General features: G+C 44.5%; 1 protein-coding gene across 1 annotated transcript; it reads right to left on the bottom strand.

Moving 5' to 3' along the window:
• Positions 1 to 60,430: 60,430 nt before the first annotated feature.
• On the bottom strand, positions 60,431 to 129,334 carry LOC144499446 (stromelysin-1-like). Its single transcript, XM_078221432.1, has 20 exons — positions 129,188 to 129,334; positions 119,798 to 119,949; positions 116,017 to 116,162; positions 114,990 to 115,115; positions 105,530 to 105,691; positions 101,202 to 101,334; positions 94,511 to 94,641; positions 90,057 to 90,213; positions 89,852 to 89,949; positions 83,326 to 83,415; positions 65,137 to 65,300; positions 64,525 to 64,757; positions 64,280 to 64,428; positions 64,053 to 64,178; positions 63,583 to 63,744; positions 62,438 to 62,588; positions 61,574 to 61,704; positions 61,103 to 61,262; positions 60,762 to 60,865; positions 60,431 to 60,627 (listed from the first exon to the last, which is right to left on the bottom strand). The coding sequence occupies exons 1-20, from the start codon at positions 129,296 to 129,298 to the stop codon at positions 60,524 to 60,526; spliced, it is 2,790 nt and encodes a 929-aa protein (XP_078077558.1). The 5' UTR covers positions 129,299 to 129,334; the 3' UTR covers positions 60,431 to 60,523.
• Positions 129,335 to 144,179: the final 14,845 nt, after the last annotated feature.

The raw sequence follows: 144,179 nt of genomic DNA, 5'->3' as shown, positions 1-144,179 counted from the left end.
AGAAGCTCAACCACTTTCACTTGAGCTGTCTTCAGAAGCTCCTGAACATCAAATGACAGGACGAATTACCAGAGATACTCATTGAGCTGTCCCATCAAGCATTCAAACCGCATTGAGACAGTCACGACTGAGTTGGGCTGGTCATGCAGCCAGAATGTCTGACACTCGCTTTCAAAGTGAATCTTGTTTAATGTGGGTGAATGTTTTCTATTTGGAAATGTTTGTGAAGGTTATGGTAACTATTAGGACTTTTCCCCTTGCCTAACTTTACTATTCTTGCCCCTCTTACCTGGTGTGTCTGTGCTTGCACACTGTGTTTGCTCTGAATGATTTTACATTAAAGAATTAAGAAAATCGAGCTGACTGGAAAATGGTGATATCATTATTGTATGAAGGTTAGTGAGAACTTGGTCTCTAAATAATGTCTGTTTGCTCGGTCTGTAAGTTCCACAGCAACCTTGTTTGAAAGGTACATAAGCAGAATAGAACTAACATGGACTTTGGAAGGCAGGAACATACTGCCCTTTTTACATGAATGTTTGTAGCTCCCCTCGTTGCCAGGTGGAAGTGCACATATATAGATGTCAGATATGAACTCGATTAGGATTTGTGTCAGTCTTTAACCTTTACATTTCACATGCAGACTAAGGTTAGCACAGGCTTTGCTATAGCACCTCCCATGTTTCAATAGGTGAGCAACTTTCACTCTTTAAGCTCACACACACAGATTATGCACTTGGGCAAGGAGCTGGAGAGCTGCTGGTACCATGTAACCATATCCTAATAACATTCAATGCTTCCAGGAGAGTCAGAGTCATGAAGGTTTACAGCATGGAAACAGGCCCTTCGGTCCAACTTGTCCACACTGCCCTCTTTTTTACCTCTAATCTAGTCCCAATTGCCTGCATTTGGCGCATATCCCTCGATACCCATCGTACCCATGTAACTGTCTAAATGCTTTTTAAAAGGCAAAATTGTACCCACCTCTACTACTACCTCTGGCAGCTTGTTCCAGACACTCACCACCCCCTGTGTGAAAAAAATGCCCCTCTGGACCCTTTCGTATCTCTCCTCTCTCACCTTAAACCTATGCCCTCTAGTTTTAGACTCCCCTACCTTTGGGAAAAGATGTTGACTATCTAACTGATCTATGCCCCTCATTATTTTATAAACCTCTGCAAGATCACCCCTAAGCCTGTTACACTCCAGGAAAAAATGTCCCAGCCTATCCTTATAACTCAAACCATAAAGTCCCAGTAGCATTCTAGTAATTCTTTTCTGTACTCTTTCTAGTTGAATAATATCCTTTCTATAATAGGGCGATCGGAATTGTACACAGTATTCCAAGTGTGGCCACACTAATGTCTTGTACAACTTCAACAAGACGTCCCATTGCCTGTATTCAATAATGAGGAAAACAAGAGGGGAAATTTGGAGGGAAAGTATATTAGTGCATGTTTTTGTTGATTAAATTTTCTTTGTAATTATTATTGTTGAAGGTTACATGTAGACTCATTCTAGGCTGGGTCCCTGCGGATGGTTTCCATTCCGGTTGGACTATTCAACCACACCGTGTTTCTATCCAACACAAAATGGCCATGCAAGATGGCTGCCAATACACAACTGCACGATGATCCATGATTGTCTTTTCACCTCCCTCCCCAGATATCTCCCTACCCCTCATCAATACCCCATCCTCCCCTGCTGTCTTCTCATTCCCCAACTTCTCAATCTGGCTGGTTGCAGACTGGAATTCCTGACTGTTAAAACTGCAATGGGACGAAGTAGAAAGGGTCGAGAGCTTTAAGTTCGTAGGTGACCAGATCACCAACAACCTGTCCTGGTCCCCCCATGCCGACACTATAGTTAAGAAAGCCCACCAACGCCTCCACTTTCTCAGAAGATTAAAGAAATTTGGCATGTTCACTATGACTCTCACCAACTTATACAGATGCACCATAGAAAGCATTCTTTCTGGTAGCACCACAACTTGGTATGGCTCCTATTCTGATCAAGACTGAAATAAACTACAAAGGGTCGTGAATGAAGCCCAGTCCATTACACAAACCAGCCTCCCATCCATTGACACTGTCTACACTTTCTGCTGCCTCGGAAAAGCAGCCAGCATAATTAATGACCCCCCGCACCCCAGACATTCTCTCTTCCACCTTCTTTCGTTGGGAAAAAGATACAAAAGTCTGAAAGTCATGTACCAACTGACTCAAGGACAGCGTCTTCCCTGCTGCCATCAGACTTTTGAATGGATCTACCTTTTCATTAAGTTGATCTTTCCCTACACCCTAACTATGACTGTAACACTACATTTTGCACTCTCTCCTTTCCTTCTCTATGAATGGTATGCTTTGTCTGTATAGCATGCAATAAACAATACTTTTCACTGTATACTAAAACATGTGACAATAATAAATCAAATCGAATCAAATCAAACACCGCTTCCTCTCAGTCTCCAAGTTTATGTCAGGACTATTTACTCTGTATTTCGCTTCACAGATGCTGACAGAGCTATAGCTTTTAGATCATTATTGCACTCTGCAGATGCACACCTAGATAGAAGCTAGTGGGGGGAATCTGCGATGGCAAACCGGAATTCATGACAGAGTCTTGCAAATCACACAAAAAACACGGGAGTTAGTATAGTGAAGTAGGTGGATTAAATCAAGCTCAGTTCATAGCAAACATGTGCACTGTAATTATTCTCACAGGATAAATTAAATTACCCAAGACTTAAAGAGATCGGGAAAATATCTGTGGTGAAAGAAGGGTGGCAGTTTCAGTAAGATCAGGAATGTTTTCTCTGTATCCGTACAGGTGTTTTGACAAGGAATGGAATTTGATCTGGTTCCTGTTAGTGATTCAGAACCAATTGGTGGACCAGGGAAAGGGGGAACTTTGGGAAGCTGTTGTTTACGGTAGAATTCAATCCAGTGTGTGAACGGAAGAGAGAGCAGAAAAATTGAGGGCAAAGGTTCTGACTGGAAAAAAACAACAAATCTGAGCAAGGAAGAAAAGAACCAAATTGCTCAGAATAAGTGGATGAAAAAATGAGCGAGCAGAACCATTAATCAGCTCGAGGAAATAGCTAAAAAGGAAATGGAAAAAGTATAAATCAAATATATTCCAATAAGGAAAAAGGGGAGGGGATCAAGGTGTTAACATTCCATACATGTCTTTTTCATACTTCTCTGAAGCAGCTAAATATCTTTCTATGGTAAAGGTGCCAAATTAATTGCTGCTCTTCTGGAGAATAGGTCAAAATTTAAAGTCAAAAAAGGATTTTATCCCCACAGGGCGCACTATTCAGAAAAGAATACAGGAAAAGCACAGAGGGACAGAGAATCATAGAATCCCGACAGCGCAGAAGGAAACCATTCGGCCCATCGAGTCTGCACCAACAGCAATCCCACCCAAGCCCTATCCCCATAACCTGGCATATTTACCCTGCTAATCCCTCTAACCTACGCATCCCGGGACACTAAGGGGCAATTTAGCATGGCCCTAACCCACACATCTTTGGACAATGAGAGACTATTGGCTGAATGCATAAAGGACAATAAAAATAGTTTCTACAGACTTATCTCCAGAACCAGGGGTCACAGTCTGAGGATTTGGGGTAGACCATTTTAGGACGGAAGTGAGGAGACATTTCTTCACCCAAAGAGTGGTGAGCATACGAATTCATTACCACAGGAAGTAGTTTATGCCAACACATTTGAATGCATTCAAGAGACAGCTCGATATAGCACTTGGGGCAGATGGAATCAAAGGTTATGGGGAAGAAGCAGGATTTGGCTATTGAATTGGATGATCAGCCATGATCTTAATGAATGGCGGAGCAGGCTTGAAGGGCCAAATGGCCTCCTCTTGCTCCTATCTTCTATGTTTCTATCTCTAACCCTGCACCACACATTCAGTACATCTTTGTGCATCCTTCATCTATGTGTGCCTTGACTCTCTCATTCCTAAATAACTTGTGATTGTATGGATTAAACACGTGGAACTTTGCTAAATGCCTTTCGGAAATCTAGCCCTATCACATCATAGGGCCATCCAAAGTCTACCAGGCTCCTCACATCCTCAAAGAAGTCAAAGATGTCACTGAGGCAGAATCAAAACATTTGACTCTATGTTGATCGTTGCTTCCTAGGTTACTGCTTATTTCATGAGCTTTTACGCTTCCTGATTTGGTGATTAAGGGCAACGCAGTAGAGTAAGGGTCACCTGGCCTGGGTGACCAATCGGGACTCAGAGTGGAGGATGACTCCGGGGGAGGGGTTCTTCTCTACAGGTATTTTAGAGCTAGCTGCAAACATGCTGCTGCTTTTGGAGATCATTAAATAAATCTTGTTTTGTTCACTAATGATATCTCTGAAACTGCATCATTACAATGGCTGTACTGAAAGTCATTTTTTGCAGCAAATATGAAATTGTGAGGTGAATCATCCTCAGAGATAAGAAATAAAGGACAGAAAAATGATCTTGCCCCTTTTATGCACATTTTTGTTGGGCACGTAAACATATACTGTGAAACAGATCTGTTGATAGATGTTCTTATCCAGCACCCACCGAAAATGACATGCATGCTGAATTTAATATTCAATACAAATTGACAGTAAGTTTAATTTTCATCATTCTTTCACCACTTGTATTTTTCTTTTCTTTGTCTGTTTTGATTGCTGGGTTTGTGTCACAGAGTTAGAAACTCTGGGTTCAAGCCCCTACTTCAGGACTTGGTAGCCACGGAAGGTATGTCCAAATTGTGGCATGAAGTCTTACAACCAGGTTAAAGTCCAACAGGTTTATTTGGTAGCAAATACCACAAGCTTTCGGAGCGCTGCTCCTTCGTCAGATGGAGTGGAAATGTGCTCTCAAACAGTGCACAGCGACACAACATCAAGTTACAGAATACTGATTAGAATGCAAATCCCTAAAGCCAGCCAGGTCTTAAAGGTACAGACAATGTGGGTGGAGGGAGCATAAAACACAGGTTAAAGAGATGTATATTGTCTCCAGACAGAACAGCTAGTGAGATTCTGCAAGCCCAGGAGGCAAGCTGTGGGGGTTACTGATAATGTGACATAAATCCAACATCCCGGTTTAGGCTGTCCTCATGTGTGCGGAACTTGGCTATCAGTTTCTGCTCAGCGACTCTGCGCTGTCGTGTGTTGTGAAGGCCACCTTGGAGAACGCTTACCTGAAGATCTGTGGCCAAACAGATCAGTTGTCAACCTGTACATTAGGCCTGATGGCCGACAGTAAGAGCAGGAAGGTTTCTGGTCAACCATACTGCGGAAGACAACTGCAAACTACTGCAGTGTTACGTCAAGCATAATCATGGACCAATCCAATGGAAGTCCATGGTTACCAACACCCTCTTAGGGCCTGGTGTCTGAAGGAGGAGGAGCTCCTGGTTGCGATGGTGACCCTAGCACTGAGCTTGGCAGACCAAGAGCAAAGCTCTTTGAGCGTGTCAGGTTTCTAAAGACAGAAATTTACTGTATAAATCACTCCTTAATATAAAGCCAAGAATATGGCTTGCTGCCAAGTTTTTATTACACTTGTGATAGCCACTAGGTGGTGTGGGAGGACAATGTTGTGGTTTACTCATCGATGTCCTGTCTGCCTGTTCGGTTCAACTCGATAACACCTCTGTCAAGTGGTTGAACACTTTACTTATTTTAATGGGCACCTTTGCAGTATTAATGTTGAAATATACACTCTTCCATAAAAACGCTGATCTAGACTTTCCTAGGATTGGGATTAAAATGATCAAATTCATTATCTGTAATACTTGTACATCTAGCACACAGCAGGGGATTTGGTTTCATCAGTCTGGCCTGGGTTGGAGATGGCAGAGGTGCCAACATAATTAAAATATAAATCTCTGTGGTGGTTTATAATTGAAAACTTTGCTCAGTTTAGTGTTTTCCAAAATAGTTGACAATAATGGGGTACATATATAATTTAAAACAGTTCAAATTTATAAGCTGCCACAGATATAATGGGCACAAAATTCAGTTCCATAGTTCTGCTGCTGTCATGCTATGGAAGCACAGAGCTCCTACAATGGCAGCTGACTACTTCCAGTGTGCTATTCGGGCCCTGCTGAAGGTATATTGTGCATGTACTAGAAGAAGTCAGAGTGGGTAGATCATGATATCAAGCAGTGTCTAACGCCGATTTGGTATACAACCTGCCATTTTGGTCCTCTTTAATCAGATACGCTCATCTGCAACAAAGAGTCCATACTAGCACTGTTTATCGGGATCACCATGAGACTGCCAGGTGAGGTGAGGTGCCAGGTGTGCTGCTGCCTCTTGGGTAGATGCACTGCTATCAGTGTTGTTTGTAAATATTTTTTGATTGAAAAGGGATTTTGACGAGGAGATCAGAGGAATTGAAAGGCTGCTCTGGGGAGGGAGGTGAAAAGAGGCTCGAGTCGCAGTTGCTCTTGGATTGCAACCTGACAGGGACATGGAGTGGAGGCAGCAGAGAGAGGAAGTCGTGGCCAGACGGAGGAGATGGGCTCTCCACAGAAGGTTGGACCCACCAGGGAACACTTCTAATTCCATCTCTGCCGGAGGTTGTCACCTTTCACCAAGGAGGTCCAGCATCAATGATATGTCTGACTTTTCAGCAACACTTACATCTTAAGGAAAAAAAGTCCATCCATGTATCACACCTCAGTCTGTTGTACATATCCTGCACTCTATTCCCAACATTGTGAGTCATGAATTAATTGACCTAGACCCCGTGCTCTAGAATTTCTGCCTATTTCCCTCCCAGCCTTTCAAACCCACCTCTTTAAAATGTGTAGGTTTATTCACAGTGTCCAAAGGTGTTTCCTACCATACAAAAAGGAACAGGAGTAGGCCATTCAGCCCCTTGATTGCTGCTCTACCATTTAGTAAAATCATGGCTGATCTAATAGTAACCTCAAATCTGCACTCAATAACCTACCATCCCCTTGCTTACCAAGAATCTATCCACTTCTGCCTTAATACTATTCAAAGATTCTGCTTCCACAGCCTTTTCAGGAAGAGACTCGTAACTCTCCGAGAGAATAATATATACCCTCTGTGAGACTATATAAATTTAAGCTGTTATTACTTGTGGCCCACAGATGGATTCATTTGTTGTGGGAAATTTACCATTTCGGAGTCAGACAGTTTTATTTCAGACAAAGCTTTGGGAGAAAGCACTGGTACTCCGCAGTACTTGGCAGCTACCTTCTCAACTACACAATGGTAGTTGATCATTTTTATACCTTTTAGACAATAGGTAGTACGGACATTAGCCATTAACACATCGTTACAAGCAGACAGGTACAGACATGGACAGTTAACATATCATTGTTCATAGAATGGATACATTTATGCAGTTATGTCCTCTATCAATGACTGGTTTCGATCTATACATTCAGTGGCTGATCTTGTTACGTTTATGTATTTGTGTCTCCATCTGTGGTTGACCTTATTATCAGACTCATTGTTCTGGGTCTGCTCTTATATTAAAGTGCCTCAAGCTCTGACCAGCTTCCTGCAGCAATTCAGATACTGCAGGTTTTAACTTTTTGTGTAACTGTCTGTGCCAAAAGTCAGCACCTTTTAATGTCCCTTCCCAGGTAACCATTTTGTGTGCCAGGTAACCATTTTGTGTCCATCACTTTAATTCCACCATAACACATTGTTACCAATTGCTCGCATCTGGCTAACCATTTTGGCACACCTCACCTTTTACTTTAAAATTTTCATGAACCTTTTCAAATCAGTGACCTCACTGGTCATTTTAATAGAACCTCAATTTTGAATTGTATTTTAGTAATAGTATGGCATTATTGTGATCTGATGAATTCTCATCTCAAATGTGGCAAGTCTGTGAAGACCACATTTCTTCAGTGAATCCAAATCAATGATTCTGAGTCCAAAAGCACTAAACAGCAGATAAAATAATGAATCAGTGAGCTGCTATCTTCTAATGAAGTTCCTGAGACACTGTGCCGCTCATTTTTAAACATAGTGCTATTTTTATATGGGCCTGTGGTATTATTTTGTTCAAAATGCTAAAATTATTGCTATAATTAGCAATAGGCAGTTGGTACACTTTTATGACATTGCATTGTCTGTTACTTTAGTTGATGGATTGATCCATTTAAAATAAAAATGGCTAATGCCAGCATTACCAATCAAATGTTCACACGCTAAGACTGAAAAATAGCTTCTATGCTAAAGAAAGTTTAATGAAACACCAAGAATATCTTCAAAAGTGTGTCAGACACATTGATATTATCTTGCTCAAATCAGATAACCACAATGTACATCATTCATGATACTGTTTTCTGTCCAGTTAAGCAGTAAATTGTTTGTCTGTCAGAACATATTCACATCAATATTGTTTACGACAGAGGTTAATCCCCTTTACATCGCATTGTAATCTGGTAAAAATATTTGGGAAGGTGTTTACTGTAGAGATTCACTGGAGAATCATTAACATTAGAGGTCTGACACTCACTTTAAATGAATAACTGACAAGTTATTTTATTTAAATAACCAGGAACTTTAACAAAACAAGTAACATATTAACGAAGGTATGGTTCGACTGAAATGCTGTTCAAATAATACAAGGAACATTCATTACCAAAATAGTAATAATAGAGTTTTAGTCACTCTCAAAGAAAATATACAACTAGGTCTGATAGCGTTTGGAAGTTTTGAAGTTCTTTGGTAGTTGTCCGCTATCTGTAAGCGCTATCTGATTTTGTACCTTTCGCTGGTTAGAGGGTGATTTATCTTAAGACTTTTTATGACATTGCACGCTAAGGATGGCACGGTAGCACAGTGGTTAGCACTGCTGCTTCACAGCTCCAGGGTCCCGGGTTCGATTCCCGGCTCGGGTCACTGTCTGTGTGGAGTTTGCACATTCTCCTCGTGTCTGCGTGGGTTTCCTCCGGGTGCTCCAGTTTCCTCCCACAGTCCAAAGATGTGCGAGTTAGGTTGATTGGTCAGGTTAAAAATTGCCCCTTCGAGTCCTGAGGTGTGTAGGTTAGAGGGATTAGCGGGTAAATATGTGGGGGTAGGGCCTGGGTGGGATTGTGGTCGGTGCAGACTCGGTGGGCCGAATGGCCTCCTTCTGCACTGTAGGGTTTCTATGATTTCTATGACTTACCTGAAGCTGGCAGAGTTAAGAACTAACTGGTCCAGTTGATCTAATTTCCCTTAACTGCTTCAGGTAGCCTGACCCTGCTTCTGGCTCAACCCCTGGTGGAACTGAACTCAAGGCAGTTGAGTTCCTCTTTTATAATCCTTATGGCCTATCAACATTCCTGTACTCGGATTGGCCTGAGGTTGACAACAACAGCAAATTCAAATCTGATAGGTTCCTTTTAACTGAGTGTTTTCTTTCAACTCATAACCGTTAGCTGAATGTCTTCTTTAAACTCATAGGCTAACAAAATGCAAAAACCTGCAGAGCCGGTTACCAAGGCAACGCTGATGCTTTTGGTTTCTGAAACAAATGCTGCAACTTAGAGTCTGTGTGTACTCTGTATTTTAAACATCTCAGCATTGAACAAAACCAGCTTTTAAAGGCACTGACATAACAAACTTTTAAAGGGACAGCGCACTGTTGCTTCCCCTCTAGTATTTTACATTCTTTATAGGCATCCTGTACCTCTTTATAAAGTCAACTTCACAACAATATAATACATTAAAAATCTTGAACTAAAAATTTGTCTGCTCCCATTTTCAGATATGTGGCTCCTAATTTGTAATCTGCCTAAACCTAATCCCATTGAGGCAGGCAGCTGCCATGTTTTATATCACTTCTGCATTTAGATGATTGCCACATTCAGCCAAATGTAACCAGTGTTGCTGGGAGGATGAGCACCAAACAGGAGGCCAATCAGTGTGTGGGGCTAGCATGTGTTCCAGCTCATCTCCAGCTCTGAAAAGGCAGTCTGACCCCCTAAAGGAGAGCTGCATTGACAAAAGGAAGCTGCTGCCGACAGCTAATGCTGCAATTAACTACAATTGGAAACCGAGTCTGAGAAGTCGCCTGGAGACCATCACTTTAAAATGGTCAGGCATCCCAGAAACCCATGTGCCACTTGTTTAATTTGGAAGGTACCATTTAATTCCAGAAATTTAATGACATTTTTAACTTGGAGAAAATAGCTGAATTCCAGAGGTGAGGTGAGAGTAACTGCCTTTGACATCAAGGCAGCATTTGATCGAGTGTTGCATCAAGTAGCCCGAGCACAACTGGAGTCAATGGGAATCAGGGCAAAAAATCTCCACTGGTTGGAATCATACCTGGCACAAAGGAAAATGGTTGTGGTTGTTGGAGGTCAATTATCTCAGTCCCAAGACACCACTACAGGAATTCCTCAGGGTCGTGTCCTAGGCCCAACCATCTTCAGTTGCTTTATCAATGACCTTCCTTCTATTATAAGATCAGAATAGGGAAGTTCACTAATAATTGCACAACCTGCAACACATTTGGCAACTTCTCAGTTACTGAAGCAGTCATAGAAATCATAGAAACCCTACAGTGCAGAAGGAGGCCATTCGGCCCATCGAGTCTGCACCGACCACAATCCCACCCAGGCCCTACCCCCACATATTTACCCGCTAATCCCGCTAACCTACACATCTCAGGACTCTAAGGGGCAATTTTTTTAACCTGGCCAATCAACCTAACCCGCACATCTTTGGACTGTGGGAGGAAACCGGAGCACCTGGAGGAAACCCACGCAGGCACGAGGAGAATGTGCAAACTCCACATAGACAGTGACCCGAGCCGGGAATCGAACCCGGGACCCTGGAGCTGTGAAGCAGCAGTGCTAACCACTGTGCTACCGTGCCGCCCCTATCCATAGTCCGTATCCAAATGCAGCAAACCTGGACAGGATTGGGCTGACAAGTAACAAGTAGAACTCATGCTTTCTATCCAGTTCCCTCCTTCACCCCAACCTTATCCTTCTGATTTACTACTTTCAGGTGCTCAAGAACTGTCACCTGCCGAGACGCAATAACCTCATGGGAAGAGAGAACAACACCATGCCACTGATGAAGAAGCACTCTTGCTTGATCTGAACAGTTTCTTTAAAGCCCTGGAAGAAGTCTCACAACACCAGGTTGACGTTCAACAGGCTAATTTGGAATTACAATCTTTCAGAGCGCTGCTCCTTGATCAGCTGAGTGGAGTCTGCAGGCCTGCAAAGGAAACCATATGCTCCTTCTATATTTTATATTGCTGTTATTTTGCTTACATTAATTTGTGTGAGTTCCTGTTCTTGATTCAATATCAGATTCCATGCTATTTCTGGAAAACTGACCTCTTCCCATTACAAAGCAATTCCGTCACTTCCCTATTTCCCTTCAGTTCATCATGTAGGAGCAGCAGAAAGAGGAAGGGCAAAGATTTGTAACTGCACAAGGCTATAACACATGCTGTGCAACACAATATTAGATTGCTAAGTGTCCATTTATTTTTGAGTCATATGAAGATTGAGAATTTCCATTATTTAAACGTCTCGCCAAGTGTTGTCTACAGTCAAGAAAGTGACTTTTCACTTGTGATTAATGATTAAGACAGGACTTGCAATTGAACAACTGGTGTCTGTGGTAGGCATATATCGTTGATGGCTGGGGTGGAATTTAGTGCAAGGCAACCTAATTAAATCCCGCCAATATGAGGCCATCCCAGGCAGCAAGGTGCTCTGCTGTTGCCATGGTCACAGCTCATTTCTCTTCCTTCAGTTCCTCCTCTTCCTCTGCACTTCTCACCGTGGACCCCTTGCTGTTCCAAACCTTATTGTTGCCTGTTGTTATGTAGAGCTCAGTACAAAGAACAATACAGCACAGGAACAGGCCCTTTGGCCCTCCAAGCCCGCGCCGCTCCCTGGTCCAAACTAGACCATTCTTTTGTATCCCTCCATTCCCACTCCGTTCATATGGCTGTCTAGATAAGTCTTAAACGTTCCCAGTGTGTCCGCCTCCGCCACCTTGCCTGGCAGCGCATTCCAGGCCCCCACCACCCTCTGTGTAAAATATGTCCGTCTGATATCTGTGTTAAACCTCCCCCCCTTCACCTTGAACCTATGACCCCTCGTGAACGTCACCACCGACCTGGGAAAAAGCTTCCCACCGTTCACCCTATCTATGCCTTTCATAATTTTATACACCTCTATTAAGTCTCCCCTCAACCTCCGTCTTTCCAGGGAGAACAACCCCAGTTTACCCAATCTCTCCTCATAACTAAGCCCCTCCATACCAGGTAACATCCTGGTAAACCTCCTCTGTACTCTCTCCAAAGCCTCCACGTCATTTTGGTAGTGTGGCGACCAGAACTGGACGCAGTATTCCAGATGCGGCCGAACCAACGTTCTATACATCTGCAACATCAGACCCCAACTTTTATACTCTATGCCCCGTCCTATAAAGGCAAGCATGCCATATGCCTTCTTCACCACCTTCTCCACCTGTGACGTCACCTTCAAAGATCTGTGGACTTGCACACCCAGGTCCCTCTGCGTATCTACACCCTTTATGGTTCTGCCATTTATCATATAGCTCCTCCCTACATTATTTCTACCAAAATGCATCACTTCGCATTTATCAGGATTGAACTCCATCTGCCATTTCTTTGCCCAAATTTCCAGCCTATCTATATCCTTCTGTAGCTTCTGACAATGCTCCTCACTATCTGCAAGTCCTGCCAACTTTGTGTTGTCCGCAAACTTACTGATCACCCCAGTTACACCTTCTTCCAGATCGTTTATATAAATCACAAACAGCAGAGGTCCCAATACAGAGCCCTGCGGAACACCACTAGTCACAGGCCTCCAGCCGGAAAAAGACCCTTCCACTACCACCCTCTGGCTTCTGTGACCAAGCCAGTTCTCCACCCATCTAGCCACCTCCCCCTTTATCCCATGAGATCCAACCTTTTTCACCAGCCTACCATGAGGGACTTTGTCAAACGCTTTACTAAAGTCCATATAGACGACATCCACGGCCCTTCCCTCGTCAACCATTCTGGTCACTTCTTCAAAAAACTCCACCAGGTTAGTGAGGCATGACCTCCCTCTCACAAAACCATGCTGACTATCGTTAATGAGTGTATTCCTTTCTAAATGCGCATACATCCTATCTCTAAGAATCTTCTCCAACAACTTCCCCACCACGGACGTCAAGCTCACCGGCCTATAATTACCTGGGTTATCCTTCCTACACTTCTTAAATAACAGGACCACATTAGCTATCCTCCAATCCTCTGAGACCTCACCTGCGTCCAGTGACGAGACAAAGATTTGCGTCAGAGGCCCAGCGATTTCATCTCTCGTCTCCCTGAGCAGCCTTGCTATGATCATTCTCAAGGACCATTCTGGTGATATTGAAGAGTGACTCCAATCCTTTCTGGGTACCTGCATGTTCTCAATATTCCAGTTGCTTGCTTTATTACACACCCTCCCATCATGTGGCTCCCATTGTAGTGCTCTTGGGCCTCATTGCTTGGGCTCTTCATAAATGCCATCAGCCAACTTTTGAGTGGGTGGTCCTGGTCTCCAAAGAGCCAGGTGATATGTCTGTTGCAGGGAACAGGGACAGCCCGGGAAATTACCGACCGGTGAGTCTAACCTCAGTGGTTGGTAAGTTGATGGAGAGGATCCTGAGAGACAGGATTTATGATCATCTAGAGAAGTTTAGTATGATCAAAAGTAGTCAGCACGGCTTTGTCAAGGGCAGGTCGTGCCTTACGAGCCTGGTTGAGTTCTTTGAAAATGTGACCAAACACATTGACGAAGGAAGAGCGGTGGATGTGGTCTATATGGACTTCAGCAAGGCGTTCGATAAGGTCCCCCATGCAAGACTTCTTGAGAAAGTGAGAGGGCATGGGATCCAAGGGGCTGTTGCCTTGTGGATCCAGAACTGGCTTGCCTGCAGAAGGCAGAGAGTGGCTGTGGAGGGGTCTTTCTCTGCATGGAGGTCAGTGACCAGTGGAGTGCCCCAGGGATCTGTTCTGGGACCCTTGCTGTTTGTCATTTTCATAAATGACCTGGATGAGGAAGTGGAGGGATGGGTTGGTAAGTTTGCTGACGACACCAAGGTAGATGGTGTTGTGGATAGTTTGGAGGGATGTCAGAAGTTGCAGCGAGACATAGATAGAATGCAAGACTGGGCGGAGAAGTGGCAGATGGACTTCAACCCGGATAAGTGTGTGGTGATCCATTTTGGCAGATCCAATGGGATGAAGCAGCAGTATAATATGAAGGGTACCATTCTTAGCAGTGTAGAGGATCAGAAGGACCTTGGGGTCCGGGTCCATAGGACTCTTAAATCGGCCTCGCAGGTGGAGGATGCGGTCAAGAAGGCGTACGGCGTACTGGCCTTCATTAATCGAGGGATTGAGTTTAGGAGTCGGGAGATAATGCTGCAGCTTTATAGGACCCTGGTTAGACCCCACTTGGAGTACTGCGCGCAGTTCTGGTCACCTCATTACAGGAAAGATGTTGAAGCCATTGAAAGGGTGCAGAGGAGATTTACAAGGATGTTGCCTGGATTGGGGGGCATGCCTTATGAGGATAGGTTGAGGGAGCTTGGTCTCTTCTCCCTGGAGAGACGAAGGATGAGAGGTGACCTGATAGAGGTTTACAAGATGTTGAGAGGTCTGGATAGGGTAGACTCTCAGAGGCTATTTCCAAGGGCTGAAATGGTTGCTACGAGAGGACACAGGTTTAAGGTGCTGGGGGGTAGGTACAGAGGAGATGTCAGGGGTAAGTTTTTCACTCAGAGGGTGAGTGGAATCGGCTGACGTCGGTGGTGGTGGAGGCAAACTCGTTGGGGTCTTTTAAGAGACTTCTGGATGAGTACATGGGATTTAATGGGATTGAGGGCTATAGATAGGCCTAGAGGTGGGGATGTGATCGGCGCAACTTGTGGGCCGAAGGGCCTGTTTGTGCTGTGGCTTTCTATGTTAAGTCCAGTGAGCTCAGGGAGTGTGGGATGGCACAGAATGGATGAGTCATGGCAGCTCACCGAGAGTATTGCATACATCATTAAGATGATTAGTTTGTGGTTGTGCAAGAGCAGCAGGCATTGATGCAGTGGCCACCCTTACATTGTACAAATATTCTTGGGAAGATCTGTTTGTCACATATGTGCAGTTGATCACTCCTTGCATCTGTGGGAAGCCGGAGATGCAAACTTGAGGGCCTGTTCACTCTGACTGGCCTGATCGGTCTACGTAATTGGTTGCCCTGGCAAATATGGCACTGGTCACCTGTGTGAAATTTGTGGGTGGCTGACTGTGATAACTAACAAACATCGCCTGCAGATTACTGAGAATGAGCCTGAGGCAAAGGGCTGGATCTTAGCAGACCACAGGGATTGGTAAAAGGATGGTGGAAGATATGGGTGAGAAGACCACACTTTCCTGCTGGCACAGATTATTTTGAAAGTTCGGAATGGCAGTGCCAAGCCCCCCACAGCGGTCCCATCCGATTGGTTTTTACTGGCAGCAGAACAGACCTGAGTGCCCAGGAAAACTGCTAGGTACATTGAGGCAGCCTCCCAGTGGTTTCCTGAAGTGGGCAGGAACTCTTCCTCCCAGAGACTTGCTGGCCCATGGAAAGGTCAATGGTGGCAATGGTCAGCCCTCCATCTCCATCTCCTCCAACCCTGCGATTCACCTCTCTGACCACAAGGTTGCCTGGTGTCAGCCTGTTGAGGCTTGTCGGTGGCTGGATTGAGTATTACACAAGAGGGAAGGGGCGCATGCAGAGTATAGAGAGGGTGAGAGGTTAGCGTTGGAAAGATGGATGGGTGCACAGAGACTTATGAGTCCTGAGGGAGACAGTGGGCTGATTATCAGATTGTCATGGAACTAAGGCCAAATTGTCAGGGTGAGAGACTAAAGCTTTCCTGGGGCTTTGCAGCCATGTTACAGGATCTCTACATGTGACTGTGCACACAACCTCAAGATGTTGAGGATATCCAGTGTGGTGTGTTAATGGAGGGAGGGTAGAATGTCCACAACAATCATTATGGGCTCCAGGGGTACTGGAGGAGGCTAGAGAGTGATCAGAGGGAGTTCCACCTGCACATCATGGGCTCCCGGGAAGATCGGAGGCTCATGAATGGTGGTAGGGGGACGGGTCAAAGCTGGTTTGGAAGTGGATATGCAGCATCACCATTGTGGCCAAATGGCCCACGTCTGAGCAGCTAGGCCACATATGAATTTAGAACAAGAGTCAATTTGCAATTATACTAAAATAACTTCATCTTTATGACAGTACTTTTGGTACCAAATGTCAACAAAACACTTTCATCTAAATTAATCTAAATTAAATAGCAGCCTGGCCTGATGGGAAGTTGGACAGACCAAGTTTAATACCCACACACTGATGGGTCAGAGATGAACAAGGGCAAATCTGAACTTGTCCTGGAAGCTGGAACCAGAAGTGCTCAACCCTGACCAAATAAGAACAGTATTTATGTATTCCCCAGTTTCAGACAGACTCTCTGGCACCTCGGATTCCTGCCATCATCTTATTTTGAAAGTGGCTATGTGTATCCACGCACCTGAGGATGGACAGCTTGGGACCTTGGATCCCTAGCATCTTCCATACATGGAATCAGCAATCCCATTGGGTGCTGCAACCCCCACCTGGTAACCTTGTTGGCTGGAATCCAGAGAACCTTCCAGAAAGGTGCAAAGAGGGGGATAAGAAGCGGCACCTGGAGGCCACTCCCAGCGAAGGCTTGGTGTTGGCAGCAGAGATGCAGCAAGGAGCCAGCGAAGAATCAGCAAAGACCCGAGACCAACTTTCACCACATGGAAACCCTAAGTTCAGAACTCATCAAAGACCCAAGACCAAGATTCGTAACTGGTGGAGTGAGCTTGGCCAGTTGAACCTCATGGGTATATTTGGGTTTCAGTTAAATGTGCTCAAGTGGTGTGTGTTTAAGTTAAAGAAGTTTCATTTAATGAAGGTGTTTTGTTGACATTTGGTAACAAAAGTATTTTCATAAAATGAAGTTATTTTAATATAATTGCAAATTGACTCTTGTTCTTTGTTTTTCTCATGAGTAAGAGCACCTGGGTAAACGGGTTTTAGTGTGAACTGGTCGAAGTGTCTAATTTCCAGACAACTTTTGGTGTCCCTGGGAGGGCTTCGATAAGAAATGACCAAAGGTTGCTCCGAAATCGAACCCACCAATCTTGTATTCTCAGACATCCAGTCTGAGCCTGAATTAAGAGGGCAGTGACCCCATGCGTTGGCCAAGATTCAAGTGGGTGTACGAGAGTACAAGCAACCAACCAGCAATTGGGCCATAAACTAGGTGTCTGTAAAGTGAGATGAACAAGCAACAGGATTTGAAGATAGACTGGTCAAGGAGTAGGGTAAACTCTACAAGTCAGCTCTGAGGGATGCGGGGCATACCTCGTGTGCATTGGCTTGGAGGGACTGGGCAAGAATTTAATGTAAGCTCCGGTCGACTTCCATACGCTTGTGACAAACCCTAGAGAGAGTAGGAATATAAAGTGCCCAGAGTGGGAGGAGGAAATATATGAATAAGAAATAATCCAAATGGATTGAGTACTGCAGTAAACCAGTATTGGGTCTGGGACCTGTAGGACAAAGCTGTAGGGAGGAGGCGCTTAGAGACCTGGGGAAGCATGTTTCCAAGCTTAGCAAGGCTACTGCAATAGCTAGCTGCATTGAGCAGCTCCGTGGAAAGGAAGCAGAGAATTTAAAAGTAAAAGAAGAGAATACAAAGTTGCGGGAGGAGTTAGAAAACGTGAAGCTGGCAATGGAAAGAACTGAAAACAAAAGCGATAGAGCAGGAGCAGAGAAGTCAGGCCAATCTGTTGCACATGGGCCAGTTTCAGACCCAGTGTGAAAAGCTGTATGAGGAAGCAAAGCGTGTGACCCACGATCGGGAAGCAGCACAAAAACTGTGGCCAAACTGACGGAAAAGCGTACAAATTTACAGACTGCGGTGAAAGTCCTGCAGCATGAAGGCAAAGAAAACAGAGTCCATGCTGCGGAGCATTCAGAATATCAGCGCGAGATCGATAGATTAAAATACCAATTGGCAATACAGAAAGGGATGATATGCATGCTTGAGAGAGTCGAGTCAGAAGGAGACAGCGATTCTGGGGATGATTGGAGAGATATAGAGGAGGAAGCGTGCAGGTACGCCAAGCGCGACAAAGACTAGTGACTCCCACCTCCCTTTCCGGAGGAACCTGAACTCTTGGCATGCCCAGAACCTTCCTTCACTCCGATAAATCCTCTGACCACTAGCCATCACGGTGGTCAGAGTCATGCCAGTCCTATTGCCTATACGACCCCATTCACAGTAACACAATCGGTGGAAATAGCAAAAAAGATCCCCAAGTTTGAGACCACTGCTGACCCCCCCTATGTTCTTTGAGAATACCCACCAACAAAAGGTTCTATATGGGCTCAACGATGTGGAGGAAATAAAATTAATAATGTTAATGCGTCTTAGCCCCATGGTCCATTCTGCCATACCCGATCCCTAGAACATTGAAGAACGGAAGGCGCAGGACATGAAAGCAGCGATCCTATCAGCAGTTAGTTAAATTACGGTAAGATGGACCAAATTGCCCACCTTTCTAGCTAACAACCTGAGCTATGGTGGGAAACCTCATAAGTGCCAAATAGTGGCAACAAATGAACCCAAGGGACTATTTGTGCCAAAACAAAAAGGGGGAGGACTCAAGGAAGACATAAAACAGCCCTTAAGAATTTTTGTAGAAGGATCCTTGATGGCGGAGGATGGAAATAGGGAGACAGGGAGTGGGATATATGCGAAGGACCACCAACTCAAATACCTGGTGGAATTAGCTTTAAAAATACCCAATAAAATGAGAGCCTTGACTGCTGAGCTCGCAGCTGTGGCTTATGTGGTCTGCAACCCTGATAAGATCCCCCGATTTGCAGACATAGATTCAGACAGTGTGCATGTCTGTACCAGCCTGACTGACTTCCTGTCATCGTGAGAAGCCAGAGGATTTGTATCAGCAGATGGGAAACCCCTGCTGAAGTATATTTTCCAAACTGCCCAATTTCAGGAATATGGGATTCTTAAGGTCAGGGCACACAATGGACCCGGTTCTCCCCAAAAAAATTTAAGTACAGAATTGGCAGGAAAAATGGTGAAATTCACAATAGTTTTTTCAGTGCAGATTCAGACCCGAATCTCCACATTCTGTGCAACACACAGGTCACAATTGTAATTCTCATTAAAAGCTCGGGGGGTGAGGGGGGTGGGGGGGGGGGGGCGGGGGGTGGGGCTGGTGTGTGTGCTATTCACGCCGGAGTCGGAAAGTTCCGGAACTCTGTGCATACGCAGTGGCTCCGATCTGTCAACCTCCCGTTTGCTGGCCAGCTCAATCGCTGGCCAGACCAGCACTCCTGTAATTCTGCCCCCCCCAACCCTCCCATGGCCCAATTGCGGCCCCCACGTCCATTCCTGTGCCAGCCCTGACCTCCCCCTCCCCCCCCCGTCCTGGACCACCCCGATCTCCAGCCCCACCCCCCCAGCAGTGAATCTCCTCCGACCCCGACAGACCACCCCCTCTACCCCAGCAGACACCTCCCACACCCCGGCAGACCCCTCCCATGGGAGGCAGACACCACCCGGGAGGCAGAACCCCCGGCAGCCCACCCCCCACAGCCCACCCCAATCACTAGCCTTCCTCCAGCCCCAACCACATCCCAATGCAGAGAGGCAGTGGGACCCCCCCACCCCCACCGATTGCCTCTAGGTCCCGCCCACAATCCCAATGCCCAATGGGCAGTGCCAAGGTGCCCCCTGGACGTGGGCACTTTGCTCCTTGTGCAATGCCAGGGGGCACAGGCTGGCACTGCCATGGTGCCCATGTCCAGCCCCATGAGGCGGCCCCGATTGCCCCCTCTTCACACCATCGGGGTCTCCTGCTAGTTCCCCGAACCCGAACGTGGGGAGCTACTCTAAACCCCACTGGAGTGAAATACTCCTGGCCGGGTGGGAGATGCTATCGGGCCTGCAGAACTCCATCCCGGGCCTGACAATGACATTTAAATTACATTAAAAACAGATTTAAATCACTTACCTGGTCTTCCCACCGGTTTCCAGTGTGGTCTTGACCACACCTGCTCTCCGACGATGGGAAACACGTCGGGAATGCATGCACGAATCCTACAAAATGGCCGACACGCGCATCTCCCATCCCGACGCACCAGAAAACTAGCACGTCGTGATGGGAGAATCGGGCCCCATAAATCTTCCCTAGTCGGGAATGTATGGCCAGATGAATTGGTCCGAGAGCGGGAACAATGGCAACCCCCGGTTAACAAGCAGATAAACAACATTGCTGTTAGCCAAACTAAGATTGAGGATCTTAAACAGGCTCAAAGCAATGATGTATTAAAGCAAGTACAGGAAGGGGCACACCCCCCTTCCTACGATAGGTGGAAGGATAAATTATAATCAAAGGATGGACTTGTCCTGAAAGATGGACGGGTACCTGGTGTTAATGCGGGACAGTAATCAAATTATATCAGTGCCACCATGTCCAAGATCATCAAGGGGTAGAAGTAATGGCAGAACAATTAAAGGGCTATGTTGGTGGCCAAATATTGATAAAGATGTAAAGCACTACGTCAATAACTGCATAATCTGTGTACAAAATAACCCCGACAAATATACACGAGGGAGAGCTGAGACATACCCGGCCTGTAGAGGGTCCTTAGATGAATTTACAAGTCAATTATATCGGCCCTTTGCCACCCTGCATGGGAGGATATGGATACATCTTAGTCATAATAGACACTTTTAGCAACTGGGTCGAAGCATTCCCCACCCGCACAAACATGGCCAAAGTAACAGCAAATATTTTTGTGCAGCAAGTATTCAGTAGGTAGGTGCTCCCATGGAGAATAGAATCCGATCAGGGCACTCATTTCACCGCTCAAGTAATGCAGTGCATTATGAATTTTTGGGAATCAATCAAAGGTTCCACATTGCATACCATACTCAATCCAGTGGGATAGTGAGAGGATGAACCGTACCCTAAGGGGGATGATTAGAAAGACTAGCAGAATAATTCCACATCAAACCCTTTGTCCTGATGCTATTACGGAATATGGTAGCAATTTCTACCAGCTTTACCCCCATGTCTTGATGACCAGATGCCCCGTGAAGGGAATCGAACCTCTGTTCGGGCTAGATCTGTCCGAGTCCAAAATCTCAGTCCTTAGCCATGAGAAAGCAGTGACACCACTATTGGATAAGGTTCAAGCTGCACAGACAGCAGCTGCTGTTAAAATGTGCCAGAAAGAGAAACAGAGCAAAGGCTATTCCAATGGCAAAGTAAACCCAGTAGTGTATGAACCAGGACAAAAGGTCATGCTCCAGGTTTTCCAACCAGGCATGTTTCTGTCCTCTGGTTCTCAAGTATTCTGGTCTTCATTCTGTGCTCGATAAGGCGAGCCCACTGAGTTGCAAAATTCTAGTGGACTCCGGGAAGCCCGGATGGTACCACATAAATCAGGTCAAGGCATACGGTTCCCAAAACAACCACTAATTAGTGGGCGGCATGGTAGCACAATGGTTAGCACTGCTGCTTCACAGCTCCAGGGACCTGGGTTCGATTCCCGGCTTGGGTCACTGTCCGTGTGGAGTTCGCACATTCTCCTCGTGTCTGCGTGGGTTTCCTCCGGGTGCTCCGGTTTCCTCCCACAGTCCAAAGATATGCGGGTTAGGTTGATTGGCCATGCTAAAATTGCCCTTAGTGTCCTGAGATGCGTAGGTTAGAGGGATTCGTGGGTAAATATGTAGGGATGTGGGGGTAGAGCCTGGGTGGGATTGTGGTCGGTGCAGACTCGATGGACCGAATGGCCTCTTTCTGTGCTGTAGGGTTCCTATGATTTCTATGATTCTATGAATTTCACATAGCCCTGAAGGAATATGAAACACTGACCCCATATCCTGATCCCTTGCCACCGATTCAGATCCCACAGGACAAGAAGGTGATGCCATGACCACCCCGACCATTGCCCCGAAACCGAACTAGAGAGCAGCACTCTGCTCACGGAGTGTTGATGAGTCATCATGGCTCCCGGGCTCACAGAAGTGTTTTGAAACTCCAATGAGGAGGACGAGGCCAAGCAAATTCCTGACAGAGTCCTCTTATGTAAACACTGTTCATTTTCAGAAAGCATGCGGGCACTGCTGTTCCCTAATTGATCATGGTGCTGGAAAAGCAACAAACAATGTAGCCACAGCCAACAACAAATTTTTAGTAATCCCCCTCGTCATACATATATGTCGGGAGTGTTATAGAAGGAGCAGAGTTTTTCTTTGTTCGTTTGTAAGAGACCAGTGTATTAAAAATAGAAGTATACAGACCCTACATAATAGCAGTTAAAAACACAAGTTGGTCCAACGTCTAAATTATCTTGATTGTTGTTACTGACAGAAAACTCTTATATAGTCTCTTCTCATCTTGTCTCACATCGTCATTAATAGCACGACTTCTGTATCTGCTGACCTCTGCACATTATAACAGTTAATGGCACAATTTCCTGGAGGAAAGCTTCTCGTATTTCCTCGTCTCATCTTGTCTCATCTTGTCATTTATAACACGGCTTCCCTGAAGCTCTGAGTGTCATTGTCTGCCACCTTCTTCCAATTTACGCAGAATAGAGGAAGGGCCAAGTGGTCCAGATCCGAGCAGCAAGCTCTCTTGTCCCAAGAAGCATCAACTTAAACACGGGGGTATGGCTGCATACACATTCCAAAATCCAAAGTTGGGTTAAACCTACAAAACCTCTGGTCAGGCCGGAATTTATACATGATGTAACTGACATGGTGACAGAAATGGGAGTTGGGAGAATCAATTCCAAAAACAGCTTTTCAGGGAAAGATTCGACAAATGAGCACCCGTCAACATCTGGTATGTTTTGTGGAAACATTCCATGGTAATATCCCCACACCTGGAGAAGGGTTGAGTGATACATAGATCATAGACAGGTATAAACTGGAAATAATAACAGCTGCTGCCTTGATCCCTTACAGGGTGATTGAAAAGGGAAGAGGCAGGCAGCCTTTCAGGAGCACAGCTTCTGGATATCTGCAAAAACTCCATCAAACCCTCCAAACTGCACTGTTCATTTGACATGGGTCACAGGACAAGGCATCCAATCATTCCAAAAGTGTAAGGCAGGGGTAATCTCAAATCCAAATGCAGCAGCATATGAGGCCGTTAGTGAGTCTCAGATTTACATAAAGTAACATTTATTTATTAGTGTCACAAGTAGACTTACATTAACAATGCAATGAAGTTACTGTGAAAATCCCCTAGTCACCACACTCTGGTGCCTGTTTGGGTACACTGAGGGAGAATGTAGCATGGTCGATCATGGCACCCGGAGGTGCAATCCTTACAGACACGGGGAGAACGTGCAAACTCCACACAGGCAGATCCAAGCCGGGAATCGAACGCAGGCCCCTGGCACTGTGAGGCAGCAGTGCTAACCACTGTGCTGCTCCACATGACTGTGTTCAAACCTCTTACACCCTATGAGGGATTGAGATATTATTGTTGTTATTGTGAGTACAATACTGGCATGGGTGTTCACTCACTGGATATATCATGCATCTTTGTAAATACATTTTGAGTTCGTGATAATGTTCTCATCATGTGAATGACTCTTGCATTTGAATCAATCCACCCTCTTATTGCGAAAGTGACCCAAGCTCCCACTCCATGACTGCTTCCCTTTATGTGTCTCAGATTCATGTGATATTTAGCAGACTCATCTTCGTCACTCACTCCTTGTGTAAGGGAGATGTGTCAAACCTCATGGCTGTGCATTGATCCTTTAAGCTTTGTAACCTCAACACAGAGGATCCAGTGATCACCCCAGCACCCAGGATCCAGTAGTCACACCAACACATGCGATCCAGTGATCACCCCAACATCCAGGATCCAGTGATCACCCCAACATCCAGGATCCCGTAATCACCCCAACATCCAGGATCCAGTGATCACCCCAACACCCATGACCCAGCAATCACCCCAGCACCCAGGATCCAGTGATCACCCCAACATCCTGGATCCAATGATCACCCCGATGCCCAGGATCCAGTAGTCACCCCAACACATGCGATCCAGTGATCACCCCAACAGCCATGACCCAGTGATCACCCAACACCTAGGATGCAGTGATCACCCCAACACCCAGGATCCAGCAATCACCCCAACACTCAGGATCCAGTGATCACCCCAACACCCTGGATCCAGTGATCACCCCAACACCCAGGATCCAGTCATCACCCCAACACCCAGGATCCAGTGATCACTCTAACACCCAGGATCCAGTGATCACCCCAACACCCAGGACCCAGCAATCACCCCAACACTCAGGATCCAGTGATTACCCCAACACCCAGGATCCAATGATCACTCCAACACTCAGGATCCAGTGATCACTCCAACACTCAGGATTGAGTGACCACCCCAACATTTATGACCTTGTCTCTGGTGAATTCTTACTTGTTTCAGTTCTGTAATTGTGCTACTTATAGCTTTAGTACCTGCTCACAGCTTGGAGAGACCAATGGCCTTTCCTTTCAATGCTTACTCTTTTCCTTTCAGCTGCTTCTTCAGCTCTTTCATTTCTGAAACTTTATTTATTGCATTTTGAGAAGATGGAGTAGAATTTTTACAACTAGTCCACTTCCCATCTCCTGTGCAAGGTCAGCATAGCCTGTTCCTGCACCATGGAATTATGTGTGCTCATGCGTCTTGGAGGGTTAAACGTAATGCAGTTTCCCCAACACTGAATTGTGTTCCTCGTGAGTTTGAAAGCGTTATGACCTGAATCCATTACAATCTCCACAACCATATGGAAATCATCTTGGCTGCTCGAATGTCACCTTCAGGTGCCAACAACAGCACAATGTGGAGGAGACATCAGCTGTAAATAAAAAAGACAAAACTGAAGCATTTTATAAAAATAATTTTTATATGATTTTAAGTGGGGACTGAGTTACTTCTCAGAACCTTGGACCAATTTTCCACTGCATTCGAGGACACTGGTTTTGAATCCCAAGTGCAAAGAGATAAGAACAAAGAAAAGCACAGCAGAGGAACAGGCCCTTCAGCCCTCCAAGCCCGGGCGATTACCGAATTTATCTGAATGAAATGTGAATTTCCAGTGATCTGCCCAAATGCAATGCCTTTTGTTGTAGTCTAAACATTTGAGGTACATTCCTGTGCAAGATGTGACTTGTTCAAAATGTGTTAGGCTGACAGAATACTTCCTGTGACTGGTTAATAATTACTCCCAAATACCTTTCCATTCCTCCTTTGATAATAGACATTTTTCAAACATGTGTAAGTATCTCATATTGTTTACGTGTATTAAAAAGTTGTAGATGGATCATCAAGGTTTATTGTATAAAAATTCTTAGGGATAAGACATTTTTAGAAAGGTGTTGTCCACTGGGTTTATCACATTTGGTGATTTGTCTCTCTGTGGATTATCTCCTTGACATGGTGGAGAGATTGGCACACTCTGATGATGTTTTGCTGCAATTGTATAGGGTGCTGGTGAGGCCACACCTGGAGTATTGTGTGCAGTTTTCGTGCTCTTATCTGGGGAAGGATGTCCTTGCTGTAGAGGGAGTGCAGTGAAGGTTTACCAAGCTGATTCCTGGGATGGCAGGTCTGTCATATGAGGAGAGACTAAATCAGTTAGGATTATATTCACTGGAGTTTAGAAGAGTGAGAGGGAATCTCATAGAAACTTATAAAATTCCAACAGGATTAGACAGGGTAAATTCAGAAAGAATGTTTCCGATGGGGGGGTGTCCAGAACTAGGGGTCATAGTTTGAGGATGAGGTGAGGAGAAATTTCTTCACCCAGAGGGTGGTGAATGTGTGGAATTCACTACCACAGAAAGTAGTTGAGGCCAAAAAATTGTGTGATTTCAGGAAGGAATTAGATATGGCTCTTGGGGCTAAAGGGATCAATGGATATGGGGGGCGGGGGGGGGGGGGGGGCGGGGGGAAGGGGGGATCAGAATATTAAATTTGATGATCAGTCATGATCATAATAAATGGCAGAGCAGGCTTGAAGGGCCGAATGGCCTACTCCTGCTTCTATTTTCTATGTATGCTGAAGTGGAAAATTTTTAAGACGTTACACACAGAGTTCGAAAGTGATGATTTTAAACAGCTTCATACTCATGAGACTTAAAGTAAAGAGAGATGGGCTGGGACATAATGATCAAAGGCTGACTCAAGGCAGTCCTGTGCGGGGCCCTTGGAAAAGAAAGCATTGACTTTCGCGAGGTCCTCATTCGCAACAAACAGGCCTCACCAAAAGCCTGAGTATTTCACTGGACTTCAGAACTGCAACCGTAAAACCTGGGAGGCAGAAGAAGGGACAGGGATAGTAATAATATAGATTTTAAGATCCTAAATTTTCAGAACTGTTTCCTGAAGGGACTCCAGTTATTAATGTTGAATGGATTATTTGCTCATAACGGTAAGACAGTGGCCAAGAAACCAGTGATCTATCAAAGGGGTAGTGGATGGGATCAGGTCTGTGAGTAACCTCCCCAGAACATGTGAAAGTGAAGGGAGCAGCTGTCGGAGGCCCATTGCCTAGCCAGGAATCGGATCATTCAGGGACCAGCTGCTGAGAAAGAGAGCCCCCTTCAGCTGTTCCAGTTGTAAACACCTGGACCACTAAGCTCCTGGCGACCTCAGTAGGTGCATTGTGAAGGCTGGCCATAACACTGAGCCTGATTTTTCCTTTCCTCCTGTACAGGGGAATCCCCACCCTGCTGAGCAGCAGTTCAAGGAACTGGAGGCAGCGATGGAGGCTGGCAACTTCCTTGCCATTTTCCTCACTACTCTGCCTATTTTTGAGAAAATGTCACCGTATGTGTATTAGGAGTAATGAATGGCTTTAAAGTCAAGCTTAATTTATATTTGTTCAGCTTTAGTTTCATCTTTAGAAGGTGTCTGTAAGTCTGTGGGTCTGTTTAGATGCCGACATTGCAATTGAGATTTTTCTATCCCTAAACGGTCCCCACTGGTCCCGCTGCAGTGAACGGAGATTTGGCTGAGTGCCAAATTCTCTGTTGTCGCTTGCAATTGTGGCAGGGGGCGTGAATGGTCAGAGAATTCTAGCCCTTCCTTCTGAAAGTAAGAAGTCTCACAACACCAGGTTAAAGTACAACAGGTGAGTCAATGAAGGAGCAGTGCTCCAAAAGCTCATGATTCCAAATAAACCTGTTGGACTTTAACCTGGTGTTGTGAGACTTTTTACTGTGCTTACCCCAGTCCAGCGCTGGCACCTCCATGTCATTCCTTCTGAAAGAATTAGTGTGGTGAGTGTCCCTTCAAGGGAAACTCAACAGGGACTCAGTGAGTAATCATCCCAGGGGGTGGAGCCCTCTTAGGGCAAGACATGGCTGCAGCCATGAGGGCAGGTAGAAAAACTAGGATGTTGCTTAGCAACCAGGGACCCACACAGCAAAACAGAACCAGTTACTTCAGTTGAACTAAAGGCAGTGCAGTTGGAAGCAGGTTTCCACAGACACAACCAATACAGGCAGGACAACACAGAGGAACAGAAAGCAAATCCCAGAAACTAAAAAAGACCCAGAAACAAGGGAGAAGGTCAGAAGCAAGTTCCAAGAAGGAGTTTTGGGTCAAAGGAACAAAGAATAGGAATCTGAAACAAATGGTACTGTTTAGTGAAGTTGAGATTGAGGAGCAGAGAGAAGCTCTAGGTTAAAAGACAGGGCTGAAAGGCGTAGACATGGGGACATTGGCTTGTGAGAAGCCAGACATCTGAGGTGATCAGCAAGTTGGTGACAAGCAGTTGTCAAACTGTGTGAAGGTTTGGCATGTCTCAATTTTCAATGTGTGTCAGCCATTATGGAATGTATTCCTGCTAATGGCAAGGTAAATGGGAAACAGGCCTCTGTGACGTCTTCACTTCCATGTGGAGTGAAGGTGGGAATGCCCAGGGTACGGTCAACCAGTGAGCCCCTTTCTGAAGAGTGGTTCAGATGGGGATATGAATGGTTAGCAGCCCCTGAGCTGGCCTCTATTGCAGCACTGTGCTGGGCCTGCTGCACATGAAAGCCTGTGTGGAGGGGGTGGGGAATGGGGGGAGGGGATCGAAGAGTGGGAATAGAGACAGACTGGGCCCAGCAGCTCAGCTGTGGGGAGACTTTGAGGCAGCAGAGTAAAATCTCCAAGAATTTGCGAAGTGTTCATTATTACATAAGGACTCAGTGACACTGGTCATTTTTCTAAGAGGCATTCAGATATTACAAAGTACAGAGAAATAAAGCAGGAAGGTCAGTATTCACATTACAAGCTGCAGTCAACACCTCTCAGCCAGCTCGATTCCTGCCAACATTGACTTGGAATGAGCATTTTCACTGGGCCTATTCAGAATCGTCTGACCTCCAGTTCCTGCTCAAGTCTGTCCATGTGGGCAGCAGACCTTCCTCCAGGTTCTGAGGACCGCAAAATCAAACTAACTAGCAGACTAAAGTGGGAACACAACCCAGATTTAATCCCACCTCCCGATTCCCACCTCCTATCAGAAATTTAGGATCCTGATATGAAAAGGTAGTAATAGTTGCTGAATAAAATGAAGGATACGCTAAAAGTCATTAGTGTGGCACAAATGAAATGTCACCCACATAAAAAAGAAAATGATCCCATATTTCTGGGATGCAGGAAGGGCATGGGGAGGCTTCAAACCACTGAAAAATCCAACAAGACTGAGAACACAGACGGTCTTAATGGCACAGCCTCATTTGCATCTTGTAGCTTTGCCTCCCATCGACAGTCAACTAATTGAACAATGTGTTGGACAGAAACACGAGTAAAAGGAGGCCACAGCCACTGATAGTTCTCAGTAATTGTGAACTGGGATGGCTGTCAATTGGGTCCGAGTGTGTGGGATCTGCGATCGGGAGGGTCGGAGGGGGGGTTGCTGATGGCAAGGAAGCTCCTGTTGGCAATTTGGAAAGTGAGTTTGGAGGCCAATGGTACCGCGGCCTGGGCAGGCTGTAAATTGCAGCTGGGTGAGACAAAAGCCTTTCTCAAGGAACTTGGGGGAATATATCTGCTCCTTCTGGCCCACAAGGAACGCTAAAAGTGCCACTTATCTCGGGGAATCAGCAGAACCCACCTCCGCTTCACTGTTGAGTTTCCCGATTCTTGGGAAATCCACAGGGTATCAGTTAATTTCCTATCAGGCTCCTGATTATACTAGAGGAGCCTCCTTAAAAATGTTAATAATCAGCCTCTCTCCCCATGGCAACATGCTCATAAGTCCCAATTTCTGCCAATGGTGCCAGGTGCGAGTGACATGCGAGGACGAGTTATGGAGATTTCACTTCACATCTCCCTTACCCATTGTGAATGGGCAAAAATTGAGATTGTTAAGTATGTGGGAGATAGAAACAATGTAGACGGGAACCACTTTTGAGTTAGATGACTTTCTTAGCACACCATTACTTTGGGTAATTCCCAGGATGATTGTATTCCCAATGGATCACACAGTGATATCATTCATCAGCTGCACTGTGTGGGTGTCGGATGCAAGTGATTTTGCAACAGTGGAAAATAATGACCATGAAGAAGTTAATCTTTTACCTCACAAAATATTTTTTGCATCCAAATATTCTGTGCCACTGTGCTGTACGTGACTGGACAAGAGGTTAAAAATATGTTGATTAAACATCAGCTATGTGCCGAGCTATATATATCTTCCAGAGGCCATTATCATTCTCTTTATCAGAGAAAGTGCAGACAGCTAGATGAAAATAATAATTTTAAAAACCAGAAATGTTTTAATTTTATGAATGAAAGATATTTTGTTTGAGTTTGGATCCTGCCTCTTCCCCTTCCTCTTTCTGCATGCTGACACTATTTCAGTTCACTTCACTGAACCATTACTTCAATTCAGGGTCGCGGGGAGTTGGAGTCTATCCCGACAGACACTGGACATTAGGCAGGTTACACCGAGGACAGGACGCCAGTCCATCATGCTGTTATCATTCTTTAGCAAATACAATCTGGTCCATTGATCAATTATGGAATGATTCATCTTTGACAACATGAAGCACAGAATGAATAGCTCTGTTGAAAAACAATGAATGTATTTGTGCTTTGGAAGGACAGGCATTACACAACCAAAAATACCTCAACCTGCTCTGATGATTCATGTGTTTCCTTCACAAAATGTCAAATAAAGAACAATGTTGGATATCATTTTTATAATCTGAAAGAGTGACAGCAATCACAATCCAATTTAAACACATTGGGGATGGTTTTTCTATGTTAAAACATTTGAAGTTCTTTTTCCATGGTACTTTAGTTACCTACACTCATTGGGGTGTAGCAACAAGAGATTAAGAAGGAAAGAATCTGCATTTCTACATTTTCCAGCATAAACTTGGGCAAGTTACTTTATTGGCAGAAAATAGGATGGAAGCAGCTTCTGCTAATTTTCTGCCCTCCAAATTGCTATATATTCTTGTTGTCCTTTTCTGCGATCCATTATTTTGCAGTCATACTGCTCTCAGGTAAGTTAGATTGAGTATTTCATAGGTGATCCTGTAATATTGTCCAAGCTGCAGTATGATGTGAATTTATCAGGTACTTGATATGTCTTACAGAAAAGCTGAAGAATTTGTCACCTTTGGTATCATAGTGAGACAGATTGTTCGCTGAGTGGACTCTATCTCAGTCTTTAAGGGATTGTTCATTGTTTGAAAGGCCAGAGAGTTTCTGTGGAGTGTTCCAACCTAAACAACTGTTCTGAAAGCCAGTAAACAGAGTGCCGACTATTTATTCCAGTTACTATCAAATCTGATGAGAGACACTGACTGGCTTGGAGTCGACTCTAGATTCCAAGAAGGCTGCCATGTACATCACTGGTGCCTGCAATAAAGAAAAGATCTTCCCCCATATTACTGCAAATCAGAGCTGAACATCCACCAATCACACAGGTCAGTTGCTGCACATTCTCAGGAATTGGTTTCAGAATACCAAGTGGTACAATGTTCAGCAAAGATCCTTCTTTCCAGACTAGTATGCACAAATTTGGGGTTGCATAGCTTTGTAGTCAAGTGTAGCTTTCTAAGCCATGTTGGGCACACACTCACTCATTTGTCCAGCTCTCTATTATACCACAAAATTCACTTGATGGCATATCCTCACTTTTTAATTAAACCTTCTGCAATGGTGGCAATGCAATGCCTCCACTGGTGGAATAGAAGAATTACAACCTGACCAATATACATGGGCACTTTTCAAAATAAATATATCCTGAAGGTTTCCATTCTGGAGTTTAATTTTGGTGGCGGGTGTGGAAGTGAAAGTATTTTCCACTGGGTGGGGAGGGGGGGGGGGGGGGGGGGGGGTGGTTGGTGGCGTAGGACGGCTGGCCACTCAGGATCTTGTGCTGTTCACCTCATTACAAGTGCATCGATAAGGAGCTCACTTGCGGCAGGGACGAGCAGGAAGTTGCCATCCCCACTGTTATCTCATAGGGTTGAAGGTCTGGGTGCAAAATTTAAAGGGTATCCAGTCAGCCATTGACTCACTGCAAACCAGGAGCTCTGAATTCTATATTAACCAGAATGTCACAAAGCAGATACAGTTTGGTGAAGCTTCCCTGAAGGTTTTCCTCCAGGCCATCCAGGGACGGCAGCTGGAGGCCTTCCTATTTGACCACCATGGCCTGGGCGGTGCTCGCAGCAGAGGTTAATGCCCGTGGGACTCACAAAAGAATTGGCCAGCAGTGCAGGAAGAGCTAAACATCAGGGTAAGTGGCACCATCTCCACACTGCAAAGTGGTGCTCATAAGGTCATCAATAAGTGTAAACATATGAGTGCACAGGGTGTCAGACAGGAATTTGGGTTATAGGAATCATTAGCAGATGGGACACGTGAAATGAATATGTGCCAGATACTTTATGTTCTCCAATGTTCTATCAGTTGGAGGACAATCTGCTTGTTAATCACCGAGGAGGACTCAGGAGCTGGCAAAGGCATGCATGCTCCTAAATGGCTCATACACCCATTAGGATGACACTCAATCCTTCTGCCTTTCTGGGGGACAAGAACTTGCACAACAGGAAGGAGCGGCCAGGACTGAAGGCAGTTTGCTTGACCTCAGAATCCTTACCTCTTTTGAAGAGGAGGCTGTTGAGCTAGCAGGGAGGAACAGCTCAGTGCCTGCTCTGAAGTTGGGACAGGGTTTCCCCAGCAAGCCAATGAGAATGCATCCATTCTGCAGTTATCAAGTGCAAAAGACTGAGTGAGACATTCATCCAGGAGCCTGCTTAGGTATCCATTAAATCTTTCTTTACTTCATTCCTGGGGACCAGGAAAAAAAACAGGAGCCCTATAGCAGCCACAGAACCAGCCCCAACCCCACCTCTGAGGATATTGCCTCAGGCGCCTCAGAGGATGTAGTGTCACGGCATTCGACCATTGACAAAGGAATTTATTGGGGAAAATTGATAGGAAGTGTGTATGGATTTAAGAATCTTATTATTGATGGTCACCAGAGAATTTGGAGCATCAGTGTTCATTCTTTGCTAAGAGTAAAGTTGGAAAGCAGACAGATGGAGTAGAATTAGCAGATGTTAGGAATGCTGTAGATTAATAAATGTTGCCTGTCTGTTTGATGGTGCTAATTTTGCAGCTGGTGTTTGTTCTATAATGGTCTGTGGGGAATATGATCTGTCTGTGAAGCTATTGATTATCTCATGCAATGTTTTTAGTGTAGATCTTATCACACTTCCGGAAAAATTATGTGTACTGTTAGAGCCCTTTGTACTGGAATGACTCAGTTATGAATTCTGGCTCAGACTCAACCTGGCAAATATAAAATGTCTTACGTCATCTTGACCAGCATCAAAAAATATTTTCGCGGCTACAGGTTGGGTACTTGTGCCATACCAGTGACAGAAATGTGAAGCTGGAGCTCGATGTACCTTTATAATGAGGCTAAATCCCCAGCGTGTCTCCAAACAGAATAAGACTTGATACCAATGCATTAACAATGTTTCTTATGCCTGTAATTAACCCCACAGGCCTGTGCTTCACCATAGTGCAGGCCACAACATAATCTGGAGAGGAAGTTTTCTCATCATTCCAGGTACTAAAGTTGGCATTGTGGAAGTCAAGTCAACTACTTAAAGAACATCTTTCTGTCATATGTAAAAGAGAATGCACCATGTAGAACCAAACAACAATCGTCAGTAAAGTATGTCTAATTGTATTGGTCTTCATGGCTACATCAATGTTTTAGGGCTTTTGACAACATAAATATGCCTTCATGTTGGATTATAATTTTTTTATGTTTAGAATTTTGTATTTGTGGTGAACCATTGTTGGTTCCCACCAGGTAGCACTGAGCCAGGGTCTGGCCAGTACTATGAGTCTGCATATATGTTACTGTTGGGGTTAGGGTTGGGCTGTTCTACATGTTACTGTTGGGGTTAGGGTTGGGCTGTTCTACCTGTAATATAGTTCTTATGGTACATCCCAGTCGGGCTTCGCCTCCTGGGAGAGGTATAAAGGTCACTGCTCTGTCTGGGACCCTTTAGTCTGGGATCGTGTATTATATATGGTAGCTCTATTGTTGCAGTCAATAAAAGCCTTTATTTCCCCGAGTACCTCTAGCCTCGTGAGTTATATCGCGCATCAGTATTAAATGAAGTTTTAAATTCATACCTGATTGCAACAGAATTTCAATGTTCCAGCCTCCTTGCCTTTCACTTTTTTTTAGGAACTTTTAGGATTGGGCAGCACGGTGGCACAGTGGTTAGCACTGCTGCCTAACAGTTCCAGGGACCTGGATTTGATTCCCAGCTTGGGTCACTGTCTGTATGGAGTTTGCACATTCTCCCTGTGTCTGCATGGGTTTTCTCCGGGTGCTCTGGTTTCCTCCCACAGCCCAAAGATGTGTGGGTTAGGTTGATTGGCCATGCTAAATTGCCCCTTACTGTCCCGGGATGCATAAATTAGTGGGGTAAATATGTGGGGTAATGGGGTTCGGGTCTGGGTGGGATTGTTGTCGTGCAGACTCGATGGGCCGAATGGCCTCCTTCTGCGCACTGTAGTGTTTCTATGATACTATGATTCGTGATCTAGTAAAATGTTGAAATTAAATATTGCAGTTCAAGCATAAAATTTTGACCATAGTTCAAAATTTGTTTCAAATTTTATATATTTTTTTCACTCTGTGTCATTTTGCCTGATAATGATCCTGTGGAACATCTTGGGGTGTTTCATGACATTGGAGGCAGCTTATTAGTACAATTGTTGTTGACCAATATGGTAGTTCCAGCGGTAAAACCCACCTAAAGTATCAGTCCATTTTTGAAGACTGATAATAGCTTTGCTGGAAATAATTAGCTTTATCTGGAAGTGAGCCTTTTAGTTTTAGCAGGAATTTCTAGAAATGTTGATTGAAGCTTGACAAAGCTGTCAGGATTTCATGTACTGAAAGCAATGTACTAACAGATGAAGTGGATCCAGTGGCACGCACACATCCACCACTCAGTTTTAATATAACTCAACAGCTCTCCCTTCAGTCTTTTCCCTGGCTGGTTGAAGCTCAGTGACTAAAAGGCTGGAATTTTACCGGCCAGCCCACCATGGAAATTGGAGTGGGCGAGTGGGAAGGTCCATTGACCTCGGGTGGGATTTTATGGTTTCCGGACGAGCAATGCTGTAAAATTCCGCCCAAAGGGTTGAAAAAAAATACCGTTTTTATTAAGCGTTTTCATCTAACTAAGGAGGTTTTAGAGAAATTCATATCCAACAACCTGCCCTGAAAACACTGCTCACATTTTCACAGCTGTGGCAAATTACACTGCAGCGGCTGAGACAATGCACAACGGTCTAAACCAATCAACGTCATTCTAAATAAAATAAGCCAGAGCATTCAAAAACAAAAGTCAATTTGCTCCATCTCATAATGTTAACGGATCCTTTAAAAATATTCCAGGATCTACATCCACACTATAAGCTAATCAGTTTTTCATTGGGCTGTATCCTACCTGTGTATCAAGTTTTGTTGAAATTCAACCATTAGTTTTTGAGCTCTATTGTTTACAAACAGACCAACAAACCGAGGCGAAAACATTACCTTTGTCTTCCTTCTGAGGTAGAGGGGATTCAAATCAAAATAATACAACAAAACTGTTTTTGTCAGAACTTAATTTATTAAGCAGATTTGCATATTTGCCCAGTTATATATTGTGGTATTAAATCACGTCATATAGGTGGAGTTTCCGGAAACTACACACTGTCGATTACTTCAGCTTTCTGGTAGAAGATGCCTTTTAAAATAGAAATGAAATTAATGAATTAAGCATGGTAGGAAATTGAGGAAAAATAAGTGGAGATTGATAATCATTGCTGGAAATATTCAAAATAGCAAAACACAGGTTGAGGATCTGAATTCAAAAACATAGAATTGTGCAGATATTAAAAGATGAAAACAAGGTACAGATGATCCAATCCGATGGGGCCGTTCTGAACCGGTATGTCTTTATTCATTTTTCTTTCAGACACTTCTCCAACCAAAAACTGGCAAAACATGGAATTTAATCCAGCTGTATGTTACAGGAAACATGCCAGCCACTTAATGGTGGGAGAGACAGCACAACATTCTCTCAGTGGCGATAAAACCTCCCTCAACTAAGTTGGGGACGGGAGCAGGCCAATGTGGGAAATTTCCTCGCTTGCACTGGATGTCAATCAGGCTTGTTATGAACCAATTGTCCCTAATTATTCCTAAACCCACTGGAAGCTAATGGTGGCTCAAAGATTAAGTGCAAGTGGTGTGACTTTCTTGGTTCTCCAGAAGACTGCCGTTTGGGGAGGGACGGGAGCCTCTTTCTATGCCACTTAGTGACTGATCAAGGGCTGCTGAAAGCCGCCCCCTGCCCTTGCCTCTGCTCCTGTTCCCTCCAACAATGATGCCCTCCTCTTTCTGCTCTGACTCACCTGAGTCAAGGGCACCAGCCTACAATTGCTGGCAAAGACCCTGGGGCTTCACCACTGTTCCATCTGGCATTGCCGGCAATGGCGAACTGCTGGCCTCTGATTGGCCGACAGCTCTCAGGAGTGGGATTTCCACCCCAGGCTCCGAATTCACAGGGAAGGTCCCACATTGGCAAGTTAATGGCTGACAGGCATTTAATCTAGTTAGGTCTCCCAAACAGAAGCATGTGTGTTTCCCACCACTTAGAGAACCGATGCGCTGGACCCACATCAAGAACATTAAATCTGACTTTCTGCTTCAAACGATAACTCTGGTCACTTTCTTTTTATTCATACATGGGACATGGGCGTCACTGGCTGGTTGATCAATATTTATTGTCCATCCCTAGTTGCCCTTGGAGGGCAATTGAGAGTCAAACACATTGCTGGGGCTCTGGAATCACATGTAGGCCAGACCAGGATGGCAGATTTCCTTCCCTAAAGGACATTAGTGAACCCAGATGGGTTTATCGACAGTAGATTCTTAATTCCAGATTTTTAAATTGAGTTCAAATTCCACCATCTGCCGTGGCGAGATTCGAACCCAGGTCCACAGAACATTAGCTGAGTTTCTGGATTAATAGTTTAGCGATAATATCACCTCCCCTTATTCCAACGCCTCATAACTGTTTGTGTAAAAAGGTTTTGTCTCCTTCTATTTGTGACAAATTTCTTACATTTAATTATATATCGATGCCACGCTGCCTATACCTGTCAACTGGAAACAATAATTTTTCCATCCATTTAGTGCCTTCCCTTCATAAGCTTAAACACGGCTATCAAATCACCCACAATCTCACCAAATTCAATCTCTTCCATTGATTGACCCTGCTCCAAGAGGTTTGGGAACAAGCTGAAAAAGACTACAGTTCAAATTGGAATTAAGTTATTCCTCTCTCTCAGAAAGGCCAAATAGTATCCCACTGGATGGAAATCTTACACTGCGGTACTAGATGGGATGCTCTCCTGAGGGCGAGTGATTAAAATAGATAAATATTCAATTTTCGGGAATTGACCCTTACCTAAAACTCAACCTAAACTATCCACTGAACTTCCTGTGATGTGTAATTTCCCTGAAATGAAGTGAAGCATAGATATAGCAGCAGCTGTTAGCCCCAAGCTACTGTTCCAGTCTGCACTTCATAATCTATGGAAGTTGACTTCATTAAGTTCAAGAGAATCTTTTGTGACCTTATTTAAACTTTACTGTAGGTATCAGCATTTAAAATACCCAGAGCAATGCAGATTCCTATCAACAAACAAATGCATACCTATACTTTCTAATTTAACCTTGAAATATTTTTAGAATTTTATAATTCATCGTATATACTCACATAAAGGTCGACCTCGTGTAAAAGTCAATCCCATTTTGATCTAAAAGGAAATGTAATTTTCTTTTCATTTATGTTATATAAAAATCAACCTTAGGTTTTCAGAGATCAAACCGTGCTGTTATTATTAATTACTTTACAGTAATTTTTGCAGTTCATAAAATTAAAGGCACATGTGGAAACCTTAAGTTTTCCCCTCCAATAATTCCAGTGGCAATCTCTCAACCAATTGACAAAATATTGAATACCGCATGATACATCACGATACCTTCGCCAAAGAATATCAAGTTTGCAGCTCAATTTAAACTGGAGAAAAGAGTGGCAGAATGGGTTAATGAACATCAGCAAAGTGGTCACATTATCACCCGTGGAGCCATCTGACTCCATGCTCTCGGAGAAAGCGCTCCAAGAAAAATAGGGTGGTAACCATAGGGGATTTTAACTTTTCCAACATTGACTGGGACTGCCATAGTATTAGAGGCTTGGATGGAGAGAAATTTGTTGAGTGTATTCAGGAGGAATTTCTCATTCAGTATGTGGATGGCCCGACTAGAGAGGGGGCAAAACGTGACCTTCTCTTGGGAAATAAGGAAGGGCAGGTGACAGAAGTGTTAGTGAGGGATCACTTTGGGACCAGTGACCATAATTCTATTAGTTTTAAGATAGCTATGGAGAATGATAGGTTTGGCACAAAAGTTAAAATTCTAAATTGGGGCAAGGCCAATTTTGATGGTAGCAGGCAGGAACTTTCAAAAGTTAATTGGGGGAGTCTGTGGGTAGGCAAAGGGACGTCTGGTAAGTGGGAGGCTTTCAAAAGTGTGTTAACCAGGGTTCAGGTTAAGCACATTCCTCTTAGAGTGAAGGGCAAGGTTGGCAGAAGTAGGGAATCCTGGATGACTCGGGATATTGAGGCCCTGGTCAAGAAGAAGAAGGAGGCATATGACATGCATAGGCAGCTGGGATCAAGTGAATCCCTTGAAGAATATGGGGATGTAGGAGTAGAGTTAAGAGAGAAATCAGGAGGGCAAAAAGGGGACACAAGATTGTTTTGGCAGATAAGGCAAAGGAGAATCCAAAGAGCTTCTACAAATACATAAAGGGCAAAAGAGTAACAAGGGAGAGAGTAGGGCCTCTTAAGGATCAACAAGGTCATCTATGTGCGGATCCACAAGATATGGATGAGATCCTAAATGAATATTTCTCATCAGTATTTACTGCTGAGAAAAGCATGGGTGTTAGGGAACTTGGGGAAATAAAGAGTGATGTCTTGAGGAGTGTACATATTACAGAGAAAGAGGTGCTGGAAGTCTTAAAGCGCATCAAGGTAGATAAATCCCCGGGACCTGATGAAGTGTATCCCAAGATATTGTGGGAAGCTAGGGAGGAAATTGCGGGTCCCCTAGCAGAGATATTTGAATAATCGATAGTCACAGGTGAGGTGCCTAAAGACTGGAGGGTGGCAAATGTTCTACCTTTGTTTAAAAAGGGCTGCAGGGAAAAGTCTGGGAACTACAGGCGGCTGAGCCTCACATCTGTGGTGGGTAAGTTGTTGGAAAGTATTTTGAGAGAGAGGATCTACAGGCATTTAGAGACGCAAGAACTGATTAGGGACAGTCAGCATGGCTTTGTGAGTGGAAAATCATGTCTCACAAATTTGTGAGTTTTTTGAAGGGGTAACCAAGAAGGTAAATGAGGACAGTGCAGTTGGTGTTGTCTATATGGACCTTAGCAAGGCCTTTGACAAGGTACCGCATGGTAGATTGTTGCATAAGGTTAAATCTCACGGGATCCAGGGTGAGGTAGCTAAATGGACATAAAATTGGCTTCTTGAAAGAAGCCAGAGGGTGGTTGTAGAGGATGGTTTTTCAAACTGGAGGCCTGTGATCTGCGGTGTGCCTCAGGGATCGGTGCTGGGTCCACTGTTATGTCATTTATATTAATGATTTGGATGAGAATATAGGAGGCATGGTTAGTAAGTTTGCAGATGACATCAAGATTGGTGGCATAGTGGACAGTGACAAAAGTTCTCTCGGATTGCAACAGGATCTTTATCAATTGGGCCAGTGGGCTGACGAATGGCAGATGGAGTTTAATTTAGATAAATGCGAGGTGATGCATTTTGGAAGATTGAACCAGGGCAGGACTTACTCAGTTAATGGTAGGGCATTGGGGAGAGTTACAGAACAAAGAGATCTAGGGGTACATGTTCATAGTTCCTTGAAAGTGGAGTCACAGGTGGACAGAGTGGTGAAGAAGGCATTCAGCATGCTTGGTTTCATTGGTCAGAACATTGAATCCACGAGTTGGGACATCTTGTTGAAGTTGTACAAGACATTGGTAAGGCCATACTTGGAATACTGTGTACAGTTCTGGTCACCCTGTTATAGAAAGGATATTATTAAACTAGAAAGAGTGCAGAAAAGATTTACTAGGATTCTACCGGGACTTGATGGTTTGAGTTATAAGGAGAGGCTGGATAGACTGGGACTTTTTTCTCTGGAGCGTAGAAGGCTGAGGCGTGATCTTGTAGAGGTCTATGAAATAATGAGGGGCATAGATCAGCTAGATAGTCAATATATTTTCCCAAATGTAGGGGAGTCTAAAACTAGAGGGCATAATAGGTTTAAGGTAACGGGTGGGGTGGGGGGGGGGGGGGGGAACAAAAGTGTCTGGAGTGGCAATTGTTTCACACAGAGGGTGGTGAGCGTCTGGAATAAGCTGCCAGAAGTAGTAGTAGAGGTGGGTATAATTTTGTCTTTTAAAAAGCATTTAGACAGTTACATGGGTAAGATGGGTAAAGAGGGATATGGGCCAAATGCAGGCATTGCAATTGGGATTAGCTTCGGGGTTTAAAAAAAAGGGCGGCATGGCCAAAGTGGGCCGAAGGGCCCGTTTCCATGCTGTAAGTCTCTATGACTTTATGACTCTAAGCGAAGAAAGATGGCTCAGATATTCCTGAATACAAGGCAGTGCCAGGTGGTGCACAAGATTCATGGAAAAGCACTACTTAGTACAGGATTCTGTCAGAAAAGAGAAGTTTCACAGGGTTTTACACCTGAACTCTTTGAAAAAAACAACATCATCAGGAAGATTGGCCATGCAAAGACACAGTTCACAATGGTTCCATCTTCTATACTGATGGCACAAAATTAAAGCTGATGTGATGTTCAAACATGAAGCTCTCCCCAAAGAGAAATTGCAGAAAGATGTTGTCATCCATGTTCAACAGAAAGGCTGAATGGATGAAAGCAATTGCAAGAAATGGATCAAAATGTAGAACTTGAAACCAGGAGGACTAGGTAAAGAATAAAATTTACATCTGTTGGGAAAATCATTGGCCATAACTTCTGACTAGTGTTGGAAAGAGATGGCTCGACAGAATTAGAAGAATTTAATGCACATTCACCTGCTATTGGAAAATGCGCTGAAACTTCCAATGACTGGAGTTGCTTGGGGCCAGCATTGAAAGACTCCTCACAAGCCCGAGTATAGTCCAGTTCTGATGGATTCAAGCAGGCCATACCCCCTTTTCTACTGGACTGATGAACAGCATGTTCAAATTCCACCTTGTCGATGCTGTAGCCCACAATGTGAGATCAACTAACACACACATGAAAGTTGTTTCCAGTGGTCTTATGCATGTCATTCATGATGTTCGTATAAATAAACCAAAAGATATGAAAGAATTGGAGGATTGGAAGGTGAGGTAACATTCACTAACAGCACTGTGGGTGTACCTACGCTGCATGGACTGCAGCTCAAGAAGGTGGCTCACCAACACCTTCTCAAGGGCAATTAGGGATGAGCAACAAATGCTGACCTAGCCAGTGATGCCCACATCCTGTGAAAGACTAACTGTAATGGGGCAAATTTTACTGTCCCACTCACCACGGGAATCGGAGCAGATGATGGGCCGACAATGGAAAGGTCCGTTGACCTTGGGCGGGATTTTCCAGTTTCGGGACAAGCGAGGCCGGAAAATCTCGCCCAAGATGTGAGCACCCTCACTAGCAACATTGTGCTAATTAGTCATAGGTACAAGGAATGAACTTGATCACAATATTGTCAAGAAACCATTTCTAAAACGTGAAATATTGAATGCACTTAACGGTACTGAGGCCAATTACTTGTCGGTGATGATGATACCAAAGTTACTGATGCTAACAATAATCATGATGATGGTGATGAAGAAGATCCATTTGAAAATGTTATATGAACAGGTTATTGGGATGAATTGCTCCATGATTCAGGTTGAGATCAGAGTGATTTTGAAGAATGTAATATGAAGTGCAGCATTTAATTCATCATGTTATCCATTTATATTGTGATGGATGAAATGTATATAGCTAGTCAGGCTAGAAAATAAGCAAATGTTAGAAAAGTAATATGAATTCTTCAGTGTTGTTGGTTTTTAACCTTATCCCATTGCAACAACCTTTATTGGGCCCAAATTAAGCACACACGCCAATCCCTCAGAACATTGCTCAGGTACTGCAGCAATCAACAGCAGAAGCAATTTGCCAGTCCATTTATTATTAAGGCCATTAGAACATTCATATTTGCAGTGAACCCCATTGACTCCATGATGCTGAGCCTAAAACGATGGTCTCAAAGATAGGACTTTTCCATAATTATATACATATATTAAAATGGATGCTCTGAAGAATGCAATGTGGAGAGAGAAGAATGGAGCAGAAGGACAACGCTTGACAGCGCAATAGAGTTGAGGGAGAGCACTCCTATTCCTTGACTGTCCCGAAAGAAGTCTTTTAAAAGAAATAAAATAACACTTATCTTTCGTTGGCAGCGATGAAAAACACTGATTGGGCCAGTCCCGATGCCTTTCCTGCTCATTGGTAACGAATGTTGTCTCAAAGTTCTACAACAGGTGTTAGGCACATTCAAGGTACTTACAAAATGGGCCCAATAGAATCCTACAGTGCAGAAGGAGGCCATTCGGCCTATCGAGTCTGCGCCAATCACAATCCCACCCAGGCCCTATCCCCATTACCCCATGCATTTACCCTAGCCAGTCCCCTTGACACTAAGGGACAATTTAGCATGGCCAATCAACCTAACTCACACATCTTTGGACTGTGGGAGGAAACCAGAGCACCCGGAGGTAACCCACACAGACACGGGGAGAATGTGCAAACCCCACACAGACTGTGACCTAAGCCAAGAATCGAACCCAGGACCCTGGTGCTGTGTGGCAGCAATACTAACCACTGTTCCATCAGCAGTCAGACCAACATCTGCACAAATTAGGCATAAAGCAATCCACTGCTCAATTAATATGCTCCATGTCCATTTAATTCACATAAACAAACTCAACATATACCAATTTCTACCTCCATGGGGCAGGGTTGCCCCTCGCACCCCACCACCCCGCCTTCACCCCCAGCAACTCCGCTGTCAGCGGGGTTTCCCATTGTTCGCACCCTCTGCCGTCAGAGAACCCATGGCAGGAGCATTTACTTCGGCAAGATCCGAAGATCTCTTTGACAGAAACAGCTGGAAAATCCTGCCCATGTTCAATCTTGCTCCCATTTTGGGAACAGCCCTTAACTCTGATATTATTACCATTGTATAAATATTTGTAACATTGTCATTTACTTTGCAGTCAGTGTTGACATTACCCCAGTTCATGAAGAAGCTGGCTGCAGAAAACAAAAAGCCATGCCATGTGCCAAAAGATGGATCCTGAATGAAGTAAGGGAGATGCTATTAAATCTAGCAGCGCTCAGTGCTAAATGATTAAGAGCTATAAAGTAGTGCAATCACCCCCACTGTAAGTGGTGATTAGGACGGCAGGAAGAGGAACAGGAGGTGGATGAGGAGGAGGAGGACAAGGAAGAATGAAACCAGGAAAAGTAAACAATACAGATAAGGAATTCTGGTACAGATTTTAAACAGATGGCTCATAAAAACCTCCAAGATTAAGCTCCATATTTTTTTGACCGCTGAAGGCCAATTTTGCAAAATGTGATACTCAAACAATTTTTTCATTCAAAACTTAAAAGTCAGGAATTTAAAGGCCGCCCCCAGCTGCTGATACTGGACATTCCAGTGCCTGAAGCAACATTTCAGTCCAATTAGTTTCATGCACTAAATGCTGGGAATGCCAGTTAAAAATTTAAATGATCTCAATTTCTACTATAGTGCAGTGAATCCCAGGTACGTGTCATGCCTGAGGAGCAATGATTCTGGTAGCATTTAACAAAGGGTACATTCTTCACCCTGACCTATGATGAAACTGTGAACAACACCTTGTACTTAGAAAGCTCTTTTAAAGGTGAAACTGTTCCAAGATTCTTTACAGAGGGAAAAATAAAAGAGGACATATACTGAAACATGGCAAGAGCGTTAGAGAGGAAACCTTGGTCAAATCGATGGCTTTTACAAAGGTGTTAAAATTGAGCCAGAGTGGATGAAGGATTTAGGAAAGGAATTGTGTCCCCTGGTTCCGGACTCCCCAACCAGGAAATATCTTCTATGCATCTGCCCTGTCTGTCCCAGGAACAAGCCTGGTGAACTTTTGTTGCACTTCTTCTGTGGCAATAATATCCTTCCTAAGATAAGTGGGCCATAACCGCAAATCTACTCATTAGACTACTTAAAACCTAATTCAATTACTGTTCATATTTATTCCGGCAATTCTATTCTATTATACGGGCCTTGTTCATGTGGTCAAGATCTTTCTGACATTATATAAGGAGCAAGTTCCTTTTCTGTTTTCTCCCTGAAGGAGACTATTGACATAAGGGAGGTGAAGGAGGTGGACCCATGGCAGCAACATTAGTCGTGTAGTTCTGATATGACAACTTTTGAAGGAGAAACATCTGCTTCACCGCAATCAGAAAAGTTGAGTCAGATGGAAGCACAAAGTAAAACATTGCCTGTTAGAGAATGGACAAGGATGAGAGTGCCAGGCGCTTTCAACATGTGAGGAAAGGTGGTTAGGAGATTAGAAACAATTATAGCTACTGACTAATCCGCAGATTCATTCTGTAGAGGAGCTTTGTATTAGATAGCATCGATTAATCAGTAAAATCCCCTTAGAGCCTTAATGGGTAGGACTGTCCAAATTCTCCCACTGTGTGGCAGGAGGCAGCCTGCTATTGGCCGGCGGTGGGATCTTCCAGTTCTTGTGTTGTCAGTATATCCAGAGAATAGAAATGGAGGAAATGTAGAATGGAAAGAATCCGTTCTGAGCCTGTTAAACATCTAAACAAGAGAAAATTCTTGTTCATAATGGTTTATCTGATAATTGTTTTGGATGTGAGCTGTGTGGTGATTGTGAATGTGTACAATGGCGAAGTGTTATTGTTGCTGGACAAGTAATCCAGAGACCCAGAAGTGGTGATCGACCGGGTGAGTGAAGAAGGGCTGCGATCAGCTCGGGGATGAATGGGGGTGGCATTCAGCCCGGCGGGGGGTGGTATCATCAGGTGGGAAATCGGGGGGCTGGGGGAGTGGGCTGGGTGACAAGCTTCCAAAGTGCATAGTGCATTGGGAGATCAGGTGCACGTGTAATGGCACCTCTAGCGGTCATCAGCCAGCTTTCCGGCGTGAACAGAATCCATTCTCTCCTCCTTCAGGGGAGAATCCCACTTTGGCTCATTATTTTCTTTAAGTGGCATAAAATAGCATCGAAGAGCTCGCTCAAAAAATGGACGTGATCCTCTCCCGTCTTCATGCTTGTTTGACACTTAGACACTTAGAATCCTTTTGGTAAGATCGCCCCCTCCTCATGTGTTTCATAGAATCCCTCAGTTACACAGTAAAGGGGATTTACCACATGCAACAGGGAGGCACTTTACGGACCCTGTTCTGAGCTCATTGCAGAATGGCAGCAGCTACAACACTGGGGTGTTCAGCTTGATAATGGCTGCACTGCCATTTTAACTGTCTTACATCGTTAACATCAGTCAGGACAAATTAAAAACAGCCCATGCAGAATAAACAAATAAACTGGTTGCATCTTCTTTGGTTTGATCACTGATGTTTTAAGGACAATTAAAACACAGAATTTGAAAAATATTTACCTGCATTTATCAGCACGGAGGATCTATGGTCTGTGTATGGAATGCAGATGCATCTGTCTAAACTTTGAAATTAGTGTGGGCGGTGGCTGATTTTATTTTCAATTCAGAAGCCAATGGGCTCAGTTTTCCAGCTGTTCAATTAAATCAATGTGAATCACTGAAAGTATTACGTTTACACACAAGTTTTCTGTTAGTAATTAGAATGTTGGGCACCAAAATATCCATCAACATTTCACCAAGCCGTTTATGATATGTTCAAGAGCTTTGTTCTTTCATTTTTTTTTGGTGGATCAGGATCAGTAAAATGACTCATTATTGAAGTAAGTAACTTCAATGATATTAATTTTAATGGCAATGTGTCTCACAAAAAAAGAGTGGAACATGTTGTCACGGAAACCTGTGGGGGTACACCCGAACGGAAAATATAATAAAGTCTGTTTGAAATAAAAACAGGAGGTGTTAGCAACGCTCAGCATGTCTCTGTGGAGAGAGGAACAGAGTTAAAGTTTCGAGTCAAATATAACTTCATCAGAACTGTTTCTATTCTGCTTCTGTTTATCTTGATAACCAAAGTAAAGCTTTTTAATCTACCTGTAAAAAGAAGATAGATTAAAAATTTATACAGTGTCTTTTATGACAATGGATGTTATTAAAACCAATGAATTTCCTTTGAAGTGTAGGCCCTGTTGTAATGTATCTGCCCACCCGCTGAGAGAGTGATGATAGAGCACCCGGAGGAAACCCACGCAGACACGGGGAGAATGTGCAGATTCCACACAGACAGTGACCCAAGCTGGGAATCAAACCCAGGTCCCTGGACCTGTGAGGCAACAGTGCTAACAACTGTGCCACTGTGCCGCCTCGCCCAGGAGCACAGCAAGGGGCAGTAAGGGAAAGAAGGTGCTAGCTGAATTGTCAAGTGTATCGTCCAAGAGTCAACTACCTCCAAATGACTGAGCAGCAGTGCTATAGACTGAACCTATCCAAGCAGATGTTCTTGAACATTTGTGCTCCGGTCCACAATGACCTGAGGCTTCGTGACCCCTATTGCCGACCCCCTACCTGCAGTCGTCAGGGCTACCAGCAGCTTGAACTGTCCATGTAGTTGAAAGGCATCTGGCAGTCTGCAGCTCATCAGGCCATCAGGGAGATCCTATTCCAGAGAATGGGAGTTGACATTCACTTTAGAACATATGGGCCAGCATAGGCAGAGAGGGCATTGGGCTTTGCGCCATCAATGCATTCCCTGAGAGATGGGGAGTATGTGGAGAGGAGACTACGCCTGAGTGAGACATAAATAGAGTTGGGGATTTGGTTCAGGTAGGAATTCAGCTCAGAGGGGCAAAAAGATGTCCCTTTTTCTACCTTGTTTCCAACCTCTTGCACTTTTTTCTCTCCAAGCTGGATGAGTGCAACGTTGTATTACTTTATCTGAGTAAATTATTAACTAATTGACTAATTAAATAAATAAGATTGGACAGACATGGCAGGGTTGGTGGTGTGCCGTGACAACAGTGTGTGGGATGTTGTGGAATGCATTACAATTCCAGACAACCTTATCTGCGGTAAGTGTTTGCAGCTTAGGCAACTTTGGCTCCAAGTTGCTAAGCTGGAGTTTGAGTTATGGACATTGTGGGGCTTCAGAAAGGGAGACGAGTTACTTTGTTCCAGGAGGCAGTTACTCCTGTTAGGTTAGAACATTAGAGTTAGCTAATGATCATGGAAGAGGGTGTGACTGCAGGTCAGGCAGATAAAGGGTGGAGTGATGGAGAAGCCTCAGCCCCTGACTTTGTCCAACAGGTACGAGGTTCTTACTGCCTGTTTGTATGTGGAGAAGGACTGCAAGGTGGATGAGTGGACTGCCCATGGAACAATAGTGAAGGATACCAGTCAAGTGGGGGGATTGAAGAGGAAGGTAGTCCTGAGAGGAGACAGTATAGTCAGAGATAAATACTATTCTCTGCATCAAGAGCATGAGTCCGAACACTAGATTGCCCAATGCCAGAGCTAAGGGCATCTGCTCTGGCTACAGGGAAACTTTCTGTGAGAAAGGGAAGTAAGTATATTAGTGAGAGAGGATTTTAGATTGGAAGATCAGAAATCAGTTTGGGCGGAACTAAGCAACAGCATGGGGCAGCAAACTCTGGCAGGAGATGTTTACAGGCCACTAAATAGTGGGAACCTGGGGTGTGATTGAATCCGGAAATTAAAGATGTGTATAATAAGGATAACACAGTCATCATGTTAGACTTCAATCTATAAATAAACTAGGTAAATCTAATTAGCACTCATGCTGAGCAGGACAAATCCTTGGAGTGTCTACTTGATGGTTTTCTAGAACGGTATGTTGAGGAGCCAACTGGAGAATGGGCTATTTTAAAGCTAGTACTGTGCAATGAGAAAGGGCTCATTAATAATCTCATTGTAAAGGAGCATTTAGGGAAGTGTGACCATAATATGATGGAATTTTACACAAAGTTTGAAAGTGATGTAGTTCAATCAGAGACTAGAGACTTTAATCTAAACAAAGCAAGCTATCAAAGCAGCAGGGACAAGTAAGCTGAGGTAGATTGGGGAATTGCATGAATAGGTTTGATGGTAGTCAGGCAATAGCTATTATTTCAAGAGTCAATACATGGTTTGAAACAAATTTATAATCACTTAACAGCTAGTAGGAAACGCAATCGAGTCATGACTAACAAGAGAAGTTAGAGTTTCTATCAGGTCCAACAAAGAGGTGTGGAAGTTAGGTTACAACAATTGTGAAAATTAAAGTTCCATAATCGTCAAAAAGAAAACTCCGTCAAGTAATGGAAAATGATTATTAGCCAAACACGGCCTTCAGTCAGGCCATTGGTCAGGCCAACACTGACGTACACAGGATAAGCGAGTATATCTAAAACCTTGTTTCATAAACACTGCATTCCAGGTTAGGACAGCAGGATGAAAACAAAGAACAAGTTACCATGGCGATTACCAAATAGCAAGATATGGGGACATATTATGCTAATGAAGGATTGGTTTTCTATTGGATTAGAAAGGGCAAAAGGCTATGCTATGATTGGTGGATATGTATGTCAATGAAAGATGTGAAAAGTCCCTCATTCCTGATTTGCTGTTATTGACCACAACTGCTGAGCTGTTTCTCTGTAAACTCAGAACCGCTCCGGCCATTCCATGTTGGCCGTAGAGAGTTCTCCTTGTGCACAAGTAATTAAAGACCTTGCAATGGGTGCGTGGTGTCCAGCACTGTTTATGTTAAGAGTTGACTGAGTGTGCCTTTAGATTGCTGTTACCCAAGAGAACTCTGACAGTTTTTGGAGGTTCCACTGAGATTGCAAACCCCTGGAGTGTCTACACGGGAAGGAAGTGTCGTGCCTCGCTGACCAAGGGCTTGGAGACCGCGGCTGCCTGACTTTTAGGTATTGAGCCAATTTGACCAGGGGAATGCACACGCTGCCCTGTGTGGACATTACCAGGGTAAATAGGTAGAGGTGAGGGTTCAAGTCCCTTGAGGGTACAGCTAAGGGTTGGGGTTGGACCCCCTGTATAGGCATTTTTTCAAGGTTCAAGTCCCTGGAAAACCACGATCCTGATTTGATTGATTACCTAATTCCAAATTGATTCAGATTTTTTTTGCTGTTGTACCCTTTTCTGCAACATGATGGCGCTGAGCCAGATGATATCACACTGCTCGAATCGTTAGTGTTTTAACCCTTTGTTAGCCTTTTTCATTAGCCTTGAATGTTTTGTCTGTGTGTTGGTTTTTTGTCTGCCTGTTGTAACTGTGTCTCACGCTGGCCGGCAGGATAGAACAGATCCCCCCTTTGATCATGGGAAATTCATTAGGGAAGGCATATGAGCCTCCTTTCAAGGAAACACCTAGTGCATACAGGTATATGCACTATGGGCAAGAAAGCATGAGCCACATTCTGAAATGGATGAAGTCGACACAGGGGAAGGAGAAGCGTTTTCCGCCTGATGGTACTTTTAATAGGGACCGCATTGAGACTTTGGGATGTGTGTTAAGAGTAAAGGAGAAGAAAAATAAGAGAGATGTGGGGTGGTTTGCATATTTCCAGTGGCGAATGGAGATGCAGAAGCAGTTGGATGAGTCCAGGAAAAGGGGTTTAGAAAATGTTAGAAGGTCTGAGGAACTAAGGAATTGTAAGGGAGATGTTAAAGCCAAGATCTTGGTTACACAGTGTCCTCACAAACAAACAAAAAAAATCACTTCATGCTGAACAGGATGATGATGAGGAAGATTGGTCACCCCCGTATCCTCCTTCATCAATTCACAGTCGAGTCCAGCTGAGGCCACACAAAACCCCCCACCTCCATATGGGTCGACCCACCCCGCTGATGCCCCTGACAGCACTATCAGCGGAGACCCCCCCCCCCCCCCCCTCGCAATTGCGGGCCCCTCAGGATTCGTAGCAGCTGCATCCCCAAGAACCCCCATCTCACCCTGAACCAGATCCCAGGCACCCGCCACACCGGTACGACAATTGCCCCTCCGTGCCTTTCCCGGACCCCGGGGAATACCCTTTGTTCCCTTAGTTTTTTTCTCTCTCGGTTGTATTTTAATAGTCCGGACTCTAAATGTACATTGGCATAGGATACATAGCACGGTACAGGAACCTGATAAGGATGTGTTATGTAGAGACGTTTCGCTCGGTGTTCATGAATTGATTGGGTATATCTCAAAACGCTGGAACGTCAGTGCTTGTAAATATTCTTGTACCGGGGTTGCATCCTGATCTGAAGAAAATGTTTGCAATGACTTGTGTTGCATGGGAGGGAAGACGGGACCTACCGAAGCTTGTTAGAGCCCTCCAGCACTGCGAACGCCAGCTCCAATACCAGAAGCCAAAATCGAGAAGTAAAGTTACAGATAACGTATTATACGCTGGCCAGTTGGGGTAAAGGTGGAGGACACGGGCTGGGGATAAGGCAATCAGCTGGCCAAGGCAGCGACACAAGCGTCTGTTTCGCCTGCAGTCTCCAGGGAAACTGGTCCCGGGACTGTATCCAGAGACCTTCAGCCATGCCATCCCCGAATCCTCCACCGCCTGCACCCCCAACAACTCCTTATGCACTGGCATTTAATTTAGCCATAAATGTCAATATGTGACTGCTGCTTAAAATATTGCAAAATTTACTGATATAATTTGCTATGCAATGTTATTCCTGTAATAGCATTTTTTGCTTTTTGCTTGTTTTGATTTTCTTGACCTTGTGAAGCTTCAGTTTTGCTGTGTCATTATCAATGCCCAGCATTATTTTGGAATGTAATTTCCATTTGCTAGCTGCCAGCCAAGTCTGTCTTTATTTTTGCAACAGTAACTCTGTAGTTTATGAAAATTGTAATTTAATACTTTGCTGATTACTTTAATTCTTGCATTTGATGTATGTAATTTTATCTTTTTCATGTGTGAACAAACTATTATAACTGCTGTTACAGAAAAGGCCATGCTTTAATGATTACAGTAAGAAACATCTGCAGTCATTTGGGGGAAGGGGTTGCTCAGTAAATTGGCTATTCAGATCCCCATGGGATTCATAACTGTATCTTAATATTAAACATCAAACATAAATACAAAAATAAGTAATCAAAATAATAAATTAGTTTTAAAAGTATAAAATCAATTAAATGGAAAACACCAAAATTAAGAGAATTAAATAAATATCTGGTGTACATAAATAATAAATACAATGAAATAACACAAGGAACTCCATACAAATGTGATAACATGATAAGTACAAGTATTTATAGGATTGAGACTGATGTGCATACGATTCAGGAGCATAGAATCATAGAAACCCTACAGTGTAGAAAGAGGCCATTCGGCCCATCGAGTCTACACCGACCACAATCCCACCCAGGCCCTACCCCCATATCCCTACATATTTTACCCACTAATCCCTCTAAACTACCCATCTCAAGACACTAAGGGGCAATTTTAGCATGGCCAATCAACCTAACCCGCGCATCTTTGGACTGTGGGAGGAAACCGGAGCACCCGGAGGAAACCCACGCAGACACGAGGAGAATGTGCAAACTCCACACAGACAGTGACCCAAGCCGGGAATCGAACCCAGCTCCCTGGAGCTGTGAAGCAGCAGTGCTAACCACTGTGCTACTGTGCCGCCCACAGGTGCGCCTCCTGCACTCAGTTGCCCAGGAAAAGCCTTTGACTGGCGGGGTTGGCTCCCTAACATTGTTGATGGCTTGAAGGTTTTCTGAAGACCTCAAATACCTTGCTGTGGGCCTGGCCTTGCTCATTGTCCTGTATGTAGTTATCCAACTTGTCTCATGCTACATCCGTTCTATTTGCCGCCCTCGTGATCCTATCCACAGCCCAGTTCCCCGTCTCCTCCCGGCCTACGAATCAGCTGAGGAAGAATTTAGAAAACTAATGTGCATAGAGCTCATGGAGGGCCAAAAAGGTTGTCCTTAAAGGACAAAAACGGGGGAAGTGTGGAAGTTAGGTTACAAGAATTGTGAAAATAAAAGTCCCATAATTGTCAAAAAAAACCTTTGAAGCCAAACACGGCTTTCAGTAATTAAGTAATTAAAGACCTTGCATTGGATGCATGGGCCACGATTCTCCCAAAAGTGCTGAATTGGTGGCAAAACTAGTCTAGATCGCGCCAGTTCTGACAGGTCAGCTTCTCACCCGAATCTCTGCACCCTGTGCAATGCAGAGGGCCCAGTCGTGAATATCATTAAACGCTCGGGGGGTGGGATCAAAGAGCCTGAAATCAGCGGGATGGAGCAGGAAGCCGCGCATGCGACATCGCTGGGAGATTGTGGAAAAGACCTCCCAGCATCCAAATCAGTGCCATCAAAAATCCACACACATCGCTGGCCTCATTGCTGGCTCCCATAACGCCCCCCTCCACCACCCGCCCCACCCCTCCCCACATCACAGGCCTCATTGCAGGCTCCCACAACCCCCCCCACAGAGACATCGCTGGCCTCATCGCTGGCCCCCCCATCTCCAGCCACACACAGACATGGCTGCCCGCTCACCTCATGCCCCCATTTATCCGGATCATGCGGGCATGCAATCCCTCCATCCCTTGAACACACTGTCCTCCCTGCTGCCCTGCAGAGAGCTAGCTTTGTGCTGACGTGTACAATCCCAGCTTGTGATCTCTTGAATGGGAGCCCTGAGTATTGCACCCCCCCTGGACACAGCAGCCTATTGAATGGCAGCCAATCAGCACCCTGAGGGGTGCATGACACTTAGCTGAATGCAGCCTTCAAAATCTCTCACAAGCATTTGTTGCCAACGGGCCCTTGACTGGCCGCACTCACTGCTCCTGCACTCCCCTAATAAACCAGAGCTGTGTATAAGCTGCAGGAATGGACACACAGCCAGTCATGTCACAAAGATGGCTGCACTGAAACCGGCTCCCAGATTTTCGGAGACCGATCAGGAGCACCTGCGAGATGCCTTGGAGGAGCGGCGTGAGCGGATCTTCCCCGGCCAGGACCCTCACCCAAGAGGTGAATCTGCCATGGCAGTGTGGGAAGAGGTGGCAGAAGGTGAATGTCAGGAGCCTGACACTGCGCTCTGACAGGCAGTGCCACAACAAAATGTACGACCTTCTGTGAGCAGCAAGGGTGAGTGAGCATCCCACTCGGAACCCCTTGGCACAGATCTCCAACCCTGCTTAGATACCTGAAGGCCATGCAACAAGTGACCCTTCCCCCAGGAACAGAATCTAACCCTTTCCCCTCACCCATCAATGAGCACCCTTCAGTGGTGACCGTTTTCCCCAAAACTGTCAGCACAACACCCGAGGCACAGGCACGCATTGTGCACCATGCACTGCAATATGTTAATGCTTACTATCCACCTTATGTTCCCACAGGAAAAGAGCATCCACAACACACGGGAAACGACACAGACTGGTGGTGGTGTGCCTGACCTGCGGCAGCTGAGTAACATGGAGGAGTGTGCCATGGAGCTGGCAGGGGGTGATGGGCCATCCCAAATGGTCACCGACAGCCAGGTCGGCGTACAGCATGCAAGTGAGCAGAAACGCACCGTCAACCTTGGTCCTCCTCTAAGTAAGTGCGATGCTGCATGGAATGTTTTGCCTCCCTCCCCCTGTTGTGTTTTTTTCTAGCTGTGGACCCAGAGGAACCCGGCCCTTCGAGTGCTGCCGCCGCCCCCGCTTCTCTGGAGCAAACTGCCCAAGACCCCCTGGATGACACCTTGGAAGGAGGCACTGAGGAATCCTCCGAGGGCAGCACCATTGAAGCGTCACTGGCATGTACTAAACAACCCACCTACACAGAGATGAGCATCATAGTGGGTATCTTTCGTGTTGAGGCTTCTGGGTCACGAAATGGTGGAGCATATCACAGCCGCTGATGCACATCGGGTGGAGGCATTCACATCCGAGGGCTCGGGCACACGGAGGTCTGCCGGAGGCCAGGATTCAGCTGTCCCCAAGCCAGCTGCTGGGCCTCTGGGTTTGTTCCTCCCAAGGCTGGTGGAGATGCATCAGGAAACCCGGGGAGTTGTGGAAAGGCTGTCAGCAACCATGCTGCGACTGCAAGGCTGTTTACGGGAGTCAAACAGAGTGCTGTTGCAGGAGGTGGTGCCAACACAGCGTGAAACCCAGGCCAACACTGCAAGGGTGGTGACCGCAGTAGAAAGTCTGGCTCAGGGGTCTGTCCTCATGGGTGACAGGGCCCAGGCCATCCTGGAGACACTGCGGGCCACGGGCGAGTGTATTTCTGGCATCCAGGAGGCACAGCGTTCAATGGCCATGGGTGTCAGAGGCACATGGGAGACACTCCTGGCCATGGCTGGGACTCTCGCTGGCATTCTGGAGACACAGCAGGCTGTGGCTGTGAGCCTCGACAACTTAGCCCAGGCTCAGAGGGCTACTGCTGAGGGGCTCCAGAGCCTGGCTTGCTCACAGAATGCTGCAGCGGAGGGGTTCCATAGCTTGGCCCAGTCTCAGAGGGCCAGGGCTGAGGGATCACAGACCATGGGGCAGACACATCTAAGCCTCCAGGACTGGCAGAGCCAGGTGATGCTGGAGCTTCAGTCCAGCTACCCTGGCATCCCATGGAGCACCCCCGCGCCCTCTGGGCACCCCAAGGGAGGAGAAAGAGCTTGAGCCCATGCCAGAACCTTCCACCCAGAAGATCACGGGCATCCCGAGACCTATCGATTCGCCCCTTCCTCACACAAGGGCATCTCAGGTGGTGAGGGACTGGTGGTGGCTGCTCTTGCGGTGGTCTCTCCATGCCCGCCACATCCTGAGCCGCCACCTCCTCCTCCTCCTCTGCCCCTGCTGCCACCAACATGGCAGCTCCAGCTCGAGCAAACCGAGATCCATCTGCACAGTGGGGTTTGGAAAGAGCATAGAATGACAGATTATTCTCATTGGCTGCATAGACCCAGCACCACCCCAATCCCTCACTTGAGACAGTACCCTGACTTGTGGGTTCTGGCAACCCCACACAAACCATGGTGCCATGCGTGGCCCGATTAGGGTTGTGTGGCATTCCCATCATGACAAATGCTGGCACAGATTATGCAGGTCGGTGTGCAGCCATGGGTAATAAGCACCCTTGAGCCATTGCTATGTGTGCAACTGCAGCATCCGTTACAGGCATGTGTTGCTGGTCCGTGTCACAGGGCAGGAACAGACTGAAAAGCAGCACCAGCTGTGTGCCCAGTGACAGCAGATTCCATACAGTCCATGTCTGAACCTCTGCACCCCGGCCTGGATCAGCAGCTGCTTCATCTGGTTAGGCCTCAGTCAGCACATGGTGCAGTCCTTCCCCACCTCGGAACGCCAGCACTTAGTCGAGTCCCTGACCACACCCCGCAGAAAGTCAATGCCACTGCAAAGTGCTGTGGGGGGTGGGGGGAGTGGGAGCCCTCGAGGCTGCTTCCCACAGTCAGCCTCAGCGCTGCTTGGAGTTGGGGGGGAGGTGGTGGGGGGGCGGGGAACTATGAGGAAACGGAAGCCCCCCGACCCTCCTCCCCCTCCCCCAGATGTCACTCGTCAATGGGCCAGAACCTGAAGGCAGCGTATCCCTGTGTTTCATCTGCCTTGGCGCTCAGCCAGGCATCCTGCATTTTACGCAGTTTATTCCGGACTGTCAAAGATGATTCTGGATAGGAGCGATACTAACAGGGTACTTGTTATGGGGGACTTTAACTTTACAAATATTGACTGGAAAAGCTATAGTTCGAGTACTTTAGAGGGGTCAGTTTTTGTCCAATGTGCGCAGGAAGGCTTCCTGACACAGTATGTAGATAGACCAACAAGAGGCGAGGCCACATTGGATTTGGTACTGGGTAATGAATCAGGCCAGGTGTTAGATTTGGAGGTAGGTGAGCACTTTGGTGATAGTGACCACAATTCGATTACGTTTACCTTAGCAATGGAAAGGGATAAGTATATTCCGAAGGGCAAAAGGTATAGCTGGGGCAAGGAAATTATGATGCGATTAGGTGAGATTTAGGTGGCATAGGTTGGGGAAGAAAACTGCAGGGGATGGGCACAATTGTAATGTGGAGCTTGTTCAAGGAACAGCTACTACGCGTCCTCGATAAATATGTACCTGTCAGGCAGGGAGGAAGCAGTCGTGTGAGGGAACCGTGGTTTACTAAAGAGGTGGAATCTCTTGTGAAGAGGAAGAAGGAGACTTATCTTAAGATGAGACGTAAAGGCTCAGTTAGGGCGCTTGAGAGTTACAAGTTAGCCAGGAAGGACCTAAAGAAAGAGTTAAGAAGAGCCAGGAAGGGACATGAGAAGTCTTTGGCAGGTCGGATCAAGGAAAACCCTAAAGCTTTCTATAGGTATGTCAGGAGTAAAAGAATGACTAGGGTAAGATTAGGGCCAGTCAAGGACAGTAGTGGGAAGTTGTGCGTAGAGTCTGAAGAGATAGGAGAGGCACTAAATGAATATTTTTCGTCGGTATTCACACTGGAGAGGGACAGTGTTGTTGAGGGGAGTACTGAGATGCAGGCTGTTGGACTGGATGGGATTGAGGTTAATAAGGAGGAGGTGTTAGCAATTCTGGAAAGGGTAAAAATAGATAAGTCCCCTGGGCCGGATGGGATTTATCCTAGGATTCTCTGGGAGGCTAGAGAGGAGATTGCAGAGCCTTTGGCTTTGATCTTTGTGTCGTCATTGTCTACAGGAACAGTGCCAGAAGACTGGAGGATAGCAAATGTTGTCCCCTTGTTCAAGAAGGGGAGTAGGGACAACCCTGGTAATTATAGACCGGTGAGCCTTACTTCTGTTGTGGGCAAAGTATTGGAAAGGATTATAAGAGATAGGATTTATAATCACCTAGAAAGAAATAATTTGATTGGGGATAGTCAGCACGGTTTTGTGAAGGGTAGGTCGTGCCTCACAAACCTTATTGAGTTCTTTGAGAAGGTGACCAAAGAGGTGGATGAGGGTAAAGCGGTTGATGTGGTGTATATGGATTTCAGCAAAGCGTTTGATAAGGTTCCCCATGGTAAGCTATTGCAGAAAATACGGACACATGGGATTGAGGGTGATTTAGTGGTTTGGATCAGGAATTGGCTAGCTGTAAGAAAACAGAGGGTCGTGATTGATGGGAAATATTCATCCTGGAGTTCAGTTACTAGTGGTGTACCGCAAGGATCTGTTTTGGGGCCACTGCTGTTTGTCATTTTTATTAATGACCTGGATGAGGGCGTGGAAGGATGGATTAGTAAATTTGCGGATGACACTAAAGTCGGTGGAGTTGTGGACAGTGCGGAGGGAAGTGGCAGGTTACAGAGGGACATAGATAAGCTGCAGAGCTGGGCTGAGAGGTGGCAAATGGAGTTTAATGTGGAAAAGTGTGAGGTGATTCACTTTGGAAGGAGTAACAGGAATACAGAGTACTGGGCTAATGGTAAGATACTTGGTAGTGTGGATGAACAGAGGGATCTGGGTGTCCATGTGCATAGATCCCTGAAAGTTGGCACCCAGGTTGATAGGGTTGTTAAGAAGGCGTACGGTGTGTTAGCTTTTATTGGTAGAGGGATTGAGTTTCGGAGCCAAGGGGTCATGCTGCAACTGTACAAAACTCTGGTGCGGCCGCATTTGGAGTATTGCGTACAGTTCTGGTCGCCGTATTATAGGAAAGATGTGGAAGTGTTGGGAAGGGTGCAGAGGAGATTTACCAGGATGTTGCCTGGTATGGTGGGAAAATCCTATGAGGAAAGGCTGAGGGGCTTGAGGTTGTTTTCGTTAGAGAGAAGAAGGTTAAGAGGTGACTTAATAGAGGCATCCGAGATGATCAGAGGATTAGATAGGGTGGACAGTGAGAGCCTTTTTCCTCTGATGGTGATGGCTAGCCCGAGGGGACATAGCTTTAAATTGAGGGGTGAGAGATATAGGACAGATGTTAGAGGTAAGTTCTTTACTCAGAGAGTAGTAAGGGCGTGGAATGCCCTGCCTGCAGCAGTAGTGGACTTGCCAACATTAAGAGCATTCAAATGGTTATTGGATAAACATATGGATGATATTGGAATAGTGTAGATTAGAGGGGCTTTAGATTGGTTCCACTGGTCGGCGCAACATCGAGGGCCGAAGGGCCTGTACTGTGCTGTAATGTTCTATGTTCTATGTTCTATGTTCTAAAACATATAGAGAGGAACCTGGAAACCTTGCAATGGCCATCTGCCCCTGCCAGCGCCAATTTGATTTTCATCCTCTTGAGCCATGTCCTCAATGAGTTGCAAGCTCAGTTGTGACTGCCACTCGCCTTTTCAAGGGCTCTCCTTGTTCCATGGTCCAGCCCCATATGACTCCTGGCACTGCCCTTCGGTCAAAAGGGGAATTACCATTTGAAAATGATGTGGCCACATCACTGATGTTGAAGTGCCACAGGAGTAAGGGCCCAGAAATAAACTGGCAACCAGGTTCCTGACCCCAGACTGACAATCCAGCTGCATGTATTGGATTTATTATTGTCACATGTATTGGGAAACAGTGGAAAATATTGTTTCTTGCATGCTATACAGGCAAAACATACTGTTCACAGAATATATAGGGAAGAAGGAAAGGAGGGGGTGCAGAATATAGTGTTGCAGTTGCAGGTAGGGTGAAGAGAAAGATCAACTTAATATATGACAGGACCATTTAAAGTTCTGAAGACAGCAGGGAAGAAGCTGCTCTTGAGTCGGTTGGTACGTGACCTCAGACTTTGGTATCTTTTTCCCAACGGAAGAAGGTGAAAGAGAGAATATCTGGAGTGTGTGGGATCCTTGATTATGCTGGCTGCTTTTCCGAGGCAGCGGGAAGTGTAGACAGAGTCAGTGGATGGGGGGCTGGTTTGAGCAATGGATTGGGCTACATTTGTTGCCTCATCTCTTAACAGAAACTTCTGGATTTCCACATTTAACTGCGCATCTGCAGCTGCTGTACATTGCTGTTCCATTTACACATTTAATAATGGTGAGGGTTGGTGAGCCTCATGTTATTGAGCGCTCACCATTATTTTCACAGCAAAAGTCAGCACATTTTTTGTTCTATACATAACTGCAAGGATTTTATGTTATTCAATCCAAAAACTAATGAAGATGTTTTCTAAATATTTAAAATATTGAATTGAATAATGCAATGGGGTAAAACTGGTGATAGTTTGTAAGTATTAATGCGCAGAAATTATTTTAAATGTGAAATCAGGGAAAGGCACCACTCCTTACCTAGAACCTAGTTGAGTGACATGGTGGCACAGCGCCATAGACCCAGGTTCGATTCCCAACTTGGGTCATTCTCTGTGTGGAGTTTACATGTTCCCCCTGTGTCTGCGTGGGTTTCCTCTGGGTGCTCTGGTTTCCTCCCACAGTCCAAAAGATGTGCTAGTTAGGTGCATTACCATGCTAAATTCTCCCTCAGTGTACCTGATTTTCACAGTAACTTCATTGCAGTGCTAATGTAAGCCTACTTGTGACAATAATAAATAAACTTTAATAGTTTCTTTGTGTCAATGACTTTGCAGTTCATGTATGTTTTGTAGTAATCAAGAATTCTTAAGAAACTGTTGAAAATATAATTGTTCAGTCTACCTGCTGAAAACAGCTGGATTTTCCAACTTCACCCACTAGTGGGATTCTCCGCTTCCGCTGTAGTGAACGGAGATGTGGCTGAGTGCCAAAGTCTCCGTTCTCGGCGGCAGCAGCAGTGGGGCATGGATTGCTGGAGAGTTCCAGCCTCTTATTTTTATGTTTTTGATCCATTGCTAATTTCAAGTGACATGTTTACCCTGTGCTAATGTGATGATGTGATTACCTGAAACTGCAAGACACCATAAATTGTCTTGGCCTCATGTAAACCAATGGTTAATACATAATGATGTAGAAGATTGAAAACTAAAATGCATAAAATTTAGTTCAAGGCTTTTATTCCTCATCTCAGTACGCTTTGAAAAGTTATGTTTTAATACAAATGTTTTGGCAAAATTATACATTCAAGTGATTCAGCACTGTTAAAAACATGAAACATACCAGCAGAAAATATGTTCAACTAGTCTGAATATCACAATTTGGTAAAAGTTTATCAATTATGCTAAATCATAGCCATTTACTTTTCAAATGGTCAAATCTGCACAGCACGGGTTGTATTAATTACATAAAGTGAATGATAGCGATAAACTACACAAATACAATCGAAAAATATTAACTATATATCAATCATGTTTCTGTCCTTTATTATGCCTGCATATTTTTATGACATGTTAAAATCTCGATACAATTTAATGTATTTGTATTTCTTTAAAAATAAATGAAATATTATAAATCATTATGGAAGAATATTCAACAATTGTTTAGAGACAAATGTATAAAAGTTTTAATTATTAAAAATGAATGTATTTTTCACACCACAGCAAAATAATCACATTTTAATCTGACATGAAGCTCTACTGCTTTTATGGAGTGCATTGCTCTGATTAGATAGATTCTAAGATAAATTATTTATTATTAGCTAATAACAATTTAGCCAACTATTTGGCCTTAAGACACGGATAATACGTCTGTTCTTGTAGTCGTATTCATACTGTGCTGCTCCATTAGATAAGTAGAAGTAGCCTAAAGAAGAAAAAATAAAATCTTCAATGTATTTTACAAATAGAATAATTAGCTTAGAAAATAATTCAAAAATGGGCCATCGTAGTTTCATAAATGTTAAATATTTCAACCTTGCAGTCTATTTCTGAACTCACCATAGTTTTGAAATGCTGACTCTACTTTGTTCCCAATTCCAGGAAAGTCATCATTTATCTTTCTGGGGTAGCCTCTGTCCATTTGATTCCGCATCAAATTATAACTAAACAAAAAGGAATAAGATGCTTGCATTTTAAATGGATATCGCTTTCATGGGATCTTGTCAATTATTTTATTTTCACTATCCATATTTGCTTCAGAAATCAGGGAACCTATTAATATTATTCTTCCCAATACATTTAAGCTTTAAAATGCTCTTGGTAATACTAATTTGATTCTGAAAGAATTTTGCTTTATTGTGGAGGAATGGGGAGCACTGCATAATAATACTACTACATACCTCCAGTATTGGTTTCCCACGAAGAATAATACTTTTCTTGTCTCCTTGACATATAAGGCAGCATCTATATGTGTAACATATCTTGGAAAACCGAAGGATCTGATGCTCCTAGGATAGCCTCCTAAAGTCCTGAAGCCTCTAGTTAGCCAGTACATTGATCCTATGGGATTTTAACAGTGATTTCAGTCAACAGTGAACTGATGGGATCTGACTATAAAATGTTTCAAAAATATTCTCTGAATGAGCACATAGTTTGCACAAGTACAGCAATGGAAAATAAGAAGTAGATCTTTTAGCTTTCCATTCTACATTCGTTATCAGATAAACAAAGGAGGAAACAAAATGATCTTATTGGCTGATCTTGAAAATTTTAATGAGTGCGCAAGCTTATATTTTGCCAATAAAAAGCATTGGCAATGCAGTGCTGTGAACAGCATGCAAACTCTTCGTAAAAAGAAGCATTTCTAGAACCTTTGAAAAGGGCCACCACATCTCTGTTCTTGAATTCAACTGCAGCGTCCACTGACTGAATGTTTGGGAAAATATGCTTGATTAGAACTGATGTCACATCTTGACGTCGGTTGTGTTTCCGCCAAACGTTTCTAAACAATGAGAAGGTTTAATTCATTAATGAGGGCAATGTTTTTAATCTAGAATAAAGATGGATAGAATGTAAGGTAGACTCTGTCAATCAAAAGTACAGAAATACCAGCACGGAGGTTGGATGTCAATCAAATTTTGGATGAAAGTGTATTACAATTTTTCAGTACAACCGTAACTACCAAATAAATAACATTTGAGTTTCTCCTTCTTGAAAACAAATCTGATCTATAATTTAGCCTTTGTATTATATAAATTGGTGTGGTGATCCTATGCATTTTACTGATGCCATATCGGAAAATTAAATTTAAAATCCATAAGATTTGCAATAATGGAAAGTGATTGTTTCAGATTACATAATTGCAGAACACACATTTTTGCAATTTTGCTTTTCTCTAAAGTCCTATTGCACTATTCTGCTGAGAATTTACCAGTGTTTTCATCTATTTAATTCAGCGCTAGATTCCATGAGGCATTAAGAAAGGTTTCCCTTTCCCTCCCATCCTTCACATGAGGATCCCACCTCTACGGACAATTCCAACTGATGTTAGAAATGTAAAATGAAAAATTACAGCATCCCGTTTCTCTTTGATGTCGTACATCAACACATATTAACTCATGGTCCTGCCAAAATTGACGATTGTGTGATATTTAAACGAACGATTGAATAATGTCTGCAGTGATGATTTTGGTGTGATAAGCTGAGTAAAACAGAACCAAAAATGTTATTCGTACCTGTCCTTAAAGAACCATAATTCTCCACGTAAACTTGTAACTGCATCAAATGACAACTGGGGATTACACTTGTCCAGGGTTTGCGTTGGTTGAGGTGGTTTGGGCTGTGGTTGTGTTGGCCTGGGGCGTGGTCTTGGACCTGGACGAGCTCCTAGAACACAGCCAAAGAACTGTTTTTAAGTGATGCGTACATCAGAAATTAATATATGTTTTAAAATGTGATCATTTGATAATGGAAGGAAATAAATATTTCTAAACTCTACAGATGTCCATTATTGAGAAATACTTGTAGAAATTTTAAAAAGATACAGACCAAAAAGCCAGGGAATTGAATGAAATGGATAGCTCTGTAGGGGTTAGTACCTGCATTGATGGGTTGAATGGACTCCTTCTGTGATGTAAAATTATATGAAGAATTACTTGTACAATTCAAGGATCAGGGGATCGTTTTACATACAAGTCCTATGAACCCATGAAATAGTTCCTTCAGAGATGATACTTAGCTATATATATATAACATATTACATATATATGTATTGCTCAAAGCGCATTGGTAGGGGTGGTAGTGTCATTGATAAGAAAATTCTGTGGTTTTACACAGATTGAAGCAACTGTTTTAAAAAATTGGCTTAAATTTCCCAACAAACAATTGAGATTTCCTGTGGCTGATACTTGCCATGGATTGGGGGGAGGGGGGAGGGGCGTGTGTCAACACATTCATGCAGCAGTGGACTTTGCCGAGCGTGGCTCAGGGATATTCTACCCGCTTCCAATTCCAATGAGACTTGACCCTCAGATAACTGGGTCCTCCCGTTGGAATTAACAGCAGATGGGAGAAAACACAAGTAGAAGAGGGAATCCACCTCCGAGTAGTATTCTGCTGTTGAAGTATGCGTGTCGCTTAATGTTAACTACTAACCACAGGGTGAGTTCACTGGGAGGTCAGTTATACAAACTGTGTTCGATCTGTATTTTTGCGATCCCGGATTGTACATTTGGGTTTTATCCTCAGCAAGGGCAAAACAAAAAGCCTGGATTGGACATTGTTTTAATCTGAAGGATGGTGAATAGGAATAGCACACAAACATTGATGTTTTTTTAAAGATATATGTTTGTAGATCAGGTTATCACAATGTTCAGCATACCATATAAAGCCTGGATCCCGCGAACATCATCGTCTGGGAGTCTAAAGCCGTTGGTGTTGACATAGGAATAGACGGGAAACATCAGCGCGGATGTATCCTGGGAGTGACCCAGTCCCAGAGCATGTCCAAACTCGTGGGCCGCGACAAGGAACAAATTGACTCCTGTGAAGATGGCGAGGCAACACAAATTGGTCAAATTGCTAAGAAGTCATGGATAAGAAAAGGTCTCAACATGAGAAACGAATCAAGCATTTGCCTCGTTCCAAATATGACATGTGCTCCGATGGAAGCCAATGTAAAAAATTGTCCTTTTACATTTGGATTAAAATTGTAAAAGAGAAATGTAACTTTTTCCGTCCATTTTGCAGAAGGGAATAGAATGAGACAACAGAGACTTTGATAGAGAAATAAAAAGTGATCCCCCCCACCCCCCACAAATCTCTTCCCATTTCTACGTGGCGGCTCCTTACCGTCTCTGGACAAGGTCCACCTCTCATCTTCATCAAAGTGAGTGTCGCCCCCGATGTTCGGTCCAGGAGCATAAGCGTGAGCCAAAATACCACTCTCTCCATCGAACGCATTAAAATCCCCGTGATCTAGGCATACAGAGCGAGGGCTTTAATATATATATATATAAACAAATAAATAAAAACATCGAATCATTCCACTGAGACACAAACAGAATTGTTGAACCTACTGCCTCTTGCAAACAATATCATGATATCAGCCTCTCCAGTGTGGAGTCTGACAAAGGTCAGTGGGGTGACATCGCTCCAGACTTTCAGGGCCAAAGCAACGGCAGTGTCGACCTCTCCTTTCCTCAGGTCCGGCGTGTAGTTTACAATTCTATTCAGGAAGAAAGGGAGTGAATGGATCTGTTATCTCTCATTCGATTCCAGTTTTATAAATCCACCCAAGCCCCCTTACAGCTAGCTTCTGTACCTGTAAGTGATTCTATTGCGACGCCACCGTGGTTTTCCTGGGAACAAGGTGTATTGCTCCAGGTCAGGGACCCCGCAGCGAGGCTTACTCATCATTGCCAGGGTCTCGCCGTTCAGCGTCCCCGTTACTCGCAACCCAAAGAATTCCTGCATTTCTCCAATCTTCTCAGTTAATCCGGTCGCGCTCTTTTTCAAAGTCGATTCTGTCATGTTGTAAAATGTCTTCAGATAATTCTAGTGAGAGAAAGCAAAGCAAAGTTTACTTCAGGACGAAAAAAAAATCCACAAGTTTTGTTTTCCGTACCTATCAATAACGCATTTCCAATTTAACACATAAGGGGAGATGGAGTTTCTAGTTTAAAAGCAAAATACTGCGGGTGTTGGAATCTGAAACAAAAACAGAAAAGGCTGGAAAATCTCAGCAGGTCTGACAGCATCAGTGGAGAGAGAATTGAGCCAACGTTTCGAGTCTGGAAGACCCTTCTAGTTTATGTTTTATATGCACAATTACTGCTTTCATATATTATATGTGCATGTAATATAAAACAATAAAATATCAAATATAAACACAAGAATATATGTTATTTATTTGCTGTTTTTATATCTTTTATACCCGGCATTTGTTCCAGTCCTTTTCGCTGAGTGGTTGAGAGTCTGAATTGAGTAGCACAGGTAAGCATGCTGCCAGGTTGACTAATGTAAACAGAACGGGGATCTTGACGTAGTTCATCTTTTGGTTTGAGGCGTCCTGCGATGAACTAAATCTTTTTACACTGGCTGGGTTTTATAGAGCTGATTAGGTCTCTTGCACAATCATATCGTGCCTAATATGGGGACATGACCAATACTTTTTGTTGTGCTGGGATATCATCAACATCTCTTGGTATTTTGGAGCTGGAGGCATTACACATAAACACGCTGCTTTGTGTGTTTCAACCGTGCACTGTCAGTTGTGGTTTGGACACAAAAATAACTGACGTGTGAAACACGGAAAGGGAGGGTCCTCCCGCCCCTGCACATTGTATGTTACCAAAAAAGGATTTTTTTCAACCTTAGGGAAGATTTCCTCTGGTTTCATTGTGTTAGCGTCATGGTAAAATTGGCAGGAAGGTTAGAGAATTGAAGAAATGTTCCAAAAGGATGCACTAACGATTTTTGTCAAAAATGGCAGTCAGAGAACATCTAAAATTATGTTTACCAAGTGACTGGCAGAAAGTCATTTGATGACATCTTCATGCTCATGTGAAGACCAACACCATTGGTGTTAATAGCAAAGTTTCAGCCAAATCTATTTCTGAATCAAAGTTTCTCTGTTCGCATTTTCATCCACCAACAGAGTCAAAAGTTTGTGGGTTTAACCTCATTTCAGAAACGTGAAAGGTTTTGATTTTAACCCCATGTAAGTAAATGGATTTTGAGTAAGTTGTCATAAGTACAGGCAACTTGACATGCCAGCACGGCACACTTCCTGCTGCCTCGGAAAAGCAGCCAGCATAATCAAGGATCCCACGCACCCAGGACATCCTCTTTTCTCGGAATAAAGATACAAAAGTCTGAGAACATGCACCAACCAGCTCAAGAACAGCTTCCTCCCTGCTGTCATCAGACTTTCGAATGGACTTATCATACATTAAGCTGATCTTTCTCTTCACCCTACCTGTAACTGGAACACTATATTCTGCACCCTCTCCTTTCCTTCTCTTCTATGTACCCTATGGATGGAATGTACAGCCTGCAAGAAACAATACCCTGTATCCCAATACATGTGACAATAATAAATCAAATCAAATCAGTATGGTGGTTAACCCAGGAGCACTACACTCTCTTTTCATGGATTAACATAACTGCTTCTTACTATCTGTTGGTAAATTCTAGTTCACAATTCTCTTTGATTGGGTTTAACATTTCAGAAATGTTATATCTCTATTCTCGAATGTGGATGATGTTCACTTCCAAACAAACACAAATTCAGGATTCCTTGACTTTGCCCATGGCTGGGATTCTCTGGTCTCTCTGCAGTGAATGGAGATTTCATGAGTGCCAAATTCTCAGTTCGCACTGACAAGAAACAAGAAAAACCCAGCCATAAAATCCATTACTTTTTGTCCATTGTACTAATCAATGTAGTTAAAAATAGGCCATGTAACAATTTGCTTCGTTTTAATATAAGTGGTCTGCAGTAATCTAATTGGGATGTACAATCCAAAGGGTGCCAAACATAAAATTGTGAGTTACTGCCAATATCATAATTTAGCATGGATAGAATTGATTCCAGAACCTATTCATACATTGACAAGTATCCTTAGTCACTTTCAAAAGCTACAGTACTGTCAGAGGTCAAGGTAATTGTAGTTTTGTACCTTTTCTTGCACTCATCCATAACTGGCAAGTGTTCCACAGACACCCTGAATTGGCCAGGAATATCATCTGACTTGAGATATGTTTGTTCAATCTGAGAAGGTGGCCAAATCCATCTCCCACTTGTATAAATAATATCATAATGAAATAAATTCTTCTCTGATATCAAAACAAACAGTTTGTTTTGGATTTCTGATTCAGATCAGAGAAATCACAAACTCCTTTTCACTTTAAATATTTGATCAGGGAATTTATTTGACAACTCCTTTCACTCTTAATGACTTTGCTCCTGAGGTGTCGTTGCTTCAATCACTTTATTTTCCCTTGAATAAACTATCAGAAAAAACATTTTTGTTTCAAGCACTTGTTTAGTTTCTAAACTTCCTGAATCACCTGGATCTTTGCAATTCACAAGCCCATTCATTTGAAATCGATCTGGTATAAATTCTATGTGATTTTAGCTTTTGCTATGTGTGTGACATGAAGAGCGCTGTGCCATGATTTTTATCTGATTTACTGTCTTTTTGAGGCAGATTTGAAGGATTCACAAGCAACCACAGTTTAACATCTTAAACCTGCTACAGGAAAAAAGAATGAATTAAAATTGCTCTTCCAAAATCCACCAGTTCCCTCCAAGGCTCACGCGAAATTCATTGTGCCACAACTGTACCTTGGCCACCCCTTTGAGGCATTCAAATGTTTCTCTGAACTGGGTGTCATTTTGCTGGGTGGCAGATGTTGCACTGACTGCCTCTGCCATCACCCTCTATACAGCTTGATAGGGCTTCCTGATCTCAGTACCTGGCAAATGATCCTTCATGGCTCACAAGAGTGCTACTATTTTCATCTGGAAATGTTTCAGCTCACCCGTGTCTGCCACAGGCTGGTTTACCTTCTACTGTGGTAGGATTTGAGCGTGGAACCCCAGAGCATTGCCCTAGTTTGTGGATTATCTGTTCAGTGACCTATACTACTGGACCACAGGAGGAACACTTAAAGACAGATTTTGTCCTGCACAGAGAAGGTTAAACCGAACGAAGCTCTGGTAGAATTTGAAACCAAGAGCTCCTGATTATTAAACAATTGTCTTAACCAACAGAGTCACAGCCACTGAGTCAGCTGGGCTATTCACATCTGAAGCTCTTCAAGTTAGGCCTTCAAGTTGCCACTGCTCATTCTGATACCTCATTGAGAAGTGATGTTGCGCTTAATTACACTGCAAAACCTTTCAATTAGAATAGTATTTACACTCTCCAAATAGGCTTTGTGCAATGAAATGAAATTTTCTGGTTTTAAAACTTGCTTTGCGAGTTAAGTTCTGGAAGAAAATTGCAGCAGGCTAGGGGAAGTTTCACTTTAATGGGAGTTAAAACAGCCCCACTGTAAACATATCAATAGGAGCAATATCCAAATTGGAAGAGTTAACAATCACACGAGCTGCTAACTGCTAATTTTGAGAGACTGAAAAAGACAGGCAGTCAATAACCATGAATGTATTCATTTTGGGGAGGTTTCTGGTCACACCATCTACACACAAAAATCCAATTGATCACGATGCAGCTACAGTTCATGTGTGTCTGCTAAACAAGGAACAATGGGAGGGATGCCACAAAATGTCACTAAATTTCCGATTTCCAAATAAAACTTTGAGGTAAAACAGAAGCAAAATCTGTGTCAATGCTGGGAATAAAAACAGAAAATGATGAAAGTACTTAGCAGATTAGGTAGCATCTGTGAAGAGAGCAACAGTTAACATTTGGCATTGATGACCTTACAGCAGAACTGGCAAATGTTAGAGAGCTGGAACAGGTTCCAAGCAAATAACCTGTACAACGGGAAGGGAATTGGGAGGGAATTAAACAATAGGGTGTGATAGGGTGAAAAGAAGGAGGAATTAAATGATAAACAAGATTCTAGAACAAGGGAAAAGGAAGTGGATTGGAGACAAATAAAGAAACAAACAATGGATCCAGAGAAGCTGCAATTGATAAAGGCAGAATCAATGGAAGGAAATCTACTATCAATACAAGATCTGGCCCACTCTTATCTGCCTTCTGAAATGGTACAGCAAGCTACTCAGTGCAAGGGTGATTAGGGATGGGTAACAAATGCTGGTCTTGCCAGCAACACCCACATCCTATGAAATGAACAAATAAAGAAAAAGATTGGTCTTGAATGAATAGATTAATGGGAAGGGCTAACATTGTGATGAAATAATATAAACTACATGCTGCGTATCATTGTGGACAAAGATCACAGAAGAATGATATCTGTTTTTACTCATAAATAATCGGATCTTATCAGTGTAGTGGCTTGAGTATTACACAATCCCAACTTAGCTTAGCGGAAGCACTCACACTTCTGAATCAGAAGTTTATACATGCAAGCTTCAGTCCAAGTCACGATTGTTTTGACTAAGCAGCACTGTTAACATTCAAATAAGATTCTAAAAATAAGTCCTGTCTCCTCAAGGTAAGTGATCTTTTGGCAGATTTCTAAAGTGCATGGATGTTCCCCCTGCCCCAGTCAACAGCTATCTATTAGTTCATCCCAATCGAACAGATTGGCTAGTTATGTATCTTATTTGCAATCTGTAGAAATCTGTTGTTGGCAAATTGATTGTTGCCTTTGCCCTACATCTGAAGTTCACAAATTTTACTTTTAGTAAATTTAGTTAATTTTTACCCCTTTCCTGATCCACTAGCTGCCCACCGCTGTACCACATTTCATACTTTTGACTCGTTTAATCCCAAACCATTGTTTAAAAGGTACACGTTTAAAAACATGTGAAAATTCAGCAATGCCTTATCGGCATTGCTTGCCATCAATGTGATGACCAAGGCTGCTTATGTGAGCAGCATTGCATGATGCTCGGAGAGATGAGTCAGAGTTTGGGTCAGAAGTTTTTTTGTATAAGGGCCAGAATTTTATGTTGCTCGGGCGAGTGGAAACATGTGAAATCTCGCAAGAAGATGTCGTGCAAGAGTTGGAAGCAGACCCGCCGACAACCAATTAGACATTTAGACAGTTAAGGGGTCACTTTGATGGAATTTTAAGTGGCCTGTCTGTTTTTACAGTTGGCAGGTGGATCAATTGGCCAGGGAACCTTCACATTTTAGCTGCAACCTCGATCCAGGGCGGGATGAAATGTCAGGACTGAAATAAAATTTAAAAAGGTGTTGGGGACAGAGGCTTGTTTTTGATTGTTCTGCTTAGGCACTCTTTTTTTCATCCGAATTTATTATTCACAGGTCAGCAGCTCTCTGAGAACATTCCACAGCGGCTGTCCCACTGAGGGTGCACATTAGAAGCAGCAGCCTGCACCCTCCCTCTTCCCGCCCCCTCCATTCCCGCCCTCTCCATTCCCACCCTCTCCCATTCCCAACTTCTCCCCCTTCCCACCCTCTTCCCATTCCCACCCACTCCCCATTCCCACCCTCTTCCCATTCCCGCCCTCTTCCCATTCCAGCCCACTCTATTCCCACCCTCTCCCATTCCCACCCTCTCCCATTCCCAACTTCTCCCCCTTCCCACCCTCTTCCCATTCCCACCCACTCCCCATTCCCACCCTCTTCCCATTCCAGCCCACTCTATTCCCACCCTCTCCCATTCCCACCCTCTCCCATTCCCACCCACTCTATTCCTGTCCTCTCCCCATTCCCAGTCTCTCCCATTCCCATCCTCTCCCTATTTCCACCCTCTCCCATTCCCGCTCACTCTATTCACGCCCTCTCCCCATTCCCACCCTCTCCCATTCCCACCCTCTCCCCATTCCTACCCTCTCCCATTCCCACCCACTTTATTCCCACCCTCTCCCCATTCCCACCCTCTCCCATTCCCGCCCTCTCCCCATTCCCGCCGACTCTATTCCCACCCTTTCCCCCTTCCCGCCCTCTCCCCATTCCCACCCTTTCCCCATTCCCGCCCTCTTCAGCTCTCACGGGAAAGGGGAAATTTCAGGCCAATATCTTGATTTAATTCCAGACAGCGATGAAATTTCAATTTTTCACAGTTAGGTTTTGACACGTGGGAGCATAAATAACCTCAACAGCAACGCCTGATACTTTGGGGAAATTTTACTGACAATTGGGCCCAAAACCCAGTCAGCTGCCTTTGTTACATCTCAACCTTGAGTTGACTGTCGATTTGAGGTGGCCTTGGATGTTCTCCTGTTCTTTTATTGACCATTCATTGTGCATGGGGATTGCAGCAAAAATTGTGAAAAGGTAACAGACCTAGTTGGTTGTATTTCCCATCAAGGGAAAGCTTCTATAATTACCTTGTCGATGCACTGAGATTTTATGATCCTTTCATGGGATGTGGGCATCGTTCACTTATTGTGTGAAATTCATGGATATTTAGGAAAAAAAATCAGTGCTGTTTATCTCCACAAACAAGCCTCGTATCTCCTTCATGTGAGAGAATGTAGGACAAATATTTATGAGAGGCTTTGGGACCCCAATGTCAGGATAAGGAACGAGTCGCGAGCCTGAACTTGCTGGCAGCTGAACCCATGTGGCGATTTTCCCACAGGCAGCCTCCTAATTTGCTGCCCATGGGCCCACTGCCCAATTAAGGCTGGTGGGCAGCCTCCTGGTGCTGCTGGTTCAAGCACAGGGCCAGCAGCTCAGTGCCAGTGTGGTAAGATGTAAATTTGGGAACATCCTTCACATTCGCCTGGGAGAGTTAAAGACACTACGTTGAGAATTTTGTACTGCAGAATTCTTACTGTCCTGCAACCCATCCCTCAGGATGCATCCTACAGGAAGTACACTGAACAGACCATCAATGAATGCTTTAACTCGGTAAAATCAGAGCTCAATGTTCAAAAACTGGAAAACTAAATTAACTGTGGGCAGAGAGAGGAAGTCATTTCACAGGCTGAGAATGAACTTTCTCTGGCATATAAAACGGCCACGTGGAAAGCTTTTTAATGTACAAAGATTTCATCATTATTTTTATGGTCATCATTTAACATTATTGACTGATTTGTCAACCCTTAACTACTATTTTTGGGCTGTATAAAGGTATACCATTGTTAGCTGCTTTCTATTATCAACCCTATGTACAACAACGTACAGTAAGAAGTCTCACAACACCAGGTTAAAGTCCAACAGGTTTATTTGGTAGCACGAGCTTTCAGAGTGCTGTCCCTTCATCAGGTGAGTGTAGAGTTGGGTTCACCAACAGGGCATATATGGACATAGACTCAATCACAAGATAATGGTTGGGATGCAATTCTTAACAGGCAATCAAGTCTTTACAGGTACAGACAATGCGAGTGGAGAGAGGGTTAAGCACAGGTTAAAAAGGTGTGAATTGTGAATCCAATCATTATCTTGGAATTGAGTCCTACCATTATCTTGTAATTTAGTCTGTGTCTATATATGCTCTGTTTGTAAACCCACTCTACACTCACCTGGTGAAGGGGCAGCACTCTGAAAGCTTGGGGTACCAAATAAATTTTAACTTGGATTTTAACCTGGTGTTGTGAGACTTCTTACTGTGCCTACCCAAGTCCAACACTGGCATCTCCACATTATGGCTATAACAATGTAGTAATTTGTTATCATGACCACAGAAGTAAAGAGGGAGGGATATTATTTATTTAACTGGTTGCATGATTGCTTTAAGAGCTGGTCACCTGATTTGAGGGTGATGTCATTAGAGCGTGGCACAGGTAGTTGCTTTCAGTTTCAATTTGTTCTCTGTACAGGTCAGAGCTCCGAGAATAATTTGGTTGTTGATAGTTTTAATATATGTGTGTAAACCACATTCTTTTCTTTTTGTTTAAAAGCCATAACCCTGAACATAGTTAGGAGCTTACACCCTCCCCCCCAGCACTGTGGGTGTACTTACACAATGTAGACAGCAGCAGCTCCACAGGGTAGCTCACCACCAACTTCTCATGGACAGTCAGGGGTGGGCAATGAACGTTAGCCTAGCCAGTGACATCTCATCCTGTGAATGAATAAAAACAACCAACAAAAGCTTTAGTAATCCAGAGGCATAGACTACTGCATCAGTGAAACTTGTTCCAATCCCACCATGTCAGTTGGTGGAATTTAACTGCAGTCAGTAAATTTAGAATTAAAGAAGTTAGTCTTGGTAATCATGACCAGGAAACCATTGCTGATTATTGTAAAAATAAATTTTGTTTCGGGGAAGGAAATCTGTGTCCTTATCTGGTCTGGTCTACATGTGACTCCAGACCCACAGCAATGTAACTCTAATCCCGAGTGGCCTTGTAAACCACTCCGTTGTATCAAATAGCCACAAAGTCTATGAAAAGGAACATAACCAGATGGATCATCCTGCATTGACATAGGCAGCAGAAACAACAATGGTAAACCCAGCCCTGAAGGTGACGTCACAGGTGGAGAAGGTGGTGAAGAAGGCATATGGCATGCTTGCCTTTATAGGACGGGGCATAGAGTATAAAAGTTGGGGTCTGATGTTGCAGATGTATAGAACGTTGGTTCGGTCGCATTTGGAATACTGCGCCCAGTTCTGGTCGCCACACTACAAGAAGGACGTGGAGGCTTTGGAGAGAGTACAGAGGAGGTTTACCAGGATGTTGCCTGGTATGGAGGGGCTTGGTTATGAGGAGAGATTGGGGAAACTGGGGTTGTTCTCCTTGGAAAGACGGAGGATGAGGGGAGACTTAATAGAGGTGTATAAAATTATGAAAGGCATAGATAGGGTGAACGGTGGGAAGCTTTTCCCCGGGTCGGTGGTGACGTTCACGAGGGGTCATAGGTTCAAGGTGAAGGGGGGGAGGTTTAACACAGATATCAGAAGGACATATTTCACACAGAGGGTCGTGGGGGCCTGGAATGTGTTGCCGGGCAAGGTGGTGGAGGCGGACACACTGGGAACGTTTAAGACTTATCTAGACAGCTATATGAACGGAGTGGGAATGGAGGGATACAAAAGAGTGGTCTAGTTTGGACCAGGGAGCGGCGCGGGCTAATTGTTCCTGGTTTCTCGTTTCAAGGCTTCATTCTATGATCATCTTGCTGGTGCCAGTACAGAGCGAGACTGCGGATAGTTGGGAACCTGTCTCGGGGGCAGGGAATTCATATGGTGTTCGTGGAAGTGGAAATGACTAGGGTTGGGAAGCATTTTCCGATCAGGGCCATTGTGATCTCCTGGACTCGTTTCGATTGCCTCAGGGGGTCGGAGAGGAATTTCTCAGATTTTTTTTTCCCCCATATTGGCCCTGGGGTTTTTCACTCTGGGTTTTCGCCTCTCCCTGGCGATCACATGGTCTGGAATGGGGGGGTGGGGGTGAGTTAATAGGTTGTAATGAACAAAGCATCGTAGCTGTGAGGGACAGCTCGGTGGATAGCATATTGGTATGTAGATAGGCTGGAAAATTGGGCGGGGATCCTGGATTCAGGATTCAATCCTGGACCGGGGAGCGGCGCGGGCTTGGAGGGCCGAAGGGCCTGTTCCTGTGCTGTATTGTTCTTTGTTCTTTGTTCTTTGAAGACCCTGTTGACACAGCCCTGTTGACCCTGAAAATTCCTCCTTACTAACATCTAGGGGCTTCCGCCCCCATTGGGAGGGCTGTCCCACAGACTAGTCAAGTAACAGCCAGATATAGTGATACCCATTGAATTATACCTTACAGACAATGTCCCAGGAACAAGCATCACCATCCCTGAATATGTATTGTCTCAGTGAGAGTTTTAACAACACCAGGTTAAAGTCCAACAGATTTATTTGGTAGCAAATACCATTAGCTTTCGGAGCGCTGCTCCTTCGTCAGATGGAGTGGATATCTGCTCACAAACAAGACACAGAGACACAAACTCAAGTTACAGAATACGGATTAGAATGCGAATCTTTACAGCTAATCAAGTCTTAAAGATACAGACAATGTGAGTGGAGAGAGCGTTAGGCACAGGTTAAAGAAATGTGTATTGTCTCCAGACAGGACAGCCAGTGAGATTCTGCAAGTCCAGGCAAGCTGTGGGGGTTACCGATAGTGTGACATGAACCCAAGATCCCGGTTTAGGCCGTCTTCATGTGTGCGGAACTTGGCTATCAGTTTCTGCTCAGTAACTTTGCGCTGTCGTGTGTCGTGAAGGCCGCCTTGGAGAACGCTTACCCGAAGATCAGAGGCCGAATGCCCGTGACCGCTGAAGTGTTCCCCGACAGGAAGAGAACAGTCTTGCCTGGTGATTGTCGAGCGGTGTTGCCTGCACTCCTGTTGGATTGAAACCTGCACAATAACTTAAGATTTAGGGTGTTCCTTGAATGTAGCAAGATATTTCAAAACATTTCGTGATAAGGAGCAAAGAGAAATTATTCATGCATTTCATCAAGAAAGAAGGGGGTGTTTGTGTGGCAAATCAAAAGTTTGGTGAAAGAGGAGAGTTTACAGAGAGCTTCTTAAAGTAGGATGTCAAGATGAAAAGATGGGGGTAGATAGTTGCATGTACCATTATGGCTGGATAAATACTGGAGCAGGCGGAGAGAGGCACTGTGGAGCATTCTGAGGAGTAGAGGCTGTGTCTGGCGATTGGAGGAAAGAGAAGATCCAATGTAGAGTAGAGCGAGGCCACACCACAGAAAGAGTTGAAAACCAGGCTGAGAATTTTGAAATCAGTATACTGGTGCATAGAGAACGTGTATGACTTGAAGAAGACATGGTGTTTGGAGTGTGCCCTTCACTATCCACTCACTATCCACTCACTATCCACTCAGGAGTGAACTGTGGTGCCTTGGCAAGATTGGAAGCTTCTGAAGAATTATGGCAGGAAGCTGAACTAGAAAAACATTAAAGAGATCAAGCCTTGAGATAGTGAAGGTGTTAAAGAAATTTCAAATAATTAGAGATTCAAGACACTAATAAAACTACAAGCACGAAGTGAAATGACTTAAGATCAGACTTACAGACTAATAAAGGTACTGTCTGCATAAAGACACATATAATCACAGTAAGAGATTTAAACAAGTAAGAGGTTTGAACAAGTATTTCTGATTTAAACATGTATTTTGGATTTTAAAAGGTATTTCAGATGTACTTTAAAATGGTCTGTGCACTTTAGCCAAAAGCAGGCTGCCCAACAGCATAATGGGATGAAGACTTAGTGAGACGAACCACATTCTTTGCAATAATGAAATCACAGAATCTGTATATTCTTATCAGCATAAGTTATGGACAATATGGGTTCCCAAAGCCATAGAATGACTGTTCAGTCTGTACTGATAAGAGAGTGCTTCTAAGACGTGTGAATATCAACTGTCTGACTTACCCATTGACCTAATTGAGAGTTGGTGAGAACAGAACCTTTGAACTCTATAGCAAAGCATCAGTGGTTGCCAAGCAACAGGGAGAAGAAGCATCCAGATTCTATGGACCAAAGGAATCCCATGATGTCAGAGGGTAGAATGCAATTGGCTAAGGTATATGACAACTGTTAACAATGATTTACTTGTATTAATGATGACTGGTTCATAACTAACGGGAAGGCGGGAAAAGCGAACTTGAAAATGTGTATTTGTCCTGTCTAATATATTGTAACTTCAGAGTGGGATTGGAATGCTCAGGACCTTCTCTCAGAGAGGTGTTGGACTGTCCAATGTTAACTCATCCAGCGATCATTGGTCAAATAATGGTACGTCTTTAACCAGGATACTGACTTCGCGAGTCTTTGTATTCGCTGAAGTTTTGGCATTACTTAGTCTCTGAAAAAAACCCCAAGGCATGTGTTGGATTTTGACAGTGGAAGAGGTGAGATACAGGAGAGTCAAGTTTCGGAAATGGAAAGAAGTAGTTTTAGTGAAATGTGGGAACATTAGCTGAACCTCAGGTAGTACATGTCATTATTCAGTGTAAGATTGTAGGTGGATAGTCAATGGAGTTTCATTGAGAGAACCAAAATAGAGGGGGGTTCAACGAGGACAGCCACAGATTTTCCAGTGTTCAGCTAGGGGAAATCTGGTTCATCTGGGTTCTGCATATCGGTTAGGAAATTTGAGGGCGCAGCATCAGCATTTGGGTCAGCGAAGGGGGCAGAAAGGTACAGCTAGTGGTCATTGGCATATATATGGAAGCTGACTGCTTTGGAAAACGATATGGAGGTTGAAATATATTCTTCGTACAAGCCTCCTGATTTGTATATACATCCATGACTTTATTAAATCATCACTGGCTTTAAAACATCCTCACTCGTATTTTTCCTTCTTTTCTTGTTCTTTAGTTCCATCAATGGTGATTCACCGACTGACTACTCTCACTTTGTTCATTCCTTTTTATCACCAAGGTAACATCTGCTACTATTGTGACCAACCATCCCCATTTTTCTCTATTCATTCTAATTCATGATTTATTTCTTTGGTGGGGTGAATAAACCATAAAATCTAGGCAGTGAGAAGTTACCCTGGGTTTTCACTCTTTGTAGTTTCAACACCCTGCTACAACAGAGGACAGGGCTTTTCTTTCCTTCTTTCCATGTGGATATCTGTAGTGAGGTGCTGTCATCTATTGGAATTCCCATTCAATTAGGTGTTCATTGTTTCTACCATATTCCTTGCATGGAGCAGATTCCCAGAATCTAGGCCTGTCAGAAGTGGGCCCTATGGATTTGCAAAGTGGAATTTTCCAAAGTAAAATCATCGATCTGTGATCCAATAGAAAAGCAGTGACTTCAACATTAGGTTCAGCAGCCATATTCCTCCTCTCTCCAACCTCCACCCTCCACAGTTTACACTGGCTGGCCTCTCTCCATACATATGCTCATATACATCTCCAAACTTTGGGATGAAGTTTAACAGGAATTCGTGGGACAGTTTGAAGTTTTCCCCTTTGTAGGTACTTCCAAAAGGGCCTCTGGAGAAATTTCAGGGCTGTTTCCTGAAATATTCACCCACCCTGCAGCCAGGTTTTATTATAGGTGCCACCTAAAGTCAGTTGGCAGGATTTATATCTATTTACATCTATTTATATTTATATATTTACATCGATAATATTTGCGATATTTGAGGCATTCTTTGGTTGATTGCTTTCCTCTGTTTTGTCAGCAATGGATGCTATTGCTTCTAAGTCAGTGATGGGCAACTTAGGCCAGTGAGTGGGCCACATAAATTGCCCTCCTTCATCTCAGTGGGCCGCAAGATTGAAATCGGGCTTGTTCACTGACCACGACCCCATGAATAAGATTAATTACATTGAAGATACACTGAATATTTTGTAAGTTATAGAAAATGCATATATCTTTTATAAATAGAACTATCGTCAACTTCAAGTGGTAAAAACAAAATCAATATTTGAACTTTGAAGGCAGAGGGAGCACACGGTGTGCAATCGGCATGCATCTCACTTCACTTGCCCTTGCTTTACATGCATATCACTTCAGTCATACTGACAGGAAAAAAGCTATGTGGACGGAAATCAGCAGAATGTGGGCAATCGTCAACAAAACATCCTGTGAGTCACACTCAGAACATAAATGGGCCACATGTGACTTAGAGCAGGTTGCCCACCACTACTCTAAGTTGTCACTCACTTATCAATTGTTTTATTTCTCCCATGCCATCTATATAAACATTTGATTTATTCTGTCCCAGGAGTTGATAGGGATGAAAGTTTCCGTAATTACCTCAATGAGGCCCTTGAGGTTGGCCTCTTGGAGTATGAGCTCCCTGATTGAGGTAATGATTGCCTACCCAATCAGGGTGTCTCACCTGTAAATATATTGAAGAGTGTCAGGTTTACTGACACTCTGGATTCTGACTTTGTATCAGAAGTGCTGTTGGGAGTGGAGATAGGTTTGTAAATCAAGGGAATCTGATGCAGGGACACCAGCCTCTGAGGAGTTATTTCAGTGGCGACGAGGAGAAAAGAACATCTCTAAGGAACTTGCTCGCTAACAGCGGCTTCGCTTGGGAGGCATCATGCCTCTGTTTGGGAAACTAGACCCTTTTGACCATGCTGTGGAGGACTGGGCCCAAAATGTGGAAGATATGCGTCATTTCTTTAGGGCTAACGGCATTGTGGCAGATGATCAGCAATGGGTCATTCTTCTGACCGCTTGTGGACCATCAGCATTTGCCGTTATTTGCAGCTTAACTTTCCCGGAGGCACCAGATTCTGAAATCTTTCAGGATTTCGCGAACCTAGTGAGGGAATATTATGGGCAGATATTTGTGATTGTCACCGATCACAAGCCGCTACTAGGGCTACTAAGAGAGGACAACGCGGTGCCACCAATAGCGTTGGCCCATATCCAGCAGTGTCTGTAATTATTGGCTGCCTACACCTATCAGTTGGAACAGCATCCGGGAACCCGTGTGGCAAATGCCTCGAGTAGACTGGCTTTAGCGGACACCCCACCGATGGTACCACAGGTAGGGGAGATGGTAGTAACCATGAACTTTCTGGATAAACTTCCAATGGCTCCACATAATGTATGTCTTTGGATGCATAAGATCCCGGCCCTTGCAAAAGGTAAACAATTAGTGCTTACGGGAGGAACAGAAAGAGCAGGACTGCCCCAATTTCACCCGTACTGGAGTAGAAGAGAGCAGTCCACTGTAGAAAATGGCATACTGCAATGTGGGGCATGAGTGGTTGTTCTGAGTCAGGATCACAGTTCCATACTGGCTGACCCATATCACGGACACACTGCAGTATCCAAAATGAAGATGCTGACAAGAAGCTATGTTTGGTGGCCCGGAATGGACATGGACATAATGGCACTCGTGGGTCAGTGCCAGCAATGCCAGCAAGGACAAAAGTTGCAACCAGCAGCTGCCCTACACCTGAAGGATTGGCTGGGTGCACCATGGTCTCGGCTGCACCTGGATTATGCAGACCCATTCACGGGCTCAATGTTTCTAGTCATAATGGACACCCACTCCAAGTGGATGGACATCCATATCGTGCATTCACGACCAGAACAGTAACAGTAAAGAAACTTTGCATCTCCTTTTTGACACATGGGATCCCAGAGGTGCTGGTTTCTGTAAATGGGACATCTTTTGCCAGCCAGGACTTCACCTAGTTCACAAAGTGGAATGGGATTCGGCATAGCAGGATGGCACCATATCATCCATTGTTGAACGGCTTCGCAGAGAGAGCAGTTCAGACATTTAAAGATGTTCAAAAAAACTGCCAGCAGTCTTATGGGACATCAACATTGGTTATTTAATTATAGGACAAACTCCAACATGCCGCTATGGGAATAGCGCCCACAGAGCTGCTCATGGGCAGGCAACTCCACACTAGATTGAGTTTGATCTTCCCGAATCTGTGGGGAAAGGTGGAAAGGCAGCAAGAAAGCCAACACAGAGGCCATGACAACAGGAGCTGAGAGAGAGTCCGGTGAATAAGTACTGATAAAGAATTACGCCAAGGGTCCCGCATGGCTACCAGGAACAGTTGACTCTTGGACGGGGCCGGTATCCTACAAAATACAACTGACCAGGGGTGGGCTTTGAAACCACAGTTCGTCCAGGAGCTAACTATGCCCAATGGGAGAACCGAGGGATGCCCTCCCAGACTATCCTCCCCTGGCTCTCCGTCACTCGTAGTTAAGACTTCAGAATCCGACACTGTGGATGAAGCCACGGCTATCTCTTTGCCTCCTGAGGAATGCAGGGTCCAATTCGCCCCAAAAAATTCTAAGTGCTGAATTGGCGAGAAAAATAGTGTGAATCATGACTGTTTTTTCAGTGGGAGTTCAGACTCGAACCTCCCACACACTGTGCAATGCAGAGGTCACAATCGGGAATATCATTAAAAGCCCGAGGGGCGGGGCTACTTAGGCCGGAGTCTGACAGTTCTGGAACTCTGCGCATGCGCAGTATCCCTGATCTGTCAGCCTGCAGTTTCCTGGCCAGCCCAGGACACTCACAGTGCTGTCCCTCCAAACCCCCCAGGGCCTGATCGTGGCCCCACAAGCATTCCCGGGCCATACCCGACTCCCTTCCCATCGTGGAGCGCCCCGATCTCTAGCCCACCCCCCCAGCAGTGATGATCCCCGCACCCTCCCCCTCACCCTGGCAGATCCCACACCACTGACCCCCCTTGGGAGGCAGACCCCCCCAGCAGACAACCCCCGCCCCCCCCCCAGCCCGCCCTGATTGCTGGCCTCCCTCCAGCCCCGACCGATCCTATCAGCAGAGTGGCAGCAGAACCACCCCACCCTGACCAATTACCCCTTTGGCCCCATGCACAACAGGCCTTGCCCCTTGGCCCCACCCACATTAGGCCCTGCCCCTTAGTGCCACCCTTCCCCCAGTCCACGACTCTAGGCCCTGCCCCCTTCCCCTTGCCCCCTCGGCCCCGCCTCTAGGCCCTGCCTCCTTGGCACTGCCCAATGCATGGTGGACAGTGCCAAGGTGTCCCCTGGGTATGGGCACTTTGTCCCTCAGGCAGTGCCGGGGGCACAGGCTGGCACTGCCAGGGTGCCCGCGCCCCCGATCCCCCTGCGGGGCCCCGATTGCCCCCCTTCACTCCAGTGGATTTCCCGCTAGTTCCCCGCAAGTGGGGAGCTGGTCTAAACCCTGCCAGAGTGAAATAGTCCTTGCGGGATGGGTGATGCTATCAGGCCCCGACAATTCCATGCTGGGCCCCATAATGAGATTTAAAGTAAATTTAAAACAGATTTAAAGGATTTACCTCTCTTTCCACCAGTCCCAACTGCTCCTGATCTCTGGCTGTGGGAGATGTGCATGAGTTGGGAATGCATGCGCGAATCCCGCAAAATGACCAACACGTGATTCTCCCATCGTGACGCGTCAAAAGACGGCGCGTCGGGATGGGAGATTCGGGCCCGCAATGAACCAGAACTCTGGTGCTCATGTCATAAGAGATGAACACCTGTTCGATGCACCCTGCCCACATCGGACACCGAGTTGGAGGAATTTGATCTGGTGCTGAAGTGCCGCAAAAGGCCTACGAGGCGTGTGAAACGACGAGGTTCCTTGGACTTAGTGGGGGAAGGGCGTAATGGCATCAATGAGGCATGAAGCTGGCCTCTTGGAATATGAGCTCCCTGAATGAGGTAATGATTGCCTGCCAATCAGGGAGTCTCACCTGTGTCCATAATGAGGAGTGTCAGGTTTACTGACATTCTGGATTCTGACTTTGTACCTGAAGAACTCTTAGGAGTAGAATTGAGTTTGCAAATTATGGGAATCTGGTGAAGGGGCACAGGCCTCAGAGAAGTTATTTCACTTTCCGAAGCTGAAGTGGAGATTTATCAAGAGGTGGGCTATATTAATGAAATAAAAGAATGCTATTTTGCAAACAACATCGATGTGTGGACTGAAAGCTAAGGCCTGGATGTCACATCTCCTGCTTCAGTATAAGATGGCAGTTACAAAGTTGATTGAATCAATCATGGAGGCTTGGAGGTGTTAACTCACAAATCACGTCATGGCTGGCTTTTTTGTCAATTTTGTCAATAAGTTGGTTTCTACTCCCACTGTATCTTTCTTCCTGAGTCAACTTGTCTTTAACTCTGTCTTTCTCTTTCGAAAGCACCACAGTCTTGCTCGTCAACTTATCACATTCTTTCTCATCAGTCCAGAGTGTTTATCAGTTATTCCAATTAGACTCATCAACCCAGGTAATTCTTATTTCGAATAGATAATTAAATGTAAGGACATAGGAACAGTAGTGGGTCATTTTACTTCTCAATGAGAGGGTCTTAACTCCACCCACCTATCTTGGCCAGCAGGAATCCATCAGTTTAAAATTACTAATGGAGGTCATCTGTTGTTAGTTTGGCAGAAAGATCCAAACTTTAACCACCTGCTGTGACACAAGGGGCGGAATCTTTCTGTCCCACCTATCACGGGGATCGTAGCGGGCGGGACAGGACCTGCAAAAGTCCGTTGACCTTGGGTGCGATTTTCTGGTCTTGGGACAAGCGCGGCAGGAAAAACCACCCAAGGTGTATCCTAACTTCTCCCCGGTGATTTATTGTGGTAAAAATCAGTATCTGCTCAGATTAAATTTGGTGTTGAAACACAGATCAATGACAATCAGTATCTTCAATATCTTTATTTTCAGCAGGATACACTGAAGCATAATCTTTGACATTAATGAATTGAATTAATGGATTAAGTAGAAAGAAATATTTAACCTTAAACACCACGAATATTCTAATCTGCTTTCAATATATATGTTAGAAATGACACAGACATTTATTGTGAGACTAATATATTCACGGTTCTATATGCGAAGTTATTTTATGTCATGTTAACAGTTATCTTGTTTCAAATCATACAGTAGATTGAGCAGTTAAATTAATCTGTTGATCAATTTCAAATTAAAAAGCAACTGATTGTGGAAGAGTTAATGATTAAGCTTGACTGAACAGTTAATTTTGTCTTCCATCAAGGAGACCATGCCCATTCTCTGAGATATAATGTGAGTCGAAGTACACAACGCAATGGTAGCAATGCACATTTATTTAGGTACAATTATTCCATCTCCTTGGAGTAATACGTTTTCTCAATGAAGTAAAGTAATATTTGTACACATGACGTCCACTTGTGAGGTAGTAATAATCTGTCATTTGAAAAATAAAGTTTATTTATTATTTGCTTAAAATATGGGAACCACATTTCCTCCAACTTTATCAGCTTCATGTTACAACTCTAACAGCACACCAGAGAAACATCTTGGAAACAGACAGGTGCCAGGTTCCAGTCGACACCAGAAGTTGGTGTCATATTGGGCAGAACATCTGGCTGCTTCATACCAGATGAATGATTCAATGATTCAAGAGGGCTGAGCTAGAATAGGGGGAAGGGACTCTTTATGTTGGAATTCCTGCATTCATAGCCCAGAAGAGATTGCAATAAGATTTTTGATGAGAATCATTGTCAGGCTAAGGAAGCTGTGTGGGCCCAGGAGACAAAGTAATGTGTTTTAAAATTATTTGTTGGCTTCCTTGCGCAGGAGCACTAAGGATGGAGTCCATTGGTCATTGAATCCTATGGGACTGCTCAGAGTCAGTAGACTGGTCAGTATTTAAAAACTCTGCGACCAGCCTGAATGACTATGCCACTACAGGAACTGACTTCATTAGTAAGTGTGTAGAAGACTGTATGCCAAATAAGCAAATCCGTGTGTATCCCAACCGGAAACCATGGATGAACAGGGATATCCACTACTTGCTGAAGTCTGGGTCTGAGGCGTTCAAGTCAGGTGACCCATACAAGAAAGCCAGAAATGATGTACGGAGATCCATCAAAGATGCCAAAAGACAGTACCGGACCAAGCTAGAGTTCCAGGCTAGCCACACGGACGCCCGCCGGCTGTAGCAAGATCGGCAAGACATAACAGGCTACAAGACGAAGGCATGTAAAATCGCCAGCCAACGCACCCCTCCCTGATGAGCTCAATACACTCTACGCACGTTTTGAGCAAGAGGTCAGCGAGAGCATGCCCTCCACCCTGGAAGCCCTGGATGAACCTGTATCTGGGGTCACCTTTGCAGATGTCAGAGCAGCTTTCTTGAAGGTCAACCCACAGAAAGCGACTGGCCCGGATGGGGTACCCGGACAAGCACTCAGATCCTGCGCAGATCAGCTGGCAGGGGCATTCAAGACATCTTCAACCTCTCTTTATAACAATCTGAGGTCCCTATCTGCTTCAAGAAGACGACCATCATCCCGGTACCTAAGAAAAACCAGGCAGCGTGCCTTAATGACTATCGGCCGGTGGCTCTGACATCCAACATTATGAAGCGCTTTGAAAGGTCAGTCATGGCACAAATCAATTCCAGCCTCCTGGACTACCTGGATCCACTACGGTTTGCCTACCACCGCAACAGGTCCACAGCAGACGCCAACTCCCTGGCCCTGCACTCAACCCTGGAACACCGAGATAAGAAGGACACCTATGTCAGATTCCTATTTATTGACTACAGCTCAGCCTTCAACACTATTATTCCCATGTAACTCATCTCCAAACTGCGTGGCCTGGGCCTCGGCACCTCCCTCTGCAACTGGATCCTGAACTTCCTAACTCACAGACCACAGTTACAACTCTCACCAATTTTTACAGATGCACTATAGAAAGCATTCTTTCTGGTTGTATCACAGCTTGGTATGGCTCCTGCTCTGCTCAAGACCGCAAGGAACTACAAAAGGTCGTGAATGTAGCCTAATCCATCATGTAAACCAGCCTCCCATCCATTGGCACTGTCTACACTTCCAGCAAAGCAGCCAGCATAATTAAGGACCTGTGCTCATCCCGGACATTCTCTCTTCTACCTTCTTCCATCGGGAAAAATATACAAAAGTCTGAGGTCACGTACCAGCCGACTCAAGAACAGCTTCTTTCCTGTTGCTATCAGACTTTTGAATGGACTTTCCTTGCATTCAGTTGATCTTTCTCTACACCCTAGCTATGACCGTAACACTACATTCTGCATTCTCTTGTTTCCTTCTCTATGAATGGTATGTTTCGTCTGTATTGCGCGCAAGAAACAATACTTTTCACTGTAAGTTAATATATGTGACAATAATAAATCAAATCAAATCAAATAAAAAACACCGAGATAACAAAGGCACCCATGTCAGACTCCTATTGATAGACTACAGCTCGGCCTTTAACACCATTATTCCTACGATACTCATTTCCAAACTTCATGGCCTGTGGCTTGGCTCCTCCCTCTGCAACTGGATCCAAGACTTCCTAATTCACTGACCGCAGGCAGTAAGGATAGGCAACAACACCTCCTCTATGATCATCCTCAACACCGGTGCTCCACAAGGCTGTGTCCTCAGTCTCTTACTATACTCCTTATACACCTTTGACTGTGTGGCCAAATTCCCCTCCAACTCAATTTTCAAGTTTGCTGATGACACCACCATAGTGGGTCGGATCTCAAACAATGACAAGACAGAGTACAGGAAAGAAATAGAGAATCTGGTGAACTGGTGCGACAACAATAATCTCTCCCTCAATGGCAACAAAGCGAAGGAGATAGTCATCGACTTCAGGAGGCGTAGTGGAGGGCATGCCCCTGTCTACATCAATGGGGACGAAGTAGAAATGGTCAAAAGCTTGAAGTTTTTAGGTGTCCAGAACACCAACAACCTGTCCTGGTCCCTCCATCCAGACACTATAAGTTAAGAAAGCCCACCAACGCCTCTACTTTCTCAGGAGACCAAGGAAATTTGGCACGTCCACTACAACTCTCAACAACTTTTACAGATGCACCATAGAAAGCACTCTTTCCGGTTGTGTCACAGCTTGGTATAGCTCCTGCTCTGCCCAAGACCGCAAGAAATTACAGAGGGTCGTGAACGAAGCCCAGTCCATCATGCAAACCAGCCTCCCATCCATTGACACTGTCTACACTTCCCGCTGCCTCGGAAAAGCAGCCAGCGTAATCAAGGACTCCACGCACCCCGGACATTCTTTCTTCCACCTTCTTCCGTCAGGAAAAAGATGCAGAAGCCTGAGGACACATACCTTTCGACTCAAAAGCAGATCCTTCTCTGCTGCCATCAGACTTTTGAATGGACCTACCTTGCATTAAGCTGACTTTTCTCTACACCCTAGCTATGACCGTAATACTACATTCTGCACTGTTTCCTTTCCTTCTCTATGAATGGTATGCTTTGGCTGTATAGCAAGGAAGAAACAATACTTTTCACTGTATGCTAATACATGTGACAATTATAAATCAAATCAAATCAAACAGGACTCTCTTTCCCCATTCTAATTGTGTGTAGACTCAGAATCCTAACGGAATGGGGCATGTTGGCACAGGAGATGACCCCAAAGGAGATCAACATGTCACATGTTAAGCCCGTACCTTTTCCAGTTAATTATGCAACTAGGAGGATTATGTCACATTGCATGGCGTCATGGGCAGGAAGTTGCGTCCTTTCCGTCATGTCCAAGTGCCATATTGAAAATGTATCCTGAGTGTCATTCATTCATCAGGCCAGGAGTGCAGGACACAGTTTCCGGAAAGCAGCGCAAACAGACTCCGGGTTCAGTAATGCCCCCCTGGACATTCTCTTCCAGGACGTGGAGGACAGAAGGGATGTCCTTTTCCCAGAGAAAGGAGTAGGATGCCCACCAGACCTACCACAGTGGCCTGGGAGGAAGTCACCATGATAGTCAGTACCACAGGGTCCAGAGGTGGACTGCCCTGCAGTGCAGGGAATGAATGAACAACTGAATTCACACTGTGAGGGCAAGTGAATCCTCTCCTCTCTACACTCTTTAAAATTCATTTGCGGGATGTGGGTGTCACTGTCTAGACCAGCATTTATTGCCCATCCCTAGTAGCCATTGAGAAAGTGATTGTGAGCTGCCAGTGAAGAAACTGTGATATATTTCTAACTCAGGAGTGACTTGAAGGGGAACCTCAAGGTGGTGGTGTTTCAAAGTATCTGCTGTTTTTGTCCTTCTGGATGCTCATGGGTTTGGAAAGCGCTGCAAAAGGAACCTTGGTGAATATCTGCAGTGCAACTTGTAGATGGTACCTACGCTGCCACTGTTCATCGGTGGTGGGGGGATTGAATGTGAAAGGGGTAGCAATCAGGCGGGCTGCTTTGTCCTGGATGATGTCTTGAGTGTTGTTGGTGCTGCACTCATGCAGGCAATGGAGAGTATTCCATCACACTCCTGACTTGTGCCTTGTAGATGGTGGACAGGCTTTGGGGAGTCAGGAGGTGAGTTACTCGCTGAAGGATTCATGGCCTCTGACCTGCTCTGGTAGCCACAGTATTTACATGGTCAGTCCAGTTCAGTTTCAGGTCACTGGTAACCCCTAGGATGTTGATAATGGGAATTCAGCAATGTCAAGGGGCAATGATAGATCCTCTCTTGTTGGAGATGGTCATTGCCTGGCACTTGTACGCAGTGAATGTTAATTGCCACCTGTCTACCCAAGCCTGAATATTGTCCAGGTCATGAGGACTTCTGCAGTGATGTCCTGGAACTGAAATGATTGACCTCCAACCACAACAACCATCTTCCCTTGTACCGGGTATGACTCCATGCAGTAGTGCATTTTCCCCCTGATATCCATTTACTAAAGTTTTGCTTGGGCTACTTGATGCCACACTCAGTCAAATACTGCTGTGATGTCAAGGGCAGTCACTGTCACCTCACCCTGGAGTTCAGATCTCTTGTCCATATTTGAACCAAGGCTGTAATGAGGTCAGGAGCTGATTGACCCTGCCACAACCCAAACTGAGCATCTGTGAACAGGTTATTGCTGAGTAAGTGCTGCTTGATAGCACTGTTGATGATCGAGAGTAGACTGATGGGGCAATACCCTTCCTGATGAGCCCACGGTTCTTACAGTCTCCCTGCCCACCTTGATCCCACCCACTCATAAGATCCGTGCAGACATCCGTGTCCACTCCAGCCATCCAGACCAGTCCTATACCTGCCACTTCACTGAATGCCACTGCCCCCTCTCACAGCTACAGTACCCTCTCACCAACAGTCCCCTCAGTTTGCTGCTGCAAGCTTTCACCAATAGCATTACAGATCCTTCTATCTGAAACTGGCCCATCCGTTCCACTGTCTCTTGTTACTCTTCTGCATTGTGCTCCCTGGTTCTTCCTCCCCCAGTGCTCAACATACCTCCGCAAGGTTCCATGGTTTCTTCCCTCCCCCTCCTGCCTTTCCCACCCCCTGTTGTATCCCAGCACTCCTATATTATCTTCCCAACTCCCCTGCGCTGCTGGCGGGAGGAGGGCAATTCCAATTTGTGAAGTTGCTTCTGCTGGCTGGGGAATCTCAAACATGGGGATAAGGTCTCAGAGTAAAGGGACAAGCTGAGGAGAAATCTCTTCCATCAAAGGGTTGTGAATCTTTGAAATTCTCTACCCAGAGAGTTGAGGATGCTCCATTCTTGAATATACTTAAGCATGAGATAGACAAATCTTCATCCTCAAAGAGAATCAATGGATATGGGGAACCAATGGGAGAGTGAAGTTGAGGCAGATGATCAGTCATGATTTTACGATGCTCCAAGGGCCATAAGGTCAACCCCTGCTCCATTCTTTACCTGGTGAAACATAATTCTGCTAAAATATGAATGGACTTTTCTTAAGCTTGTCATTTCGAGTGGTGTTAAGTTAACAGTTGGAGTTTTCATTCTCTAAGAGGATAATTTTAACCAATGCTACCTGGTGGAAAACAAGTGAGACAAACAGCAAATTTTACCGTTCACTAAAATCAATGGGAGGTAAAAGCGGTAATTTTCAGGTGAGGTTAAAATGGTCTCCTTGTGCTCTGGTAATATTGAAGAGTCCCTTTGTTCCTCTATACCTCACTGAAGTGTAACAGAAAAATGTTGATGCTGCACTTGAATTGTGACAAACAGGAAAGTCATACTAATTGCTCTGATTTCAGATTATGGACTGGTACCAAATGTTCTTCGTATTCTAAAAATGTTAACTCTTACAGGCAGTAGAGAAAATGACGCCCATGTAAAGTGACTTGACGGGGCCAATTTGGTGAAGTTCAGTCTCTGGAATGGAGCCTTGCTTTATCAAAGCATCGACCCAGGAAATGGCTGTTGGATCCCGTGATTTGTGACATGATTTTCCAGTAAGAAATCTTTAGTGTGCTCTCTCTGCCAGACTCTGTATTCTATGTTTCTACAGATATGTTCTGTGCCACAAACAGTCCTTATATTCTCAATGCAGAGAGTGGGAATCTTGTGGCACTGTGGTAACGCATCTACCAGTGTGCCAGAAGCTCTGGGTTTGAGTCCAAAGCCAGGGCTTGTTTGCCATGGAAAGAGCATTCAACATAATTCAGCGGGCTGAAAATCAGCTTGGAAATCCTTCCACCCTTTCCCCCATTATTCCCAAAGAATGAAAAACAGTATAGTTGTGGAGATACGCTGACAATAATGTAAAGGTATGCAGTTATGAACGTTTCCGTACATCCTTACTATTTCCATTATACTGCTACTAAACTGTAAATTATCATTCTCCACCAAGTGGACACTTACTCTTCACCCGAAAAGCTGCATCCACTTTAGAATTATGTTTAAAGATGGTGCTGATTGATCTTGGATTACTTCTCAGTTCATTTCTCTTTGTGTTATAACTAAAGAAGAAAGTACATGGTACAGTATGTCACAATCTCCATGGCAAACACATAACAAAAGCATCATAAAATGGATGCAAGATAGAAATGTTTGTGAAAGCACATACATCCAGAACTGCTCTCCGACAAACAACAGGATCCAATGCCTCGAAACTCGCATTGCAGCATCTATTTTGTTAACATTGCTCGGAAGACCAAAATCCGAGATAGGCCTTGGATATCCTGATTCCAGAACAGTTTGACTGTAAAGCCAGTATTGAGATCCTGCAAGGTAAACAGAATTTCACAGTAACTTCATTGCAGTTGTTAATGTAAGCCTACTTGTAACACTAATAAATAAACTTTAAAAACTTTTGTAAAAAAAATTACAAAATGATTGACCAAACCGAACACTCCGTTTTATGCATGAGTAGAGCTTTAAATTCAGTATCATCGAATTGTGACACCGATGCACTTTAATTGATTTGCTCCACAAATATAGACTGTGCGAACAGTATTGGGAATAACCCGTGTAAGGACCAACTATCAGGTGAAACATCCTCTCGCCACATGAAAATCATGTCTTGGAAGGGTGATCATGATAATGTTGCAAATGCTAAAGCATTGATTTGAAGTCGGGAATGGGTTAATGAACTTTGTCACACTTAAGCATTAAGACCCGAACTCTGTGATTTTGCTGGAAACACTGCAGAGTTCATGTTTTCATCAGAGTTCGGTGTTTTTCATGTCTGTACCAGATAAGAGGAACAGCTATTTTTTGCTGTCTCCACTGTTATTCAGGAACGCAGTTAACCCAGCTCAAAATAAACTAAACAGTCTCCATTTTCATGTACCTTTGTTTAACACGATGGAGTTGACATGTATGCCTTATAACCATATCATATAACCATAGATTCATATATATATTCATCATACGTTATTCATCTTATCCTGATATAAAGTATTATACAAACTTGTATGTATATTAGTTAACTTGTTTGTGCAAAACCTGTGATGTTATTTCAAGGATATAAATGACGAACAGTCGTGGCCTTGGAGATCGAACAAACTACGCAGAGGAAGATACTGCTAATACAACAAGAATTGCACCATGAACAATGACAGACATCTTAGAGAATTGCAATGTAATGGGGGTGGGGCCCGGGACATATATAAACTCTGTTCTTACTTGTGTTCGATGAGAAGGCTGGGGGTCCACTGTTAGGAACCTCACTTCTCCCACAATTGTGAAAATAAACCTGCATTTTGATCGACTAATAGTGTCAGAGGTTTTTTACCTTCAACAATTTCAAGATGATAGTGCTTCTATCAATGTCAATGTGGTGAAATCACTGACCCACAGTACAAAGCCACACTGAAGCTTTAGTACTGTGGAGGTGGTGAGAAACTGGAAGGTCAGAGAGACAAGAAATTCCGAGATGACTCTGAGAGGAGAGAATGGAAAAATATAGTTGAGTGGTTAGGGGAAGATAATGAGGGCAGGTTCAATAACCTCTCCACAGGAGTAGGAAAATAAACCTACAGGCCTCACTCAATCACTGCCTGTTTACATGGAAATGGTAATAACCCCACCTTTGAGCTTGATTAAGTCTAAAGTATTTATAGCATTGACATGTGAGTGAGTGATTGATACATGGAACAGACTTCCCAGGGAGGTGACAGAAGAAATTAGTATTGATTCATTCAAATGCAAATTCGACAGATTTCTTTCAGAGAATAGCATCTTGGGGTGCATTAATTTGAGACATGACATGTGGGAAGTATAGCACTCCAAGGAGGGGGAAAGTGGACTTGAACCTATGGGCTGTGAAATTTGATTGTGCAGCCAATGGCACTGAAACACAAAGCTGCCAAAATGTCCACCCTAACACTTCCTGCCACTTCCTGTTCCACCTCAAAACAGGTCAGCACTGATCTTGACCTCATTTTCCTGGTGGGATTCTTAATGGTGCAGGGTATATTTGACTTCTTGCATGTGGTTGCGTGGGTACCACAAGTTTCCGGGGAGGTGTTCCATAACCACAAGGGCTGCCAATCCATTACCATTCCATTGTGGTGTGACCATGACCAGAAGATCCTCTTGGTGAATGACAGCTATCCTGACAGCAGCCATGACATATTCACCCTGTAACAGTCGGGCATACCAGTGGTTGGTCGGTACCCAGTTGGCTCATGATTCCCCTTGGCATCGTGTACAGTGCAAACCATGCATCATGGAGCAGAGCATCAGTGGCTATCACGTTTGCATTGCCAGGTCTACTCAGTGGATCTGTCCAAAACTCACTGGAGTATGTCATCAAGTTGCTGCATCCTGCACTTGAGGAAATGAGCTTTGAAACCAGACTCTCATGGGAACCTCTTGAGCAGGAGGAAGGGGGAGGGGGTTTGGGGGCACGGGGGCACTCCAGCAGTCCCTCATAATCTTTGCTTCATAATTCCCACTTTTAAATCTATCCGCTATGGACCATCCTCGTGCAACCCGTGTTTTGCTTTCGCCTCACAATTCCTATGATTTTATATAGATGCCAGAAAAAGTTGCATTTCTCAAGGATCTTAACTTAGTTTAAAAGCCTTAAAAATACACCTGAAAATATATATATGGAATGTTCTGTCGAGCAGATGTACAGGAGAATGAAATGGTTGAGTTTGAATGACATTCTCAGTGGAATTGCTGAGCTTGTTCCACATGTGTTTCTGCCAGATATACAAATCTGACATTATATATAAAGGGATATGGGGAACAGGTGTGGAGGTGGATTTGAGACCAGGGAGAGATCAGCCATGATCTGATTAAATGGTGGAGCAGGCTTGAAAAGGCTGAATTTGCCGACTTCTGCTCCTAATTCCTATGTTCCTATGAATCACATTCTCAGTGGAATTGGTGAGCTTGTTTCTGTTGGGGTGGAGGTGGGTGTGGGTGTGGGGGTGGAGGTGGGTGTGGGTATGGGGGTGTGGAGGTGTGAGGGGGGTGGGGGCGGGGTGGGCAGGGGTTGGTGAATAGTGTCTCAGAATTTGAATCATCAAATAATTTCAACTAAACAGCTTTGAATGATCACTTAATGCTCTCAGTGAAATCCTCCTGGAATAAACGCAGTGAGCTGCAGACGTCCACTTTTATTCAAGGACAAATCTGCCAGCAAGTTCAGGGAACAAAAGTTGACAGTGAGTGTGATTATGAATCTATAGAACTTGTTGCTCTATTCATGCCACTCAATCTTGGATCTCACATCAATGACATCTTACCCTTAAACCCTTACGCTTGTTGGCTTTATGTATTAATTGACCATGGAACCAATTTCAGAAATGTAAGGCTCATAATTACCAGCGTAAGTACCCTTTTAACATGGTGCTAAGTTTTGATGCAAAGCTAAACAATTATTCCAGCTCAGAAAAGAAACAACTTAAATTGTTGAGTTTCACTTCTGCCTGTAGTTAATTCATATCAGCGATGTTAAACATGTTAAATTTAAGATCCCAGGTGCCCATCTCCTTTGCCACTTTGTCACTTCCGACAAGTTACAATGCAGATTATATCCAAATTAAACAGTGAAGATAAAAGTTTAACAAACAGTGTATACTTTATCATGATTTGAGCCATGTATTATGCTAGATCTAAAAGGAACATCTACACAAAAATTCAAATCAAACATGCCTGGTGTGTGATGATCCTTATGCATTCGATTAGTTTCATAACTTCTGCACTTTTATTTCCCTTTGGGGACTGGTGGGGAAGTTCTGGATGGATTACCGGGCCAATCATCAAGCTGCTGATCTGTGTCATGAATGCTCCACCCATTGCACACAGAAGCTGGAGTCGGAGTTAAAGCCAAAGCTCCTTGCATGAGAGGTGGGAGTGCTGCCTATGAGCCACAGGACATCCTTATGCATCAGAGTCATAGAACCATAGAAAATGTATGGTGCAGAAAGAGGCCATTCAGCCCATTGTGTCAGCGCCAGCCAAAAAAGAGAAAGAATAAATCAGCCACTCATTTTAATCCCGCTTTCCAGCAGCTGGTCCGTAGCCGTGCGGATTACAGTGCTTCAGGTGCAGATCCAGCTGCCTTTTCAATGGCTTGAGGACTTTAGCCTCAACCACTAACTTAGGCACTGACTTCCAGACTCCCCCCTCTCTCTGAGTGAAAAAGATTTTCCTCATGTCCCCTCCAATCCTTCTACCAATCACTTTCAATCTATGACCCCTTATAATTGACCCCCTCAGCTGGGGGAAACAAGTCTTTCCCGTCTGCCTTGCCTAGGCCACTCAGTTTGTTACACCTCAGGTGGTTACCCCTTAGTCTCCTCTGTCCTAAGGAAAGCAACCCTAGCCTTTCCAATCTCTCCTCATTGCTACAATTTTCAAGCCCTGGCAATGTTCTTGTAAATCTCCTTTGCATTCTCTCCAGAGCAATTATATCCTTCCTGCAATTTGGTGACCAAAACTATAAACAAAACTCCAGCTGTGGCCTAACCAGCATTTTATACAGTTCCACCATTACATCCAATACACTATTACTGATACAATAATAGGTTTATTACGAAAGACAAATAGAAAATGTATAACCTGTGAAAAACATAATTTCGTATCCATTGTAGCTCCGGTGGAGCTCAACAGCAGCATCAATGTTTGACACCATACTTGGCCAAGTGTTTCTAACTGGGATTACCTGTGAACTCCCTGCCACCTTGTAGAGCCTACACAAAAACACAGAAAATTGCATCAGTGGTTATCCAGATTTAATGAGATAATCTTTTACATATGTCGTCTATATGGATTTCAGTAAGGCATTTGACAAAGTCCCACATGGCAGGTTGGTTAAGAAGGTTAAGGCTCATGGGATACAAGGAGAAGTGGCTAGATGGGTGGAGAACTGGCTTGGCCATAGGAGACAGAGGGTAGTGGTCGAAGGGTCTTTTTCCGGCTGGAGGTCTGTGACCAGTGGTGTTCTGCAGGGCTCTATACTGGGACCTCTGCTATTTGTGATATATATAAATGATTTGGAAGAAGGTGTAACTGGTGTAATCAGCAAGTTTGCGGATGACACGAAGATGGCTGGACTTGCGGATAGCGAAGAGCATTGTCGGGCAATACAGCAGGATATAGATAGGCTGGAAAATTGGGCAGAGAGGTGGCAGATGGAGTTTAATCCGGATAAATGCGAAGTGATGCATTTTGGAAGAAATAATGTAGGGAGGAGTTATACAATAAATGGCAGAGTCATCAGGAGTATAGAAACACAGAGGGACCTAGGTGTGCAAGTCCACAAATCCTTGAAGGTGGCAACACAGGTGGAGAAGGTGGTGAAGAAGGCATATGGTATGCTTGCCTTTATAGGACGGGGTATAGAGTATAAAAGCTGGAGTCTGATGATGCAGCTGTATAGAACGCTGGTTAGGCCACATTTGGAGTACTGCGTCCAGTTCTGGTCGCCGCACTATCAGAAGGACGTGGAGGCGTTAGAGAGAGTGCAGAGAAGGTTTACCAGGATGTTGCCTGGTATGGAGGGTCTTAGCTATGAGGAGAGATTGGGTAAACTGGGGTTGTTCTCCCTGGAAAGACGGAGAATGAGGGGAGATCTAATAGAGGTGTACAAGATTATGAAGGGGATAGATAGGGTGAATGGTGGGAAGCTTTTTCCCAGATCAGAAGTGACGTTCACGAGGGGTCACGGGCTCAAGGTGAGAGGGGCGAAGTATAACTCAGATATTAGAGGGATGTTTTTTACGCAGAGGGTGGTGGGGGCCTGGAATGCGCTGCCAAGTAGGGTGGTGGAGGCAGGCACGCTGACATAGTTTAAGACTTACCTGGATAGTCACATGAGCAGCCTGGGAATGGAGGGATACAAACGATTGGTCTAGTTGGACCAAGGAGCGGCACAGGCTTGGAGGGCCGAAGGGCCTGTTTCCTGTGCTGTACTGTTCTTTGTTCTTTGTGTTGATGGCTGGAATTCTCAGCCACCAGTATACAATCAAAAATGACTTCAGTATGCTTTAATTTATCATTATGGGGCAAGAATTTCTGTGCTTGCCATGTGTAGCAGAGTTGTAAGCATCATGTTAATATTTTCCACTATGTGGCACCTTTTTCTTCAGTGCAATTCACTTGAAATTAAGCAAACCAGCACAAAGGATCAAGAAATTCCAAATGTACATTTTATCCAATGCAAATTAAGAGTCCTTATTCAATTTCACCACCTTAATAGCATCGAGCTGGAAGCTACCTCACCCAAAAGCTGTGGAGGCAGAGCCCTTGAACATTTTCAAGGCTGAGATCAATAGCTTTTTAATCAGTAGAAGAATTGGGATTATGGAGATAAGGCAGGAAAGTGGATTTAGTGAGTGTTAGATCAGTTGTGATCCGATTAAATGGTGGAGCAGGCTCAAAGGGCTGAATGGCCTACTCCTGTTCCCATTTCTAATGGTTTTAAAAACTTGACTTTGCCATCAAATTGAATGAAGCACCAATGCAAGTTTCTGCCAATTGCTCCTACCTGTGGGACTTCAATGGAGTCTGTTAACATTAAACTTGCTTTAAGTGCAAGGGCACTAATTATAGAAATATTTCAACATTAAAAAATCTTGAATTAATGAAGAAACTGACTGCTGCACACAAATGTAACCAGCAAATGGTTCTGTATAGTTTTTTAAATTATACTTTGTTAAAATTAAGTTATTAACGAGGCACTCTGATTAAAAATGGTGATTTTGTGTGATAAACCTATTCACAGTTTATTAATAAAACTGCAGCACTTTCCAACTCCTAAATATAATGGAGAAATATTTCAAATATATACTAGTTTCCAAACCGTGCCGTTGACACTGGGTCACGGAATAATTTATGTTTAATGAAATGTAAATAAAGTTGAGTGGATACTTGAGCAAATGGAACATTTCTGAAAACTGGAGTAATATTGAGCACCATTTGACGGTTGTGCTCATGCGGGGAATCGTCGCTGTTCTTTATAAATGTAGTTATAATGTTGCTGCACATTGAAACCTTCCCCCATTAAAATATCAAATCTACTTCTCTGTAACGTCATAAAGAAAGCTCAGTTAGAGAAGAGATATTTTACGGAAAAAAGGAAACTTCAAACTGCTAGCATTCTGAATAAAAAACAACATTGCTGGCAATACACAGGAAGTCCATCAAAATCTGAAAAGGCGAAAAAGCAGGTTAATGTTCTTAGTATGCAGCCTTCATCAGTTGTAGATCCTTCAGGCAAATATTGAGTTGCTCTATTGCTGGAAATTAGATTATTCCCAGCACTGATGTTGCAAAGCTTTTATTTTTAGCTTGCCACCAGTTACTTGCAGTCTTTTCACTTACATATCATCTAAAATCATCTAAACATTAGCACTCGATGGTTGATATTAGGTTCAATGTGTGGGAAGAGGGAATGAGCAACCATGAGATCAGGACCCACTGCAATTCCCAACCAAGTCTTACACTGCCCCGAACCACTGCTGGTCCTTCAAAAGGTCATCACAGCATCTCACTATATTATGCAAATAGGGACTTTGTGATATGCTTAAGTCACATAGGACAGTTTCTAGATATGCCATTCACAATTTGTCCATTTATTCGACGCAGTGAGTGTCCTAAATACCATTTATTGAAGGGACAACTCGCAATCACTCATAAATTGACCCAGGGAGTTTGGAAACAAAAAACAGAAAACGTTGGAAATACTCAGCAGATTTGGCCACACTCCTGCACAGAGAATCCCAGTTAATGTTTCAGGCCTGTGACCTGGGATCAGGAGCAGCAGCAACATTCCCTTCTCCCAGCGCTTGCTCCTGTTATTGGCCAGTGCAGCATGGGAAGCAGACAATGTCCCACCCACCAAAAAACAAGCTGCAGCACTGAGGGGGTCTGCATTACCTTTGCTTTTTGCTGGCAGGAAGAAAATGAGGCCTGGGCCCATAAAGACATCCTGCTGGTTAGAAAGACTAAACAGTGTTGTTTACTGTGGGTAACTAAAATCTGCCCAGGTGAATTTGCTTTTCGTTCAGATGTGTACAGTACAAATACCATATAGGGCGGAATCTTCCCATATTTTTTCAAAGAGTCGGTTTCAGTGAGAAAACTGGAGAGAATCCCGCTGGCGTCGATGGTGAGAAAAATCGTCATATCTTCAGCCACTTCTCTGAAAAATAATTGTCTGCGAGTCTGCGGCAGCCTGCCTCTGACTCACTTGCCCCAGCATCACTTGAGCTCATCAATCAGGGGGGTGCACCTTTTAAACACTTCCCCAGCCACTTGTTCCAAAATTCAATCAGAGGGATGGCAGCCAGGAAGACTGTCCCAAGAAATTTGAAGGGAGCCCTCACATAAGATGCTGGATGGGGTGGAGCAGAGGAGTGACATCCTCTTCCCTCACATGGGCAAGGTCACCAACCCCATCTGGGATGCTCTGGCAGCACGAGTGAGTGCCAGCTCACTATATAAGTGGACAAGAATCCAGTGCAGGAAAACAATCAAAGTCACCCTTCTCATTAGTTCCCAAGCACTCATTAACACAACCATCACACTTCCACAGGCCGTGAGCCCACAGCCACCTCAAAGGTTCCCAGTACTCACCCTCCATCCCCACCCTGCTCTTCCTCCTGTGCATCTTCCTCCTCACATCCCCACTCCCACTCACCGACCGCATATGCCAGGCATCTTTACCATCTGACCGACATGCGTCATGCCTACACTCTCCCCATGTGTCACATTGCAGAACAAACTCGACCACAATTGATGGGAACAGACACTCAGCCAGAGTGATATCCGAGATGAAGACCCTCACTCCGTTTGAGGAGTGAGCCCTTGAGCTGGCCGGAGAGGAGCAGGACCGCACCTGTGCTAGGACAAGGTGGGGGGTGCGGGTAAGAGAAAATAGAACCCCAAAAACTTCAGTCACAGTGCTGTTCTCATGCGTGTCCAGTTGCTGCTCTTCTTATGCCCGTCATGCACCAATGCCATCTCTGTTTCCTTGCAGGTCAAGCAGTCGACCAACCCGGTCCATCCTCTCGCACTCCGGAAACAATGGTCCCGAGCAGCTCCAAGGAAAATATCTCAGACATAAGCTTGGAAGGGGTGTCACAGCTGTTGCCCACACCCTCCACCAGCACAGATACTAACTCCTCGGTGGGAACATGTAGTAGACTGGCTACTGGGTCACTAACTGGTGAGCACCGCACTGCGGATGATCCACAGCAAGTGGAGGCAGGAACATCCCAGGGAACTGGCACTCAGATTGATGCTGGATATTCCTAGCCCTGCGCCCCTTTCGGGCCCTGGTCAGTGCCTGAGGTCCTTCCTCAGCCTCCTCTGGGAGTTACACCTCACTGCCCTCCTGGATGTTCACCTTATCAGAGGAGATGTGATGGGCCACCACCTCCTCCTCATCCAGCTCCTTGCCCCATTGGACTGCTGGGCCATGGAGGGCGCAGCACATCATGATGATGCACAATACTCTCCCAACTCTGCATGACAGACAGGCATCTATCTTGGATGTGCCCCCCGAGGGTAGGGACTGAGGGCACATGCGCACATTGAGTTGACCTTTGTGCTGACTTCCTGGGGGGGGGGGGGGGGGGGGGGGGGGGGGAGGTGAAACGCAGCTACAAAACTTCTTGTTTCTGGTCTGCTTGCTGAGCTCTGTTACCCTTTCCTCTTGTATTGGAGGCTAAACTTGTGTCACCTCTCTCTTACTGAGAGGTGCAAGCTATGGAGAATGATGCTTGGGGACTCAGCTCCCAACTCTTTTGAATGAAACAATTAGTCCATATTAAACGAATTGAGGGACAAAGTAAAAGGGGCAGCCTCTTAAGGGGATACTGTTTTCAACAAAAACAAGTCGCAAACGAAACTTAAAACATCAAATTAAAATGTGATTAAAGGGATCAATAAGATACTCCAGTCCCTGCAGGGCCCAACGAGCACAGAAGGCCTCGACGGTGCCCGTGGGCACCTCATGCTCCGACTCCATGGACGTGGACACCCGGCTGTGAATGTAGCCGAGGTAGAGGGGCAGACAGTCGGGTCAGACGGCGCCCTTGATCGCCCGCTGCCTGGGCCTGCTGATGGTGCGAATAGCCAGGCCCAGGAGCAGGTTCACAAGTGCGTCCTCCTCCTCCCCACCCCCTTTGTGTTGGGTGCCTGTAGGTCAGGAGTATGGCGCTGAAATGCAAACAGAACTATAACAAAAGTATTTATTTAAATCACTAAAAAGGGAGTGCAGTCTAAAGCATCCTATATACGCATGGTCCACGGAAAACACAAGGCCGCAAAAAAGGACAGGTATCTTGGAGTCTGTGAACAAATTTTTTTCAGCTCACGCATGTCTGCCACAGAACGATTAACCATCTATCATAGTGTGATTTCAACATGGAACCCCAAAGCTTTACTCTATGTTTGTGGTTTACTAGTTTGGTGATCTACATCATTAAGCCACTGGAGGAGGGTTAACTAGTGGATCTCAATTAGTGGCAAAATCATGCATTACAATACTGACTTAATGGGCATAATTGACTCATCAAGGAAGGGTCGGTGATGTTATTAGGAAAGTTCCATCTTCCTGGGACAGGCGAGGCTCGTCTGATTTATTTCAAGTCTCCAGATTACTGTTAGGAAAACAAAGGTAGTTTTAAAGGATTTATGTTTGTATTGGTAAACATTAGAAATAAGGTAGAGTTTTAAGTGGGTTTAATTTAATGTTTCTGTGCCTGGAAGGGTAAAACCTAGAATTAGATTCATGCTGGACCAAGGGTGTTTATATTTGGTTGTTGGTTTCAATTTTCAGATGTGATTTGATTATAATTAGTGAGGGTTATGGCGTGAAGAATAAATAGAAGTAGCAGGGTTTGTTTAGCAATGGGAGGTAAGATTGGAAGGCTTTTTGTTCTTAGTTTAGCTGAATTTGTAGGCAGTTGGGGACAAGACACCGCAAAGTGAACATCTCTCAATTCTGTCAGGAGAAGCTGAGCAGGGCGAACGAGTTGCAAAGGTGCAAGCTTCCGAAGAAAAAAATTACAGTCCAGATAGCCAGGGAATTGGGACAGAAAGAATGTCATTTGGAAAGCCTGGACTATAGTTTGGAATGCAAACCGTTCGAGGAAAGCACTATTATGAGAGAAGATTATAATGCATGTTTTTGTGAATGGAGTTTGGAAACTCTCATGTCTCAATCATCTGAGGGGATTCTGAGCAGGAATCCACAGACACTAACTTGAGTTCAAAGAACTTGGGTAATAAGTGTGCTATTTACCCGTTCTTGAAGAAATAAAAATTTCTGTTTATCCTCACAGAAGCATCCATGAACAAATTTGGGTCACAGGGAGATGGTTGCTGAGTTGGATTCGGGCCTGGTGCTGGTGTTGGATTCGGGCGTGGATTCTGTCCTGAATTTAAAGAGAAATGATTGTAAATGGCACAGAAATAAGGGGAAATTATTACACTGTAAATACAGTAATTTGGCACACAAAAAGACAGGCATAATGACACTTTAAAATCATTTTCATCCTTATGAATATCAATGTGCCAGTTTTCTCCAACACCATCTGAGGGTACGTCTGATCTCATTGACAGGACAAATGGACTAGAGGTGTAGACATAGTTGTTTGGAGTGGAGATGGAGCAGCTCTGGGAATCGTCAACTTTGACAACGGACCCCATGAAGACTCACAGCGTAAAATCATAAGAAATAGGAGAAGGAAAGAGGCCCTTCTGCTCTTTGAGCCTGTTCCACCAGTTGATAAGGTCATAACTGATCAGATGTGGTCTCAGTTCCCCTTTCCTGCCTCTCTCCCAAAAGCCTCAACTCTCTTGCTGATCAAAGATCTGTTAAACGTAGCCTTGAATATATTCAACAAACCAGCCTTCAGTGCTCTCTGCGAATTCCAAAGACTAATGACCCTGTGAAAAAACATATTTGATAAGGTGCCATCAAAGTTTATTGCAAAAAATAAAAGCTCATGGCGAAAGGGATAACGTTTTGGCATAGATGGAAGATTGGCTAGCTATCAGGAAACTGGGAGTTGGCATAAATGGATCTTTTTCTAGTTGGCAGGATGTGCGAGTGCTGCGCCACAGGGATGAATGCTGAGGCCTCAACTTTTAAAAATTATACAAATGACTTGGATGAAGTGGCTGAAGGTATGCTTGTTAAATTTGCTGATGACACAAAGATAATTAGGAACGTAATTTGTGAAGAGGATGTAAGGAGGCTACAAAGGGACATAGATAAATGAGGGGCAAAGATCTGGCAAATGGACGATAATGTGGGAAAATATGAAATTCTTAATTTAAGAAGGAAGAATAAAAAATAAATTTATTATGCTGATGGTGAGAGATTGCAGCTCTGAGGTGCAGAGGGATCTGGGTGTCTTAGTGCATGAATCACAAAAGGTTAGAATGCAGGTCCAGCAAGTAATTAGGAAAGCTAATAGAATGTTATTGTTTATAGTGAGGGGAATTGATTACAAAATTAGGGAGATTATTCTTTAGTAGTACAGGGCATTGATGAGACCATATCTGGAATATTGTGTACAGTGTTGGTCTCCTTATTCCTGGAAAGATATAAATGCATCAGACACAGTTCAGAGAAGATTTACTTGACTAATATCAGGAATAAGTGGGTTGTTTCCTGAGGAAAGGTTGGGAGGTTAGGTTTTTAATTCATTAGAGTAAGAGACAATTTGATCTAAACCTTCAAGATCCTGAGGGGGTTTGACAGGATGGATGTGGAGAAGATATTTCCTCTTGTTGAAGAATCTAGAACTAGGGAGTAGTGTTTAAAAATATGTGGTCACTCATTTGGGACAGAAATGGGGAGAAACCTTTTCTTTCAGAGGGTTGCGAATCTTTGGAACTCTCCTCCTCAAAAGACATTGGAAGCGGAGTGAATACTTTGAACGCAGAGCTAGATAGCTTCTTGATTCACAAAGGGTGAAAGATTACCAGCAGCAGTTAAGAATGTGGGGTTGAGATTACAATCTGATCAGCCATGATCTACATGAATGGTGGAGCAGGCTCGAGGGACTTCCCCCTGTTCCTAATTTGTGTATTCTTATGTCATCATCTTCATTTTAAATTGGGGGACTCCTTATTTTTCTAGATTACCCCAGGAGAGGAAACATCCTTCCAGCATGTATGTCTGAGAAGCAGCCTCAGAATCTTATGTGTTTCTTTAATATCATCTCTCATCCTTCTAAACTCCAACCAAGACCAACTTGCTCAACCTTTCCTCATAAGAGAATCCCTTCATCCCAGGAATCAGGCTGGTGAATCTTTCATCCCAGGAATCAGGCTGGTGAATCTTTCATCCCAGGAATCAGGCTGGTGAATCTTTCATCCCAGGAATCAGGCTGGTGAACCTTTTCCAAATGGCGTCCAATGTGATTATATCACTTCATAAATAAGAACATCAAAGCTATAAACAGTGCTCCAGATGCAGTTCCTACTTTAACACTCTACCCGCTTGCAATCATGACCAACATTTCATTTGCTTTCATAATTACTTGCTATATTCTGAATGGTAACTTTTTTGATTCATGTATAAGGACACCCAGATCCCTCTGTACTGCAGCGTTGTGCAGTCTCTCTCCATCTGTCATAGGAAAAATATTGGAAGCAATTATTAAAGATATAATAGTGCACTCAGAAAGGTTCAAGATAATCAGTGGGGTCAGTATAGTTTTATGAGAGGGAAACTATGTTTAACCAACTTGGGGGTGGGGGGCGGCACGGTGGCACAGTGGTTAGCACTGCTGCCTCACAGTACCAGGGAACCGGGTTTGATTCCTGGCTTGGGTCACTGTCTGTGTGGAGTTTGCATATTCTCCCCGTGTCTGCGTGGGTTTCCTCCGGGTGCTCTGGTTTCCTCCTGCAGTCCGAAAGACGTGCTGGTTAAGTGCATTGGCTGTGCTAAATTTTCCTTCAGTGTACCCGAACAGGCACCGGAGTGTGGCGGCTGGGGTATTTTCAGAGTAACTTCATTGCAGTATTAATATAAGCCTACTTGTGGCTAATAATTAAACTTTAAAAAACTTTACTTCAATTTCTTTGAAGTAGTAATGTGTAGAGTGGATAAAGGGGAACCAGAGGATGTTCTGTGCTTAGATTTCCAGAAGTTTGCTGTGAAGAATAATAGCTCATGGTGTTGGGGGTAACATATTGGTGTGGATTGAATATTGATTAGCTAACAGGAAGCAGTGAGTACATTGAGAGGAGGACATAAGGAGGCTAAAAATAGATTAGTGAAGTGAATGGGTAAAGATCTGACAAATGGAATATTCAGTGGAAAAATGCAAAATCATCCATTTTGTCAGGAGGAATTGAAAAAAATCATGGGGATGATTCTCCCAGCCTGCTACACTGCTCTCGCAGCACAACGGGCCAGGAGACATCAGCGGAGGTCATTTCGTGGGCTCCCCGCTGGGTGTCATAGCTTCTACGCGTCTCCAGTGTGGAGGCGATTTCAATATTTAAATCCCTATTTACATCCCATTAGTGGGCCCAGGACAGACGTTTCCAGGCCCACTAGCATCTCCCCCCACACCACCTCTCCCCTCCACCCCACCCCGGCAGGAGTGGTTCAGTCCAGTGGTGTTTACGGCTGCTCCCCATGAACGGGGGACAGGTGGACTGACTGCACTGGAAGGAACAGAGGCCATGAAGGCCCCCCCAGGAGATCAGGGGTAAGGAGGGGTTTCCCTGGCACAGTGCCAGCTTGGCAGTGCAAGCCTGGACCCCTGGCACCGCCCAAGGAGCAAAATAACAATGCCCAAGCAGCAACTTGGCACTGCTGACCAGGCATTGAACAGTGCCAAGGAGGCAGGGCCAGAGGGGGTGGGGCCTAGTGGGGTGGGGTCTATTGGGGCAGGGCCTATAGTGGGGGCGATTGATGGGGGGGCTGGTTCTGTTGCCACTCTGCACAGGGATCAGTGACCTAGAGAGAGAGGGAGGATGGCAATTGGTGTTGGCCATCTGGTTGGGGGGGTCGGGGGGGGGGGGGGTTGTTGTGGAAATCCGTCTGGCCGGTGGGGAGGCATCGAAGCTGGTCCGAGAAGTTTGGGAGGCTAGCGATCGGGGTTGGGGAGGAAAGTGGAGTGCCAGAGGGGCAGGAATTGCAGGGCTGGCCAGCAATCGGGAAGCTGGCAATGCACGCATGTGCTGATCTCCTCGCTGACAGATTGACGCATGTGCAGTGGCCCACTCAGTGCCATGCTGCTGGCCTCTCTGATGGCAATAGGCCCCAATCCCTGATTTTCAGAGTGAATCCCGTTAAGGCACTCTGAAAATCCCACTAAAAAAAACCAACGGGAGTTCCTCCCATTTTCACGTGAATTGGGGACTTCGAATGTTTTTGAGAGAATCCTGGCCCATATTATCGAAATGGTGAGAGATTGCAGAATTGCAAAAGGTTAGTATGCAGGTACAGCAAGTATTTAGGACATTTAACAGAAAGCTAATAGAATCAAGATTTTGCTTGGCTACCAATATATCTAGGTTTTGTTTGACAGAGTTCTGGATTCTATTAAAAGAACGATATAATTGTAATTCAAAGATACAATATACAGGCCATTCTCATTGTACCATATAAAGACTGGATTCCATTCACATCATCTCTCGGAAGCTTATATCCATTAGTGTCCACATAACTATAAAAGGGAAACATCAAAGCATCTCGATCTTGGGAGTGACCGAGTCCCAGAGAGTGTCCAAATTCATGGGCAGCAACGAGGAACAGGTTGATTCCTAGAAAAACAATGTTAAAAAATTGAGTTCAAAACTGCTTCAAGAATAGGTTATTAAGCTTTAGTTTTCATTACTTAAATGCACAAAATCTTAGGTCTTTTGTGAATCCTCCAAATGCTGGAGATTATGTACGACGGATTTGCAGTTTGGCAGCAGACAGAGTCCATGCCCTCTCCAATTGCAGGCCTTGCCTTGCAGCCCTTACAACCACTCTCCCCTTTTCCCAGTTGGGCTCCATGCTCTGCAGCCCCTGCATGCCTCTAGCTACCTACCCCCTTCCCAGATCAGGGGTGTTGTCCTGCAGCCGACTCAAAGTGACAACCACATTACTGCTGGTCTGTTAGGCAAAGCCTTACCATCAACCCCACCCTCCCTGAGAAGGTGACGTGGTATCAGCAGTGATGCTGTGTGCTGAAGTAGAGATGCCATGAGCACTGCATGATGCAAGGTAGGCAAACAAGCCTCCAAGTCCCAAGCAAAGTGTATGCCGCAAGGTGCCCATCTGGCATTGTGAAACAGGTCGGCCTAATTGCATGCCAACGTGTCCTATTGATCCAGTGTGTGAGGATGATTCCCACCAGCACCCCTTTGAATCAGTACTCCACAGTCAAATTCATGCAAAACACATTCTCAACTTGTGCCACTGGAAAAATGTCCTGCCATTGGAGACTTGACTACCACAAACTGGATTTATGATGGCGTAAAACTGATTTTCATGCTCCTGTCATATTTCTCATTCCAGCTCGCCATGATACCCACTGTGGACTGGAGAGAACATTCCTATCCTTTGGGCTGTTCTGCTAATTTCAGATTTCCTCCCATTTAATACTTCTGCTTACAGTGACAAGTGACAAAGATGACAGGATGATGACTTCCAAAGGTCCAGCTGAGCAACAAGCTCCTCAATCACATTTTAATTTCATGTTTTAAGTTTCCTTCCTGCTTTTTTTTTGTTTAGGGTGGTTCCCCCCCGCTCGCCACTTATTTTTGGAGCTGCACTTCTTGCTTTCTCCCTGAGTTTGGTTATTTTAATTTAATTGTTTTAACCAAAAAGAAGGCAGAGCAACAATGGGAATACACTCAAATTAATTCTGTGGCACCAAGCTAATAATCAGTTTATGAATGGTTTAGTTCACATATACTTCACATTTCAGTGATTGTCCGAACTTTAATTGGACATAAAAGGAACATTAACTGTGGTTCTTTGCACCCATATTAAAACTAATGGCCAGGGCTCAATTTTACCGGCTGTTCATACCACGCTCTCGCTGCAGTGAAGTTGGAGAATTTGGCGCCCAGCCAAATCTCCATTCACTGCAGTGGGATGGGAAAATCCCACCGGCGCGAACACCCGAAAAATTCCAGCGCTGGTGTTTTATTCTCAGAATGGAACTGGTTGTGGAGATTCAATATTTCATGAAATTGAAAGGCAAAGGCATTCAAAACGAATATAGCTCCAAGGGACCATAAATGCCCCACTTGCACATAATTATAAATATGTGTGATTTTAAAGTGCTTTGTAAAAATATATTTATATATTCTTGTAGGTTTCAGCTTAGCTTTCCATATCTCATGATGGCCAGAGATTCAGTAAAGCTCCTCCCCCCCTCTCCCACCCGGCCACCACCCCAAGCACATACGCATTGTAATTGGCCTTCCTCCTCCACCATTGCACATACATACCTACGTTTCCCAGGGTGCGACATGGGTCTGGCCCCAGTGAGAATTTACCTCACTCAACATCCCTGCAAAGGCTGAGTTCCAGCTCCCTGTGGGGCCTTCTCCAGTCTCTTTATTGGCAGAAACGTTTCCTCTTACTTCATGTTGTAACTTCTTTCCTTGGTCATCTGGCAGCTGTCCAACAATTGGTGTTAGTGCAACTGAAAGTCTCCAGCAGGGAGTCAGTGGGAATGGCCAGAATAACTTCCCCAACCCTTCCAATCACAGCTTTTTAAATATTAATTTACGGGATATGGGCATCACTGGCTAGGCCAGCATTTATTGCCCATCCCTAATTGTCCTTGAGAAGGTGGTGGTCAGCTGCCTTCTTGAACGATTGCAGTCCATGTGGTGTAGGAAGACCCGCAGTGATATTAGAGAGGGAGTTCCAGGATTCTGATCCACCCACCTTGAAGGAGTGGCGATAATTTCCAAGTCAGGATGGTGAGTGACTTGGAGAGAAAGCTCCAGGTGGTGGTGATCCCATGTATCAGCTGTTGCTAGTCTTCTGGATGGTAGTGCTCATAGATTTAGAAGGTGCTGCCTAAGGAACATTGGTGAGTTCTGGCAGTGTGTCTTGTAGATAGTACACATGGCTGCCACTGTGCGTCGGTGTTAGAGAGAGCAAATATTTGTGTTAAAGGGGTGCCAATCAAGTGGGCTGCTTTGTCCTGGATGGCGTTGAGCTTCTTGAGTATTTTTGAAGCTGCATTCATCCAGGTAAATGGAGAGTACTCTATTACAATCCTGACTTGTGCCTTGTAGACGATGGACAAACTTTGGGGGGTGGGGGGGGGGGGGGGGTCCAAAGGTGAGTTACTCATTGCAGGATTCCTAGCATTTGAACTACTCTGGTAGCCACAGACCAGTTCCGTTTCTGGTTAACAGTAACCACCAGGACATTGATGGTGAAGGAATCATTGATGATAATATCACTGAATGTCAAGGGGGTGGTGGTTAGAATCTCTTTTCTTGAAGGTGGTCTTTGTCTGGCACTTGCATGGCATGAATGTTACTTGCAATTTGCCAGCCCAAGCATGGATATTGTCCAGGTCTTGTTGCATTTGGACATGGACTGCTTCAGTATCTGAGGGGTTGTGAAAAGTGCTGAACGTTGTGCAATCATCAGTGAACATCCCCACTTCTGACCTTATGATGGAAGGAAGGTCATTGATGAAGCAGCTGGAGATGGTTGGCTTAAACACTCCCCTGAGGAATTTCTCCCCTCACACTGTTCTGCTCTGAGTAGAGTATCTTTCTTTGGAGGAACAGCAAGAGTGGGAGGGAAGGAATCTGTGATTGGAGGAGCAGTTCCTCACAAATATTGTCTCTCCCATGTAAAGGGCCACCTTTTCACTTATTGGTTGTCCCCGTGATTGATTTTTCGTGGGCTTTTTTCGGTGAATTCACTTACTGCCCCTGTGTATTTTGAACACCGCGCTGTAACATTGTTATATTTCAAACCTCAACCTTACAAGTGAGCTCAGAGGATACGATATAAATCTAAACAATTTGATCTAGTCAGAGACATGGATAACAAAGCCACACGGATGGACTAACAGGTAGAAAGCAGTTATGCGTTGGCAGGCTGTGGCTGGTGGGATACTTCAGGGATCAGGACTTGGGCCCCAGCTGTTCACAATATATAGCAATGATTTGGATGTGGGGACCAAATGTAATATTTCCAATTTTGCAGATGATACAAAAAGGGTGGGATGCGTGTTGTGAGGAAAACGTACAGCGGCTATAGGACAATTTGGACTTTGTGAGTGGGCAAGAACCTGGCAGATGGAATATAATGTGGAAAAATGTGAGGTAATCCATTTTTTTTTACTGGTGTCACAAATAGGCTTGCATCAACACTGCAATGAAGTTACTGTGAAAATCCCCTAGTTGCCACATTCCGGTGCCTGTTCGGGTACACTGAGGGAGAATTTAGCATGGCCAATGCACCTGACCAGCACATCTTTCAGACTGTTGGAGGAAACCCATGCAGACGCGGGGAGAATGTACAGACTCCACAGAGACAGTGATCCAAGCTGGGAACTGAACCCGGGTCCCTGGCACTGTCAGGCAGCAGTGCTAATCACTGTGCCACCACGCTGCCTACATTTTGATGGAAGGAACAGAGGTGCAGAGTATTTCCTAAATGATAAGAAATTAGAAAGTGTAAACGTACAAAGGGACCTGGTGTCCCTGTCCATTATTCACTGAATCTAACCTGTATGTGCAACAATTTATTAGGAAGGCGAAGGGAATGTTAGCCTTTATCACAAGATGATTTGAGTCAGGAGTAGTGAGATCTTGCTTCAATTGTATAGACTGCACCTGAAGCACTATGTGCAGTTTTGGTCCCCTCAGCTCAGAAAGGGTATTATTGCCATTGAGGGAATTCAATGTAGGTTCATCAGACTTGTTTTGGGATGGCAAGATTGCCTTATGACGAGATTGGACAAACTGGGCCTGTATTCTCTCAAGTTTCAAAGAATGGGAGGTGATCTCATTGAAAACTACTAATTATTTAAAGGAATAGGCAGGGTAGATGCAGGTAAGATGTTTCCCTTGGTCGGGAACCTAGAACCAGGGGGCACAATTTCAAAGTAAGGGGGATGCCATTTAGAACCAAGATGAGAAGGAAGTTCTTTACACAGAGGGCTGTGAATATTTGGAATTCTCTACCCCAGAAGGCTGTGGAAGCTCAGATATTGACTATGTTTGAAGCAGAGATTGATAGATTTATGATTAACAATAGCGTAAAAGATTATGGGAAAAAGATAATGAAGTATCCAATCAGCCATGATCATATTAAATGGCATAGCAGGCTCAGTGGGCTGAATGGCCTATTCCAATGTTCCTATTTTAATTGGAAAGTTTGCTTTGTATTTAGCCTTTATTGGTGCTGCTGTTTGTGACAGTGATGATGGATTAGTTGTTTGTCAATTAATCTTTGTCGGCAGTGATCGGGATCGTGTCCACCCTTTACTCTGATTGCCTTCCAATAGATGGCAGTGAGGTTGGTTCATGTTCTAAGCTTGCATTGGCCACGATCTGTTTGGAATAGCACAGTCACTCAAAAGGGAAATTGGACCTTTCAGCTACAAATTCAATATATTAAGAGTGCTGATTTTGCAAAAAATAAAAGTCTCATAAATTTAGATATCTACAGCTGCACCATTATTTTTCATTGGCATGATGTGCTGAGAAAAATTGTGTTAAATCCAGGAAATTAATGATTTCCATTGATCATGGGAGGAGCTCCAATGACAATCGACAATGTGAAAATTCCAGGGAATTGTGGTGGGGCATGAACCTTTACACAACACATTTGCCCAATAATTTCCTGGGATTTTTATTTTGGGAAAATAAGTTGAAACCAAAGATGCTGAGGTTACACTGACACAAGTCTCAGGGAAATTCAGTGTCTCCATTTGGTGGAACCCAGTCAAATTATTTTTATACACCGCAATATGTTTGGATATTTTGTTGTCAGTTCACATTCCTAAGGTTCATAAAAACATAAGAACGGGGAACAGGAGTAGGCCATCTGGCGCTTCGAGCCTGCTCCGCCATTCAATGAGATCATGGCTGATCTTTCTGTGAACTCAGCTCCACTTACCCGCCCCTCACCATAACCCTTAATTCCTTTACTGTTCAAAAATTTATCTATCCTTGCCTTAAAAACATTCAATGAGATAGCCTCAACTGCTTCACTAGGCAGAGAATTCCACAGATTCACAACCCTTTGTGTGAAGACGTTCCTCCTCAACTCAGTCCTAAATCTGCTTCCCCTTATTTTGAGCCTATGCCCCCCAGTTCTAGTTTCACCTACCAGTGGAAACAACTTCCCTGCTTCTATCTTATCTATTCCCTTCATAATCTTATATGTTTCTATAAGATCTCCCCTAATTCTTCTGAATTCCAATGAGTATAACCCCAGTCTACTCAGTCTCTCCTCATAAGCCAACCCTCTCAACTCTGGAATCAACCTAGTGAATCTCCTCTGCACCTCCTCCAGTGCCAGTATATCCTTTCTCAAGTAAGGAGACCAAAACTGTACACAGTACTCCAGGTATGGCCTCACATGCACCTTATACAGCTGCAACATAATCTCGCTGTTTTTAAACTCCATCCCTCTAGTAATGAAGGACAAAATTCCATTTGCCTTCTTAATTACCTGCTGAACCTGCAAACCAACTCCTTGAGATTCTTGCACAAGGACACCCAGGTCGCTCCGCACAGCAGCATGCTGCAATTTTTTACCAGTTAAATAATAGTCCATTTTGCTGTTATTCCTACTAACATGGATGACCTCACATTTACCAACATTGTACTCCATCCGCCAGACCCTCACCCACTCACTTAGACTATCTATATCCCTTTGCAGATTTTCAACATCCTCTGCACATTTTGCTCTGCCACTCATCTTAGTGTCATCTGTGAATTTTGACACACTACCCTTGGCCCCCAACTCCAAATCATCTATGTAAATCGTAAACAATTGCGGTCCCAGCACTGATCCCTGAGGCACACCACTAGTCACTGATCACCAACCAGAAAAACCCCCACTCTTTGCTTTCTGTTAGCTAACCAATCCTCTATCCATGCCAATACATTACCCGCAACACCGTGCACCTTTATCTTATGTAGCAGTCTTTGGTGCGGCACCTTGTCAAATGCCTTCTGGAAATCCAGATACACCACATCCACAGGTTCCCCATTGTCCACTGCACATGTAATGTTCTCAAAGAATTCCATCAAGTTAGTCAAATATGACCTTCGCTACAAATTTGAAGTTTCACAATTGAGTTTGGGCATTCTCTGATGATTGGCTCACTTCCTGATTTCCCAGAGCAATTCCACCATTTAAGAGAAATATATCAGGCATATGATAGAATATTCTTCACTTGCCTGGCTGAATGAAGCTCCCAAAACAAGTGGCATCCAGACAAAAGTCAACCTACTTGATTGGCATCCCATTCACCATCTTAAACCTTCACTCTGTCCATCACCAATGCACAAGAGCAATATTGTTTACCACCTACAAGATGCACAAAGAGCTTCTGTATCATGAACTGGCCACAGATTCATCACCTACTAGATGTCTACAATGAAACTAGCAAGTGAAATATGAAGGGAGTGGACATTGACACTGACAACTGGGAGACTTGCCAACAGCTGTGACCTTTGATGGCTAACTTTGGAAGTATGAAGTCTCACAACACCAGGTTAAAGTCCAACAGGTTTATTTGGTAGCAAAAGCCACTAGCTTTTGGAGCGTTGCTCCATCGTCAGGTGAGTGGGAGTTCTGTTCACAAACAGGGCATATAAAGACACAAACTCAATTTACAAAATAATGGTCGGAATGCGAGTCTTTACAGGTAATCAAGTCTTAAAGGTACAGACAATGTGAGTGGAGAGAGGGTCAAGCACAGGTTAAAGAGATGCGTATTGTCTCCAGACAGGACAGTTTGTGAGATTTTGCAAGCCCAGGCAAGTCGTGGGGGTTACAGATAGTGTGACATGAACCCAAGATTACGGTGGAGGCCGTCCTCATGTGTGTGGAACTTGGCTATCAGTCTCTGCTCAGCGACTCTGTGCTGTCGTGTGTCGTGAAGGCCTCCTTGGAGAACGCTTACCCGAAGATCAGAGGCCAAATGCCCGTGACTGCTGAAGTGTTCCCCAACAGGAAGAGAACAGTCTTGCCTGGTGATTGTCGAGCGGTGTTCATTCATCCATTGTCGCAGCGTCTGCATGGTCTCCCCAATGTACCATGCCTCGGGACACCCTTTCCTGCAACGTATCAGGTAGACAACGTTGGCCGAGTTGCAAGTGTATGTACCTGGTGGATGGTGTTCTCACGTGAGATGATGGCATCCATGTCGATGATCCGGCACGTCTTGCAGACGTTGCTGTGGCAGGGTTATGTGATGTTGTGGTTACTGTTCTCCTGAAGGCTGGGTAGTTTGCTGCGGACAATGGTCTGTTTGAGGTTGTGCGGTTGTTTGAAGGCAAGAAGTGGGGGTGTGGGGATGGCCTTGGTGAGATGTTCGTCTTCATCAATGACATGTTGAAGGCTCCGGAGAAGATGTCGTAGCTTCTCCGCTCTGGGGAAGTACTGGATGACGAAGGGTACTCTGTCCGCCGTGTCCTGTGTTTGTCGTCTGAAGGGGTCGGTGCAATTTTTTGCTGTGGCGCATTGCAACTGTCAATCGATGAGTCGAGCGCCATATCCTGTTCTTATGAGGGCATATTTCAGCGTTTGGAGGTGGCAGTTGCGATCCTCCTCATCTGAGCAGATCCTGTGTATACGGAGGGCTTGTCCGTAGGGGATGGCTTATTTAACGTGTTTCGGGTGGAAGCTGGAGAAGTGGAGCATCGTGAGGTTATCTGTGGGCTTGTGGACAGTGAAGTGCAGAGATGACCGTCCTTGATGGAGATGCGTGTGTCCAAGAATGCAACCGATTCTGGAGAGTAGTCCATGGTGAGTCTGATGGTGGGATGGAACTTGTTGATGTTATCATATAGTTGTTTCAATGATTGTTCACCATGAACCCAAATGAAGAAAATGTCATTGATGTATCTAGTGTATAGCATCGGTTAAAGGCCCTGTGCGGTGAAGAAGTCTTGTTCGGACCTGTGCATGAAGATGTTGGCCTATTGAGGTGCGAATTTGGTCCCCCACGACTTGCCTGGGCTTGCAAAATCTCACTAACTCCTGGCTGGAGACAATACACATCTTTTTAACCTGTGCTTAACCCTCTCTCCACTCACATTGTCTGTACCTTTAAGACTTGATTACCTGTAAAGGCTCGCATTCCAACCATTATTTTGTAAATTGAGTTTGTGTCTTTATATGCCCTGTTTGTGAACAGAACTCCCACTTACCTGACGATGGAGCAGCGCTCCGAAAGCTAGTGGCTTTTGCTACCAAATAAACCTGTTGGACTTTAACCTGGTGTTGTGAGACTTCTTACTGTGTTTACCCCAGTCCAACGCCAGCATCTCCACATCAGAACTTTGGAAGGGCATTGATATGCGCTCGCAGAAACTAAAAAATCAGCTGGCTGAGAAGAGAGTCCAGAGAGTGGCCAGCAATTGTCCATCCTCAAACTCAGCCTCTCCTGCAGCCAATGCAGCAGAGACCGCTGTGCTAAAGTAGGGTTCCGAAAGCACACCAGATGCTGTTTGACACAGAGGTAACCACTCAGATAGAATCTGTCTTGTATAAAACTGCTCTCTTCTATTTTGACGAAGGTTTTATTTTAAACATGTCTTCAGATGGAGAACATAGAAATTTGGTACAAATATATTAATTGCCAAAATGAAAATGTACACAGCACATTTCCAGGTCTTGCAACCTTAATTCTTTTTGCACGTCAGGGCGATTGTTGCCAGAGTAACTCCAAGTTAAAAGTAATACATCCATTGTCCACTATGGTTATCATTTCATCTAATATTACAAATGCATGCCTGTGGCAAACAACCTGCCCCTCTGCTGCCTCAAATTTACTTGTTTTCCATCAGTAAGGACTCAAGCTATTTAGTTTATAGAGTTTTCATTAATGTTGAAAACACTTACCACTTTGACTTGTTGTCCAATTTTCATCATCATCGAAATGAGCATCACCACCAATACCTGGTCCAGGTCCAAAGGCATGGGCCAGAGTTCCACCTGGTCCATCAAAAGCACCTGAATCACCATGATCTATCAAAAACAATTGAATACATATGTCAGTAACGATTGACTTGCAGCTCAGGATGAAAATCATAGGTCCTTGTTTGGACAGGAATTAAAATATAAGAATGCTGGAATAATACAGTTGAGCAATCAGCAGCTGTAATAAGGCAATGTTTGCATTTCAGGTGTATATTATTCATTGGGCTGAAGCCTTGTGTTTCCTCTTTTGCCTTTAGTCTATTAACAGGTTTTTTTTGTTTTATTCTTCATTCTCGGGATGTGGACCTCTTTAGTAACGGCAGCATTCATCGTCCTTGAGAGGTAGTGGTGAGCTATCACCTTGAATTCAATTCAAGAGTTCAGAGTCAACCATGATAGTTGGGGATTAGGAGTCGTATACTGTCCAGACCAAGTATCGGATAACAGATACATTTCACACAAGCTTGTTAGTGAACCAAAGAGCTCTGTAGTTACTATTGGGTCACCATTACTGATGCTATTTAAAACTCCACAGCTGGAATTCTCTGACCTCTGCAGCTGCTGGGATTCTCCGGTTCTCCGCTGCAGCGAATGGAGTTTTGGCTGAGCACCAAATTCTCTGTTTTCGCTTGGAACAGTTGGGGGGCAAGTGGTGGGGGGCACAACTGAGATTGGAGAATCTTGGCCCACATCTATTTAAAGAATTGAATGTAAATTCACTAGTTGCGAAAGCAGAATTTAAACTGACGTTTCCAGATTGTTAGTCTCAGTCTCCAGATTCTGAATCCAATGAAATAAACATCTATTATTATACTACATGCACCTGAAATATCACAACCTGCTCATTTATTTGCAGATGCAAATTGGTCCGCAAGTATTTCCAGAATTTTCTGTTCTTATGTCGAATTTCCAGTATTTGCAGTCAGCTGATTTTATTGTTTGAACATACCTCCAAAATCAAATTTAATTTCAATGTCTGCAGGAAATGTTGTCTGTGTAAATGTCAATGGAGTAACATCAGCCCAAACTTTAAAAGCCTTTTTCAAAGTATCATCCACAACATTATTCGGCAAGTCCTGTGTATATTTCTGCACCCTGTGGAGACAAAGTCCATTACATCACTATCTGTAAAAACGTCTTCACTTTCACTGAACCACTTACTCCAATTCAGGGTTGCAGAGAGCCAGAGCCTATCCTGACAGACACTGGGCATTAGGCACGGTACACCCAGGACAGGACGCCAGCCCATCACAGGGCACACAAACAGCTAGCTACACTGAAGGGCAATTTACCATGGCCAATCCACCTAACGTGCACATCTTTGGACTGTGGGAGGAAACTGGAAGACCCAGCGGAAACCCACATAGACACCAGGAGAATATGCAAGCTCCACACAGAGGGCGGGTTTTATGGCCTCGCTCGTCCCGAAACAGTAAAATCCCACCCAAGGTCAACTGACCTTTCCATGGTCCACTCCTCGGCCTTTCTGATTCCCGTGGTGGGCGAGGCAGCAAGATTCCGGCCAGATAGTCACCCTGGAGTTGTGAGGCAGCAACCGCTGTGCCACCCTCATCCTTAAAAGGTTGAAGGATAATTATGCTGATTGTGTGCAGGTGTTTCTGAGATCAATGTTTGCCCTTCAGAAAACAGCTCATGCCATCTGCTCCAGTCACTTCCACAGTGACAAACATTGGCATCCAAACAGCGGAGTTCAGATGGCCAGTTTCCGGGGAGAGATTATGTGAATCACTGAGTTGGAATGAAATGAATTCTGAGAGGAGAACCAGTTCCTGATCTTCTTCAACTGCTGAACCCATGGATTTAGACAGCCAAGGGCCTGCCTGCAAATTGAATTCAGCAGAACATTTTCAATTCATTTGAATGTGTCCCAGCAGCATGAAATGTTTGGGGCACCTCTGTATGAAATGATTCTGCATTTGTGCAGTGTTGTATAACTGTCTGATTGAGCTGCCCAACACCATGTAGACCAGGGCTTTCTACAGCAGGCCCTTGTGGGCAAGGTCCTAAACTCAGACAAAGTCTCCTTGAGGGGTCTGGTAACCCAGTCGTTCTGCTGCTGCTTACAACATTGGCTATCTCAGTGGACTGGACAACTGGTTTATGATGTAGAGTGATGCCAACAGCGCAGGTTCAATTCCCGTACTAGCTGATGTTATTCATGAAGGCCCCATCTTCTCAACCTTGCCCCTCATATGAGGTGTGGTGATCTTCCGGTTAAATCACAACCAATCAGCTCTCCAGCAGCCTATGGTCATCTGGGATGATGGTGACTTCATCTTTCACTTACAACCTGGAGATTACAGTCCTCATAAATCCTCAGTCACTCATTGTGACTTTGAATTCAACAATTCTGATCATTTGTGGTTAGCATCAGAAAATGATAATGAAAGCTCCTGGGTTGCTGTAAAATTCCCACTGGCTCCCTAATAGTCTCCATTCCTACTCGTACATGTGATTAATTAACTGGGAACTCTGTATCGAGAGAGCTCATTTTGGATGGGGTGGGTGGACTAAGGGTTGTTGTTGTGGAGAATGTATTTACTGGTATTGATGGATTTGAAGGTAGTGTTGAAGTGCTTTTGCTGTTCAATGTAATTGGCAAATGTAGAGATGATTTGTCCATTTACCAAACGTGTCATTGTTGCAAATGCTGGTTTGCATGGGGAAATCAGTGGGCCCGATTTTACCAAAATTTCGCCCCCGTTTTCGGGCGCGAATTCGTGGTAAAGTTGGGCGTCGGGCCTAAAACGCGGTCCAGGCCCGACCCAAGGCCAATCGCGCCTTTACCAACGGCCGATCCAGGCGCTGATCTGCCGCACGCCCGAATCGGCCAGCGGGCTGATTTAAATGTATTTGCATGCATTTAAATCGGCATAATGAAGCCCGCGCCCAACTTACCCAAGGATTCCCACTTTACGAGGCTCCGATCTGATTGGTGTCCACTCATTTACCGTGTTGCTGAATTTAAGTCCGATAGGGCTTCAACTCAGCAACTGAACCGCCGAATCGCCCCCGACCACCCTTCGCGGACCGCCCCCGCGAACCACCCCGGCAGCCCACCGCCCCCCCCCCCCCCGATTGGACCACCCTGGGACGCAGGCCCCGCCAGCACCCCCCACCCCCCCCCAACCGGGATCGGACCCCGGGCCCCCGACCTACCTTGATCGCTGGTGTCCGTCGAAAGCATCTTGCGATCCTGGATCCTGGCCTTGCTCCGGGGGTCCTGATGGGTAGGATGACGTCTCTTCACTGGGGAGGGGGGGTATGGGGGGGTGGGATGTGACACATCCCACCCCCCCCGCCACAAGGGAAAGTCAAAGGCAGCGCAGGCAGCAGTGCTGTCAGCACTGCCTTTGACCTTCATGCTCGGGCGCGCTGAGTGCTGTCGGCTCTGAGCTGCGCATGCGCAGGTTGGCGCTCTGACAGATGCAAATGCGCTGGGCCCCGCCCACTGGACCCACGCCGAAAAAGGTGCATGGGGGCGCTGGAGCGCGGCTGCCGGGCGCGGGTCTGATTTACGACCGCACCCGGCACTTAGAGCCGATTTGGTAAAATCGGCCCCAGTGAATTTGTGCCTGGGTAAGTAATGTAACAGTCAACTGCAGGAGTCAGTTATGAAATTAAAGCTCGACAGAATTCTCCAGCCATTGTTCAGAAAGAATAATGGAAAAAAATCTCAAGGCAATGGTCACTCTGACGGCCATGGGCAGAACTGTCCTTGTTGGACAAAGGATTTTGAAAGTTTGTGAATCTGCATATTTCTGTCACAGCCTCACTCAAAAATTATGATCTTGATGGAGATGTTCTGATAGAAGGATCTTGGGCCTGTATGTTAAAGGATGAGGGGCAAGGATAAGATGGCTAACTCTTCAGCATCTAAGCTGCAACTGATCTCAATGGGTATGTACTCTCTGATTTTTTCCTCACCCAGAAACAGAAAAACAAATGGTTTGTCCGGTGAGTATAACAAATACCACGATAGCTCTGGACATTTCGAGTGTTTTTGTCACTCTCAGCTTGGAGATCAGGTGCAGTTTTAACAAATGAATGTCCCTCAAAAGGCATAGGAATTAACCACGTGATATTTGACTTTGTAAAAGCTTTTTCCACCACACTTACCAAGCAGACTGCCTGGAAGAGTTTCAAATGGATGAAGAGAAATATAGTCCTGAGGGAGTATAGCCTGAGCGGGGCTGGGGCATGCGGGGGGGTCATGAAGGGGGGGTTTATGAATGGGAGGGTCATGAAGAGGGTCCTCAATATCAACCTGAGATCGGGGCACTGTTTAAAAATAGGCCAGATTCTCCCATCCTGCTCCAGTGAACAGAGATTTGGCTGAGCGCCAAATTCTCCACCCTCACTGGAAGCGGTGGTGGGGCGCGAACGGCCGGAGAACTCCGCCCATTAATCAATAATGCTGAGCAACTGCAACACTGTTCATCGTCTCTGGTCACACTGAGGCATTAGCCTCTTTTATCATTACCGTCTGGATCATAACAGGCCTGGCCAAGCCTCGTGTGTCGATGCTTAGTGTCACATACTGTGTCCAGCTCAGTACACGAAGCAGATGGGACACAGAGTAAGGTTTGTACCTCAACAATGGCAAACTGTGTCATTTGTGCCTGATGCACTTGCAACGGAAACTGATACTCATCAGATTGATCAATGAACAGACATGTCACATCACAGTACATAACAAAAATGTATACCTGTAGGTGAGAGCATTTTTTCTAAACTTTCCCTCTGGTAGAATACTGAAATCTTCTACATCAGTCACTCCACATCGAAGTCTGCCATTTAACTCCATTGATCCATTGATTGGGCTTCCGGCTATTTTAAGGTGATAAGTTTTCTGTGTTACCTAAATCCAAGAAAAAGGTTCATTTTCTTTTGATACCATTTTATTATCTTTCTTTTATTGTCATTAGGAGCTGAAGTTCTGTTTTAAATGAAAAAGAATGATGTATTCTTTATTATTCATACGTAACAACCCAATGATAAGAATCACGAAACACATGACTTTAAAAAGTGGGGCTTTTGAGACTGGAATTGTTAACGGGTTGTCAGTTAAGGCTAAACAGCTATTACCACCTTTCCTTAAAGGAAATAACTTATTCACAATCTTTTTATTTTCCATCTTTAACTTGCTGGGGGCTCCCATTGTCCCCCCAAACCTGCACAGCCCACTTCCACCTCCTTCCCAAAATCCACAGAGTTGTCTGGTAAATCCATTGTACAGCTTGTTCCTGCCCCATGGAACACGTTTCTTCCTATTGTGATTCAATCCTATTTCCTTTTGTCCAGTCTTTTCCCACCGACAAACATGAATCATCTGAAGCTGTATGTCATATCAACAATTTCCAGTTGCCTGGCCCTCAGTGCCTCCTCTTCACTATGGAGATCCAATCTCTCTACACCTCCATCCCCCACCAGGAGGGTCTCAGGGCTCTCTGCTTCTTCTTGGAGCAGAGGCCCAAACAATCTCCATTTTAAGGAGCATCTTGACAAATACATGAATAGGATTGGAATAGAGGGATATGGTCCCCAGAGGAGTAGGGGGTTTTAGTCGGGCAGCATGGTTGGTGCAGTTTTGGAGGGCCAAAGGGCCTTTACCCGTGCTGTAATTTTCTATGTTCTTTGTTCTTTTCTCACCGCCACTCTCCTCTACCTGGTTGGACTTGTGTCGCTAAATAATTTCTCCTTGAACTTGTCTCACTTCCTGCAAACATAAGGTGTGGCTAAGGGTACTCTCATGGGTCCCAGTTACGCTTGTCTATTTGTGGGTTCTGTTGGACACTCCCTGTTCCAGTTTTATTTAGGCCCACTCCCACAACATATTTTCCATTTTATCGAAGACTGTATCGATGTCGCTTCATGGTGTTGTCTGGACCTGGAAAAATAATCAAATTTGCCTCCAGTTTGTATCCCTCTTTCACCTCCACATGATCCATCTCCAACACTTCACTTCTCTTCCTTGACCTATCTGTCTTCATTTCCAGTGACGGACAGACCACCAATATTCATTTCAAACTCAATGATTCCCACAGCTACCTCGACTACAGCTCCTCACACCCTGCTTCCTTAAAGGACTCTATCTCACCATCAGACTCACCATGGACTACTCTCTGGAATCGGTTGCATTCTTGGACACATGCATCTCCATCAAGGATGGTCACCTCAGCACCTCACTGTACCGCAAGCCCACGGATAACCTCATGATGCTCCACTTTTCCAGCTTCCACCTTAAACATGTTAAATAAGCCAACCCCTACGGACAAGCCCTCCGTATACACAGGAACTGCTCGGATGAGGAGGATCGCAACAGACACCTCCAGACGCTGAAAGATGCCCTCATAACAGGATATGGCGCTCGACTCATCGATCGACAGTTCCGACGCGCCACAGTGAAAAACTGCACCGACCTCCTCAGAGGACAAATACGGGACAAGGCGGACAGAGTACCCTTCGTCGTCCAGTACTCCCCCGGAGCTGAGAAGCCATGACATCTTCTCCGAAGCCTTCAACATGTCATTGATGAAGATGAACATCTCACCAAGGCCATCCCCACACCCCCACTTCTTGCCTTCAAACAACTGCACAACCTCAAACAGACCATTGTCTGCAGCAAACTACCCAGCCTTCAGGAGAACAGTGACCACGACACCACACAACCCTGCCACAGCAACCTCTGCAAGACGTGCCGGATCATCGACACAGATGCCATCATCTCATGTGAGAACACCATCCACCAGGTACACGGTACATACGCTTGCAACTCGGCCAGCATTGTCGACCTGATACGCTGCAGGAAAGGATGTCCCGAGGCATGGTACATTGGGGAGAACATGCAGACGCAACGACAACGGATGAATGAACACCGCTCGACAATCACCAGGCAAGAGTGTTCACTTCCTGTTGAGGAACACTTCAGCGGTCACGGGCATTCGGCCTCTGTTCCTCCGGTCAGCATTCTCCAAGGCAGCCTTCACGACACACGACAACGCAGAATCGCTAAGCAGAGACTGATAGCCAAGTTCCGCACACATGAGGACGGCCTCAACCAGGATCTTGGGTTCATGTCACACTATCTGTAACCCCCACGACTTGCCTGGGCTTGCAAAATCTCACAAACTGTCCTGTCTGGAGACAATACACATCTCTTTAACCTGTGCTTGACCCTCTCTCCACTCACATTGTCTGTACCTTTAAGACTTGATTACCTGTAAAGACTCGCATTCCAACCATTATTTTGTGTCTTTATATGCCCTGTTTGTGAACAGAACTCCCACTCACCTGATGAAGGAGCAGCGCTCCGAAAGCTTGTGGCTTGTGCTACCAAATAATCCTGTTGGACTTTAACCTGGTGTTGTGAGACTTCTTACTGTGTTATCTTTGTCAGGTGCATCGCTAATGTTCTGAATTATACCATGCCCTACATCACCACTAACATTTGATGCCCAATAAGCATCTGCTACCCATGTTTGCTGCCCCCTGCTGTTCTTAGCTCCACCCAAACTGATTTGCCAATGGAAGATCCTCTCTCGCTAATGGTCGGGTCCCTTCCTTTATTAACATCACTGTCCAACTTCCTTTTCATTTTTGACTCGCATTCCTAAATGTCAAACATGTTTGAAGATCCAGTTCCCAGCCTGGGTCACTTTGCAGCATGTCAGCATCATGGTTATTTGGTCATGTCTGATTACATCTAATTGTGCCGTCAATTCATTTACCTTGTTGCCACAGCTGTGTGCACTCAGATCAGTGGATTTGATTCTGTCTTTGATTATTTTTGCAACTTCTTGCCTTATCTCTTCAGTTTATATTCTCTGACCCTTCCTGCTACGTTCTGATTATCTCTCCCTTATTTCGGCATTGCACTGTTGCCCTTTCCTCTCTTTATAATTGATCACATTTTCTCTCTGGGAAGGAAAGGGGCAGGATGACATTCAGGGACTTGCCTGCCCACCCCCACTCCCCGCAGCCTTTCTCCCTCCCTGGCTCCCTAGACTAAGGGAGCTTTCTCTGTCCTCGAAGTCCAAGCTTTAATTTCTTCAACCAATTGGGGGGCGGGAAGGGCGGGGGGGGGGAGTGTGGTGGGTGTGGGGGGGGGGGGGGAGGTGCGGGGGGGGGGGGTCTAAAAAACATCCATGGCTAAATAAGGAGGTCAAGGATAATAAAAAGACAGAAACTAAAGTTTATCATATTGCAAAGGCCAGTGGCAGGCTGGAAGATTGGGAAACTTTCAAACATAAACAAAGGGATACTAAAAAAGTGATAAAAAGAGCTAAGGTAAATTACAAACGAAACGAGTGCAAAAGATCAAAAAGGATCGCAAAACTTCTATATGTATATAAAAGGGAAGAGAGTTGCTGGGGTGAATGTTGGTCCCTTGGAAGATGAAACTGGTGAGATAATATTGGGGAAAACTGAAATGGCAGAGATTCTAAATCAGTTTTCAGGGTGGAGGACACGAGTACCATTCCTATTGGAATGGGCAAGTCAGAAGTAATAGAGGGGGTAAAACTTAGAACAATCAACATCGATAGGGTAAAGGTACTCAGCAAAATATTGGGATTGAGGGCAGGTAAGTCTCCAGGCCTGATGGCCTACATCCTAGGGTATTAAAGGAAGTGGTAGCAGAGATAGTGGATCCATTGGTTACAATATTGCAAAATTCCCTGGACACCGGAAAGATTCCATAGATTGGAAAAATCCTAATTTAATGCCCTTATTCAAAAAGGGAGGGAGGCAAAATGTGGGAAATTACAGACCAATTAGTTTAACATCTGCTGTTCAGAAAGTGGTAGAATCAATTATCAAGGAAGCAATATCAGGACATTAGGAAAGTCAAAACGCTATCCATCAGAGTCAGCATGGTTTTATGAAGGGCAAATCATCTTTGACTAATTTGTTAGAGTTCTTTGAAAATGTAACGAGCAAAGTGGATAATGGGGATCCTGTAGATGTAGTATATCTGGACTTCCAGAAGGTGTTTGATAAGGTGCAGCACAAAAGAGTAATACATAAGGTTAGATCACGTGGGATTAGGGGTAATTTGTTAGCTTGGATAGGTCTTGCCTGGTCAAGTCAAGACTTCTCTTCCTGTGGGGAGCACTTCAGCGGTCACGGGCATTCGGCTTCTGATCTTTGGGTAAGCGTTCTCCAAGGCGGCCTTCACAACACACGACAGCGCAAGGTCGCTGAGCAGAAACTGATAGCCAAGTTCCACACACATGAGGATGGCCTAAACCAAGATGTTGGCTTTATGTCACACTATCAGTAACCCCCACAGCTTGCCTCCTGGACTTGCTGGCTGTCCTGTCTGGGGACAATACACATCTCTTTAACCTGTGCTTAATGCTCCCTCCTCCACTCACATTGTCTGTATCTTTAATAACTGGTTGGCTGTAGAGATTTGCATTCTAATCAGTATTCTGTAACTTGATTTTGTGTCTCTGTGCCCTGTTTGAGAGCAGATTTCCACTCCATCTGATGAAGGAGCAGCGCTCCAAAAGCTAATGGTATTTGCTACCAAATAAACCTGATGGACAGAAGACAGAGAGTCGGGATAAATGGGTTTTCTTCTGGATGGCAAGAAGTAATTAGTGGGGTGCCACACAGTTCGGTCCTTGGGCCCCAGTTACTTACAGTCTACATTAACGACTTGGATACAGGGATAGAAGGCTCTGTTTCCAAATTTGCAGATGGCACAAAAATAGGCAGGACAGTAAGTTGCAATGAGGAAACAAGCACCTTACAAATATATACATATATGAAGAGTAAGAGGGTAGCCAGGGAGAGCGTTGGCCCACTCAAGGACAGGAGAGGGAATCTATGCGTGGAGCCAGAGGAAATGGGAGAAATATTAAATAATTACTTTGTGTCAGTATTCAGCAAAGAGAAGGACTTGGTGAATGATGAGTCTGGGAAAGGGTGTGTAGATAGCTTGAGTCATGTTGAGATCAGTAAGGAGGAGGTATTGGGGTTCTTGAGAAACATTAAGGTAGACAAGTCCCCAGGACCTGATGGGATATACCCCAGGATACTGAGAGAGGCAAGGGAGGAAATTGCTGGGGCCTTGAGAGAAATCTTTGTATCCTCACGGGCAACAGGGGAGGTCCCAGAGGATTGGAGAATAGCCAATGTTGTTCCTTTGAGTAAGAAGGGTAGCAAGGATAATCCAGGTAATTACAGGCCGGTGAGCCTTACGTCAATGGTAGGGAAATTATTGGAGAGGATTCGTCGAGACAGGATTTACTCCCACTTGGAAATAAGTGAATGTATTAGCGAGCGGCAACATGGTTTTGTGAAGGGGAGGTCGTGTCTAACTAACTTGATCAAGTTTTTCGAGGGAGTGACGAAGATGATTGATGAGGGTAGGGGAATGGATGTTGTCTACATGGACTTCAGTAAGGCCTTTGACAAGGTCCTTCATGGCAGACTGGTGCAGAAGATGAAGTCGCATGGGATCAGAGGTGAGCTGGTAAGTTGGATACAGAACTGGCTCGGTCAGAGAAGACAGTGAAAGGGTGCGTTTCTGAGTGGAAGGATGTGACAAGTGGTGTTCCTCAGGGATCAATGTTGGGACCTTTGCTGTTTGTAATATATATAAATGATTTGGAGGAAAATGTAACTGGTTTGATTCGTAAGTTTGTGGATGACACAGGTTGGTGGATTTGTAGATAGCGATGAGGACCATCAGATGATACAGCAGGATATAGATCGGTTGGAGGCTTGGGTGGAGAGATGGCAGATGGAGTTTAATCCGGACAAATGTGAGGTAATGCATTTTGGAAGGTTTAATATGGATAGGAAATACACAGTAAATGGCAGAACCCTTCAGAGTATTGATAGAAAGAGGGATCTGGGTGTACACGTACACAGGTCACTGAAAGTGGCAACGCAGGTGGAGAAGGTAGTCAAGAAGGCATATGGCATGCTTGCTCCCATTGGCTGGGGCATTGAGTTTAAAAATGGGCAAGTCATGTTGCAGTTTTATTGAACTTTAGTTAGGCCACACTTGGAATATGGTGTCTAATTCTGGTCACCACACTACCAGAAGGATGTGGAGGCTTTGGAGAGGGTACAGAAAAGATTTACCTGAATGTTGCCTGGTATGGAGGGCATTAGCTATGAGGAGAGTTTGGAGAAACTTGGTTTGTTCTCACTGGAATGACGGAGGTTGAAGCGCAACCTGATAGAAGTCTACAAGATTATGACGGGCATGGACAGAATGGATAGTCAGAAACTTTTTCCCATGGTTGAAGCGTCAATTACTAGGGGGGATAAGTTTAAGATGCGAGGGGCAAGGTTTAAAGGAGATGTACGAGGTACGTTTTTTACACAGAGGGTGGTAGGTGCCTGGAACTCACTGCTGGGGGAGGTAGTGGAAGCAGATACGATAGTGACTTTTAAGGGGCATCTTGACAAATACATGAATAGGATGGGAATGGAGGGATATGGTCCCTGGAAGGGTAGGGGGTTTTAGTTCAGTCGGGCAGTATGGTTGTTGCAGGTTTGGAGGGCTGAAGGGCCTGTTCCTGTGCTGTAATTTTCTTTGTTCTTTGTTCAAATGGATATAGATAGGTTAGGAGAGTGGGCCAAAATGTGGCAGATGGAGTTTAACGCGGATAAGTGTGAGGTCATACAATTTGGTCAGAAAAATGGGATGGCAACTTATTATCTAATTGGGGAGAGACTTTGGGTGCTCCGGTGCAGAGGGATCTGGATGTCCTCGTTCATGAGTCACAGAAAATTAGCATGCAGGTACAGCAAATAATAAAGAAAGCAAATGGAATGTTGGCATTTATAGCTAAAGGAATAGGATATAAAGGTAAGGGAGTATTATTGCAACTGTACAAGGCATTGGTGAGGCCACACCTAGAGTATTGTGCACAGTTTTGGTCCCCTTATTTGAGGAAAGATTTCATGGTATTGGAGGCAGTTCAGAGGAGGTTCACTCAATTGATTCCAGAGATGAGGGTTTGTCGTATGAAGAGAGATTGAACAATTTAGGCCTATACTCTCTGGAATTTAGAAGAATGAGGGAAGATCAAATTGAGGTATACAAGATGAAAAATGGTATGGATAAAGTAGATGTGGAGCGGATGCTTCCTCTTGCGGGGCATTCTAGGACAAGAGATCATATTCTTAGGATAAGGGGTAACAAATTTAAAACAGAGTTTAGGAGAGACTACTTCTCCCAAAGGGTTGTGAATCTGTGGAAATCACTACCCCAAAGTGAGGTGGATGCTGGGACATTGAGTAAATTTAAGGAGGAGTTAGACAGATTTTTAATTGGTAATGTGTTGAGGGGTTATGGGGAGAAGGCAGGAAAATGGGGATGAGGAGCATATCAGCCATGATTGAATGGCAGAGCAGACCCGATGGGCCAAATGGTCTAATTCTGATCCCATATTTTATGAACTTATGAGATTGACTGGTAGCTTTTAAGGGCGGGACTTCCTCTTCAGTGATGGGTGCCAGTCCCACTATCCACCAATTTAGCCCAACCTGCCACTTCTTATATGTGGGGTGGGTTGGCTCCCCTGTAAAGTGCAGGCCTTGAAGTGGGATCCAGTTGCCATGGTCCACGTAAGTACCAAAGACATTGGAGGTCGAACTAAGAAAGGGGTTCTTTTGAGGTTACATGAACATCTGGGGGTGAAATTGTACATCTATACTTTGCAGATATTAATGCCATACAGAGTTTAGACTTTGAAAATATTTTAGTTTATTTATTGGTGTCACAAGTAGGCTCACATTCACACTGCAATGAAGTTACTGTGAAAATCCCCTAGTTGCCACACTCCGGTGTCTGTTCAGGTACACTGAAGGAGAATTTATCCTGGTGTTGTTAAACTTCTTACAAAATGTATCTCTCAGCCAACATCATTAAAATATTCTTAACATTTATCTAATTACTGGTTATGTGACATTGATTGCACAAATTAACTGCTGCCATTTGCTATATTGTATCAGTGGCTATGCTTCAAAAGTACTTCATTGTCTGCAGTTTGGGTGTCCTAAAATCATGGAAGGTACATATAAATGAAGGTCCTTTCTTTTAATTTGTTTAAGACTTTATAAAGTATTGTTTTACTTGAAGACAGATACTGAGAAAATGTTCACCTAACAAAGGTCACATCAGGAGATTCTAAACTGGAAGACCTGTACCAGAATATTGTGAATTGATGTTATGAAGTTATGAAGTTAGAATATCTGCTGTACAGTCTTTCACAATGGGCAATGGCTGAGTGGTATTCTCACTGGACTAGTCATCCAGAGACCTTGGGTGATGCTGTGAACTGAGTGCTGTACCCACATCTAAGCTATTGATACTAATGAACAAAATGAATTTGAAATGCACTACCGGAGTAGATTCAGAAAGAATGTTCACGATGGTAGGGAAGCCAGAACTAGGGGTCATAGTTTGAGGAGAAGCGGTAAACCTTTTAGAACTGAGGTGAGGAGAAATTTCTTCACCTAGAGGGTGATAAATGTATGGAATTCAATACCACAAAAAGTAGTTGAGGCCAAAATGTTGTCTGATTTCAAGAAGCTCTTGGGGCTAAAGGATTCAAGGGATATTGGGGGAAAGGGGAAATTAAGATATTGAATTTGATGATCAGCTATGATCATAATGAATGGCGGAACAGGCTCAAAGGGCCTACTCCTGCTTCTAGTTTGTATGTTTTTCTGAGACTGTTTGGGTTGCTCTAAAGAGAACTAGCATAGACTTGATGGGCTGATTAGCCTTCTGTGTGCCGTAATGACATCATGACTATGATTTTATGAATCAAGACTGGAAAACTAGAATTTCGGAAGAGCCACAGGAACATTTGGTACTTTGTGCAGCTGTGGATAGTCCTCCACTTCTATAGAATAAAGTAGATGCAGTTTGGCTGAACTTAGTTTCCCTTGGCTTAGTACTTCATAGGATATTATTATCAATAATGTTAATCAAAACATTCAAAAGAAACATAGAACGAAGAAAGATGTATCCAGGTTAGTTATAATTATTTACTACTCTTACATATCTAAAAGAAAGAATAGCGTTAGATATGCTTCATATTCAAATGCTTGAGTTCTTTACATACCACAGGAGCTCCAGTATCATCCTTCACTGAAGACAATGGAACCGCAGTTGAAGGAAAGGCAAGAACGCCGAGTTCAAGCACAACCGTAAGACAAAAGTACATTGCCTTCATTGTGACTGTTTACTGTGTGGTAAACAGGCTTGCGATAAAAGATAGAGTCCACAGCCTATCTTTATATAGAGCTGGAGCATTAATTAACCCAATGTGTCAGAGCAGGTATTCATACTCCGAGTAATTATTGTTGACATATTGGGCAAGTATTTTCTTACGTAGCAATTATGCTGTTGCTAAACATAATTTCAGTAAATTCTTTTGTGAGTAAACAAAAATGAGGAAGTAAACAAGCATAAAAATGCTTTAAAAAATATCTTAAATCATTGGGTGGCCTGGTGGTGAGCACTGCTGCCTCACAGCGTCAGGGACCCAGGTTCAATTCTGGCTTTGGGTGACTGTCTTTGTAGAGTTTGCACATTCTCCCCGCATCTGCATGGCTCTCCTTTGGGTGCTCCTGTTTCCTCTGACAGTCTGAAAATATGTGGGTGAGACTGATTGGCCATGCTAAGTTGCCCCTTAGTGTCAGTGAGATTAGTAGGGTAAATATGTAGAGTTATGGGGATAGGGCCTGGGTGGGATTGTTGTTGGTGCAGGCTTGATGGGCTGAATGGTCGCTTTCTGCACTGTAGGGATTCTTTGATTCTATCATAAACCATTAGAGAAGCGGTAGGATAAGTGTAATGTTCCACAAACCCATGTAGTGATTACATTTTTCAGTTCTCGACCATTAGTCTTGTCCAATATAACAGAATGAATTTTGCCAGAGTTCATTCTCTCTGACGTCAAAGAAATGCATTCCCAACACCAGACTGCCAGTGATGCAGAGAATACCCACCAGTAAATCATCAGGAATAACAACATGAACTTATTTTTAACATGATAATGTGATCCTAAGATTTTCATATCAGACTCCTATTAGGATGAGTGACCAGAAATGCAGTTAAAGAGGTAGCTCTTAAGGAGCATTGTGAACGAGGTGGAAGAGGTACAGAATCGGAGATGGTTTGGCAAGAAATTGTCAGCTTAGGGCAGAGTTTTCCAGTCCCTCCGTGGTGTAATTTCTGGCAGAGAAGATGGCTCAGCATTGGCCACATGTGAGATTTTCCAGTCCTGCCGATAACTATGGTCTTATTGGTAGGACTGGAAATTCCCAATGGCGGCTTGGACTGGAAAATCCCACCCTATGATTCTAAGCAACTGAGTATATAAATTATAACTTGCTTGACTGAGAGTCAATGTTGGTGAGTGCACAGGGTGATGGGTGAACAGGATTCACAGTGACTGGCCTGGATGGGGTGCCCTGGATGGATCCTCCACGGACCAGCTGGTGGGGGTATTCTCAGACATTTTCAACCTCTCTTTACAGCAACCTGAGGTCCCTATCTGCTTCAAGAAGACAACTATTATCCCGGTACCAAAGAAAAGCGAGACAGCGTGCCTTAACGACTATCACACTGGCTCTGACACCCATCATTATGAAGTGCTTCGAAAGGTTAGTCATGGCATGAATCATTTCCTGCCTCACAGATTGCCTGGATTCACTACAGTTCGCCTATCACCGCAAAAGGTCCACAGCAGACGCCATCTCCCTGGCCCTGCACTCAACCCTGGAACACCTGGATAACAAAGACATCTAAGTCAGACTCCTATTTATTGATTACAGCTCAGCCTTCAACACCATTATTCCTACAAAACGCATCTCCAAACTCCATGGCCTGGGGCTCGGCTCCTCCCTCTCCGGCTGGATCTTAGACTTCCTAACCTACAGACCGAAATCAGTAAGGATAGGCAACAACACCTCCTCCACAATCATCCGCAACACCAGTGCCCTGCAAGGCTGTGTCCTCAGCTCCTTACTATACTCCTTATACTCCCTGTTGGGAGTCTTTTATAGACCTCCTAAAAGTTCTAGAGAGGTTGAGGAAAGGATTGCGGAGTCAATCCTGCTTAGGAGTGAAAGTAATAGGGCAATTGTTATGGGGGATTTTAACTTGACTAATATTGACTGGAATTGTTATAGCTCTAGCTCGTTAGAGGGGTCAGTTTTTGTTCAAAGCGTGCAGGAAGGTTTTTTGACTCAGTATGTAGACAGGCCAACTAGAGGTGAGGCTATATTGGATCTGGTGCTGGGAAATGAGCCAGACCAGGTGCTAGACTTGGAAGTTGATGTGCATTTTGGTGATAGTGACCACAATTCGGTTACGTTCACCTTAGTGATGGAAAGGGATAGGCATGAACCTCGGGCCAGTGGTTTTAGCTGGGGGAAGGGTAATTATGAGGCTATTAGGAGAGAATTAGGAAACATAGGTTGGACTAGGAGTTTACAGGGACTGGGAACGTCCGACATGTGGAGTTTTTTCAAGGAGCAGCTACTGCGAGTCTGTGATAGGTATGTCCCTGTCAGGCAAGGAGGAATTGGTAGGGCTAGGGAACCGTGGTGCACCAAAAAAGTTTCTTTGTTGGTTAAAAAGAAAAAGGAGGCTTATGTTCGGATGAGACGTGAGCACTCGGGTAGTGCACTAGAAAGCTTTAGATTGGCTAAGAGGGAGTTGAAGAGCGAGCTTAGAAGGGCTAAAAGGGGACATGAGAAGACTTTGGCGGATAGGGTTAAAGAGAATCCTAAGGCGTTCTATAGGTATGTCAAGAACAGAAGGTTGGTTAGGGCAAGTTTAGGGCCAGTTATAGATGGCAGAGGGAAGTTATGTGTGGAACCGGAGGAGATTGGTGAAGCATTGAACCAATATTTCTCTTCGGTGTTCACGCAAGGGGACATGAATATAGCTGAGGAGGACACTGGGTTGCAGGGGAGTAGAATAGACAGTATTACAGTTGATAAGGAGGATGTGCAGGATATTCTGGAGGGTCTGAAAATAGATAAATCCCCTGGTCCGGATGGGATTTATCCAAGGATTCTCTGGGAGGCAAGAGAAGTGATTGCAGAGCCTCTGGCTCTGATCTTCAGGTCGTCGTTGGCCTCTGGTATAGTACCAGAAGATTGGAGGTTAGCGAATGTTGTCCCATTGTTTAAGAAGGGGAACAGAGACTTCCCCGGGAATTATAGACCGGTGAGTCTCACTTCTGTTGTCGGCAAGATGTTGGAAAAAATTATAAGGGATAGGATTTATAGTTATTTGGAGAGTAATGAATTGATAGGTGATAGTCAGCATGGTTTTGTGGCAGGTAGATCGTGCCTTACTAACCTTATTGAGTTTTTTGAGAAAGTGACCAAGGAGGTGGATGGGGGCAAGGCAGTGGACGTGGTATATATGGATTTTAGTAAGGCGTTTGATAAGGTTCACCATGGTAGGCTTCTGCAGAAAATGCAGATGTATGGGATTGGGGGTGATCTAGGAAATTGGATCAGGAATTGGCTAGCGGATAGGAAACAGAGGGTGGTGGTTGATAGTAAATATTCATCATGGAGTGCGGTTACAAGTGGTGTACCTCAGGGATCTGTTTTGGGGCCACTGCTGTTTGTAATATTTATTAATGATCTGGATGAGGGTATAGTTGGGTGGATTAGCAAATTTGCTGATGACACCAAAGTCGGTGGTGTGGTAGACAGTGAGGAAGGGTGTCGTAGTTTGCAGGAAGACTTAGACAGGTTGCAAAGTTGGGCCGAGAGGTGGCGGATGGAGTTTAATGCGGAGAAGTGTGAGGTAATTCACTTTGGTAGGAATAACAGATGTGTTGAGTATAGGGCTAACGGGAGGACTTTGAATAGTGTGGAGGAGCAGAGGGATCTAGGTGTATGTGTGCATAGATCCCTGAAAGTTGGGAATCAAGTAGATAAGGTTGTTAAGAAGGCATATGGTGTCTTGGCGTTTATTGGTAGGGGGATTGAATTTAGGAGTCGTAGCGTTATGTTGCAACTGTACACAACTCTGGTGCGGCCGCACTTGGAGTACTGTGTGCAGTTCTGGTCCCCACATTACAGGAAGGATGTGGAGGCTTTGGAGAGGGTGCAGAGGAGGTTTACCAGGATGTTGCCTGGTATGGAGGGGAGATCCTATGAGGAGAGGCTGAGGGATTTGGGATTGTTTTCGCTGGAAAGGCGGCGGCTAAGAGGGGATCTTATTGAAACATATAAGATGATTAGAGGTTTAGATAGGGTGGATAGTGATAGCCTTTTTCCTCTGATGGAGAAATCCAGCACGAGGGGGCATGGCTTTAAATTGAGGGGGGGTAGTTATAGAACCGATGTCAGGGGTAGGTTCTTTACCCAGAGGGTGGTGAGGGATTGGAATGCCCTGCCAGCATCAGTAGTAAATGCGCCTAGTTTGGGGGCGTTTAAGAGATCCGTAGATAGGTTCATGGACGAAAAGAAATTGGTTTAGGTTGGAGGGTCACAGTTTTTTTTTAACTGGTCGGTGCAACATCGTGGGCCGAAGGGCCTGTTCTGCGCTGTAATGTTCTATGTTCTATGTTCTATTATACACCTATAACTGTGTGGCCAAATTCCCCTCCAACTCGATTTTCAAGTTTGTTGATGATACCAGCGCAGTGGGTCGGATCTCAAACAATGATGAGATGGAGTACAGGAAAGAAGTAGAAAATCTGGTAAACTGGTGCGGCAACAATAATCTCTCTGTCAATATCAGCAAAACAAAGGAGACAGTCATCAACTTCAGGAAGAGTAGTGGAGGACATGCCCCTGTCTACATCAAAAGGGATGAAGTGGAAATTGTCTCTTAATTTAAGCTGTTTCCATTTTTAAACTGAGCTCCAGATCAAACCCCCGCACTCTAGGAAAATAACAAGCGCCAAATCAAAATCAAAGTAGGTACAATACATATAACAATAACAATAGTTAATTGATAAGAAACGTTTTGGTTTGATTTTTAACTGGCTAGGTTTTAAGCTTTGCAGTGAAACAACATAATACAAGCCTTGAATTTCCAAATGTTATTTAGAACTAGTAAAAGGACTGATGGCCAGTTGATGGCAACACAAGTTCCAACAATTCATGGTGTTACAAAGTTCAGCAATGTTTGGCAACAATTGCAGATTAAAAATAGTTAATGACAACATGCTTATCTGCGTTGACAACTGAGGTTTTAATTAATTAATCTCCTGCTGGAACTTGGAGTAATCAGAACTATGATTCATTTCACTAACGTGATATACTTTAAACTGACTCATAGACAGTATATTTACCACACTCTTTTGTTCCTGCTTTTCTACTTTTTCACAAAATTACTTATTTTCTTCTCTCAACTACCTCTTATAATTTTCACTTCGAGACAAAGGAAAGCACATGATTCCTTCCAAGGTTTAAATCTTTTCTTAACATTAAAACATTAAAGAAAGTAAAACATTCAAAAAGAATACAGAATGTTAATTAAGACGGTCGCTTGTATTCTTCTGTCTTCCAAACAATTAATTAATTAATTAATTAAACTCAAAACAGAAGTAAATTCAAGAAATTTTATCACTTTAATCTCTAACAGTTTTAACAAACACTCCACAAGAACAAACAGCTCCTGCTCTTAATTGCACTATCGTAACATTTCAACTGGGGGAAAGTAATTTATTAAACTCGTACACAGAGAAGCAATTCACTTTGATCTGCTATACCCTATTCCACCACACGAGGCTCTCGGTCACACAATTACATCCTCTCTCTCTCTGTCATGTACACAGCCTGCTTGTTTCTTTTAACCCTTTACTCCCCTCTTTGGTCTATCACGCTTCAGACTAACCAATTTAACCTGATTTGAGGCCCTTCTACCTTTGCAGCGGCACTGGCGCTGGTGTCTGTTATATTCCTCGGGGCAATGACGGCTACCTCAGATTTCTGGTGATTATCTACACTGGGTGGATTCACCAATCCTCCTCCTCCTGTATCGGTATTTTGGAACAACATTGGCAAGCCATACACCTCCGGTTTTTTATCTTTCCTTTGTTCGGTTGCCGTTCTTATCTTTTTTCTCGGTCCCGTCTTTTCCTTTGCAGTCTGTCTTGTTCTGCTCTATCTCTTTTGTTCTTTTCATACTTCTCACATTCCCACTTCAACATTACCCAAGTTTTAGGGTTTCCCTCATTATCACATACACTGATCCCTCTGGAAGGTTCTGTGGAACAGTATGTAGATAACCCGACTAGAGAGGGGGCTATACTGGACCTGGTTCTGGGTAATGAGCCCGGTCAGGTCGTCAAAGTTTCGGTAGGGGAACATGTGGCAAATAGTGACCACAACTCTGTTAACTTTAGGATAGTAATGGACAAGGATGAGTGCTGTCCTACGGGCAGGGTGCTAAATTGGGGGAAGGCTGACTATAGCCGGATTAGGCAGGAATTGGTGGATGTTGATTGGGAGAGGATGTTCGAGGGTAAGTCCGCGTCTGGCATGTGGGAGTCTTTTAAGGAACTATTGATAAGGCTGCAGGATAGGCATGTGCCTGTAAAAAGGAAAGATAGGAAAGGTAGGATTCGAGAGCCGTGGATAACCAGGGAAATTGAGGATCTGATTAAAATGAAAAGGGAGGCGTACATTAAGTCCAGGCAACTGAAAACAGATGGAGCTCTGGAGGAATACAGAGAGAGTAGGAAAGATCTCAAATGGGGAGTTAGAAGGGCAAAAAGAGGTCACGAGATGTTCTTGGCTGGCAGGATTAAGGAGAATCCTAAGGCATTCTATTCATACGTTAGGAACAAAAGAGTTGTCAGGGAGAAAATCGGACCTCTCAGGGACAAAGGAGGGGAATTATGCTTAGAACCCAAGGGAATAGGGGAGATCCTAAATGAATAGTTGCATCGGTATTCACGAAGGAGAGGGGCGTGTTAACCGGGAGTGTCTCGGAGGGAGGTGTTGACCCGTTAGAGAAAATCTCCATTACAAGGGAGGAAGTGTTAGGTTTTTTAGGGAACATTAAAACTGACAAAGCCCCAGGGCCTGATGGCATCTATCCTCGACTGCTCAGGGAGACGAGAGGTGAAATTGCTGGGCCTCTGATGGAAATCTTTGTCGCTTCTTTGGACACGGGTGAGGTCCCTGAGGATTGGAGGATAGCGAATGTGGTCCCGTTGTTTAAGAAGGGTAGCAGGGATAACCCAGGAAATTATAGGCCAGTGAGCTTGACGTCCGTGGTAGGGAAGTTGTTGGAGAGGATTCTTAGAGACAGGATGTATGTGCATTTAGAACGAAACAATCTCATTAGTGACAGACAGCATGGTTTTGTAAGAGGGAGGTCGTGCCTTACAAATTTGGTGGAGTTTTTTGAGGAAGTGACAAAAGCGGTTGATGAAGGAAGGGCCGTGGATGTCGTTTATATGGATTTCAGTAAGGCATTTGACAAAGTCCCACATGGCAGGTTGGTTAAGAAGGTTAAGGCTCATGGGATACAAGGAGAAGTGGCTAGATGGGTGGAGAACTGGCTTGGCCATAGGAGACAGAGGGTAGTGGTCGAAGGGTCTTTTTCCGGCTGGAGGTCTGTGACCAGTGGTGTTCCGCAGGGCTCTGTACTGGGACCTCTGCTATTTGTGATATATATAAATGATTTGGAAGAAGGTGTAACTGGTGTAATCAGCAAGTTTGCGGATGACACGAAGATGGCTGGACTTGCGGATAGCGAAGAGCATTGTCGGGCAATACAGCAGGATATAGATAGGCTGGAAAATTGGGCGGAGAGGTGGCAGATGGAGTTTAATCCGGATAAATGCGAAGTGATGCATTTTGGAAGAAATAATGTAGGGAGGAGTTATACAATAAATGGCAGAGTCATCAGGAGTATAGAAACACAGAGGGACCTAGGTGTGCAAGTCCACAAATCCTTGAAGGTGGCAACACAGGTGGAGAAGGTGGTGAAGAAGGCATATGGTATGCTTGCCTTTATAGGACGGGGTATAGAGTATAAAAGCTGGAGTCTGATGATGCAGCTGTATAGAACGCTGGTTAGGCCACATTTGGAGTACTGCGTCCAGTTCTGGTCGCCGCACTACCAGAAGGACGTGGAGGCATTGGAGAGAGTGCAGAGAAGGTTTACCAGGATGTTGCCTGGTATGGAGGGTCTTAGCTATGAGGAGAGATTGGGTAGACTGGGGTTGTTCTCCTTGGAAAGACGGAGAATGAGGGGAGATCTAATAGAGGTATACAAGATTATGAAGGGTATAGATAGGGTGAACAGTGGGAAGCTTTTTCCCAGGTCGGAGGTGACGATCACGAGGGGTCACGGGCTCAAGCTGAGAGGGGCGAAGTATAACTCAGACATCAGAGGGACGTTTTTTACACAGAGGGTGGTGGGGGCCTGGAATGCGCTGCCAAGTAGGGTGGTGGAGGCAGGCACGCTGACATCGTTTAAGACTTACCTGGATAGTCACATGAGCAGCCTGGGAATGGAGGGATACAAACGATTGGTCTAGTTGGACCAAGGAGCGGCACAGGCTTGGAGGGCCGAAGGGCCTGTTTCCTGTGCTGTACTGTTCTTTGTTCTTTGTTTGTTCTCTCCTAACTGTTTGTTGTGGTAATTCTGCTCCAGTCAGTGGGAGCATTCCCTCTGAATCTCTGCTTTAATGGGTGAAGAGTGCCTGTTGGGCATCTATCTCCGATGTTAGGGTGACTACATGTGTCCACCATCCCCCACTATAATCCTGTGCTGCAGGAGCAGCGGGTCCACCTGCTACCTGCCTCCACTTATCCGCTGGACAGGCTGACCTGACCAGCTGGTGTGTACGTCTCTCAGGTATAATTGGTGTCCTACCCAGATTGTATCTAATTCTTCCCAGAATTTAGTGTTTGCACTTCTAGGTTGTAATTTACCCAGGGAAGCCATTATTTGCTGTCTCTCACCTGGGGTGAAGGGTTTATAATTTGCCTTTGGCTGCGCATCCGTTCCCCTTTCAGGTTACTGGCACTAAGTTGTGTTCTAGCGCTTCCCACTCCTCTGGAGGAGCGGTTGGTCCCTGTTTCCACTCTCCATTGCTTTTCTTCTAACACATGGTTTTGTTTCTCCAGTTCCCTTACTTTGGATTCTAACTCTCTAATCTTTTCTTTATTTTCACTCCAACATTTACTAGAGGCGACTACTTGTTCAATTAATCCAGCTAACTGATGTATTAACAATACTCCTATCTTCTTTGTCTTGTTTCTCTTTAGTAGGCAGGGGTCTTCTGTCCGTTAATTCCTTTTACATAGATCATTTTATTTGTTGTGGGTAAGGGTAGGTCAGTGATAGATATGGAGGTTCCCCTACTAGTGCAGACACATAGATTCTACCCTCCTTCTTACCCAATCTCGCGGGGGCTGCCCCTCATTGCCCCTCTGTGTGGCCCCCCCTTATTGCAAAACTGGCAGGTAGGGGCCTTCCTTCTACCCCCCTTCGGAGCTCTACAGTCTCTGGCAAAGTGACCCAGTTTGCCACAATTTTGGCACGCACCCTTGGGTTTAGCTCCTCCACTGTTTGCACTAACATTTTCCTGTTTTATTCGTGGGTATGGTTTCTCATCTGGTCTGTCTCTAATTCCAGATGCCCATTCTACTACTTCATCATAGTTCTGAGAACTCCCATTTTAAGGATTTTTTGGTGAGCTGGCGACAGCCCGTCCTTAAAATGGTGGAGGGGCTGGCCATGATGGGGTGTAGTTTCAGCTGTACTTTATTTAAAGCTGTATAATTAAAACATTAAAGCAAACAACAACAAACATCCACGCAACCACTTTGTTAAACACACACAGACACACAGGAAGCTTCCAACATTTTAATTTTTGCTTTGTCATCAGCCCATTTCTTACCCAAGACTGAGACCTGTTCAATTAATTCGGCCAATTGGTGAACTAAGAGAACTCCAATTTTCTTAGTTCTGTCTTTCTTTTCCTTTTCCAACCATTTTCGTTGTTGGTCTAGTGGGTGGTCTAAATCCCACCCCCCTTTGTTCATCTGTTTAATGAGTTTGTCCCTCTTAGTCATATATTCCTCTATCAGGGATCCCGGGGCCCCCCACTGTCCTTGTCCCGCCATAACATCGATAAGGTTATACTCACCACCTGGAGTCTTCTACTCTCCCTTCTCGCTCTCCCCTCACAGGTCGCTCTTATCGGAGTCCGGTGATACCTGGGGGGTGATCAGATCTCTCCATACCACCCCTTATACTATATATTTGTTAAGCCAGCTTTTACATGAAGGCTTTTCCTTCAACACCGGCGATCACTCAGACAGTTTCTTTCTCACTCATGTCTGAACATTACACTTCAGGCAACCTTTTTCCAGACTCCAACACCCATTTCAATTTCCTGACCATCGCGTGGGGGATTTCCTCTCTTAACAACCGGTCTAAGGCTGCGTGTTAGAGAGTCAATTGCCTCCTTGTCCCGTATGTGCTCAGTTCAGACGTCTTTCACTCTCACACTCTCTCATTACAGATGATCACTTACTGTAGTTTGACCCACTTTATTAAGTTCGGTAATCTATTCCGGTGTCCCAGTCATGGCCATTCGACCAGACCCGTCAACAGATCCCGGGTTTCGGCGCCAATTGTTGGAGGTAAATAATACCTCTGAGGTAAATAATACCTCTGAGACTAGTCGTGAGTCAAAGTACAGTGGTTTATTTTCACAATTGTGGGAGAAGTCCGATCCCTAACGCGGTCTCCAGACTTCTCACCGAATACAGGTCAAGAGCAAACATTTATACATATATTTTTGCCCCTGGTCACGTCCGCATCTTCCCATGATTATTGCTGCCTCAGTGATTCCATCCTTCACATAGTCCGCATAATCGTGGCCATCTCAAGGTTGTCTGTTTTGTCGCCTCTATGTGGACTCCTGTGGGTTGTTTAGATTATAAGTTTGCACAAACAAGTTAACTGATGTACAGGGGCCTATATAACACTTTATATCGGTGAGGATGAATAGTATATAATGAATATATATGAATCTATTATTATACGATCACAGAAGGCATACATTTCAGCTCCACCGTGTTAAACAAAGGTACATAATATAAAATGGAGTCTAGCTTAGCTGATTCTGCTTAGCATATACTAGGTGGGAAAATCATACGGTTGTATACTGCAGCAAGGACAGCTGTCTCTCTTATCTGGTTTGGATGCACGAAAACAAGTTCTACAGACACGAAAACAATGAGCTTTACAGTGTTTCTCACAAACCTCTAAGTATTACAGAATTCGGGTCTCAATGCTTAAGTGTTACAAAGTTCATTAACCCATTCCCGCCTTCACCCTATTTATACCATTATTCCGATGGGAAAATTGCTTCTGACTTATGATGTTTTGACTCAGGAATCAATAATGTCGTAAGCCCGAGGACTGCCTGAACACTCATATCTACCAGCTGCAACACATCACCTGCCCTGTCATCTTCGTTGTATTTATTTATCTCAGGTTCAAAATATAAGTCAACGATTATCTTTTGTTTAACTACGGAAGCTATAAGTTTTATACAGCTATAAATCTACTGGCCAATAACAGGAGCATGCGCTGGGGGAAGGGAGTGTCGCTGCTGCTCCTGACTCCACCAAAAGGAGTCAGACACTTCCTCTCTGAATGAAAGGTCACAGGCCTGAAACATTAACTTGGATTCTCTGTGCAGGAGTGTGGTCAAACCTGCTGAGTTCCTCCAGCATTTTTCCTTTTTATCAGAGACATTTCCTGGGCCATTTTGTGAGCAACTGCTGTCAATCCCTTCAAAAACCACTAGTTGGAGCACTCACCCTTGGAACAAATGAGCAAAGTGTTGACGGCAGATCCAGAGATTGCAAACGGGGACCTTTAGGGCCCTGAATTGTATAATTAAATAAAGCGCCAACGGAAACCCTGACCAATGTAATGAAGCACCAGGAATGAGTGGCTTTGGAGCAGGATTGCGTTGGAATTACAATGGTCTGATTTCAGGGTGGCCACCTCACCCTTTCCACCCCTTGAACTTACAGTCAATCTGTGAGGGTTAATAACGCATCTGGCCTTCATATTGGACAAAGTATAATTGACAAGAATGCAAGTAATTGCTCGCAAACTTAAACCCAAGCAATGCAAAATGTTTGCTGTGAAGAATCGATTTGCTAAAAATACAGTAACTCAGTATTTGCAAGGAAGGTCTATAACTGGGGAAGGGTTTAAACCCAAAGTGTTAATTTGTTTTAAACCTTCAGATTCTAATGGACCTGCTGTTCATTTCCAGCAGTTTGGGGTTTTTTTGCTCAGGTTGTTTACAGTTGAAGTTTCTTTCTTTTTATTTAGAATGTGGTTTCTGCAATCAGCTTTCTTTAAATGGGATTATTGAGAAGTAAATTAGATTTCTTATCTGCAATAGAGTCAGTTCTGTGGGAAGATTTCCATTTGCAGCAACATCAAAAATACATTATAAAGTTATTCTGCTCTGAACACAATCGTCAATTCCATCACAAACTGTGCTCAATATTGCTCCAGTTTGCAGAAACCTTCTTTTTGCTCAAGTTTCCGCTCAAACATATGAACTGACTGTGAAAGGATTTAAAAAAATACACAGAATAATTTGCTTGGCGTCCAGTAGTCAGCTTCTTAGTCATTTTAAGACTTAAAATTTAATCATTTTAAATGGCGATTATTAGTGTCCTCATACCTAAAACAAGCTGAATGTTAAGACCTTTTCTAAAGCGTCGTATTAAATTTGGGGCCAGTTTGTTGACAGTGCCGATGTCCTCTGTGAGGTTTTAAAATAATTGTATTATTGTAACATTGGATGGAAACTTGACTTTCACTGGACAAAATTTGCATTTGACATTCCTCAATCTTTTGGGCTGGTTTGTTCAATTTCAGGCGAATTGTGCTTAGAGAAAAACAGTGCCACATATTGGAAACTCTTCACCAAGTTACAACCTTGCTACACAAAGCAGACACAGCAAGCCTTCCCCCATAATGACATATTAAAGCATTTTGAAGTCTTGCCTGATGATGTACTGGTGACTGAGAAATCCAACCATTGACATATTTGTAATAGATTGTGCCATCAAATCAGGATAATCACTGATGTGACATTGTTCATTGTTGTATAGGTTCTATAGGAATGCACGATCTTCAGATGTAATCCCAGTCAACAACACTTGGCCAAGTATTGTGTCAAATATTGATGCTGCTATTCAATATCACAGGAACGACCAAAGGACAAATGATGTTGCCTTTTTTACAGGTTACTGATTTCATTTCTGACTGTTTTTTAATAATGTTTTTTAGTAATAAATCTATTATTGTGGGGGATGGGGAGGTGCTGGAGATGAGGTGCCATTTATGTGAAGCAAGCAGTGAGTAGCATGAACCAAGCAGCCATTTCTGGAGATTCACAACACACTTCACTCGATCCCTGAGCGCGCTGACAGATTTTTGCAATAAATGTTGCATTTCAACTTGCGTTTTTATTCCAGGCGGATTTGGCCCAATGTTTATTCATAATTCAAAGTTATTGAGTTAAAACTATCTGATAATTAGCATTTTAAAATGCTAAGTTCCAATTTGCTGTGTTATCGATATTGCTTAATTTGTATTATTATATGATTCAACTCTTTAACGCACAAATGACTTGGAATGATTGGGAGTAGGCTATAGTCTATAAAGATTTATATGTCGACTGTGGGTCACCAACACGTGTGATATTTGAACGGAAAGCATGCAGTTTACATCGTTAAAGATGTTTATTTTTGGATGCCGTGTGGCGCAGTGTTCGACCAGAAACTTCATGTTCAAGTCCAACACCAGGACTTGTTGGCCAAAAAAGGAGCATTTATAATGCGATTTAATGCACTAATAATCAGCTCAGGAATCCTTCCACAACTTCCCCACTATTCCCTCGAGGTAAATACACCCTGCAGTACCGTGTATGACCACATGAGGCAGGAATAAACTGGTCAGCGTGCTGTACATGCACTTGGCATCAAGTGTCCTGTACGTACTTACACTTGGAACCAATTTTCTTTCTTTTCCTAGTGAGCCGATTGCAGGCATGGATCATTTTGTTACACAAAAGAGAGGGTCAGAGACATCAATAGCCGATAAAGCTACCGGCCAGGATCTCACATCTGAATCTGCCGAGGAGAGCATTAGCCGCTCCGCCGAGTTGCTGACAGGACAGAGCAGTATTAATGTTAGCCAAGAACAGAGCGTCTGAGCCTCAGGTGAACAGCCTGCAAAGAACAAACTAAAATCAGTAACAAAACAGAATAAAGATGATTTCTTGAGGTAAAGTTTTGTCAATTGTGCTGATGCAAATCAAGATGCAAAGCCCATGAGGACTACCTTACCTAAAATATTCTAAGTGCTGAATGAGGATGAAAATGGGAGAGTTTCAGATCTGTTTTTTTGTTGAGGCCACAAATAAAATCTGATGCCGTTTTGTGCAAAAAATGATGCACAATCTGATTCCCGTCAGTAGAGGAAGTGGACAGAGTCTATTCTCACTGGAAAGCCGGCTGCTCACACTAGAGGTCACTATCGTGCATGTACAGATCTCTCAGTTCTGTGCAGCTCCCTGGATATCGCCGCGATACCCCCGCACGCCTGGACATTTGCTGTCCCGATACCCACCCTGAACGATCGCGTTAGACATGGTTCACATGGTCTTTGATGAGAAATCAGCTGAAAAATTGAACTTTATCCTGCTTAGTGATAACACAGTGGAGGCAATCTTACAAAAAAATTCCAAGTGCTGAAAGAGTGAGAAAATGGGAGAGTTTCAGACTCGATTTTTGGGTGAGTTTTAAAAAACAATCTTATGGCATTGGTGAGGCCGAATTTGGAGTATTGTGTACAGTTTTGGTCACCTAGTTCCAGGAAGGATGTAAATAAGGTTGAAAGAGTGCAGAGAAGGTTCACAAGGATGTTGCTGGGACTTGAGAAGCTGAGTTACAGAGAGAGATTGAATAGGTTGGGACTTTATTCCCTGGAGCGTAGAAGATTGAGGGGAGATTTGATAGAGGTGTATAAGATTTTGATGGGTATAGATAGAGTGAATACAA

This window comes from Mustelus asterias, chromosome 10, assembly GCF_964213995.1.
Source record: "Mustelus asterias chromosome 10, sMusAst1.hap1.1, whole genome shotgun sequence".
In the NCBI taxonomy this organism is placed as follows: Eukaryota; Metazoa; Chordata; class Chondrichthyes; order Carcharhiniformes; family Triakidae; genus Mustelus; species Mustelus asterias.
Note: the sequence above shows the minus strand (reverse complement) of the source record. Positions and strands in the feature narration are given on the sequence as shown.

Coding starts and splice junctions, on each gene's coding strand:
- LOC144499446 (XM_078221432.1), bottom strand. CDS start 129,298: ATGAAGGCAATGTACTTTTGTCTTACGGTTGTGCTTGAACTCGGCGTT. Junction 105,692..114,989: donor TTGGACAACAAGTCAAAGTG/GTAAGTGTTTTC, acceptor TTGTTTTTCTAG/GAATCAACCTGTTCCTCGTT. Junction 83,416..89,851: donor TGCAGCTTTTCGGGTGAAGA/GTAAGTGTCCAC, acceptor TTCAAATGACAG/ATTATTACTACCTCACAAGT.